Genomic DNA, 121,896 nt, shown 5'->3' on the forward strand with positions numbered 1-121,896 from the left:
TCAAATTTAACTACTTGAAAATCTCAGTGTCTGACAATCCTCACCCAAAGTAATGAAAAAAACTAAGATATAAAGAGAAGATATGCAAGAGTCATTTTTACTCATCCTTTTTATCACTGTAAGCACCGGGTAAGGTTACTGACTAGCAGGAACATGAAGTACCTCTTACAAGGCAACCTTACACCAACGTAAACAAAAAACCAACCGTCAGGTATGCAGATCTGTGATATTAATGGGTTTGCTGCTTCAATGAAGTGGTTTGCCAAGTTAGTGAATACAGGCTAATGAATGGATGAATTTTATTTAGATTACATTTTAAAATATGAATCTGTTTTGTTGGGGGTTTGGCCTTTTTGTATATGTTACAATATGTATGATATAATATCTGTTAAGAATTTCTAATTCTTCAAGAATCTGTATCTGCCTAAGCAAAGTCAAACACCTCTTCATCTGTATACCTTTGTTTTTTTACATTACCCTACCTGTCCCAGGTATCAGTGGAATCTATGGAATGGCTTCAACAGCTTGCTGAAGTTCTTATAGGATCACCTTGATCTGTAATCCCACTCAGATTAGATGATTGTGTCTCAGGTGATATAAAGAATGGCTCCATTCATCTTGTCAATCAGAGGGATTCAGTGTAAAGCTGAGCAGTCCCTCTGCTGACCAGAGTATCCATCAGTGGTTATTAGGACATAAGTGGCAAACCAACAATACCAACGTGGCTCAGATCCAGGTGGGACAAATTCCACCTTTCTGTCTGGCTAAAGGCACAACGCTGGATATCAATAAAGACGCTAGAGCTTTGGAGGACCTTTAATCCACAGTGAAACCAGAGCGGTCTCTGTCACCGAGCCATGTTTATTACAGCAGGGATTAAGGTATTGCTAGGTTAAGAACAACTTTGATCATGACTTGTGGCTCCTGGAACGCACAAAGACTTGAACCTAAGCCAAGGCAACAATTACGATCCGACAGAGGGTCATTAGACAGAGGGCTGCTGCCCGTGATCCAGACACCCTCCCGACCGCGGCCAACCAGGACCTTTGATAACATCAAACCCACCTCCACTCCTCAAAGCTTTGCCACAATCACGCCAAGCAAGGCAGCCTAATGCAAAGTACAACTTCGCCAGACTCCACTGGGATCCTGCAATCCTCACAATAAAGAAGAGAGGAGTGGCCCAACAGGAAGTGTCCAGGGTGGGCCAAAGTGGAAGGCTGTGAGCCGCTGGGTGGTTAGGTCCATAGAGAGCTTCTGATCTGGTTAAAATGTGATCCTATCTCGCTGCTGTGCTTTGCTTGATTTTGTTTTTTTGCTCTTATTGATTTACCCTGGAGACTTGATGTGTCATTCACCCAAAATAGGTGCAGGTTGGGTTGTGTTATTTTAGTTTTATTTACTGTGAATGTGATGTTTATTGTCATCCCCTTAGAGACCTAGTATGATTCCTTCATTAAACTCTGACGGTTTTACTGAATTAATAACCTTATTCCAAAACTAAATAGAACATGACAACCCAAGGGTGAGGGATGTGTAAATATATGAGCTCCACTCAAGTAAAAGGATGGTTAGACATGTAGATGTGGTCAGTCAGCGCAATCTGACAATGTTGATGATTAGGTCATATTGCAGCATTTTAAGGCAAAGAAGCATAACCAAAACTGGATTTATAGTTTATGCCACTGTAAACTGCAGTACACTTCCATAATATCCATAGTAAGGTTTTGATTATGTATAGTTCAGCAACAGATTTCACTGATAGCACCACTCTAACTGCTTTGTAGATCATCAAGATGTGCTCTTCTTATTTACCCCACCGTGTTTACAGTCTTTTATCACTTTGTAGTGCAGAGTCTATCTCTTGCCGTGTTGGCATTGTTCCTCGAACATCATAATTAATGTTGTTCCACGACCATCATTGTAACTTAAATCAAACGAAATGGCAACAAGAACTTTGTTTTGAGAAAGCCGTTTCTGGAGCAACATTAATTATGATGTTCAAGGCGATATCAGATTGCACGTATTACAGAGCGACGACTGAAGGAAAACCTTGTCTCATCTTGAAACACTATTGTGATGTCATTTTTTTTTTTACGTGTTCTGATAAAAGAAAGCAAGGCATGCAGCAGGTTCGCAGTGGAGATGACTTTGCTTCATGTCGAAAAGTAGAAGAGGATATAAGACGCTTCAACTTCCTTATGTTGTCTTCACTGTCCTGAACTACATTGTAATAGCTACGCTGCAACCTCAACTATAAATCTAGTTTATTTTCTACTTTCTTGTCTGTGTCCATGAATAACACACAAATAGAGAAATGCATTTCTATTCATCTTCCTGGTTTGATGCACAACCTGAACATGCATAAATTCTTGTATAAGATCAGAAAAGTGATCCTTGAAGTAATACATCCTAATGTATTTTAAAGGGAACATATCCACAGATAACAGAAATCACAGTGAATGTGTTCATTTTTTTGATGTGAAGATTATTTAAAATGCCTGTGGAGTACAGAGATGGCCTTCTATTGCAGTTTGATTTCAAGGAGTGTTCCCGAATCTCTTGGAAATGTATATCGTGTGTAAAATAAATACATCCGGTATTTACTCCCCCCTTCATTCCTGAAAGATTTAACCACATGTATTCCCTCTGTATTGCTATTACATGGGTGGTAAATTCTGCATGTTAGAAGTTTGGATCACTTCTAGACTTTGTTCCTCAGCTTCTGAACACTCACACATTCACATGATACTTTCAAAGACAGATTAACTCCTCTCCAGTGGTACCTTGTCCGAGCATCTTTGTGATCTAATTGTTTTGCTTAGTTGGAAGCTAAAGTTACACACATGGTGGGTCGCAGGCAATTCTCGACCTTGTTAAAGAAAAAGAATCAAAGACACCTTTCCTTTGAGTTCACTCTCTGCTTGTCTCCTGTCATAATAAGAGTGTGACAGTCTAAATTAAGAGCATGAAATCAACAGGCTGACCTTTGAACCATTTGGTCCTTTCTCCCCTCTTGACCCCGGTCCTGATGGAAACTAGAGTTACTCACAAAATATCTGCAGGGTCACAGCAGGGTTGATATACCTGTAAACAGGGAAGTGGAAAGGATCGCAGGGCTAAGCTTTTGTTGAGAGCCTGATAACATTTGACTTTTATTAGAGAGGTGAGGGTCAGGCCGATGTTACACTCGCTCTCAATCTTAATTCACTAGGTCAGGACGGTAAAAACTGAGGAAAAACCCTTCTATCTGCTTTTATGTTTTGAGCCTCAAGATTAGTTTGTACAAAGCAGAGCGGACTGGATCTTAAACTGCCACCAGCTGTGTTGAGTTCAAGACATCCTGCCAATTTTGCTTGCTAATCAACCCGCCAAAGTGCATGCTTCTTCTGTTAAATATGCTTGTGTAAGATATGTAGTCCCTCATAAATCTTTGCGTCGCCCCAACAAAATTCCAACTCAGCAGTGTTTGTCTGTGAATAAGCAGCTCTGACATAATCAACGATGCTCCCTTTGGGTCTGATTAAGCCACAAAATGATTCAGTCCCTTCAGTGTTTTTCACTCGCTGTGGAGTTATTGCTTTCAGCTGGCCGAGCAACATTGATCCCCATACTAAGCGCTTATATTGTACATATCAACAGGAAACAAATGGGCAGTGAGCAGACTGAAAAGTGTTTTGGTTAAACTCACAAAGACTGCGAGATGACTGGCAGGAAATTTGTAATAGCTCCACTTTTACTAACAGAAGACACAAAAGCTGACAGTTTGACTAAATCGGAGGAAGGAGTAAAGAAAGTGTTTTGTGACAGCAGTTCATCTGCAACTGCGTGAGTAAATGGTTGTCACGTCTGGGGAAAATAAGATGTTTTAGGTGCAATAGGCATCAGTATGTTTCAGATGAAATGCTTATCTGTTAGCAGTCTGTTGAAAACTCTTCCTGCCAGACCTTTCAAACGCTGACAAGGTGAATTTATCAATTCTTGTTACAACCAAAACCAATAAATCCAAGAAGCAGGCTAATGGCACAAAGTGTTTAGGTGTGTGGAGGTTAGAAAGCGCTGCAACCCAATCGCTAGAATTAATGTTAGAAATGTATGTTTCTGCAAACAATGTACGTGTTGAAACTTGACATTTCTTTATGTTCCAGCTTTAAATTTTTGCTTATGGTCTGGTTAGGCTTGGGCACAAAAACACCTGGTTAGGTTAGCAAAAGATAATGTTTTGGTTCAGTCTTACCTGGTTCTGTTGCCTGAAATATGGCTAAAAAAATATTCCCACATTTGGTAAAAGTTACGGCCATTCAGCTGTAAATGCTCATCAAACGTCTCATCAGAAATATCAGGTTTTGTAACTACCATCACGGCTGGGAAAAGTCCTGACATTTTGTTAAAAATATCCAGTGGTGTCGTGCTTACAAATGTCGAAATGCTGTCTTGAGCAGTGTTCTCTCGCTTGGTTGCCGTCTCACCTCGCTGTAACACCAACACCATCCTCTGCTTATCTTATCCTATCAGAGGTTGTCTTAAGTCTTAACCCTCAAGTTTCAGTCAGGTCCCGAGTTACTGTGGTGAGAATCAAGCAAGACCAGTAAAGTCATTGCTCAGGACAAGCAGGTCACAAGTGAAGTCATAGAAAGCTAAATGGCATTCACCGTGTCTGAATTATTTTTTTCTATACTAGCAGTATACTCGAACTGCAACCAAACCGTGCTCACTCAAGCGAACTTGTGGGTTTTTGACCAAGACAAACATTTAACTTTGAATGCCACATGTTGTGCACAGGTTAGTCCGCAGAACCTGGGGGATATTCACAGAGCCAAATCTATTGCTCTCCAGTACATCTCACAAGCTCCACAATCTGCTGTAGACGCCGCCACAACGAAAGAACTTGAGTCTGGTGAGTGCAGAGGCATTAGCTTGCAGCGCAGTATCCGACAACAGTTTGCAAGCCTTTACAAACATGCCAAATTTGATTGCATTTTGAGTATCCTGAGAGCTGTAGTCTTTAACGTTGTCCAAAGAAAAACACCAATTTACTTTCAATCGCTCTAGGCTGATTTTGGAACCATAGGCGATATTTTGTCAAGGCTTTTGGGAATGTTATCACAAACACAGCACGCTGAGAGTTTATAAGACCTCTGCTTTCCCCAGATTATCCTTGAACTCTATGTTACCTGTGCTTGCTAAGCTATACTTGGCAGCCATTGCTGACACGGAGATAGGTCATTTGACACACATTGCTGGCCTTCATTTCATTATTATTCCAGATTAGAGAGGGATTTCATTCATTTTCTGTAATTTATTAGTTTTGACTATAAATGGCAGGTAAAGTCCCCATCCAGAATTTCATTTGGGATTCATGGCGGTGCTCATGTGACCTGAATCCAAGATATACTCCAAAATAAACTGAGGATCTTGTGGGAATTGTTTGCAGCTACAGTAAAATAATTCAGCCCAAACACATTTTATTCTAGGCTGAAATATTCTGTGATGATTCTGATTAATGCTTTTCTAAACAGGGGGTTTCTCTTTTCATACCTTCCCTCCCTCACTCAATCTATCCCTCTCTTTTGGCAGATGTGCAAAGTAAAAGTGTAGCGTATCATTAGATCAGCAATCATTCCAAGGCCTCTGCCCTCATGGCATGTTCAGGCTTTATGGCGAGACCTCGCTCTTATCAGAGACAACGCTGCATTCCACTGCAGGGCAGATAGAGTCACGTTTTTAAACTCTCCATCGACAAGATTTACTATTGCGCCCACTATCTCTATGATTTGTAGGTACAACACACTTTGAAATTCCCCCATGTGCCTCTGCTCCCTCTGGCACAACGCAAGTCTGAAATATGTTGAAGAATATGCTTCGTGATCACTTTTACACTCCCCTGTCAGTGAAAATGTATTTTTCTGTATTTATCTGTCTCTTTCAGACTATCCTATCCGGATCAAAGTTGTTGGCGTTTTGTAAATCGCCTCATTAGACTCATTAACTAGATGAGTGGTTGACAAGATTCCTCGGTATCAAAGTAGAAAATACTTTCCTGAGCATTAAGTAGATTTATGTATGAAGCAGAATGTGCTCTTAATATCTTTAACTGTAGCGCAAAAAAAAAAAAATCAGTGCATTTTTTTCTGACTTCATCATTTAGATGCTTCAAAGAAAAAGTTCATGTTGCATTTCTACAGTAAATGTTCACAAACAATCACTTTATGACTTAACATAGTGTGAATAAAACTTTCCTTCATTACATCGTCCTGGAGACATGGTGGTTGTTTAACAACGTAGACAACAACTCCCATGATCCCACGCCACTTAACGTCTGTCTTTGTAGTGGTGCAGCGACAGTTAAATTAACCCTGAATTAATTACAGTTGAGTCACTTCAATGGGTGGATTTGCTGTTGAGTTCAACTCTGGTGACTAGTGAAGTCACTGCTGACTGTTGAGGGAATGGAACGGCCCAAATGAAGGAGGCTATCATAACTGCTAGCCGTGTTGCACCATCCACTTTTATTTAATCTACCTACGCCTGAGTGTAAGCTGCTCTTGTTTGTCCGATTAGTGACTGAGCTAACAAGCAGTTAGCAGCTCTCAGAGTTTATATCCCTCTTCAGTAGAAGTCTTTGTTGAATGAGATATGTTTGATCCTGAGAACAAAATACCACAGGGAAGTAAATGGAAGAGTACAGAGAAAATAAAAAAAACTAAGTAGCTGCTTGTAACCAAATATTTCACATGGATGGATTTCACTGTGCTTAAGGCTACACTTTACAATACAGTTATTGAACTATTGTTCTCTTCTGTCTGCCAAATTACCCTTGTCATGTGTAGTCTGGTTTATTTGGCTGTAATTGTGAATGTGCCATTTTAAAGTGTATGTTTTAGAATGTAATATATTTGCAAAGGCTGTTTGATCTTGATTAGAAAAACAGGGAAATGCATTCAAATCCACCTACCAGCACCACCCTAAAACCTTACGCTAGTGCGTCAGGTCATGCAAGCAGTTTGTTCATGCACTGTAAGAGGCAAATGGGAAATCCTACTGTTCTTTTCTCTGTTGGGCAAACGACCAACAAACTATCCTCTTTCAAGCCGTGTACGCAGCCAACTGGCTCTTCCTCTGTCTCTTAACTTTGCAACACAGGAGCTTCAGCATTTAAGGAATGTTTGGCGAGGTTGATGCTGAAAGCCTGATTAAAACCCATGAATTAAGAAGCACAAGGATTACAAGGAACTGACAGAATGGCCTTCTTCCTGCATTAAATTAAATCCCCCTTTCTGTCTCTCTTTGTATCCACAGACGGCCAAGTCTGTGCTGCCAGGGGCACGGCACCATACCAGGGTGCTGTAAGCTGTTTAACCTACATGAAAGTGTCACGGCTGAATAGAAAGGATGACCTCTTCTTTCTGGTCACCATATCCTTCTCAAAAATCATTTCAAGTTAAGCTCTGTGTTGAATAAATCTCTGGTCGGTGAAGATAAGCCACACTCTACAGGAGGCCTTTAAACGACCTCGTCTCTTTGTGGGTTTGGTGATAACCATTTTAATAGGATGCAACTGTATTTAAAGCCAGATGAGAATGTACACTATCCAAGACAAGATGCATGTTTGTGAAGTTTGTGTGTGCATTTTGGCAAGAGTATACGTGAAGGAACAAGACTGTCTATTGTTCCCAAAGTAAGACAAACTCAACCTCAGCATTTAATTATCCTGAGTTCTGGGAATACTTCACAATTTTCGTGCAGTCATTTCTGAAAAGTAATTTGGATTTTCTGGAGATTTTTAAACGACTCTTATTGTTGAAGCCAACGATAATAAGTTATCAAGTCAAACAAAGTTTTTTCATTTTCACTTTTAACGTTCAAAAGGTTATACCCTGGAGAAAACTGCTCTAGGTTGAAGGCAAATACATGATAACCTTTATCCATGTCCTTTCAAAGCAGTTTGTTCTTTTCCCTTCATAATCTGATTACATGAAAAATTCGAACTATTACATCTTGCGCTGTCTGTTTGCCAAAAAAAGCCTGGATGTCTTTCTGCACTAAGACTGAGAGAGTTGGATGATGTTGATCCCGATACTGGCTAATCTCTGGAAAAGCTCCATCCTTGTCGTCCTCACATTAAAGACATTAACAGACACTGGCCAAACACTTCAAAGCACTGGGAGGAGAACAATCACCTCACAATTACATGGTTTCCTTTCGGCTTATCCCCCTTTACTGAGGAATTTCTTGTATGTAATTAACTGTTTGCGTGGATTTGATCAGTTGGGACCACACCCCGCTATCGCTCAAGACAAACTGTCTGGTCTCACTCGTCGAAATCCCTGCAGCCTTATCAGCAGACCACGAACACAACATTTCTATTGCTCTTTCAGATTCGACTGACAGACATGACCGACAGCTTTATCTCTTGGACGCGAGAAGGTTTTTTGATCTCTTGATCTTTTCTCACATTTGAACCCACATCAAAGGCTTTAAGCTATTCAAAGAAGGTGGAGAGTATGGCATCCTGTCTTCATGTCCAAGCCAGGAGGAAGCAGGAGAGAGGAATGAAGACTGATGGATGGCCTGACGTACAGACGGAGCTCGTGGCATTGCCAGACCTGGAGTACTGTGAAGCGTGTGTACTCCAGTATGCACTGCGTTCAGACTCTTTGTTTAAGAATCTGTCACTGTGCTATATTACAGCCACTTATGTGTTTGTCTTATGCCCAGAGTGGACTTTTATTGATTTGTGCACAGCGGAAGCTTCAATAAATATTTTCAATTCTGTAAACTCAGAGCCTTCGATTATCTCTTCTTCGTGCAGATTCATAACCTACATGTAGATGTGTAAGTTAAACCATTATGAAATCAAACTATGAATGTTTACTCCAACAGATCTATCAAGGACAGAATTATTGTTGCATACAGTACATTAAACCCTTTCAAAGATAAGACTCGTGCTGTCTCAGGCCTCCGACGAGAGAGAGAACAGGTGTCACCAAACGACCCTCCTTTATAAACTCCACTCCTGATTAGTGGGCAGGGTTTTTGAAATCGAGCCACCAGGTGTGACTTGTTACACATGTTTCTACTCATAGAAGGCAAACTAATCTTCTGAGGATTACCTGTTAGCTCATTGGAGAAGGAAAGGGAAAGTCGAGGGAGGTGTCACTGTCAAGAAAATGCCAAGATTCACACAAGAGAGATTTTACTGTGTGTTTACTACCTAAATCACTTTGACTTTTAATTACCTTTCCGTTTTTACCACCAAGACCTGGCACTGCACTGTTTATAGAAATATAAACAGATGATATCATGTTTCCAAACAAAGTACCACAGCTAGATTGTGACAGGATTCCTCAGCTAGTCTGCAGCAGTCGCAGGCTCCTGACTTCAATCGACCTCGACAATAAATAAAACTGACAATGTGTCCTGTGGCTTGTCAACGCGATGAAAATGTCCATTTTTCATAGCACTTAGTCAGGCTACTATTTCTCACCTCCAGCTGTGCAGTGATTTACGGCCCCGACTGTGCCTATTTTGACCTGTCTGCCGCACACTGTATTTTAGCTTGTTCAACAGAGTCACTTAAGCTGAAATACAAGCATTTAATCACAGGCTTCCTGATTTACCCCCACAGCTTTTATCCTTTCACTTCATCGCTGATTGCTGTAAAAAAAAAAGTTCCACAGCTGCAGCGGATAATCATGAACAATTTAAATTTGTTTGGATATTGTCAATGATGGTTGTCACTAAGTACATTTCCTCAAGTACTGTACTTAAGTAGAGCTTTGAGGTACTTGTACTTTACATGAGTATTTTCCACTCGCAGATTGCTACTGCATCAGAGCCAAAGTGGCACATTTGTCAAATCAGATAAACATAAACACAGATTATCAGAAAAATGCTGAATATCGGATCAAATAATTGGCCAATATATGTCAATATATGTTAATTAAAGTACATTTAATATCAGATACTGTAAGACTTTTACTCAAGTACTATTAACGTGGATGACTTTTACTTTTACCAAAGTAGTATTATAACACGATATCTTTACTTTTACTCAAGCATGACTTTTGGGTACTTGTTCTAACACCGTGTCCAGTAAACACGTGTTAAAAATGTGATGGGTGATGAAAAGCGATGAATAAATTGCCACATTGAAGAAAAAAGTTTCGCCAAAAGTAATTAAGAGGCAGAGCACGATGAGATTAGAAACAAACAAAAGTCACTGAGCAGACGGATGGCCTCATATGATTCAGGTTTGGCAGCACTGTTAGCATTCAGAAAACAAAAGGAAAAACCCTGGAAGAAGAGGGATGCTTCATCCATCTGTGGAGGATTAAGTGTTCATTAGTCATAAAAGCAAAGTGCAGACCACAGGATCACCTTCAGGCAAGTACAAATGGCATAATCTGCTCTTGGATCTCAGAAAACAAGTGTTTGTCATTCTCCCCAGCTGTTGAACAAACTCCGCTTCAACAGAATTCCTTGAGTTGGCCTTGAAGTACCTAAATGTCTTGTTTTGATGCAAAGAAACATGTAGGGAAGAGAGCTTGTATGATTGGACTAAATTATACACAACTATATGAACTTAATTGGGAGTCATTCATGCTTCGAACCACAAAATATCTCATTTAAAAGTCCTACTCAGTTATCATTGGCTAGTAAGACACCAGACACCCCTAAAAAAAGGGAAAAGGGGAACAAAAACAATCTCTCTCAGTTGTTTAAACTTGAACTCCAACAGGCTGATGGGAGGTGGGTTTCGGGGTCACCGGTGCCAGAGTGATTCCCCTCCATGCAGTGCCTCCCGAAGCACATCAAAGGTCCCCAGCATCAGCAGATAGCCATTCAACCCCGTGAGCAAAAACAGCTGGACCAGAGCAAAACAAAGATGATATAAGCGGCTTCCTCCTCAGTGGCGGCACCAGAGCAGTCAACTATGATAAGCCCCAGCCTATATTGTGTTTGAAGCGCAGTATCCCCCAAAAGCAGACAATTTAGAGAGCCATGTAATGCAAGAGGAAATATAAACTGTGATCTCTTGAACCCTGTCAAAAGAAAAGGTCTGGCTTTTCTCTCTACAACCATTTTGGGGAAGTAGTGGGAGTGACTTTAACTTGCAGGGACTGGGATCTGTGAAAGCATTCAAACATGTGAGCAGGGGACAATGGGGGAAGTATGACGGAGATACGCAGGATATGATTAGACATAAAAATGATGAACATTTGAAAATATTTCTCTCTTGAGGTAAAAGTCTGACAAATTGTTTCCTTGTTTTTCTTTTGCCTGAAGATATGAAGAGCTCATTTCACATCTGCCATCATGACAAACTCCTGCATTGTCTCTGCAGCAGGCTCGTACGCTTCCTGAAACAAATAAGAGTGGACAAAACTCTCAACAGCTCCAATGTTCACTTCTACACATGTGACACAGACACAACAGCAAAATAGAGATGCTTCTCAAGTGACTCACACTGAGCAAAACAAGTAAGGCTGAGCCAGCTGCAGACCTTACATATGGACAGAAAATCTTTTAAAAAGGAGGAGATTTTCCTGGACGGTACCCAAGGAAGAGGTAAACATTTTCATGGGATGCACAATTTCCCTTTGGATTTAGCTGGCAGTGCTCCGGGCATGAAAGACACTGGGTAAGCGAGAATGCAAGTTCAGAAGTTGCGAGGAACAAAAACAAAAAAAACACAAAAACACATGAGATATTTACTTCTCCTCGAAGGAAGAATCTAAATTACCTCAGTTACCCTGAGTCTATACCTTCAGTCATAGCAACCATGATTCGAAGGGAATACACTTTTATAATATAACCCAAACAAAAAGACAAGGTTAATGGGATAGAGCTGTGTCAGGGATTATGCAGGATTATGTAAATTAAAGGGCTAATATGATTATTGTGGGTACATGCTGTCGGCTGATGAGATTACTCTTAGTGTTGAATGGTGAATGAGGTTATTTCCCTCACATTATGTTAATGCATGTATGTTTGTCAGTTAACCTTTGACCTGTAGCTTCTCAATCAAAAGCTAATTATGTCTATAAAACACAAAACAAAACAAAAAAAAACCTTCCCACAATTAGCCCCAAAGCTCACTTTGGCTGATCTGACAGGGGTGCACGTCCATTCAGAAAATACATGTAAATGAATCGTTGAGGTCTTGACTCTGAAACCAACCCAGCCACCAGGATTTAAAGTTAGCAGTTAACGTTTCTGCAAACCACAGATGCCTCCAAGGTTTACATTTGTACCAAACGTACCGTATCATGTTCATATAATATGCTTATTTACAAGACATAATAGAAAATTCGACCTAAGCAAATGTAAAGTAGCAACATAAAGAAACATTGAGTTTTAAATCATCTGTGGCTTTGCAGTAACGTAGCCAACATTTATTCTGGTGATTGGGTTGCTGAAGCGACCAGAGACGAAAAAGTAGCACAGTGAAATGTGAAAGTGAAATTCACTTACATGTCCCTAAAGGTGCTTAGCTTTGAGACATAGCTAGTATGTTGAAAAGCTAGTTTGGCTGGTGAACTGATAGGAAACTGTTAGCTAGCTGGCAACATGCTAAGGCTTAAACCTGCAGACTTTTACAGATAAATAAACGTCTGCTACATTCAGGCCCTTGCCAGATTAGTTCAATAAATGCTGATTTAAGCCCATCACAGCTAAAGCCACATAAATCTCTCTCTGTTTCGCAGTACAGGAGCTTTTAAACTGTAGTCATCTATGGCGACTTTCACACACTGGTGCACGGGTAGCATTGTTTTTTTACATCTACCAGCAAAACTTAGTTTGCCAGATCTGAGGAGAGAAGCCGTAGTGAAAGAGTAGGCTACAGAAACTAGCAGTATGGTGGAGCCTATGGCCTCATGAGCCAGCAATGGTGTTTGTGTAATTACTCTCACTGCCAGAAAGCGGAGGCAAAATTTCCACACTGCAGGTTTAACACAGTTTATTCAAGAGATGTATTTGTACCACAAACTCCTACTTCTGTGGCACAGTTTATACTGCATGATTATCCAAAATTAGATGGTGCAAAAAATAATATGTTAGCTTCCATTTTGGACTCTCTGGCTCCTGATCACTTAAAATGACAGCACCGTTTGCAAGTTAACAGTCTGACTTTGTCCGCAAAAGTTATGCAAAGCTCTGCGTGGTTTGTCTCACCCTGCATTGCAATCATGTCAGATTTCAGCACATTATACAGTAATTGTTGGTTTGACCATGGCCCGTAGAAAGCATCTGTCCATCCAGTTCAAAGCACAGAGCTCAGAGTCACATCACTGTCCCCGATTATATTGACTTTGTAAAGCAGGAGGGGCCACCCAGACCCAGACCCCCTCATCCCCCAGGGGCATCCAGAGCCACAGCCACGTCTGGTGAGAGTGTGAGTCAAGGATCTCACAGCCAGGCTGTTACGCCTCCATCTGGGCCCTTGAATTAAACATCAGCTAGGCAGACGGGCTCCCTGCCTGAAAGCTTGAGGGACCAAAAACTGGGGCCAATTAACCCATGCCCAGTCTATTCAGACCTTACTTTGTCGCCAATTAAGGGGCCATATTACAGAAGGGGATCAAAAGGGATGATAAAACGGTTGGGCTTGATTTGACATCAGGCACGCGGGGTACTGTTTACATGTAATCATAATGACTGAAGGGAACTTTGTCGTTGGCTATGATTGCAGTCATCATAAGCTAAATAAACACATTCACAATGCCCTGGATAATCATTAATAATAACTGGGTCAACTTGAGCTGTTGTTTCCTTTAAAGCAGCCAAGAGTACCAGCTGTATTAGCTTCCAGTAGATTTGAGAAAAACTGAGCTCTTTTTGTTGAGCCACTGAACACGAACATGGAAAATCTTGCCTTGACATCAGGCACCGTGTCACATTATGTCACTATGTCATCAGACACAAGTTCGTCTTCAGCTCAGTTCCTCTTCTCCATCTCTGACATCCATCTAGGATGAGGAAATACTTCTGCAGATCAGACAGAGGACAGGAAGCACAGTGAATAACATGAGCAGAAGTGGACAGAATTGGGACAGTTGTTTTCTTTGTGTTGTAACCGATGGAGAAGATCACAGATACAGTATAACACTGTCACAAGCCTAGACGATAAAAACTAGGTTATTGATTTACTCGTCAGGAAAAATAATTATGGTCATATTATCCCTTGTTCGTCATGATTTAAATAGATTTTTATAGAAGAGCTATGAGATGGAAACATCAACTTCACTGGATTGCGAATGGAAAAAACATTTGTCGGTTAACAGAAAGCAGACAGCACTTGATTTAGCTCTAATGGAGTGGTGCTACGAGTGTCCCCAAATAATATGTCTGGGATGTATCTACATACTGTGCGGGCTGTAAGTATTAGGACAGTGATATGGTTTTCATTGCTTTGGCTCTAATCCAGCGCAGCACGTTGGACTTGAAATGAAACACTTGCTATGAGGTTGAAGTGCTTTTTACCTTTGGGGGAGTGGATGAAAATTAATACAATATCTACATGGTTTATTGATGTGGATGTAAATTATCTTACCACTTATGTTAAGATGAAAGTTGACTTCATATTCTTACAGTTTCATTTCAAATCCAGTGTTCAGAATCACAAAACTGTCCTCCATGTCAAACATATCGGGTGATATTCAGCTCCTACAGCCACTAAGAATCTGAAAGGCTAATTTTTGTGTCCAGGAGAGTAATTTTCCTCTTAATTTGCTCTGATTTATTAGTGCCAGGTCTTTGTTTTATGAGACTTGAGATCCACAGGCGTACAATTAATAGGAAACAGATGGATCATCATCAACCAATCGCCAGAATAAATGTTGCCAATGTGAAGTTCTTCTTAACATGACTTTATGTTGCCACTTAAGAGTCCTTTAAGTTTAATTTTATGTTTTATGTTTTGGCAACACTGTGCCTATGATCTGGTCAGGTTAAGCTATAAAAACCACTTGGCTTGGGTTAGGAAAATATCATGTTTTTGATTAAGATAGCTGTGTTGGTCACTACAAACACAGCTGGAGATGTCCCGACTTCTTGACAAAAATATCCACAAACATGACTGGGAATTGTCCCGAGGTCTCCTTAAAAATTACAGTGTGTCACACTAACAGATGCTGAAACTCAGGCTCTAAATGCAGTCAATGGCTTGGCAGCCTTCTCACCTGTACCTCCACCACCATCTCCTCCACCTCCCAGTATGACATCTATGAAATGTGAATGTGATGCGACACATTTTGTTGAAATGTCCGTGACATGATGCACGCAACACAAGCATACCATACATTTGCTTTGCTTTGCTTTGTGTCTGTGACCCACACATGCATGCACATTCACACACATGCTCCTGTTTGTGAGCTGGCAGGGAAATTCTTGAAGATATAATCTTTACAACGTTTGTAACAAGGAATTCATTGCATTCAGCTCTCAGTACGCCCCCTCCAAATAGCTAACATTTTACATCAATCTATCCCCCTGGGGTAGGAAAAAGTGTAATGACGGTGAAACTAAAAGAAACAGGTGTTCTTCTGCTTCTTTGAAGGTGCTGAGAGTTACAGAAAGATTGTGAATCACTGCTAATTGCATGAAATTATAGTTGTTGGGCGTAAAATGAACTCACTCTAGTGTAGATCGAGCCAACTCGGTTATCAGGCACTTTGGAGGGTGGTATGTCGTGAATTATAGAATGACAAGGGTATTTCTAGATGTTAACTGAACAATGACTCTGCTTTACTGGAAGTGCTGTCGGGGATTTACAGAAAGCTCACTTGATTATGATCATTTGGGTACATTTCAAAAGCATTTTTGAAAATGTAATAACATGAAAAAACGCCAACTCAATTTCAGATGCACTAAAATTAAAAACCGTGAAATAAAAAGGGAATTTTGCAGCTTTCCGTGCAATAGCTCTTCTCTCAAGAGATTTATTGAAATGATTTAATTTCATTTTTACTGTAAGTGACAGCATGGCCACCGTCTCTAATTACAAAATACACATACTCTGTAGCTGAGCCGCTCGGCTGAAGGCACCAGAACAAAAGCATTTGCAACAGATATTTACATGAGGTGGTGGCCTCTCATTATTCAATAGCTTTATCAGGAAAAGCAGCCTTGACTAAACCAATTTAGAGTAGACAAATAAAAGTCATTTGTATTCTTTGACAGCCAAAATCCAATAACCAGGAAAAATAAAGCAAAAGCCAGCAGGGAAATATGTGGCTGATGATAAATCTCGGACGCCTCTCATAATATTCCAGTAACTTAATATACTGTTGTAACTCGCTTATTACACTGTGCTGGCTGTGTCTTGTTTGCAGAACAGTTTGCAGCAAGCTATTATAACCGGACAGAGATATTCATGTAGTGCCCTTTAAATCATTGTTTCTTCGTAATGTGTGCAAAGTCTGAGATGTTCACCTCAGCAGTTTGACATAAGACAACAAGTACAGACTGAAAAATACATAAATGTCAAGTAAAAATGAGTTATTCAGCTTTTTAGCTTTTTTAGTGTTTGGCTCCTTTCTGTGTAACTGTGGCAGCAGCTGTACTTTAAAGCTGTTATATTATGTCTGATAGATGTTAAAGGGAAACTCCACACTACATTTATTTTGTGCTGTGCAAATAATCATATCATTGTTTGCATGATGATGTTTCCAGTGATATATTGTGTGTAAAATCTGTTTAAAATAAACTTGTATATGTCTGCTTAGATTTGAAAGTTTGGTTCGGCCACATTCTCTGAAACCCTTCTTAACCCGGACTCCAGCCCTTGTTGTGTATATAAGCTGCTGCACCAATTATGAATAGCAGAACACTGGCCAACTGTAACCATAGTTAGTGCATCTCACACATAGCTGTGGGTAGCATTAGCATTAGCATGCCTGATGAACACCAGTGGAGATTTTTGATTTATTCCACTTCAGAAGCAGTAAACACAACATGTCAACCCGCTGATAACTGTGCTGTATTCAGGGCTTGGATGTAGACTTTTGGCTGATGAACACCAACGTTATGTTAGTTTTTTATGTTCTCATTTCCCGTTTTGTTTTTATTTTTTTATTTTACCCCCGTGTCTCATCTTGCTTTTCAGTTCCTCCTGTGTTTTTCTGTTCCTTCCCTCATCTGTCTTTTTCTCGCCTCACTCCACCTGTTCCTCATCCCCTCATTAGTTTGTCGGTATATGGTCTTTGTTCTCCCTCATGTCTTCGTCAGTTTGCTCCGTCTTCGTCCATCTTCTTCTGTCTTCCTCCGCGTTTGTCCGTGGTTTTTTGTTCCTCTTGTTTTTCATTGATTTGTACTTTGCTTTTGTTGCACTTTGTTTAAGCTTTGTTACTACTTTGTCTTTTGCCCATTGTGACTCGTTCTTGGTTTCCCTTGGTCTCTTGGTTGTTGTATTTCAGCTTTGCGAATAAAGCTTACTTTTTGTTCCCCAATCCAACCTCCCGTGTGTTGCATTTGAGTCCTCACCTTGTTTCCCCTGTAATCGTAACATGGTAATCACAACAAACAGTAGGGCTAAGGCTGTGTATTCCCAAACACTGCAGGGGAGCCTCTCCTCATTTCACATTACACCTACAGGTAGGTACCTACACAGAAACCATAAACATAACTCTCCAGTAGGACATTTGCAGAATTTTAGGGGGTATTGATCCTTTAATGACGTGTTTTATACTGGTGCTAATACACGTTTAAGTATGAGTGGGTTTGAGTTACCAGCCCTCAGCAGCTGGCTTACAAAGTGTAGTCAACAGATGGACGTCTGTCACTGTGTTGGACGGGTCTGCCACAACAGTTAGACTGGCAGGCAGAGTTTTGAGTGACAGCCAGTTGCCTCTGACTCTATCTGACTGAGTCTGTTAAAGCGGGAAGAGTGGTTAACATAACATGAATTCAGCCAAACGCAGCCAACTCTATCTGAAGCTTTTTTCACCCCCTTTTTTCACTCCTCTTTATTCTTCTTTTGTCTCTTTTTTGGATTCTTTCTAGATTGTAGGAGACAGAAATCTTTCAAATGCACACACGCTCTGACGTGAAGCGTTTTTGTGACAATTTTTTTCCTAACTGTTTGAAAAAAATGTGTCGTTGAAGAGCGGTTCGATTGAATTCCAGGATATCGTAAAACGTACTCAACTGAGAGTTATTTGTGAAACATTCAATTCAGTTTTTTTTTAAGTTAAACACATTTCATGTGGTTTCAGTGGTTCATTCTGCAATGTTTTCACCACAGTTGTTTTGTCATTAGGTCATGTGTGGAATGATTTGCAACACAAGTCACATATTTCTAAATATTTTCCTGCGGATTAGTCATGCGAGCAGAAAATGTTGCCAACATGACCGTGACTGTGTTTTTTGTCATCCCCAGAGAACTGAGAGCAGACTCTTGCCTAATAATGGTTCCTGCCTACCGAGGATTCACTTCTCTTTGAAAGGGCTTGAAATTTGACATTTAGTATGTACGAGTTATATTCTGGGTAACGACTCATCTTGACAGGACTTCTTTCCCGTCACGGCTACAAAATCAGCAGATTAGATAAAGGACTAGGGATAACTGAATGCTCAGGTGATTGTTATAAGGATACCCTGGTCTACCTTCTGCATATCATGGCGTGTTCTGCTGCCACACTCTGCGTTTTCATCCTGTCAGGATTCATCAACCTCTCAGCAGCAAACAAGAACACTTGTGAACTCTATGCTGCTGTTGGACAGAGTCTGACGCTGCCTTTTGTCTACGACAGACTTGAAAACTCACACGTGCTGAGATGGACTCATAACGACTCGATCATTTTCTACAGACAGAGAGGCAGAGTCTCTGTTGGAAAGCCAGCAGACATCTCGACAACTGGATCTCTTTTGCTGAGGAACCTTCAATTCTCAAGTGCAGGGATTTACGAAGCAAATGTGCTGCATTCCAATGGTACACTGGCGAAAACATGGAGCGGTCGTCTCTGTTTGGTTCCCAAGGTATCAAAACCTCAACTCACGTACAGCTGTGACTTCAAGTCCAGTGCTGTCATTCTGAATTGCCTTGTAGGTAACCCTCAGGGGTTGGTGTTTGAATGGACACTCGATGAAAAGACCTTACCAAGTGAAACAAAACAAAAACTGAGCATATCCCTGGCACAGCTGAAAGGGGAGAGGAGCTTTACGTGTAGTGTGGCGAACAGAGTCAGCAAGGAGAGGAGTGACATCGTTCGTCCAACCTGTAAACGTCCAACTCCATCACCACCGACTCTGCTTTGTTTTCCATCCAAAACTGTTGTGGCAGCGTTTGCAGGAGGAGCAGGTCTGATTCTGCTGTTGCTGACCATTATCGTCATAATATGTTGCTGCCACAGGCGCAGCAGAAAACAAATGGGACGCCGCGATGAAAGCGAGCTCAGGATGCTCTCTCTATGCAAACGAGAGCCAGACTCCATCAGCCCAGACTACGAGACCATGCACCCGACTGAGGACTCTCCACCCCCGAGCCCCAAGCCTTCACCCAGAGCCTGTTACTCGAATGTTGCTCAGCCTGAAGCTCAGACTGAAAACAGGCCTCCTGCACAGCTATCCACAGCTGCTGAAGGCAAGCAACAACCTTCACCGGTGCCCAAGCCAAGGACGAGGAGCCCCCAGACGGCAAACATCTGAATGTTGAACTAAAGGAAGAAAAGATGTTTTTGCCACTGAATTGAAGACGAAGAAACTGACTTTAAACAATGATTTTGTACACAATTTCAATCCACACATTATTCACTTTTATAGCTTGATTTATACTGATGCAATTAATTGACAGTGGAACAGGATGTGTCCAGGATCCGTTTGGCTTAATCATGATGTGCTGTGAGCCTGGAAGGGAGATCTCAATGCGGTAAAATCTTTATTTTCCTGACCCCTGTAAATGTGATATCATGGCTTATCTCTGTTGAAGTTCGTTGTTTATGTTTTAAGTTTAACCATTATGGTGATTGGGAGGCATGATCCCTGCTACACTTATGATTCTTTGTTACAAGAAACTGTTAGTCGTGTTAATTTGTTAATGTTTCTGATGATCTTACATGTTTTATTGTAAATTTTTCAACTGTACTGCCATTTCCAAACAAAAAAGAGATTTTGTAGACAAGTGTTGATATAATAGATTAAAGGGTCAACCTATCAATAATCTACATTTGTTGTATTGTCAGCAAATCTCCTGAAAAGGCCAAAACCAATAAAGCATTATTCTGTATTTCAGTGCTTTCTAACTTCCTTAATCCTGTCTGTGATACTCAGCCCCAAGCTGACAAAAAAGACAAAAACAAATAAAACCCCACTACAGGCTAAGTCATTTTAAATCAAGTTAATTGTGTGTTAATTGGGGACTTATTTCAGCAGTGGATTAATACACATCAGGTGATTGCGTGAAATCAACTCAAAATAACCCTAACCCTAGAGTGGCTGTGTTTGTGGTGACGAAGGAGCATGTGACAGTGTGCTCGTGGTGTGTTGCAATAGTGTTGGGGCAACAATGGTTGTCTATTGCAGATACATACAGACACACACACGATACTTAGTGGTGCTGATTTATTGTTGGTTTTCATCTTTTTGTAAGAATGTGTTAACAATAAGGAAAATATAGAAAATTGCCTATTCATTTTGTGTAATTTTGTAAATCTTAAGTAGTGGTATGAGGTCTATTGTGTCACAACAAAGACGTAATAGAACAAAATGTGAAAAACCGTGAACATGTTTTGACCTCATCCATCTGAGAATGAAGCAGCTCCATGGATAACTGCGTCCTCTTTACACTGTAATCTTTCAAGATTAACAATTAGGTTTACTGTAATCACGCTGTGTATTTGCATATATCGTGCTTGACATAAATAAGGTTGTCAAAAACAGTCTTATATCTCATATTTGTATGGAAAACTACATTAAGCGGCTTATCTGTGTCAAACGCAGCCCCTTTGTTCCAGCTTCTTACATGTCAGCATTCTTGCACTTATTAAAATTTGCTTGCTTGCAAGAAGTTATTAAAGGGAGAAAAAAAATCAATAGAGGAATGGATTAGCTAAGGCAAATATCTATTATCTCCAATGGGTAAATGGTAATCCACACATGAAAGTGTTTGGTGTCTCGCCTAATGCTGTGTGACAGCCACATAATGGAATCCCCCTGAGCGTCATCGCCTAAAACTTACAAGCCAATGTCATCTTTTGTCAGGCCCTGCTCCACTCCTGCTCTCTTTACATGGCTGAAATTTCAGTCCAGCCGGCAGGGATTTGGCAGTAAAGCTGGTATCTGCTCCTGGAACAATGCCATTTGTCTTTCTTGAGAAACACTGCAACTTGGTCTGGCAACACGCCTCGTCACTTCCCCTGAAAAGCTAAAAATGTGCACCATATACGTAGACAGATGCACATGCACATACACTGGTACATTGTATGCCCACATACAGTGCACACACACACACGAGGGACTGCATTTGACGACACAACTTAATGAAACACATCTCATATGCCTTTGCCAGATCTGCCCTGGAAATTGAAAGGAAATACTTCTGAAATGTGTTTAATCAGTGGCTCTTGGAGTCTAGAGGATATACCCTTTTGATCTCGTAGCGTGTGTGTCCAGGAAAAGGGTCAATTACCCATGGAAAGTATTTATACTCATGTCAGATAATTCGTATTACAGTTCTCTCGTTGTCACGGGCTGCCAAGTCTGGGGAAAGTACAAACCAAATCAGAAAATCAGAAGTTAGCCAGCATAGTGGTCTTTTTTCATCAGATTTGTCTGAAAATACACAGATGATTGTGACCTATTAGCATTCTTGAGCCAGCTTAGCACTCTTCGACCTCAGTCCTTTTTCTGAAACTTAAAGCATACAAACTGGGTGAGGTAAAGCCACGGTCCTCCAAACAGTCCTCAATTTATTGAAAATGTGGTTAATTACAGAGTTATTATGCATTGAAAATCCCGTTGTTTAAAGTAGTAACCTTTTAAAAGTCATTTAATGTGGAAAATGAGCAGAAAAGCTTAGGTTGCGGTCTTGTTGAACACATCATAGCCTCGTATTTAACTGGTGTTAAACCCCCTCTCAAATGTCCCGTTAAGAATCAAATTCACAGTATCCATCAACACACCGGCCCCGTGTATTTGCTCTCCTCCATCTGTGCACCTCACACTTGGTTTCACACGCTTTTTTCACACCACACATGCAATTTGTGGACTGGCTCTGCACAGTCTGTGGCTGTCTGCGACACACCAAATCAATTTCACAAATATGCTGAGGAATCAGGCGGCGCTGATTTTTAATGGAGGCAGAATATACTTTCCAGATCTCAGCGGGATTTACAGACACCTCACAGACACTGGATGTCTGAGGTCAAAGCAATGTTTGGTGCGCACAGCTGACGTTCGTCAACTTAAGTACGTAAGTTTATAAGGTGACTTTTGGTTTCTCACGTGACACACACACGATAGTCTCTTGCTCAAAAGTCCAGTGTTGGACACATCCCTCCTTTCTATGTGGTCTCTCTCTTTATTCTACCTCACCTGACACCATCCTTTGCTCCTGTCACAATTTCTCCTAGAGGTTGCCGCCAACATTAACATCAACCGTTTTAACCCCCTTAAACAACTAGACCTGACCGGTGTGAGTGGCTTCAACTTCCTCCATGAACTTCTTGGATTCATTACATGAAATATTTTAGGCATTGAATTGATGCTGCTACTCAAGAGTGTGATATACAAACACGTTCTCACTCCCAATGAGTTCAGCAGCTTGGTCAGGGCTCCGTGGTGAAATTAGGCACAAAAACTATTTGGTGAAAATACATTTTGTTACACTTTCAAAATAAAGCTTGCTGACAAACATGTTACATATGACTTATTATGACTTTTGGACTGCTATTAATGTTGTCAAATGGTTGTGGATGGATGAGGGTTTTGGAAAACATCCTGCTCTGTGTAAAAATAATTTCATTTACATAACATCAAAGCTCCTGTTGGTAAGATAGTTGTTTTTTGAGTCTCATTCCCAACTACTGATGCTTTCGAATGGTGGCCGACCTGACCTACAATCCAAAAGCGTCAGTATTTGATGAGTTGAGAAACCCAAAGCGTCAGTATTATTATCTTACCAACAGAAGCTTTAACTTTCTTACACATTTTAACTCAAAAACAAATCAGTATTGACACTTTTCACACACATAACTCAAACCCCAGTATCCTGAAGAAAGGTCCTGTGTATGAATTATCCAACCGACCCCTGACACAGATTTTTCTTGCTCGTTATACTATACAACCATGCCAGAGGGGAGCTTCCAGAAGTGATGATTGTGGGGTAACCACAGTGTCAAATGAAGAGTTGGGCAACTGACCAGGCTGCTGTATTGTATTTTACTATTGGGTGTGAGAATGGGCTGAATATTTACATATCACACGACAACTTGGCACAAGGGTCAGCGCTGCAGTTGGTTGATCGTTCATGTGACCTCACAGTATCTCTACAAAATAAGAGTGCCGGGAAAAGAAATAAAAATTTATGAGATGTAATGGAGACTCACAGAATGAGTGAAAATTAAATCCAGGACCCCCCCAAGTGTACACTGGTGCAGTATGAGTCCTTAAAGTACCTGGAAAGTATTCGATGTTGCTCACATCAATTTCACACAGGCCTTAGTATCCTCTGGGAAAGGAGATCTGACACATCAGATGAGCTGGAGCATAAACCAAAAAGCTTGTATGACAACACATAGTGTCCTTGGCGAAATTTGACTGTTGTGTGTGCTTCTTTGTCATGGTTACACAAGGACAGCTTGTTGAATCTCTGTTTATAAAAGGATTTTTTTTCCCGGATTTCCCGAGCAGAGTAGTCTCTCAGTCTATTCTTTGCACCCTTGCCAAAACATCCATCGTTGTCTACTTGGACATGGTGGACGAGAGTCCTGCAGAGGCTGATTCCATGAAAACCCGTGACCAATAGGCTTCTAGCACGTCTCTGATCTGCAGCCTAACAATTTTATAATTTTCTTCATGGATGACTTAAAGAGATGCAGAAAGCACATGTTTTTAACAAGGCGTTAGAAGAAAAACATTGGCTTGAAAGGTCTGATATGTTTTTGGATTCATTTGTGTTTTGATGCTAAGTCCTTACTAACGCCTGCACTTCTGAAACAACACTTCATTAAAGCTGAATCATGAGTTTACCGAGGTCGTGGAGGAGAAATCTAAACATGCATATCTGGCTACGGCTCAGGGTAGTGGCCTCTGTTTCCTGAGGGTCAAATTCAAAATTATCACCTCAAACCAACTTTGCAGAATCCTAACGAAAAACTGCTTGTTGAGTCACAAACGTGGCATCTGCACTGGTTGGGAATGCCTGTTTAAATCACTTTTTGTACCGTATCATGTGTCCAGGACATGAGATACCGGGGGCATACAGGAAGAAGAGTTGGACAGAATCGATGTTTAGATCGTAATTGACAGCGTGTAGGACAAATATTTCCATAATTTCATTCTAATGCTGCTGCAGCTGCTCTGAGCCAAAGAGGCTGGCGTGTGAAAAGAGACAAGGCTGGGAAAACAACAGGCCTTTGTCAGACACAGACCGACAGACAGACAGGAGCACTGCTGCCATTTGTAGCCGGTGAAGGAATGTGACAGCACCAAGGTCTATAGACATGATACAGAACATCACTGCTCTCAGCAGATACTTTTAAAATAGTTCAGTGGAGCAAGGAATTGCCGTTATGCGGTGCGTAGTGTAGTCACTGTTTAAAAATAAGAATAAAAACTGTATATTTTAAGATACTGCATGGATCCACTGGGAATACTGAATAACACACTTTTATTATTCCAACTTTTTCTCACTGCCAACTTCACTATTGCTCTGGAGAAAGCGTTCTCTTCCTTTCACCCACCAGTAAGGAGCTTCATGCTATTTTCCCCACATCCCAGTCCGCCCCACCACTCTTAATGCAGACAGCCAAACCAATCAGTAGGAGGTAAGCATTAACATCATCCCTCAGTCCTGAGTTTTTCCATCTAAATCAGATAACATGCACAGGAAAATGAAAATGCCTTTACATTCACTACTGTAAATAGAAGTCGAAGGCAGCGAGATAAACTGTTTGTGGTGCGATGTGCTGCCCCTGTGAATGACAACACCCATCTTTTTCTGATATCTCACTGTGTGTGTATATGCTGTTTTATCTTCAGGTTTACCTGCTCCTGCCTGATTGGGGCAAAACCTACGTATATACACAATGGGCAGAAGAGAAGAGGAGGGCGCTCTGGCGGCAGGAAAATGCCTACAAACCAGCCCCAAACCACATAAAAATAAGATGAAATATGAAAAGGCCTCTTTGGGGTATAATGAAACTGAAAAATACTTATTTTACTCTTCAGGTCTGCAGTATGTCAAGGACAGAACCAGACTGACCTGGGTGCCATTCACCACCTCTCTTAAGCCTTCACAAAAGGGCATTGTCACACCCTGATTGGCTGTGAGGGGAATGCCCCAAGCTGCTCTCACTCATTAGGAGCCAGTCTCCATACAGGCGATCTGAATCCACTGCAATCAATCCAAAGAGATTTTGAAATTCAGCTAAAATAGAAAAGATGGCAAGTGCTACGTAATGGGACTGCTACAGCACAACTAAATGTTTAAAAGAATGACAGTCGAACCTTAAACGGTGGAAAACTATGTGGGAAATGTGATAGAAGAATGAATATAATAGTCACATGCTTCATGTACTTCATAATAAATTCACTTAGTCTGTTTGCATTGCACTTTTGCTTTTATGGATACACCAACTTTCCCGAAAATGCAATTTCTTGAACCTTTTTAGGGTTTTTTAAAAATTCTCATTTTTCCATGCATTAATTTTGATCGCCCATAAAAACATATAAGGATGTGAATCACCACAGATGCGAAGTATGCATGTAACATATTTTTGGTGGCAAAATGAGCAGCTGTCGTCCTTGTTTTTAACTGTGTGTATCTTTTCTGAAAGTTGTTTTTGGAATTGTGGGTAGGTTGAGAGCCAGATTCCTTGTATATGACTATACGAGGCCAGTAGAGTTGATTCTGATGTGAAAGTTGCATTACAGGATGGTTAATCTCATCCTGTCTGTTAGTATCCCTCACCAGGTGTATCCCACAGCTTGTCTCCATCTTGGTCGCTGCTACACATTCCAGATGAGGCTTACATTCAGGGGATGAGCCTAAACAAACATTCCAGGAGAATCAGCTGTAGACAAAAGAAATGGGGTAAACTCCAGTCCACAAATACTGTAACACAGGCCTATCATTTCCACTACAGCCACAGCTCTGTAATAAAAATGCTTCCATCAGCAAATTACCCATCCATGCACTTGCACCTGATATAAATCAGATGGAGGAAAAATTCCAACTCTTGCTCTAATAAGCATCTTGTGTGTGCAGACTCAACATTCAAGCAAAGATCAAACATTCCAGTAACATTCTTTGAGATGTAGTGCGTGTGTGTGCCAACACAAAATTACAACCTGGCAAAAAGAGAAGAAAAAAACCCATACGTCCCGTTGCTTATGATGTGCATTTTGAACAATACGACTTGACATGTAGGGCAAAAGCATTTAAGATTCTCCCAGATAGCTATAATACCTTTTGAAGAACACCCAGAAGAGATAATTTAGACATTTTGAAGCCTTTGTCTTCGTCTGCAGGCCTATCTCCTCTTGGAGAAAAGGATCCCTTAAGCTTTATTGTGTGTGTGGATTCATGCAGGGATGACAGCATGTCAGTGAAGGGCTGTGCAACAATAGTTCAAGATGAGAGAGGTGTAAAGGTGCGACGGAGAGCTAACAACACAAGGTTTTGCTTTGACTATTCCGCGCCTATCTAGCGAAGCATCAACAACACTCCAATAGCCTCTCTGTGTGGCCCTGGTTTCTTCAAATGTCTTTGAAAGCTGCTTTCTGCAGTGGCCTCGTACTAGAAAAATACCTTGAAAAGTACTTAGACGACAAAATAGATAAGAGCTTTGGAGAAAGAAAAAAAAAACGCATGTTTGCTGGTTATTTCTTGGATGCCATGGAGACAAACTAGTTGAGTGAATTCCAGGCAAAAGCAAACACACAAACACAAGTTAATCAAGGCAAACTGCAGACATTATGGTATCTCTAAATGAGAGGTATAAGATTAAATTGCTTCTGTATGAGGCACATGCTATTTTAACCTCTTATTCAGTCCTAAACGCAGTAATAATAGGTATGAAGAATGAGCTAGCTATAAAAAGCCACCTTTAAAATGTATCTTTGGCTGTCTGTAGTCAGAAGTAGTCAGAACAAAGAAATAGAAAATAATACAACAATAACACTTCACTACTGTATATTAAACTGAGGGTAAATTTCACTCACAAATCAGTATGCACCAAGCATGTCTAATTAGAATACATCTAATCATGTGTCTAACAAGTCTTCTGGGCCAATTAATCTGAGTCAAATCTTGTCCTTATGGCAGCTGACAGACAGTCTGGTCAAAGTGGCCACTGATGCTGCACTTTGTGCCAATAAATGTGTCACAAGCAGCTGGGTAGTGTACGTTGCTGAGCTGTGGTACCATATGGAGTGCTAAAACGGAATCAAAAGTCCTCCTGCCATCATGGCATGTTAAGCGCTCGTGAATCTTTCTTACGGGACACAGAATGTTTCATTGAATGCTGTCTGGGATGCCCATATGCAAAATGGGAACAATGGCAAGAGGTAGCGGCGTTAGGCTTGAATTTGGGGTAGCTTTAAAAGCAATGCGGGGAAGCTTCAGCACAGACGGTGGCTACATGGTTCATGTAGCCACCGCTTGTGGTTCAAGCAGACAGATGGATACGAAGTGCTCTGATGTGAAAGTTGAGAATGCATGTTGGTTACTTTAGATGTTTCAGAGTAGCCATCGTCTATGTTAGTTCAAACATGCCTAGTTCGAACGTAATTTCTTAAGTAGGAGTTCATGCGCTCCTGACAATTTAAGGGTTGCACCTGCTGAAATACTTCTAACGTGGGAATAGATTACAACTTATCTGTAAGAATTATGCATTCAAATGTTTATAAATGACTAAACCTTTGTCATAAACATTGTTAGAGCTACTCATATGGATGCCGTATTCCCACCAAACAGCCAGATTACTTTACATTAGCTGTAAACTAACACGCAACTGCACACAAAGGGTGTTTCTGTCTGTCTACTTTTTAGTTTCAAAAATTAAAGAAAAAAATGTAATGTAAATCTAAGCTCTTCTCGTGTCGGTAAACATCTTTGGCTGTTTATTTCTCCAGAGAGTTCTGGCTCTGCACCTGACTGTCTTAGCTCAGCTCTGCGCTCCATACTATCCCTTACAGTTTTACTCTCGTGCTTTTAAATCAGGAAAGGTAATTTTACAAAAATGTCAACACTGTAATCTTTTAGACAGATTTTCATTCACCATTCCATCATGTAAAGAACTTCAAAGCTGCTGGAGCATTTTTAGATCAATTCAAAACCTCAAAATGTATCTCAAAATTGATACAAAATAAAGGTGTCTGCATCATTTCATGTAGATTGTTAAAGAGCAGCCTTTCACTCTCTGGGTAATCAGTATCTCCGTCCCTCCTTCACTCAAGCTCATAAAACGCGTCTATTCCTCCCTTAAATCCTCCCCTCAAACCTCCGTGCAGGCATCAAGTGGATGGCTAAAGAAGTGCTTTGAATTTATTTAAGTACATTTCAATGTAAGTGTACTCTATTATAAAATTAGAACTTCCTCAGGTGGCAAATGGAGGCTGGAGGGCTTTGTTAGGGACCATAGTGTGATAAAAGCTTTTCATGGCTATTGTACTGGTCTATTGAAGTGGCTTTGTCTGTGTTTGAGTAGCACTACCACCAGACAGGCTGGAATGAGTGCCCCTCTTGCCACGCTAATAGACTAGCTGTGTGTGTGTGTGTGTGATTGTGGTCATACTTGAGTGTGTTGGAAGCACACGCACACACAATCAAACAAATAGACTTATACAAAGAGATACCCAGACACACACTCTGCCTGTAGCCCAGACAGGAAGACATGCTCAACACAAGAGAGCAGCCCTTAGACGGGCTCTTAATTAGAGCAGGTAGACAGAGGGGTGGGGATGTTTTGGGGGGAACAACGTTGTTGGGTTTTGAGGGTCTTTTGAAGGATGACTAGCTGGACAATAGTGGGCCTTTCTTGTGGGATAAATATGATCACACCCTCATGTAAAGACAAAATGATTGATAACCACAACAGACGGTATTGTCATCGAGTCTCGGCGATAGAGAGTGTGCAACCAAACGTTTAAGTGTCGAGGAATTTCCCATTTTTCTCCCGTCCAGAGATGGTATCTGCGCTTGACAGAAGAGGGCTAGTCTACATGTCTCTTGGGCACAAGAAACCAGAACCTATTATTTAGGCGAGCGCAGAGAAAAAGTGGCTTTGAGAGCAGTGGACCTTCAGAGGAGTGATTGATGTGAGTTAACCCTGTCAAACGCGGGGCTGTGGATCAGTGCAAAATGGGACATAAATCACTTCCAAATGGTCTCACCTACCACTGTTAGATCAGGCTGATACACTCTTTGCTCTCTCTGGGCCCATTATGAATGCCCAGAATATATTGTTGTAAATCTATTTTGTAGGTATTTTTATTATCGCAGCAAAACAGCAGAAGTTACATTATGGCACACTTGTTGAGGACAACAGTGCCCTCCTTAGCTCATATGAAGCAAGGCCACTGTATTTTTTCTTTCTGAGTATCCTGTTACAATTTACATGGGTAAAATATATTGAATTTTGACAATAATTTCACAATCAGCCTCAAATCACTTAATTTGGAAAGTAAGCTTGATCTTTGTTAACATTGGCTTCACTCTAAATGTTCTAATACCAATAATGATAAAAATAGTTGCACATTTGTCCTTTATTTCATAAAAATGTTTCTTCTTTCTTCTGAAATTATCAAAGCGATATGTAGAAAAGTATTAAAATGTTAATCCTTACCTTTCCCACAAAATGTACTTTGAATTTGAAAGTGACAAAATACAGAAATGACCAGGAAGTATTGTGGGATATATTGCACGTTTAATATGTTATCTGGGCTATGTATGAAGATATACGTTACTTTTATTTGCCAGCATATAGAAATGTGCATTTTCTTGTCCAACACAGCAACATAACTTCTGTTTGGGGTCAGTTAGAGCCCTAAGAGGTGAAGCTCCCTGTTAGACGCCCCATCAACAAACTGCTCTACGTTCAATTTGGATCGGGAGGAGTTGGGATTCACAGAAGTACTGTCAACATCAGACACAGATGAGCATCTATTGCATTGGCTCATTTAATTCATTGATACAAAAAAACTAATTTAGGAGCAATTCTCATAAAATTTGGTCAAGTTATGAAGTATTAAAGTGGTAAAGCAATGTTAAGTACATTTGTGGAGCTGTTAAAAAGGAGCTGGGGTCCCTGAGACCCCCAAACAGACCTTTAACATCATTGTGTTATTCGATCTAGAAACACTGGCAGTGCTGTTGTCCTTTGATGCAAACCCTCAAGTCTGGTCCTCTGCAGAAGGAAAACAATTGAGTAAATGGAAAAATGGACATAATCTATTCTGAGCTACCTTGACAAGAATCCCCTCGTAACCGCTAGTGTCTTTTCCACTGAACACATTCAGCATGTCGCTTCTCTCTCACACACATTATGAAACCCCCAAAATGCTGAAGCCACAAGACAGAAAATGTGGGATTTTTTTGGGAAGGATTTCAGTTGCTTGCATGGTCTCTTGTCTCATCACATGACAGGGTGTGTGTGTGTGTAACTGGATTGTACTGTAGCACGCGGGCCTCTTGTTAGTGTGAAATGCAGGCGAACAAAGGCGACATTCTGTTAAGGGGTTTAATGTACCCTGGTGACGTGAGCCACAACAGAGTGTAAAAATCTCCAGAAAGCTCTTTTGATTGGAGTGTTAAGCTGTTAAAAATAATTAGCTTTTTTCCCCTCCTCTCCTCTTATCCAGTGTCTTGCCTGCTCGTTTCACACACAAAAGGCCGACAGCGGCTCTCAGCTATAGCCGAGTCTGGCCTTTGCCTCATTCACTCTAACTATGCTGACACGGGGCAACATTTTCCAGGCTGCTTAACAGCCTACAGTTTTACAATGGGAAAGTATTTTCTGCAACCAAAACACTGCCACTGGTCATAATGTGTGCATTACCTAAATGACTGTCAGCAGGCTTTTATGGCTATTTTGCTTTGTTCACTGTGAGAACTACAGCTTCACTCGTGCAAGGAAACTTTAAGCTCAATAATGACAACAGCATATGATTTGTCAAAATATATATTGCCTTATTGTTTGGAGTCTTAACAAAGATCCCTCAGCAGACATTCAAATCCATCAGCGAGTGTCTTCTGTTCACTGTAAGCATTAATGTGCGATTCACGCCTGAGTCTCACATTCAAACAATGCAAGCCGATTTTTCACCACACCACATGTGCATATGAGGTATTGGCACATACATGCAGACCCCAGGGGGCCAGACACCAACCCCCCACCCCCTTCATACCTCCTCCAGTTGGACCATGCCTGTCTCTGACAACATACCACCCTGCCATGTGCAGCGAATAGGTGGTCAGCTTTGGACTGAGGCTGCCGTCCGCCACACATCGCATGCAGCTGTTACAAAATGGACACTCTAGACGTGTAACATAATACCCAAAAATGACCTCATTCAGTCTCAGCCAGTTAAAGTCAAAGCTGACACGATTTCCTTCAAAAGCGCTGGCAGCCAAGCTGACAGTACAGTCTATAATGCCTGTGAGGCAAAGTGCCAACAGCTTCAGAACTACCGATAGCCCAGTTGGCAGCGGAGATAACTGTGTAATCGTGTGTGGTTTTCATGGATTTTGAAGCAGACATGGTGCATCAAAAGATGAAACTGATACTGTTCGAGGCCAACTGTTCTACTATAGGATGGATGGATAGATGTGTGTCAGTAGTGTGTGTATGTGTGAGGTGCTTAGAACAACCTACTTCTACTGAAACAGCTTTCAGTGTTTTGAGAACATCTGAATCTGGAAGCTTGAGGGTTTTGACTCACTGTTTATGTAGTGGTACATATGGCTCTGTGGGGAAAATAAAGAAATGCCTGTAACACTGAAAAATCCTAGAATTGTTGGACAAAGATAAAATCCAGAACATATTGCCCTTACCTGATGATAAAATCACTTCAATTAATCAATCACTTATGATTTACAGTAAACACACAAGAAAGTATGCAGACTCACTGCATGCAGCATTTAATGACAGACATTAAGATTTCACAAACACAACAAAGACACATGGGGTGGATTTTTGAATTTGTAGGAATAACTTCTGTTAAAATAAACAAACAAGCAAAATAGCAAGATCATGAAATGTGTGTCTTTGGTCACCGTTGAAGTTGTATGTATAGGAAACCATGGAAGTAAGCCAGTTAGTGGTTCACTGATGCTTTACCACCATCTACTGGCTAGCGACAAAAGATGCAACACAAAGTTGACAGAAACCTCCACCAAGTTACCACATTCATTCAGCTCCACCGAAAGTAAGTGTAGATGATTTAAACTACAATAAGAAGTGAAACAAAAGTGTAAGGATGTTCAATCACTTCACCAAGAAGTCTGCAATTGTGCCATCACCATTAAAATGTTCTAACCTAATATACTTACAACATTCTTAGTAATACCTGTGATTTTCCCACAGTGACAAGTCTGCAGTACTGTAGGAGCATCACTCAACAATATCCTTTGTGAGCTGACCATTGAGAAAATCTTCCAGAAAACAATCTGGCGCTGTTATTGAACCAGTTCTTGATATTTTTGCTGCAGGAACTCCTTCAATACAGTTTTATGCTCGTGATAATGAGCTCATGCTGCGAGCCAGTGGGTTCGCCAAAGAGACATAACACACAAAAATATATAAACACAGTATCAGTATACGACTGCTGGGTTGTAGTTTTACGCTTGCTCTAACTTTTTTCCATCTCCCAAAAAAGCTTCATGTAATAATATTGCAGTACTGTACATCATTATTTTATCATTTGTGTGCTAAAGTTTTCTACATAAGATACATAACACATAACATAACATAACATAACATAACCCATCACAGCTGTACAGCTACAACAGAAACAGGGAATGTAAGATCTCGTTTGATGCAATAGGGGTCACTGTCTGCTCAGTTTAAGGATGTGTTTCTTTGTGAAACTGGTTGGATTCCTTTAAGAATAGAAGTCACAACAAATATCACTGGAAGTAATGGTGTGTTATGAGAACCTTATATCCCTGTATTTATGAAGGACATGGTTATATTTGTTGGAGAAGTTAAATAATAGTTACATCTGTAGACACTCTACTTCTTTTGAAGCCATATAAGATATTACAATGTAGTCTGACAAGAAAACAAAGAAAAATCTGCTGTATACTGTAGTTCATTTAAATTGTGAAATACCACTTTAACCTCCAGCATTTATCTGGATGCATGCTCTGTACAGCAGGTTGCAGCTGCAGATTGCACTGGAATGTCTGTGCTGTTACCTCAAAGCAGACTGTGCTTCATGGTAAACATCAATCATTAGTGTCTTTTATGGGGATTCTCTGTGCAGGTTTGTGTTTTTTCGCCTCAGTCATTAAAGAAGTCTGGTTTATGCTCACAGCAAGCAGGCCGGGGAAGCTTTCTCCTTACTTGTCCATAGCCTGGAGAGTTGGGAAGTTTCACTGGAAAACTGCTTTTGATGGGAGTTGTTGTCATGCTTCAGGACTCTCTCAAATCCTGAGATTAGATTTTAAGAAACAAGGCAGGCTTTCTGGCACGAAATCAAAGCTGTTCTTGAGGGACCAAAGTATCTGTTTTCATTTAAGCTATCTCTGTGCAATGAGCCCTGGAAAAGTGGCTTTCATATAAACAGTTTGCCTTTTGCTGAAGTACCTGCACCTTTATTATCATCATTTTGGTGACATAGGTACTTTCCACCTCTTGAAGTTTTCAAAGCTTACACAAAACTTACCTCATTGTTTGATTTGACATAACAATTTGATGAGTCATCGGGCAGTTGACAGCTGCAGCTGTTTCCAGAACTGGAGAATATGTGTACTTCACTGAGAAATGGATTTTAAAGGTGTTTGCTTTGTTTATGTGTCTCGTAAGTGGAGCTGAACTCTAGAAAGCCATGTTGTGGAAATGCAACCTGCACCACTAAGTGAATCCACATGGCTCTGGTGAGCACAAGCACCCACCCAGCGCTGACCTGCTGCCCCTCTTTATTAAGCAATTGGTGTCTTTGTAGTAGAGAGAAACTTTGCTATGGTGATAACAAAAACTTTGTTAAAGGCAAATTTTTGTTTTGAGCCTTGTTTTAATGCCTTTATGTAATAAACCCGCACTGCGCAGGATGATGTATGTGAAGACTTTGACACAAGAAAGCTGTTTTTAATCAGCTGAAGGGGGGTTTTGTCTGTGGTTATCTTAAATTATGCTTATAGTTCAGATGTGAACATACAAGCATGGTTTAGTGACATCACACATCAATACGCATCTAGCACAAGTGTGATGTGACTTGAAGCCTCCAGGCCTTTTCAATGAAATAAACAGTGTCCTGTGATTCAGTTTTTTTTAAATGTGCAAGAGAGAGTAGATTTAATTTTAAGAATGTCAATAAAGATAATATAACTTTTTTATGGAAATAGAGACATTTTTATATTTTTTAAAACAAAACAATTGTTGAGATATTTCACATACATACACAAAAACAATTAAATGTCAACCTCATGGTAGTGTAAGAGGAAACATTCAAGCTCACCAAAGTCAGTAGGATTCATCCTCTGGGGCCCTTGAATGTCTGTACAAAATGTCATGGAAAGTTGTTGTAATACTGCTGGACCAAAGTGGTGAACCAAAAGACTGACATTGCTGTCCCCAGAGTCATGCTGCTACTTAAAAATAGACTTAAAATGTTTCGTGCTATTTTATGCATTTAAAATAATCATACATAAACTTGTGAGTCAGCTGAAAAGCATCTTTTATTATTACTTATTTTTTACAGCGTTAGTACAGTAGCAAGACATACAGTATTGGTACGATTAGTAATCATAGCACCAGAATCAATCATTCATCTCTTTTATACAGGCTACATACATACTGTAGGTACATATGATTCTTAAAAACATCTTTGGATAAAGCATGGCAAACAAGCACACTGTTTCTCTATTCAGTACCAATGCCCATTCAATATTTAGCACACTGTTTACAATTCAAGTATGAATATTAAAAATACACATATATCATAAGTTACAAATCTTAACGGTTATTACAAAAAACAAACAGGATTACATTTCTACAAAATTTATGGCACATAGTGCATCAAGTATTCTTTAACTTTCTGATACAGACCTCATAGAACAATTGACCATCATAAAAATGAACGACGGCCAAAGGTTTTCTAGCTGCTCATTGACTTGTTTTTTTATTCGTTTTTCAGCCACTCTTTAAATCAAAAGAAGCTGCATTGTCTGAGAAGAAAAAAAAAAATCTGCATCTATCCTCTAACTTTGGTTAAAGCTTAACATCAGAGTACCAGCTTGTTAGGTTGCTTGAAAGTTGTAGTAGTGGTCATGCTGAAAGTAATCTATGATGAGTTAAGTACTACTCAGTGGCAGATTTCCTCATGCAGTGGTTCATCTGATATATCTGGCAACCTTGCAGCTAGATTTTCAGCTATATTAATGAGAGGACCATTACATGCGTTAAAGGCAGATCCCACATCTGCTAAAGAGCCATAGCCAGTGTTTTCCTTCTCAAGATCAGAGGTAATTCCAGTAGTTCAAAAGCACCATTCAAAAGATCCTCATTTAAGGTTAGTGGTTATACACTACAAATAGTAGTCGGCTAACACCTTTTTAGCAAAGCAGACACAGGACAAAAAACATCAGACAATGGCTTCTCCATTGGTAGTAGTCATCGTACCTTAAAACATACATATCTACAGTCATTACAGAATAAATATGGTCAAACATAAATATATTACAACACATATCTCAGTAGAGTATGGATGTTTGTGAGAGGTAGGGGTTGCAGGTACCTACAGTAGGCCCAATGGAGGGTGTGAGGCGAGATATCACACCTGATACTGTGTCACGGCGTAACAGATGAGAACTTGTCTGTGTGGCGTAATAAAAGAAAAACACATCCTTGTGGTTTAAAAAAAAAAAAGGCCACATAAAACGTTCATACTATACTGAAATATTGAAAGATTTCAGTTATTTCATCACAGTACTAGTGTTTATCTCTATGCGACAGTCACATGTCAGTCAGTAGACTGTCTATGCAGGTCTAAGTAGTTTTGTGAAATACCTGACAGCAGATGACAACAGACAGACAGTACAAATACACAAAAATGGTAACTAAAATTATTTGTAGTTGTTCTAAAGGCTCCTCGCGTTCTCCTAAGGTTGACCTCTGACGTAAGGCAGGTCTGAAAGGATATCAGTAGTTAGTTGCTAGCTTACTCTGAATTAATCTTGAGCCTCAAAGGAATAGTTTAACATTCAGGGAAATACTCTTAGTTACTTTCTTTCAGAGAGTCATATAAGAAGTTCAGTACCACTTATTTGTGTACAGTAAATATGAAGCTAGTCTACCAGCCGCTAGTTAGCTTAGCATAGGTTGAGGGAAGCTAGCTCCTAGCTGTTTACCCTAGCCCACTCTGCCTAGACCAGAGACACTGTGGAGGTGAAGAGCTGCTCTGGAGGATGAGTGACCCCTTGAGGAGCAGCAGAGGACCAGGAAGGAGGCCGAAGAGGTTGATGTGTTTACCGGGGAAACTACAGCTCAAAAACCACCATAGTAAACATAGTGAGTCAAGCATAGAGAAAGCAACCAGTCACAGGCTGGGTTAGGGTTAGGGCGGGTCTGGCAAATAATGCAGTGGGATCCATAAAGCCTATTTTATATTTATGCTTAGCTAACGGCAGCTGGTCATAGCTTCATTTTTACCAATGTGAACCCACCTGCGTAGTATCGATCTTCTAGTTTTACTCTCGACAAAAAAGCAATTAAGCATAAATGTCAACACGTCTTTAAACTCATGTAAGGCCAAGATAATCTGCAGTGTCTCATTTAGTAGTTGCAAAAAAAAAAAAATAATAATTGTATTTTCACATCAGCATAATAGCTGTCATAACCATGGAAGGTAACATGCGACAAGATTAGTTCCCGGTACTTCATGACATTTGTTTTTGTACCAGACAATTTGTTTTACAGAACACACTTCACTTAACAGAACACTATTAGAAATACGTTTGTTTTTTTTCAGATGTTTTTCTGCTGTTTGTGTACTTGCTTTCTTACTGTTTTGAAGTATTGTATCCCTTTGTATGATGCTAAAAAAATGCACAACAGCGTCAGAAAAAGAAACAATTTTCGATTCTAAAATGCGGATGAGTTTGATTGCAACACTGACAACAAGCACATATAGCTGGCTCTTTTTCAGAGTTAGCAGTTTGGATGAAGAACCCGACAGTGGCCCTGTAGCACTGCACAGTATGTAGTGTCTTGTATGTTTTAGCTGCCATTTGGGAACTGGGGATGTTGATTACTGTCAAATGCTCCTCCACCACACTCACAGACGACTACGGGGTCCAACAAATCATGATTATTGCATGTTCCTGGGCTACTGTATTCAGGATAGATTTAGGGGTTTGTTCTCTGCAAGGCTCTCAGTGGACTTGAAGGAGTAGGCCGTTGTGAGCTTGGGGAATGCACTTCCCACAGAAACCACCACAGCGACCGTAGATTCTTGTCCCATCCTACAGACGAAGACAAATGAGAGAGGAAAGAGTGGGCAAAGGGCAGCTTTTTACGCGGAGAATGGAAACTTCATAAATGTCAGTGGGGATTCCTCTTCAGTGAATCAGACAGAAGTTCAACATTATGATTCAGATGACATTTCAGTGCAACGATCTCATTCCAACATGAAGCACAGTTACATCCCAGTAAACTGACAACTATACATTTATTGCATCATCATTTTTTAGAGCTAAATATCACCAGTCACACAAAAGAAAAGCTTTCATTACATCGACTGTTAGCTTCTTACCTCAGATCTGTGGACTTTGACGGAAACATAGTTGCCCTGAGATGTCCACTTGGTGGCCTCAGCTACTTTGAGGCCAGTGCCGATCAGATTAATGCTGAACTGGCCCTTAAAAAACACACATTAGATGGAGTTATTTCTGAGCAGTTATTTAACCAGGAAGGTCGAGCTCATTCATATTTGCAGAAAAGGTCTGTGGCAATAACACTTCCAGTGGTATAATAGAGTAGTTAGAAGTTAGGTCAAGAGCAGATTCCCTGCAGCGAATTACAGCAGCAATTATATTCATTTCATTACAACTGTTCACCAGTCTAACACAGTATTATATTTTGCATTTTATTTTATTCTATTTTATATAAATTCTATTTTTTACTATGTTTCAACTCCTGTCGTATATTACTTTTTTATGTCTTAGATTCCCTTTAAAGTGAGCCTAAGAACAAGAATTGCCTCACTGTACTCTTCCTTCACTTTTAGGCCACAAACAAACCTATAGCACAAAAAGACATGAAACATTTCTCTGAGACCACAATGTTCAGCATTTCACCAACCTGCGGACACTTGGCTGCACTGTAACAGTCTCCGGCCGTGGCAAAGGGCACAGGTCGACCAAGCAGAGTCTGGGAAAACTGGAGATCTGTGACTGGTAAACAGCAAAGATACAAATCTAGAGTCACAATGTGCAGAAGTAAACATAGACTGAAGACAGCTGCTCTAAGGTAAATAACCACAAAGAGTACAACTACAGTTTATGCAACTAAATTACCCCACAAGGTTCATGTCACATCACCAGATGTTTTAACTATAGCTATGAAAAAAGTTCATACTCTGAGATTTGAGGTTTGAATTTGAATCCAGTAATTGATCAGCTTATCCGATCTAAACCCGTAGAATCCCCAATAAAGCTAATTGTTTATGACTATTTTATTTGCACAAGTTAGTGTAAATTAGAAAACAAAGAACTATAATGAGTTTAATGCTCCTGTTACTCTCAGGTGGGGGTATTTTGAATTACAAAATGGCATTTTTTTTGCCAAGCACCTGGATATTTCCTCAGAAAAACACAAGTTAAGTGTCTCTTTTCAGTGATAGCGTTATTAAATTTGAACTCAGACACTGTAAGACTATACGATGTGGTCTCATTGTGTTTTCCAGCTAATAGGGACAGTTACAGGTCATCTGCAGGCTTATTTCTGCATTAAATAATTCAGGCGAGAAAAATAAATACATAATTTGTTGTGTTTAAACATTGATATGATAAATCCAGGAATTTTACCAACCTGGATCCAGCATAAAACTACCCCTATTGACAGTGCGCCCACCCTATTACAGCATATTTGTGAGTAAACTGGTGTAAATCCAATCTTTTGTTTCACATTTTAACCTAAGTGATTCAATCTGAACCTTAATTCCCTGACACTCCTGATCATTCCCATTTACTCTGCGTTGTCACACATGATAACCATGACCGGTACCTTTTCCTGCCCCGTATAAAATGATGATAAAAGTTCAAGAGATGCTTCCCTTCATCTTGAACTCATTACGCCCCCATCCCCCGCTCTCTTCAAGCAAAGCCAAATTAGTACCATGCAGAGGGAGGGAGGGAACATGTGCTGTCAGGACTAAGACCAGACGAAGAGGATAGGAGGATGACAATGTAGATTCTAATCCAACTTCCCCTCAGCACACACACACACTGTACCCTTTCCACATGCTCTAATCAAAGGAATACTTGAACACAACAGGGAAGATGAAGCTGACTTAAGTAACGAGCAGAGGAATATGGCCTGAAGATGTGCGTGTATGTGTTTGTGAGTATTTTGATACTGATGCAGCTGCATGCATGGGTGTGTGCGTCGTGTCTTCAGCTCCTCTTGTGTGTGCTTGCCAAAGAAAAGACGTGCGAGGCAGCATCGCATATTGTCTGTGTGCGCTCGAGCAGGCACGCATGTCTCTACTGTATGTGCACGCATGCATTCCTTTATTCTTGTGCTCACGTGTTTGCGCTGAGAGGCCCAGTTTCAAGGCCTCGCCTAGTGATGTGAACACATAGCGCTGAAAGGTCATTATTTTGATTTCAGAGGCGCGAGTGTAGGAAAAGCAGCACATGCTGCACTCGGACAGCCGGGGCGGTATTAAACACTACGGGACGAGGCGTCTGAGGGTTAAAACAATACTGATGTGTGGTCTCATTACAGTAGACAGTGTAAGGCAATCACACTGTAATTACGCACTCATTATCCTCAGGGAGCTCGGGTCCAGACGAACTTTGTGGAAGAGTGTGTATCCCGCTGCCGAGTAGTCGTTCCTACAGTCACAGTCCTGTCTTCGGCTGCCGTTGTACGGACATTCAAACGGGTTTAGCAACCTTTACAGAAAGAAAGGGATTTAATTTAGACAAACAAAGGAATATAAACACTTCTTTAAACACTATACTGTATACACATGCTGCAATATACAGCAGAGTCATTCTGATTTACACACTACATAATCCTATTTGAGTCACAGCCCAAGTCATCGCAGCATTGTACACACCTGTGTCCGTACACCTCGGAGTAGTTGTCTGTCTGACCGCTGCGCAAGGTCACATACTCCTTGGGGAAATCAGTCTGCATCTCAGCACAGTAAATCTGAGGCCAAACACATTGAGACAACATATGAGAGCCTGTGGGGAAGCAGCAGGCTGAGTCATGATGTGTGACGGGGCAATTCTGACAGGACAGACACACCTGTAGGATCCGGGACTTGACTTTGAGATAGTATTCCCCATCTATCTTCACGCCCTGTCTCATCTGGACCTCCCGACAGGAAGCGAACAACTGGCCTGGGAGAAGTTATATGAAGGGAGGAAGTTTTAATGAAACGGCAAGGAAACAGGAAACTTTAGTGCCCATGATCTTTGGCCACTCGACTTGCGCAAGCCTGTCCATAAATCTGTCATCAAGATGTAGTCCAAAGCTGATAAATTAAACCTACTGTGAGAAAGGATTGTGACCTGGCTCTTTCTTCTTAAATAAGAGCTGTTTCATTATTTGTGTTGCCTCCTCTGTTTTTTCAGAGCGCTGCAGAGCTCATATCATGCTGATTAGCTGATTAGCATTAATACTTGACCACAGAACTGGCTGTCACCAGAGCATATCGCTTTAATTTCGCCAGTGCCTGACTTGGCAGAAGCCAAACCGGGAATGAACAGCCCAATGCGCCAGTACTGTAACATCAGAAATGTGGGGGGGCGAACCTACAAACTTTGGCCCGCTGCCGGGTTTTACAGCAAGTTCACAATGAAGGCTGCCTCGGCCCAGGCACACACCCCTGAGGCGTTTTGACAGACTGTCCGTATCACAATTTGTAGAAAACTGCTGACTGTCTATTTATTGTTCTGCTAAGTAATCACTCCAAGAGGCTTTAAGCGGAGGTCACTGTTCTGCCTAATGTGTTAAAACAAAGCAAAAAGTTGAGCTTCTATAAACACAATCAGATACGGTGCTGGGTGCCACACATGCAGCACAGTCGATTCAATACCATACACATTCCTGCTTGGCAGTAAGTACTACATATATCAGAAAAGTTGGACACAATGGTAGATTTTTCGAGTTATGTAGAGAGGAGAGGAGAGGAGAGGAGAGGAGAGGAGAGGAGTCTGACTCACATTCTCTTTCTTGACATGCAGCTTGAGACTCTGGTCTTTCTGAAGGACGGCAGTGTTTGGACGGTTGGCCTTTGGAAGTCACACACTCCACTCTGCGCTCCATAACTCCTGCCCCGCAAGTCTGCGAGCACTGTTTCACACACACACACACACACACAAATACACAAAGAGGCACTAAGTCTCACACAGCTACAAACAATGAACAAATAAGCTGCACTCAGAACCAAATCCACAAATGAGATTTATCAGCAGAACCGTAAAAATGCTCCGGTCATCAAATGTTTTGTGAAAGTGGTGATTAGCTTGAGAGGATTTCTCACTGCCTAATGAGCGTTTTCTGTTTCACCTTGCTCCAGGGGCCCACTTTCCAGTAGGTTGTGTGCGGGCAGTCCCTGAGGAGGCATGGCCGGGTGCCAGGAGGGTGGGGCTCGGGGCAGTGGGTGCTCGCAGAAGTGGACTGGGCGGCAGTGTACGGGCGCAGAGCCTGAGAGGAGGGCATCACGGAGCAGGAGACGATGCGCTGCTGGTAGCCTACGCCGCAGCTGGCAGAGCACTGAGACACACATTTTTAGACACTCAAAATAAAGTGTAAACCTGAAAATAAACATATTAAGGGACCTTTAAAGGTTCAATATGTAATTTTTCTTGTTAAGAACATTCCAAAAAATAACTTAAATTATCAACAGAATGAAAAGAAAAAACAGTTTTGTTGAGTTAGCTACTGTGTAGGTTGATAGTCCATTAATAAATAACAGCAACACTCCCCCAGTGCCCCCAGTTTCCAGTCCAAGCAGAGTCAGCTAACACAACCGCTAGCTGCACGGTTAACACTTTGCCATAGAACAGTTCTTTTTCCTCATTTATTCCTACCTGTGACCATTCCCCTGTAATCCACATGTAGTGGCAAGGCGCTCCTTTGCAGGGCTGGTGTGATGGTGGCTGGGTGGATGGCTCGCAGTAATCATCCTGGACAGATGTCATCCCCGGGCCCATGCACCCTAACTTCCTGCTCCTCACGCCTTCTCCACAGGTTGCATTACACTACAAGTAAATTATGAAGTGGGAGAAATTCAGTAAGAGTGAAGGAGACTTGGCAGAGGGGGGGCAGTGTTGTACTTTGGTTCCATATGTAAACTCTTTATTATGTAAAGGTTTTGTGGGGAAAATGCTGTGTGACAATGGCAACCTTAGCTCTCAAGGAACACAATCCCAAACATGTGCTCTGCTTACTATAAAAGATAAAAGTTAAGCCAGTTTCCCTCAGGCCCAGTAATAGTTTATAGGAGCATTTAAAAGTAATGATATGGAGCAGAATCTTAAAATTAATTCATGAAGACGGAGGAGGATTTTATGACAATGTCTCCGTTTTTTGAGAACAAAAAAAAATTCAGGGCAAAACTGTAAAAGAACTGAGGCTGTAAGTTCTCAAGGAAAGAGAGACAGGAGTCTGAATGCTGCAAACATTCCTGCAGCAGGAGGATACAGTGCTATGTCCCTACATGGTGCCCCTCTTTTATGCCTCACTTTCGAGAACAAAACGTGGGACATTAAAGAAAGATGAGCAACGGGGAAAAAAAAAACAGTCTGCTAGCGTGACACAGAACAGTGATATTCAGCAGGACAAAAGACATGATGGCCATCTGTATTTTGAGGTTTTCACCGACTGATGGTTATCAAAAAAGCCTTTACGATTAACGCAAGAGACCAAGGGTACCTGCAGGTCGCCCTTTTAATGGTGCAGAGGAAAAGAGAAAGAGCGGAGATGTCAGCCAATAAAAACCTTAATAAGATGTTTAAACATCTGCTCATCTGTCTCACACCGGGGGACTGAGAGCAAGGAAAGTGGGAGGGAGGTTGAAGATAGGACAAGAGAGAAAAGATGAGTCCGTACTTACTTCCTCCCATTCGCCAGCGACCCAAGTGTAATGTGTGCATTCTGCAGTTTGGCAAGGCCGGACAATGGCAGGACGCTGGTGAGCATCACATAGATCCTCTCTGACCCACCCGGTGCCTTTTAGTCTACAGTAAACATCTCGGTTCTGAACTCCGACTCCACAGGTGACAGAACACTAGCAAGACAGAGACAGAACACACATCTGATTGAGAAAAAGGCAGTGAGATACATATTTGTTCTTGTGTTTCTCATATTGTACAGTAAACAACCAAGAATTATAATGGTTAGAGAGTTACAATGTATAGAATCCAGCGTTTTGGGAGAATATTTCTGACTAAAAGTCTGGACATTTTGGGCTCTGCTGCTTTGATTTTGAGTATTCTTTGTGAAACTAGGCAATTATGATGTATCTAATATCACCATTTTGGTGTTGTTCATAGAGCATCGTAATTTATGTTGTCCCAGGACCATGATTGCAGCTGACTAATCACACTGTTGTGATGTCTTAGCTTTGCCACTCATGTTGGTGGTTCTGGAGCATCATAATTAATGCTGCCCGAGGGCCATCATTTAACCTACAAAAGAGCAACAAACACACGTTTGGAGCAAGCTTTTGTGATTTAATGGCTTAAGTATAGGACTATTTTTTCTCTGTTCTCTGTCACTGTTTGGTTAGTTTAGGGAACATAAATACCTTGTGGGTTTAGGAAACAAATATATTTGGTGGGTTAGAGGAACAATAATACTCGGTGGGTTTATGGATCAATAATAGTTAGGTGTAGGAAAACATAGTTTGGGTTAAAATCTACCCCTTCACAACGTTAAACATGTGTTTAAAATGATTTAATCTCCTATGTGCATATTTTTCAAGCCTTTCCCTCCAAGTCCCTGGGCTAGGACATTACAAAAGTGTGATTATTCACTGCAATGATGGTCCTGGAGCAACATTAATTATGATGCTCCAGTAACAACACCCACACAGCAATATCAGATCGCACAGGCAATTACATGATAATTGCACATTGAATTCCTCTTCATCTCCCCAGATTCTCTTCTGTTAGTTTTGTTAACGGCATCCTCATTAAGGGACCTGACGGTGAGCGACCCAAGTGCCTGGATGTATAATTTGCTATGGCTAACCACAGTGCTGCTGCGAGGAATCATGCATCATCATTCATTAGAAAAGAGATCCTGTAAACGGCAGATGGGACACCTTGACATGCTGAGTAGTCCAGTATTACTCTTTTTTATCCAATGATGATTGAATATTTGTGAAACTTCCTCAAAGCCTAGGAAAGCTATTTTGTCTTGGCATGGCCTGGAGGGCTCGGAGAAAGAGACATGAATCTACATTTGTAGTGGGTCACACTACACTTATGAACTCAAGTGTTCATTAGCAAGAGAAGGATTGTATGATCTCTTATTTTAAAAGTTGTATTGACTCATTTTAATGCAACAATGTTTGTGAATGTTTGTTTGGTCTTTGGTGTGCAGAGTCGCAGCTTTGATGCTCCCGAACAATGCACTAAATTACATCTAAAGTCCAAAGCCAGTTTGTCGCTTCTTTGTGAGAGACGTATATCTGGGGTCACGCAAAGGTCTATCTCAGACATCTCTTTGATGTGCTTTGAGAAGCATACCTGCATACTGAGGAAGCACTCTGTAAGGCTTGAGCTGATCAGCCTGATTTCTCTCCTGACTCTCCTACAGACCTCAAAGAGCAGTGCCAGGCCTCAGCGATTTCACACAGTCAGAAACTCTGCGCATTATACAGCGAGTCTCGAATTTCCCCGAAAACTTCCAGATGTATTTGTGTTGTTCGTGTTTCACTGCAGTCGTGTGTTATCGTTACAGCGAGGCTGAATGTGAAGGGTCAAGTCCTTGAGTTTGGAAAGAGAACAAAAAGCACCATGGGAAATCTGACCTTCGAATCAAAAAAATGCTTTTCTTAAAATCTTACAAAGCATGAAAATAGAACCTGCTGTTAAAGTGATTTCAGTCAGTGTTAACTGCTGCAGCTAAAGAAACCTGATGCTCTATCCGCGCAGAAGACTGTGGCCCTTTTATCAGAGATGGTTTGGCCATCATGAAACTAGAGATGAAAAATTGGGGGACTATTTTATGGTTTCATGATTGTGTTCAGTGAGCCTTGACAGACTTTAAAGGGTAATTTCACCCAAATAACAAACCGTATTTTCTCACTTGCGTTAAGTGGTATCTAGCCATGCAGATAATTTTGTTTTTGCCCAGATTGTGAGATAAACCTTTGAGATTTCTGCCACCGTCTCAATACAATGGATTTTTCACACTGTATCTTTTCAAAAACTGTTTATTTTACTCTGGATAAATCACAAAACAACATATTTTCCTTTGGAACCACTTTATAGGTCCTAAATAGACTGCTGACAGGCTGATCTATGGATTGTCCATTGTTGTTGGAGACAGATGTTTCTGATGATTTCTTTTATGTACTTTCAGTACGTCCTATAAACAAAAGTTTTTTCTCCTCCAATATTACGAGGGTGGAGGCAGATATTCAGATTCAGATATCTGAGAAACATGGGCAAATAAAACCAAACCAAAACTGTCTCTATAGCCAGAAAGCTTGAGACAAAAAGTAGAAAATATATTCTATTGCGATCTGAATAAGTGAACCCTCCAACAGTAATTTAAAATATAACACTGAAAATATGTGCACAACGCATTACAAACAACCACTAAAAGGTGGAAAACCATTCTTGTGTCCTTGGCTCGTTTGGCAGTCCACATCCCCCCCAGCTCCCCTAACACGTCGCCCATTACACCCCCAGTCAGAGGTGAGTGAGAGGGCTGGGTAGCTGTGGAATAGCTCAAACAGTGGGTGCTGAGGTTTCAAAGTTGTCACATGCATGGATATTAAGATATAAAACATGTCTTTATGCTCTAGTTGAGGATTTCATGGTTGCTGGTGGTATGTGGAGGACGATGATTGCTTCCAGACACCGACGGGGGAGAGAGTGAGAGGGGAGGAGGACACCCTCAAAGAGTGGGGAGTGGCAGGAGTCCTGTGGTTGGAGGCAGACGTAGGTCTTCATGGACCTTCTGGGATATAACAGTCACTAGGACATGGGGGAGGGATATGTTTGATTTTCAAGCAGGAGATGGAATGATTTTTGAGAGTATCTTGGAAATTTTGAAAATGTAGAAACATTTATCAGTCAATGAGTGACAGAAAATACGTGTTTAATCATGTTTATCTCAACAATGGATCACATGAGTACGTGTTTGTGAAGGGTGACTTCAGCTTCATAGCATCTTTTGACTCATTATTTTGGCATTCCAGTTCCAAACTGGAAAATACCTGCTAAAATGTACGCAACCTCCCCAGCACCAAATCCAGATGAAGTACAGCTCCAACCTTTAGTCAATTAATCAAATAGTTGTATCAAAGAAAATGTACATGTATTGCCAACAACGTTAGCAACTAGCTGGTGAACAAAGTGGAACATTTTGCTACTAAAGAGCCGGACTAATGTTGGTCCGTATCTGCTGGATACATAATAGGCAACTGTTTTCTAGCAATATAAACTTAAAATATTGATAACACGTCAGTCACATGTTTCCCAAGAGATTGCAGATTTAAGACGCAAACTATGCAAGCTCTTTGTGTTTGTTGTCTGTGTGTGTGATGTTGTTCCTCAGGGTCATTCCTCCTTCAGTCTGCTCTACGACATGTGATAAATTTGACCCTGAACATTTTCCTCCCTGCAGGAGTTCGACATGACTTCGGTCGCAGGTATCACGGCTCTGCGGTCGGCTCCACAATGACTGTGACCTCATCGCCCTGTGCGACTCTATGCACGGCCTTTAACCCCCCAGTGTCTGGTTGCTCCGGTGTACAACGGTACAGAAACCTGCTGTGCTTCAGGATGTGTGTCATCCTTAACACGCTTTCATCTGTATGGGAGGCCTTGTTCAGTTGCATCAGCTTCGACTCTGGATCTCCATGTTTACTGCGTCTCATAACGATAGCTAATTTAGATAGATCATTTCTACATAACATGCAGTCAGTGTGTGGTCTGATGAAAAGCTTCAAGAGGAGAACTCACTCAGCATAAAGTTGTATTGCAGATTACACTAAACAACGTTTTCAACACTTTGAATATCTGAAACCTCACATCTAAATGTGAAGTGCACAACATAAACAGCTTCACAAATCCAGCCTGTGGTGTTTAGTTCACACTTGAGGAAATGACACATTGCTCTGGAACAAGAATAAACTGAGTCATGATTGGACAGGTGCTCTGTGTGTACATGTCCTACATTTGCAACCTTTGGGAAGTGTTTGTGCTTGTGTCTCAGCTGCTAGCAGCACTTACTGTTAGTATGGTCCCCGAGAGGCTATTTTGTGAACCAGAGGAGATTGCGAGTAGAGCAAACATACCTCCTTCCACCTGTTGGCCTTCCAAGTGGGGCATCCCCGCGCCCGACAGGCCTTCTGTGTCCGCGGCCGAGGCAGATGACTGCAGTGCTCCTCCTCTATTTTGGTTTGGTTCTGATAAACACAGGCTATCTCCCGCTGCTTGGTCCCCCGACCACAAGTCACTGAGCACTGCAGAGGGAAGGGGAAAGAAAAGGGTGGTGTTACGACAGACAATGTGGGAAAAGCAGGGCATACGCTGGTCATGATCATGGTTGCAATCATGTTTTGCAAAACTGTAAGATCTAAAGTTGCATTGTGCTGAAATATGTTTCTGTTTGCTAGTTGGTTTGTCAGCAGGATTACACAAAAACTACTGAAGGGATTTCCATGAAACTTGGATGGAGGATGGATCTCATGAGTCCCATTAAGTTTTGGTGGGGACATTTTTGTTAATTCTCGAGGAATAATGCATGGATCTTGATGAAAAATCAAACATTTTGAGGTGACTGGTATCTATGAGTGAGTGCAATTTAATGCGGAAAAAACATTCTAGTCTTCTGTGTTTTTTATTGGCTGCGAGTTAATTTGCATTAGGTGAACAGAAGCTTGAAAAACATCTTTAAAAGAAAGTTATTTCAATATTGTGGACAGCAAGGAGGCTAGATAGCTGCAAAAGGCACAGGTAATTTCCAATAAGTGCATATTTAACTGCCAACGAGTGCATAACAAAGTGTGTATTCATTTTAATAAAGCATAATAAAGCAATTTTAAATGTTTATAGGAAACTCTTAAGGCTTTTATTAACTTTTCTTAAGCTTCTATAAACTGTTAACACGTTTCTTATAAGGGTTTATTAATGCAAAAATAAAAATAAAAACTAAAATACATGTTCTTATGCTCTCATCAATGACTGTATAGTCTTAAAAACACATAAAAATGTTAATTAGCAGCTTTAAAGGGCTTTATTACCTATTTACTAACTCTTATAACAAAGACCTTGTTATAGAACATATTAGGATTATCCAGAAATACAAGGACATTGTTTCTGAAGACACATTTCTAATGAATGCTTAAATGCTGCGATACCCGCAAAAAAAAGTACAAGAGAGTGTTTCTTTAAGTACTACAAATACAGCGTGTAGACCTCAACACAAGATGCGCCCAACAGCTTCCTTGCTGCATTTAATGGCCAGATGAACACACCGCAAACAAATTCAACCAAACAACTTAAATGGAATTCACCAAAACCTTCTGTCAGACACTCGCTGGAATGCAGCCAACTATTTAACCTGTAAACAGAGGAATTACTTTCAGAGCTGGTGTGAACAGCAGAGGCCGGGGCAAGAGGAGGAAAAGATGCAAAGCATCAGAAACACGGATGCATGCGCACGGCGAGACATCATCTGGTACGAATAAGGAACCAAGCAATACTCCAGGAAAGCTAGAGAGGTGCAGAGAAAAAAATACGATGAATAAAACCAGACACTCTGACGAAAGCTCTGAAAAGGCCTTTGCCTGAGATCGTAGAGGAAAATATTCCAGAGTCTTCGGTCCCCATGAGGCCAGACAGCAATTAGGGTGCCCGCTATTTCTGCTTGACGAGTGAGCGCCCCTATACAAAGCCATTCTAAAAATGGGGTGCTGGAATCGAATACACAAGACGAGGAGAGTTACATTTTGTCTTAGCATATTTTCCAGTCCAGATAATAAACATAATATTGCATTGTCCTCTAATTATGATCTCAGAATGTTGCATAACACAAAACACATTTTTTTTTCCCTATGTGCTCATACTACAGATGACGGGCGATGGAAAGGAATAACCTAAATTCAGAACTGTCTTGGACCTAAAAGTCGTTTTTTAAAATGTTAAAAATATCGACTGGTCATGGTTTGAGTATGTTTCAAACAAAGCCACCTCCAGCCTTTTCTTCTTAAGTGTGGTGCGAGGTTGTGGTTGACACTGCACACACACGCATCATACACGTTGTAATTATCGAGGCATTTTAAACACAGGGCCGGCTCAGCTGACGGAGAACATCAAAGCCGAGGCCAGAGCTGAAGTGACTTAGTTCCTGAGCATGGCAGATTCCCATACCCGCTGCAAATGATAACAGAACTCCCTCTACCTCAGACAAGAGCAGAGACAGGCAAACATGTTGGAGGTGGGGGGTGGGGGGTGATGAGGCGCAGGGCTGGCCCCTCCTTACTGCTGTAAAAGCAGGAGGAAAAAAAAAAAAAAAGAAAAAAAAGGGAGGAAGAAAGGAAATCGCAGCCATACGGGCTACGCTCCCCTTGCTGAACTGTATCTGCATTTTGTAACGGTGGGAGAAAAGACGCTATATGGCGACGTGCTCCTCCCTCTACCCTGCCAACCTCATCTGTCAGCCATTAGTTAATCAGCGCCCGTAACACAGATCGCAGAGAGCTGGCACGGCTCGTGGGACCAGAGGACAGATTCACCTCTGAGAGCAAGAAGAGGGCAAGGACTCAGAGACCTCTGCTTCACCGATCTACAGCTGGGCTGCTTCACTCAGCAGCACTCACTCAGGTAAGACTATTCCACTTATCACTTATTTTCAGCAGCTACGAGTGTGACAAGTTAACGTCTCTGTGCTTGCAAAATAGCTGTGCCTGTGTTTGGAGAAATCTGAAATGGATGTTTAAAAGTCGGTGCCTGGTAAAAGCAGATCATGATAGCATTTGGTGCTTTGTACTGATAAGAATTAATCTGAACTTCTGTATATGTCGTGTTAAGTTCAAGCAGGTCATGTTCTGGTGGTATCTAATGTGTTGTGCGAGAGAGTTTTGATTGTATGGAAAAAAATGTCAGGCTCACTTCAACATGAAGGAGAAGAGCAACTCCATGAGAAAAACACATAAATCAATGGGTCTCATGGGAAATGAAACACTCTAGAGACAGCTCGGCCCTCCCACGTTGTCCCGGCAATTAATTTCACATGATTAGGTGGCTTAAATCTCGTCTAATCCGGTGAGTTTGATCTAGGCATAATGTGGATTACTATGAAATGGAATGACTCACCCGCTTTAAGATTTGGCACAAAGTTGAAAATCAGCCAAGTAAAACAGCTTTTGTAAAACAAGCAGAACAGAACTTCTGCAGAGAGAGATATAAGTGAGATTTAAAGCCATATTTAACGAACAGGGAGCTCTTAATTGTTCTACTTAGCGGCTCCAAGGCGGCATTCTTGATTTCACAGTTCTGGAACAAATCACATAATTGAGTGCTAACCAGACCCAGCTAATTCATGTCTTTTCTGCGTGCTGCAAAACCATGAAACAGCTTGGGGACATTTTGAACATAGATGTCTGATTTAAATTAAATTAGCAAAATACGATCTCACACAGACAGATTTATTACAGATAAATTCTAACAGACTGATTTCAGATACTTTTTCAGAGCGTTAATGTCATTCTGTCTAGGACTGGCAGCCTGCAGCTTCAACATGACCCCACCTACTGCTCCACTGTGAACAGGTAAGCCAACAACACATGGAAACTTTTAGACATCCAAGAGAAACTCCACTGGGGTTTAAATATCTGTCACTCAGCCAATATGGTAATCAAAGCAGCTAATACTGTTTAATACCTCACAGAGAGGAGCTAAATTCCCCCGAAACCGACTAACCCTTCTGGCTCAGATCAAAAACTGCTTTGTTTGATTACCCATCACTACGGCCTCAAGCAGTTCATGAAAACATTAATTACTGTGAAAACAATAATGAAAGTCCTTTTGTTTGGTGATAAAGATGAACTGAGTGTTTTGAAAATAATGGTTTATCTTGGGGGCTTAGAAATCAAACAGGTGCTCTTAAACATCACAATGAGAGTGATAAAGATGTCTGTGTTTAACATTATTGTTTGACATGTTGGTTTATTCCTAAATTTCAGCTTTGTTATTATCTAATATGATATTTGCGAAATAATGAAACATCTGCTGATAGGACTACAGCCAGGTTAGTAACATACCATGAAAGTTTATGAGAGATGTAAGGCTGCTAAAAGGCAATTTAGACCGCACATTTTAATTTTGCTCTATGTTTCCTATATATTGCGGTTCCAAGTGAGACCGTATCTTAAAATGTCAGAGCCAAGGTCGAATTCCTATCACATTGCAGCACGTTTGCAATGCAAGAGGATGGTAATACCAAGCATATGGTAACTGTAGTTGCATAGAATCTTCAAAGGAGCTCAGTGTTGACCCGGAGCAAGAACAAACTTGCAAGTGCAGACTGTGAAGGGAGTGTAGAATTATACCCTGGGCTACATGTTGTCAAGGCTGTGAGATACAGAGTCTTCAAACAAAGATAAATGCTCTTTTGCATCAACCGCGCTCACGCAAAAAATGTATTTATCTGCACGCCAAATCAAGCAAGGAGCAAGTAGTAATAGTAGGAAACTGAACGCACTTTAAGATAATGTCGTGTCTTTTGTTTTATCAGAATCACCATGTTCCCCGGTGCATAGATTAAACTGCAAATCACAGAAAGAAGGAGGCGAGAAGAAGGAATATGAAAGGTCACAGAAGATTCAGGCTACGTTTCTGTTCATGGTCTTGTTTTGCAGGGAGGTTTCAAACAACACATGTTGTCAACACGGGAACAGCTGGTGAGAGCGGCGTCATGGGGCAGAGGAATGTCAAGAGTCGTAGATCTTTTATCCATCGGGCCAAAATAGCCACCGAGACTTGTTTGAAATCACGCACAGGAGCAGTGTGAAATCCTAACATTTATATATCCCACACATCTCATGCTAATCTTCACTGACCTTCTCGATATAACAATCTTGAAATATGGTTTGAAATACAGACGTAACACGACAAATTCAAAGTACATGCAAATTTATCCACATGAAACGATGAATTTCACATGTGACAAGTTGATTTTGCCATTTTATTCTTCCTAGGATGGGACTGATTGTAAGATGTGGAAATAATTTCCTGTCCCTGTCAATGCAGTTCCTGACAGACAGTCAGCTGCGGGAGCTGCAGTCGACTTCTGATCGGCCAAAAACTGAGCAACACATTCTGCACTCTATGCCAAAAGTATGACTTTGCCATCTTTAAGGAGTTTAAATAAACAACCGGTTGAGAAGGCGTATACAGTTTCTTCAACATGGTTTCCTTTTTAAGTCAACACCACTCAGAAAAGATACACCAAGCGACCATAAGTCAAAACGAAATGACAAAACAGCCAAGTTATTCCGCCTGTCTAAACATTTCACTAAGAGCTTTTTCCATGTTATACTGAAACATCCAGCGCTGCTCAAGACTGTGCTGCAGATGTGGAGAACGAAGAATAACTATAGAAGAGATGGAAAAAAAAGCCGATTCTTGATGACAGAACTTGAAAAATACAAACAGCCGACCAGCCCAGAGTTATAAAGTAGTGACCTTTGACACAGGACGTTCAAGTCTAACTCCCTCTTCCTGCTAAATGTTACACAGCTGCTTTTCTAATCCCTCACAGCAACCAGCTTGCCACCACTTGCATAGAGGGTATGTAAGTATGGAAAAGGGAGATCCTGACCTTACATTGACATTTACAAGAAAAAATAATACAAATATAAAGCAAATCTAGAAAAAAGGAGACTACGATTTAAATTGTTTAGAAATGTAAAAAGAAATGGAGGAAAATCAACATTTGCTATGCTTTTGTCTCATTATCACATCCGCAGGCAGAACACTATTTACAATATTCAATTTATAGCAATATTATAGAGGTAATATACAGCCCTTTGGTATTTGAGTGCACATCTCATTTGTTTGCCAAAAATGTTGTTGCTTTTCGTCACCCTAACCCCTTCTTCCAAGCTCTGCTAAATGTCTCTTTTCTTATCTCAGCAAAGTCCATGGGTTGTGCCAAGTCTTGACATAAGACAAATGTCTCCCTTTATCGGTGAAAAACAAACAAATAAACTGAGATTCTTAATGGACCCTTCAAGCACACCTACAAAAGATGCTTAACTGTCCACAACATCAAAAATAAACATCAGGGTTTGGTTTCAGCCCACATATCCACCAGTTCCTATCATGGCAAACATTCAACCAAGAGAAAAAGCCATGGTAGAAAACAAGAGATAGAGGTAATGGTAGTAATCCCTGCCTGAGGTTTGTGTCAGAAAGAACAAAGTACACAACGACGTACAGGTGCAATATATAGTTTGTTTAAAACATTCAAAAATGAATTAAAATGATCAACAGAGTGTGAAGAAATAACAGTTTGGACATTAAAGACGTCTCTGTATTGTGCTGCAGAAGTATCTATTGAAGTTAGCATGCTAACCACCAAGCTCCTAGCCACTTTGTAGGGTGATAGCCCTTTAGAAAACAACACCAACTGGCTGACCCATAGAACAGTGAACCATGAGAAACAGACCTGACAGGTAGCTAACTACACATGCACTCAAATACTATGATGAGAGCACAGCTACATCTCTAACCGTCTGTGGTGTAGCTAAAACATCACACATGTAATTTGCATGTTGGAGTTGAAATGAACTGGTCCATTAGCTCCCCTGTTACTTAAAGTGGGCTGGGACACCCAATCTATCACTGTCTCTCCCATACAAGGGGGAAAAAGCTCTCGACAGAGATGTCGAGTCCCACAGACTCCATTTCACTCCATCAACTTGATAGCATCGACAGGCCCAAACAGGACCAGGCCCCATAAAGTCTGACATGGTAGCCTCACGTGAGAAGAATATACATCTAACTGAAGGCTGCGAAGCGACTCCTAGAGGCTTAGAAGCACTTTATAATACTTGACGGACGAGTTGAGGAAAAGCAGGCGCTCTCTTCGTGTGTCAAAGTAAGGCCATGTTCCCTATCATTCGATGAGCCTGGGGTAGACCAGCCTAAATGCTTCCAGACTTTCACACCCCGTCTAATTTCATCTCACTGCATCTGCTCCCAACTCAGATCACCGACAAAATAACATCTAGCCTTACTAGATGGGCTCCGTTCTTAACTTGTCCCATTGCCTTGCTCTCATTGTGGTTCGGAGTCAAATTCAAACTACTTCATGTACAACTATTCTGCCACAGGGAGAGCATTAATATCTTTTAGAGGTCCAATTCGTAGGATAGTTGAATGTAGTCTCATTCCCAACTCATCAAATCCTGAAACTTTAGGTTGGTGGCCAGCCACCGACCTACCAACCCAAAGCGTCAGTACTTGATGGCCCAGATAGCAAACAGAAGTATTGCGGACTTTGGCCTGACAAATAGAAGTAACATAGTATTGGGGAAAGACGTAGTATTGGGAAGTGTTTGTTAATTGGGAAGAGGTTGGCGATACATGTGTGCTATTGGGGGAGTTGGGAATAAGACCCAACTATCTTTGACCTTTAACTGCTCCCTGAGCTACAATAAATTGCAAAGATGTTTATGCAAGTGCTGGCAAAGAAAAATCTATATTACAGGGTGCAATATGTTAAAATGATTTTTGTGTTAAACTGCTTGACCTAAAAGAGACTTCTATTCCTAATGTCCTAACGCCATGCTGTGATCCAAATATTTTAAAGTCTTCAGATAACATCTCACACCATCTGGTTTTCTGCCTCCCAAGTCCTAATGGTTTGCCAAAATCTGCGGGCCATAGTGCTTGACTTTTAACCAGCAAATCATCAACTGAACTTTTTTGCTTTCTCTCAAAGGCCGAAATGAAACATTATCTCCCTACTCAGATTTAAATTAAAGCCATGACAAGAACCATGCTTGTTGGGGGGGTTTCGATTGCTCACACTCGACTGGCATGTGGGCAGGATCAGGAAAGACAAGCCCAACGATGTCACGACCAACTGACCCCAGGGTGACAGGTTTGGAGTATGTTCATGCCCAATGCCCTCAGGCCAAAGTCAAGTATGTCAATGCTGTGCATGTGGATTTCATTTGAAGCAGCGTGATTAGTTCACAGACGCTCAACTGCGATCCCCCTCCATGGGAAACCCTCTCTCAACAGGAAACGGTATGTTTTTGTTAGCAACAAACAGGCATAAATTACTAAAATGGTACCTCGGTTGCCAATTTATCACACACAGTCTTATTGTTGCTGCTTGCACACGTTTGACATCGACATTGCTTTTAAGGTAATCACCATTAGTTAATGATATTTACCTTCCTGATAATTTATGTTGAACTATGTGTCTGTGATCCTGAATTTGTGCAATAAATGTGATAATTGTCTTGTGTCTTTCCTTTTTTATACATGATGAATGTGTTTTGATGACCTGTTTTTTGAAAATGAATGTTGTTTTGACACTAATAAATACTCAAGCTGTCACTGCAATATTAAACATGATTGAGAGTCTAGAGGGGGAAAATAAGGCAGATTATTGCGGAGAGACAGACAAATTAAAGATGTGTTAAATCTGAACAGTTGCTTTTGGACATTATTGTGTCATAACTGAATGCCAACATACAAGATTACTCATCTTGACTAATGTTTGCCAGGGAGCAATGCAAATTTGTGAATGCTGTAGTATACCATCATTAATCAAGCCATTTCCCTATTAACAAGTCTGTAAGTTCATTTCCAGGACTGTATATCTTCCTCTTGAACTTGAATGAGTAAAGTTAAATATTGAAGAAATGGCTCAGCTAAAAAGCCTGACCAGTAACTGTACCTGTGGAGTGATAAAGGTGTGAATTACATTCCAATAAGGGATTAAATAATAGTTTGAGAGAATTTATGAGAGAATATAGAGAATGTATATTTGCATAAGAATATATCTGATAGATAAAAACATCTTAATGACATAAAACAGGATTTCATTCACGAGCTACTCCTGCCAACTGACGTGATTGATTTTGTTGATAGTGTTTTTATTGAGCATAGTAAAACAGTTGGGGGATACTACCAACAGAAGAGGCCATTAAATAAGGTAAGACGACCTTTGAAGCCATGAGAAATATTTTGACGGTGTTATATAATACAATAAGCCCATTTTATGTCCCTCTGGCATCTAAAAGAGCATCAACTGGGACAATATTTGATTTTTGGATCTTTAAAAAACTGGTATGAAGTCTCTCCTGTGATATACAAGAGAAGTCACGTGTGAGGGTGATTCAATTATCAATATTAGCCTCTGATTTAAGCTTAATTATTCTGATAAACACTTGATGCTCTAGGCTACACTGTTGCTTTATATGAAGCTATATAAACGAATGTTTCACTGCAGTTGTTAAATTAGAGGTTTCCTATTGCAGAATCAGTGATGTGGTCTGTTTGAGCTGCTTATAGCATTTGGTAATGTGTTTACTTGAATTAATAAACTATTTGATTGTACTGCCTTATATTACGTTTGCTTTCCTTCAAGGAATGACTGCTTCTAAAGAAAGCAAATACTACATAATTCAATCAATTCTGTAAATACTGGCTTTCTAGGGCTTTCTTTTGGATCTCCTCAACTAAACAACCCTTGCCAGCATGAATTAATACCAATGATTGTTGTAGTAAAAGTAATACTCAGGCGGTCTCCTGCCAAATGCATTACAGAGAGCTCCATTAATGCAATGGTAAACAGATGTGCCACCCAGCGCCAAAGTTTGATTTGGACTGCGTACGTCTTCTCCAGGGAGATTACAAAATAAAATGTTAAAACACATAAAAGGAGACGGCCTGCGGTGTTTTTACACTACATTATGCAGCGGTATGTAGAGTACTACACATGCTATGGAAAACAGATTTTAAGTATTCCCCCAAAGGCTTAATTATTATAAGGATTACTGAAAAAAGCTGCTAAACAGATGGAAGTCAATTGAGGGTCAAATACCAAAATTCCACAAAATGACCTACAAGTTAAGTCTTTTCTATGAGCTGTTTACAGTAACTCACCTACACTATATACTGCATTAACATGCTGTACTTGTATTGTGTGTAAGTATTCTATGAAGCCATTTTATATGAAAGAATAACTGCTGTCTAAACAAAAGCTGTTCCCCTGTTAAAGCAATAAATTATATTGTCCATGATTTACTATTTCGCAGTTTTTTGTGTCTTATTTTGTTTTCACATCTTGTAAGGCTGTTCCCTAGAGAGATGTATCTAAGATTTATGTGTGTTTATAACCTACATAACGTTTATTGTGCTCTTTAAAGTACAAAGCAACTACTAAAGTTGTTAAAGGTACAGTCTAGTATTTTTTTGTTTGTCAGTAAAATATTGCATTGAGAAACAACACAAATTTCACAGTTATGTTTCTTTAATAATCTTTACAATGGGAAAAAGCTAATTCAACACGTTTATGTATTTTTGCATGTGAATGAAATAAATAGCAAAAAAGAACAACAACGAACCAAAATATGCAAAATAAAGTCTTTGCACCACAGCGTAAAAAAAAATGAAGGAGCGGGAGTGAAACTGCCGGGGCTGAGGAGTCTTGGTTGCAGCGGAAGTCTTGGTTGAGCATGACACACACACAGCGAGAGAGGCAAAGAAACAAAGGAGGAGACTGCAGACGTCCTCACTGAAGAGGACATAAATAAAGACCCAACTGCAACACTTCACCTGAAATATGTGTCATGATAGGTTTATGTTGCCATAACCACGATGTTAGTCAGGATGCTTACATGGCACATTTTTAAACTGGTGACAAATTGTTTGCAGGAGCCTGAATCTGCCAAGCTGCACAACCACTGCAGAGTGCCTAACTCAGGACCCAACACATACTGTATAAGGTAAATTTATTGTGGATCCTGTCTTGAGTAAGAGCTGTAAGTTTGGCTCAATATGTTACTATGTCGTCAATTAAACCCTGAACTGACCTTAATAGCTGCAGGAATAAGTCCTAAAACCTGGAAATAAGTTTTTGCACTTATAGTTCCGTCGTCTCGAAGTCAATGGGTTTTTTGAATGGGTCTGCGAGATATTTTCACGTTTTGTTCTACGACTTAAAATGTATATAACCCTCTTTTGCATTGAGGGTTTTATCTATGTTAAAAAAGGTTGGAAAGGTAAACGTCATCACTCGGAACACGGACACTCATCTACTCACTCGTCCAGATTTTACCTGCAAACTATTCTAACTCAAACTTTCCAACTTGTAGATGTATCAGTTTACAGTCAAGTATAGTATTATGTAGTACAAAACTTAGTGGTGGTGATGCTGAAGTCATGCAACCGTGGTGTAGTTTGTTCATAGCCTAATGTTAGCTTTTTATTTGTGCTTTAGGCTTAAAATTTCATAAAGATAGTGTTCATCTGTGAGGATTGCCTTGCTGAACAAATAGTTGCCCTAGGGGTAGCATGTTGATCTTAGACACTGACTGCGGTGGCTCGGGGTAATATTTTTTTTATTTTGGACTGTAAATGGCCCCAACCAGTAGCGTTCAGGTGACATGGGTGTATAATGACAAATAATTCAAGTTCAGTGTTACATCAATCTGGAACAAAACATTAAAGCTGCAACAATTAGTAATCTATTGTAAACAAATAAATAAGTTTAATTTGAAAAAACAAAAAAAATCCTTCAGAAATAAACAAAAAAAAGAAAACTGGCCAAAGGAATAAAGAGGCACAGCAACAAATGACTATAACTTTATAAGGAGGAGGTATCTGTGTGTGTTAGGTTGCTTTATGGAAAATGATGAAAGCTGAAAAAGAGCGGCTCAGTGAAAACGTTGATTTACTCCTCCAGCATTTTTATATTATTTAAGCTGCACCGATGCTGCATACCATTAACAGAATAAATAAACTCTTCTTAGCCCAGAAACATGATGAAGCTCTGTCTTCATGATACCAACAATGCACCATTGTATAATGTAAAATGAAATAGCACCATATCATCAAGACAGGCAAAATAGCACAATATCAGTATAAATTGCATTTTAAGAGAAACCAGATTTAACCTCAGACTGACGTCCTTTCACAGATGTATTGTCAGGATTAAGTCCAAAGTGATTTAAATCAACACATAAGATGATTTATTCTGACAAGCCAAAACAATTGCTTGTGCCCAATGGCTTGACTGAAGCACCAGGTGAAGAAAGAAGGTCTAGTGTAGTGTAGGTAACAAGCATTTATGCCTGTTTTCCTTTGTGATATAGACATCAGTGACTGGAAAATGTACTTTATTGAAACATAAAATAACAACTTATATTTCAATAAAAAAATCTTTCCTATATGGCTTATTTTTCAATCAAACTGCATTTCAAGGCACTTACTTTTTTAATGTTGTTTTTGGATATTGTTTTAAAAATGTATTTGTTTCTTTTGTTTTATAGGTTTTGTTGCTATTCTGTTAATGCAGGTGGTTTAAAATAGTTTAACCTGACAGAGATGAAGCCATTCTAAATTGCATTTCAACTTAAGTAAAAAAACAAATTATCAAAAATAGGAATGAAACATGTTTTGAAAATATTTTCCTCTGTACAAACTGCATTTACTCATAAAGAGATATGAGAGGTCTGACCAAAAGCACCAGCAAAAATATTAAATATAATATTCAGTAACGAAAACTAGCTACTTGATAAACAAAATCATACTGTACAAAGATACATATACAAGATACACTGACAGTCATTTGTTGCTGTTCAATAAAGTTCATAATATTAACTCTTATACACAAATATACACTTGTGTACTGCGGATACAGGGTGAAGACAGCAATAACAACAAAGAACATTTACTTCACGCCTCATACATGAAATAAATATCTTCTAGAGTTACGTCTCTACAAATATATGGCATTGTTGGACAACACTGTCCTGATTTATACGTTTTAATTTGGAGCCTTGGCTCAAAATGGGATCCATGTGTTTTTAATGATCCCCTAAGTGGAGCAGCATTGTGTTTTTGTGTATTTTCTCTTTTTTTGTCTTGATTCTAATCAGCACCATGCCACTGCAGGGCCCATCTGGGTGGGCTGGAGCTGGCTAGCCAACAGTGGCGCGAGAATACCAGCGCTCACTTCAGGATTCCCTACGGTTTTAGGCTAAAAGCACACTCAGTACACAGGTCTGATGTCATTTTAGCACACACCATGTCTACTCACAGTGACGCGCCCTCAGTGAGGAAGATAAGTGTTGGAGGAAAACGAGTTAGTACTATCGTACCGGCTTCCATGGTCGGCGGTGCCAGGAGGCAGAGCCTGGGCAGGGCTGCTGGTTGCATTGCTCCATGTTGGGCGGCTTGTCCAGGACGTCGCAGTTGTAGTCGTTGAGCCTCTGTCCGTTGGGCCTTTGACAAACCACGAGGCGAGTCCTCCGCCCTCCACCACAGGTCTGGGTGCACTGAGGTTAGCAAACAAAAGATGATGTTTAACAATGTTGCATAATAATATTCTATAATAATAATAATAATGTGACTTATAATGTGTGTATGTGTGTGACTTTATAAGACCAGACAAATGCCTGTGTTTAAGTGATAAGACAGCAACGTACATGGAGACAGAGAAGACACAACAGACGATAAGGATGAAACTCAGAAGTTGTGTGGGAATCGTAATAAGGTTCACAATGAGTGAGTGGTGTTTTGAACTCTAGATCGAGCCTCACCTCTCCCCAGACACCGTAGTTCCACAGAGGGCACGGCCCGGAGTCGCAGCTCTTAGACTCGGCAGGTTTGACCCTCTCGTCACAGTAGCTGTTGCTGCGTCCATCAGCATCCTGACAGACCACCACTCGCCTCTGGAAGCCTCCGGCACAGGTACTTGAGCACTACAGAGCACATAAAATGTATCAGTTAAGACTATGACACACACACACAGAAAACTCAAAGACCATAATTGGTTGGATTTCGTTGATCAACTTGAGTATTTTAATTTGTTTAAAGATACTTTATGCACAAAGGCCCATTATGAGTCATGGAAATTTATTTTAATGGAAGTGGTGGGATGGAATTTTTTGTTTTGCCATGTAGTATATACTATTATACTTTACTCAGGTAAAATACTCTAAACTCAAACTTAGCACTTGTAGATGTGTTTGTGAAAATGTTTTTATCTATTAGTATTTTATAATTGTCTTTCTCAGTCTTTCTTTTGATATACAGGTCTAATACGACAAATTAAAGAAATGGGTCTTTTCAGTGTTAACCAACCAGGAAACACAGGTGCACATATAAAAAACACAAACAGAAGAACATACACAGTACAGAGCCTGCTATACAGAATTTACCTGAGTCTAACTGAAACCAAACCCAGCTGCACTGTTCAAAATGATCTTCCAAAGATGGGAAACATCAGTCCATGAAAGACATTCTCAGACATCGAACAACACAGCCTTGGACAGAGCAGAAGGTACACTCTGCATCCAATTAAAATGACACATCCCCACTGTCAACGGGAGTGAGTACATTCAGTGCTCTCTACATGTGAGGGAGGACATCACAGAGTGAGCCTGAACAGCAGTGCTTCCAGTCAAGTTCATTATGTGAGACTGAACAGTGTACTGCGATGAATGCCTCTGCTGGGGGGGATTCAGAAAATAGAACAATGTTTTTCTCAAGGCTTTCAGAAGAAGAAGATAAAACCACACAACACATTAATCTACTCTAAAGTAGAGTTTCACAGTAAAATAGCCAGGTGTTAAACCTATTCAAAATTGACCACTTTTGTTAATTAGACCTTGTCAGGGGACAAGTTCTCTATTTAAAACAACACACTGGGCTCTATTTCCATGCAACAGGAGCACAAACTCATACTGAAAGAGTACATAGCTACAGGGATTTAATCAACTAAAAATGTAGGACTGCATGCATTTGGTTGGGGATGACATTATTAGTAAGATTCACCCATTACTTTGGGTCATGTGCTAGCTATAAATTGCTAAAGGTTAATTTGCACCTTCACCATAAAAGCCAGAAAGAGCCCTTTGCACTCGATGAAGGTAAGATATTTAACCCGTTTCAACTGACACATGGAGTTGAAGGCCTGTTACATCGTTCTGGGTCCACAAGGGCAATTGCATGGCAAAATGGATGACAGAATAGCAATTGCAACAATGATCATTTCATGGCATAGGCAGCTTCCTTTCAGACTTGACAAAACCAAACTTGGTTAAACACAAAAAAATTAACTTAAGCCTGCCAAAAAAAACCCAACAACAGTGTGCCTGATTTTTGAAACAATTTCATTCAAGGTCAATGAAAATTAAAATCTTGAAATGCCCCTGCTGGAAAACATTTGGGTTTGTTTGTGTCCAATCAATTTCAGCTTAAGAATCAAGGGTTTAGCTGGAAGTAACCTAGAATTTTTCTGGGTTATACACCTACTGGATAGAGGCCTGAATGTTGAAGCATGCACTGAAACACCATATGTATATACAGTATACTCTAGTAGTATACTCCGTAGTCCTTGTATTGCATTGCAATCGGTCCCTTGGTGCTGTTTGTAAAATCCTTTACCATGTATGGCTCTCTGAAATGAAAACATCTGCTACCTCCATGTTAATGTCTTCACAAGAATGTGTTTACAGACTGACACATGCCTTCATAACAACACCTATGCACTCTGCTGTCCATACATGACAAAAACATTTAATTCTTCATTGGTTTTTCTATGAAAGGTAAGTCACGCGTGCATTCAAAGATATTAATTAGTGTCTGATACTTGACAAGTGGGAAATTTTAGAATCTGTGTGAGTTTTTTTTGTATATGTAATCGATTGGGCATGTCAAGCCTCATATCTTGTTCAATTTAAACATGAAGACAACATGGAAGGAGCCTTGGGTTGCCATATCTTGGATTCTGATGGTGTTATAACTCTTGAAACTTGGTACAACATCGATCACAGACTATTTTAGCAGCCAAAATAGAAATATCCATGTGATTTACTTCAGTTTCAATTCAATTCAATTTCTAAAATGAATCTACCACAAGAAAAAATGTTTCTGCACAAGATCACAGGCTGAACATACTGCTCCCCAGGGTCCGGTCCTCCACTGGTTGTCTGCTGAGGGCACATTCCAGCTGCTGTGCCCGGGATGGCGCCCTGGATCCTGAGGATATCCGTAAGGCTGGTCGTTGATGCGCTGACGGTGGTAGATAGAGGAGCAGGGTGCAGCGTTACACTCCTGTTCTGTTGCAGGCTTCTCGTCTGGGTCACAGAAAGGCTGGTCCACTGGCTGGTGGTAGTTGGAGCAGACCACCTGTCGGGTGATTCTTCCCACGCCACAAGTCACTGAACACTGGGGGGACAGGGGAGAAAACCATTGTGTTAAAAACTGAGGTGATGGGGAGGCTGCCAATTTCACAAGCTAATTTAATCTTGAAAAAGGTCAAAATCTCATTTAAGATAGTGACATCGTCTGCGTTGCTGTAAACTGATGTGATGCGATGGTGTGATGCATTAATTCAAAATGTCACAATATCCTGGCATTTCAGCGTTGTTTACTCATTTTCAGTTATCTTTTCACGAGATTTCCTTCATGTATCCCCCTAGTGAGATTATTTTCTGGTTCCAAATCAGCGTTTGTGAGTGATGTTTTTATTGATTGCTCCCATGTATTGATTCATTATGTGAAGCATTGTCATGTGAAGCCCCTTGAGTCTACAGCAGGAGTAGAAATAATCTTAAAAAGATATGAATTTAATTAACTTAAGACTTTGTGGTCAGATGTTTTTTGAGGCTCTTTCATTTCACATGAACACATGATTAAAAGATTTGGGACAGCATCACTGTAAATCATCCCTGGCTCCCTGACTGCCAGTTAAACAATCCCAATGCTGGTATGCTAGTGACGTCATCAAGAGTTTTGGCTCCCTTGCCTTGTCGACATTCACAAATCAATACTGAACTGCCCAAAATCACAGCAAAAGCCAACTTTGCTTCAGGGTGATTTTAACACTGTCAGAAAAGCTAACATGCGGGTGATTACTGAAAGTCTCCAGGGTGGAAAACATCTGTATTGATTAGACACAGTGATGGATGTTTTAACTCACAGGAGACCACTCCCCGGAACGCCACTGGCCACAGGGGCTGAAGCAGGAGGAGGTCTCCGGGGGGCGGGGCAGGTGGGCGCAGTGCGATTCGTCAGCCACTCCTCCCTGGGCATCTCTGCAGCTGACATAACGCGCTCGCTTCCCCTTGCCACAGGACACAGAGCACTGGAGGATATGTGGATAGAAACAGAGCTGAGATAAATATTTGTCTTGTGTAGAATTTAAAAATGATTTGGTTCACCAACTTTTTTCTGAATCCAAATTATAGTGAGGTAGAGTGCAGCATTAATTAGATTTTTGTGTGTACATCTCATTCATCTGAACTACATGTTTGATGCTTAAATATCTCATTAAGAACAACACTTTCAACAACACCCAGAATTGACTATTGTTAGCATGTCAGTCTATATTGCAAGTGGTGCTCACTGCAGAGCCAATTGGATGGTCCAGCTCCCCTTCTCAGCACCTGATGGTTAGGGTTAGGGTTTTTGGTTGGTGGGGCTGGACCTCGAGGTGGAGCTAGACAGGGCCAGACCACTTGTAGGCCTCTCCTGTATTGTAGATTCTTTACCTGGTGTCACAAACACGTTCTTGTCCTGAAATGACTCTCTGAGCTTCTTCCACCCACTTATACTCTATATAGAAGTATCCCTACCACCTCTGTGAGACATCACAGTAAACATATGTGAGGGGATGAATACCTAATGCAATCAAATGGCTCCAGCTCAAATAGGCATGTTAATATCCCCCTCATATCAATGACACTCTGAAGAGGATGGCAGTTCTGCCTGCTCTGGGGGAATGTAGGCATGTGTTTGTATGCATGTGTTGTGTGTAATATGTGTGTGGTGTCTCTAAGACCACACTGGCGCTGGCCTCTTTGACATGTGAGCTCATACCGACGTTCAGATTGACAGACGGGGTTCAATCTTAGAAACCGTAGACTCGTGTTTAGATGGAATCTGGTTTTCATTTGCGACGAGTAACAATGCAAAGTATCAGAGAGACAGAGGGGCCTCTCAGCCCAGACAGTGGAGCCTGTGTGTGTGTGTGTGTGTCTGTATGTGTCTGTGTGTGAGTGTGTAGATGCAGCAGGGGGTAGAAGAGACAATGCCAAAGAGGATCATGGTCCTGTACAGTTTGTACTATCTGAAGGAATGCCGGGGTATACAATAAAGTTTAATAATGTCAACCTAATATGTACAAATACACATGCAGGAGACCCATCACACACGCACACAAACACACACAAACGTGTTTACAAACTTTTTCATCAGTATTCTCAATTTTCATACAGAGCTAAATTTGATTCCAGAGCCCAGCAGATCATTTTCCTTCAAGCTGCAAATGCAGAGAGATGACGACAAGAATTTGTTTACCTTGCTTTTGTATATTCTCGGGACTCTTTAAAGTAAACCTGAAGGCTGTAATGTGCTCAGATGGACCCAATAAACCCAATTTGAATCCTTACCGCAGTCCAGGAGCCGTATCTCCACTGGGTCAGCAGCTGAGCGGAGTTGTCAGGCCGAGGTGTGCTCTGTGCTGGAGAGGCCCACGGACAAGCCGGCATCTCACAGTCCTACGAATGCAAACATGCAAATAGAGTTAACTACACTGAAGTGGTGGTCGTAAATGTGCCAAAGACACTTCTAAACACATTTTAAAGTCTCCCTTTGATGCAAGGATTCAACACACGTGTGACTCTAATAACTAAAGTTATCCTGAAGGAAGAGGTCACAGAGAAAAACATCGAGGGCAAACAAAATGCTCATGGAGGATGTCTGCAGCTGAAAAGCTTGTAGACTCGCCTCATACACTGTGTGTCCATATTGAAGTGACTTCACTTCCAAAAGCTGAGACAGATCCCCTATCTGGAGACTGAAAGGTCATCAGCTCAACGCACTCTGTGTCCATCAGTGTCAAAGAACCCTCATGCAATACACTTGAACCACTAAGGTAAGCGTGTGCTGCAGCCTCATGGTCTTTGTCCACTTCGACACTGGACTATGGGTCAAAGCAGAGCAGGACAGGCAACATTTAAAGAGACTGCTGATGTTAACCAGGTCACGACTTTTGCTTCATTGAAGTTTGTATAGAGGTCATTTGGGAGCATCATCAAAGAGAGCAGATCAGGGATACTTTGCAGGTGATTGGATCTGCTTTGAACCAATGACCACATGACTGACAAGAGCTCTCCACAGCTAAAACATCCGCATAAATCAATAATCGTGGTTGTTCACTAAGCAGTAAAATTGCACCTACATTATCCTTCACTAATCAGACTCTGAGTAACAGAAGATATGTCATGTAGTTGCTTGACGCTTGATTTTGGATTTACAGTGCTTGGTTTAAGTCACTGCTCACAAAGAATGTGAGCTGTCATTATCTAAGCCATCGACGTTGCTGATTCTGGAGAACATGGTGGAGAACTTGGTGGAGAAGATGGTGGATACCAAAAATTAGAGCTAATTTTAGATGAATTTTGGACTTACAGCCAACATATTAGCATACTTTTTTCAGTTGTGGCCTGAAACACAACTCCAAATGAATGCTCCATATCTGCTAGATGTTTGAATAGAGCATTGTTTGTTCTAGAGAGAATAGCCCAGTGTTGTGTTTACAGCTTGTTGCAAAAAATCACATAATACTGCTTTAAGTTGGCTAAGGAGTGTACTATTTCGTGGAATCGATTAAATCCAGGAAGCAGTGGTAGACTCAGGATGTTTGAAGGGCAGGGGCGAAAAAAATAAAAATGGCACCAGCTGTATGCAATGGGGAAAATTGTGATGCATTTATACCCTAGAGGGCACCTCACCATGTTTTGTCCACTGGCATGGCACCCTAGAGGGCACTTTACTACATTTTACAGTTCTCTCTTGTCAGCTGAGGCATATTCTGAGCTGCCCAAGAGCACCCTGCTTATTACAAACTGCATTTTTTACTTATTGGATACATAAAATCAGGATGAAAATAACTTCTAACCATTGTAAAAAATCTGAGCAGTAAAATTTCAATTACAGTAATTATAATGAGCTCTGTGTCTTGTTTTCAATCTCATATGATGTACATGACATCTGCACTCAATCTTGTGTGCAGCATTTTATGTTATTATGACTCGCATTTTTATTTCTTTACCCCGAGAGCAAACCGCCGACTCTGGAACAAATAAGGGTGAAACCTTGAATCAGTTTAGAGAGTGTGTGAAGTTATGAAGTTTCTTTTTTTTTTTTCACCTGACTGTCTCTGGGCCTCGCTGCTGCATTGCACTCCCTGTCATCTACCGTGTCACCATAGTTCCCCGACACACACCTAACAGCTCTCATCTGGTAGCCATGGCCACAGGTCACTGCACACTGAAAGACAAAATCACACACACACACACAGAAGTCCAGTCACCGAAAGCTATCTCAAACTCTATCTAAGTATGTCAAGGTTGATATCTCAGACGGGGCCTCAAGTCAAGGTTCAGCTCAGTAGAGCCTGGGTAAGCCTTTAACATGCACACACACACATATGGACACATGCCTTCACATACACATCCAGAGTCTTGACTCGACCCTTTACCCAATTCTATGAGGCGATGTGACCCCGCTAAGGTACGACACAAGAGCAGAGGAAGTGCCACAGGATAGGTTTATTTGAGCAGCAAATTATAATTACACAGGCATTAACCAGCCAATATATTCCAGCTCTGTAAATACCACTAAAGTCATTCAAACATGTGTGGGGAGGGAATTAGATTTATATGTATAATCTAGACTATGAATGGCCAAAGACGCCCATTCATAGATGATTCATTCAATTTGTGCTAAATCTATACAGAAACATACGGAAACATGGAAATTTGAATGCACAGGAAAGTGTGTTCGTGTGTGTGTGCACGTGTGTGCATGTGTGTGTGTGTGCACCGTGGGTCAGGTTTAGTCTGACAGGATATGAGGGCAAAGTGAAAGCACCGTGGAGGAAATGGCAGCTGGAGTCGGAGCACACTCCTCCGTAACTTGCCGTAATATCATGTTACACACACACTCTCACACACGAACACACAATCTTGAAATATACACTCCCACACACCACATTCACTCACTGTGACCACACACACATGCACACACTCACACACAGAGTAACAGATACGAGTCAGACTCCTAGACAGCAAGCCACACGTGAAACCCATTTCCTCAGTCAAACACTGCGAGTCACCTCGCCCCAGTGTGTCTATGTCTTATCTGTGTGTGTGCATGTGTGTGTGTCCGCTTGACTTACCGCTCCCCAGACGCCGACCTGCCAGGACGCACACTCGGGCAGCTCGCAGCTCCCCACGGCAGAGGGTTTGCTGGATGGGTCGCAGAAGTGCTCGCTCAGCTTTTCTTGCCCGGCTCCCGTGCTGCAGGACACTTGTCTGTGCCTCATCCCCTTCCCACAAGTCACCAGGCACTGAGCGAGGAAGGTGGGGGTGACACGACGGTGGAAAAGGTAGAGAAAAAAATGTGACTCATTTTAAAATGTGAGTATGTGTTGACAACACAACTCCATTTCTACCCTGTTTCTGCCATCGGGGGAGAACAACACTGATGGAAAGCATCCAAGTACTGTACTTGTGTTCAATTTTGAGGTACTTTTACTTTACTTGAGTACGCCTTATTTTACAGTTTACTTTTAAAACCAAGCTGTGCTAAAAGCTAGTGTGTCAAAGTTTTTAGATAAATGCTTTGCAGTGCTTTCTAAGTTTAGTTGTGTGTATGATGTGTGTGAGAGGTTCCTACCTCACTCCACTCGCTAACAGTCCACTTTGGACACAGCTGTTCGTTGCAGGTCTCAGTGTCCACCCTCTGGTATTCATTGCACTCCCTGTCCACCAGCCGTCTACCCAGGTTGTTCATACAGTAAGACTCTCTCCTGCGACTCCCACGCCCACACGTCTTAGAGCACTGTGTAGAAGAGAGCATTCGACATGTTCAGTTAATCATTGTGTTCATCCATGTTGAACTCTCCCTAATAATAAAATAGAGCAAATCAGAGGTATTTCTAAAAGCAATTTGGATTTTTTTATGTCCAAAAATGATGTTTTGCAGGTACAATGTACAATAATGGAACTAAATAAATGCACAGAATAAACAGTACATACATTATTATATGTTTTACAGCTTTTCAAGTTGGCCTGAGATGTTCAATATACCTTACTTTGCAAAAAGTGACATAGGATTGACCCAAATGATGCAGACAGGTGACAAATTAAAGGAAAAATCAATAAATATCATCTTAGTAAGGTTTTGGGCCATCACGTGCCACCAAAACAGCTTCACTGCTCCTTGTCATTGATTCTACAAGTCTCTGAACCTCTACTGGAGTTATGAACATTCTTCCGAAAGATATTCCTTCATTTAGCACCTAATGTGTCTAATACGTTCGAAAATCTCCCATAGATGTTCAATTGGTTTGAGATATGGTGACTGTGAAGGCCGTAGCATATGATTCACATCATTTTCATGCTCATTATGACAATTCAGTGACCCCTCGTGCCCATCATCCTGGATGAGACCACTCCTATCAAGAAAGAAATGATTCATAATAGGATAAAGGCAATCACTCAGAACATTCTTGTACTGATTTGCAAAGACTCTTCCCTCACTTGTGTTCCCTTTCAAATTCTACAATTCTTCCATCGACTGTACCTGTGACCAGGCACTGTACTGCCAGCTCTTAAGCAGACAGTCCCCATGGCAGGGCTCTCTGGTCTGAGGTTTGACAGCGTCTCCACAGGTGCTGGTCTCCATCCGCTCACTCTGCCTCTTCATCAGGCTGTACTTCATACACTGGACATCCAGGCTGCGGTAGCCTGGGCCACATTTAGCAGAACATTCGCTCTTTCCAGCAACATGCCACCTGTGTGAGAGGAGACGCAGATAAATGTTTCTCCGTGTGTGTTCTGTAGAGAGCTGTTTTCTGTGTGTGTTTGCGTGTTTGTGTATTAATGCGCACCTGACTTCACAGTCAGTGTTGCAGGGCTCAGCAACAGCAACAGGACGAGGTAAATGTTCACAGCGTTGGTCCGACACTTCGAGGTGGTCACTCTTACGCACGCACACCGCCTTTCGTCTTCGCTCACCTGCAAACACACACGTGCACGGAGACAGATGAGGAAAAGCAGAGTTTAAATCCGACAACATCTGGCAGACAGCTCACTCAACAAAACATCACATTTTTTCACCTTTAACAAGTCTAACCAGCTTTCTGACATCCAGTTCTTCATCACACAGCCTTAGGGGTCCATGTTGGTCTCAGACCCCACAAATATATCCTTTACTGGATCCCACTGTGCACTCTGACCTGCTGGAAGCCTGACTAGCTTGCTTCTAAAAGGGAAATTTGAGGGGCTTAGTGGGGTTAAGGCACAGGGCTAAAGGGAAGGTGTCGGGCGATGTGATAGGCCGGGGTCATATTGGGGTTGCCAGGAAGGGGATTTATGGAGGGAGGGGTGAGTGAGTACATTTTTTAAATCCAGAGGTGTGTGTAAGTGATGCAAGAGAAATGCTAATCCTAATGTGCACTGACACTTGGGTCCATGTCCATGTAATAAGAGCTGTAAGACACAGTATGGTTCCTATAAAGCTCACACTTTTTAGAGTTTTGGTGGTAAATTTCTTGGGTTTATATCAAAAGTAGCAGTGAAATTTGTGTGTCAGTGGGACCATGAGGCTCTATGGCAATAAACCTTTCTTCACAAGAACGAATATTGCAAAATGTGAAATATATATAGCTCTAATGTGTTTAAATATGTCCTTGTTCATGTATAATAGCTGCACAACAGCTCCCACTTGTAATGCTTTGTCAGATGAACTGAAGCCAAACAGAAATGATCATGTTTGTCCCGTGTGGAGATTTGGCTGAGCTTTTACCCTGACAGATGCGGTTGCACTCAAGCCAGGAGCCTGAGGGATCCCACACAAATTGCTCCCTGTGTTCCTCAATGGGTATGTTGAAGGAGTAACGGACATCAGGGTTGTAGAGGTTGCCAACACACAAGACCTGCGGGAAAAAAAATGATAGTAAAGGCAAGGTTGCAACACTTAACACTGCTTTTTTTTAGATTTTTCCCCACAGATTTTTCACTATTGTAGTCAGAGATGTAGCCCAGGAGTATGTCAGTAGGGTGAGAAGAAGACAAACTTTCGAGGGAAAGACGTAGAGATCAGGGAGTTTGACTGATAAAGAAATCAAAGAGGAGAAAGCTTCCTGCTAATACCTGCAGAATGAGCTCCTCCTCGATGCGATCAGTGCAATTGATGCGCTCCACTTTTGTGTCCGAGCCGCTGTACTCGATGACGGTTCCCTTGAAGGTGATTTCCCTTTTGAACATGGCCACCACAAAGTTCCCATTCAGGAGGGAGTTGGACTGGCTATCAGATAATGCTGGAATAATAAACGGACAGATAAGAACAACATATGTGACCACAAACCATAAACAAAACAGGGCTCCATATGCGAAAGAGTTCAGCGTTAAGTAAAGGAATGTTTCCTAAAATGAGTTTGTTTCTCTTGCAGAATTGAGGTTTTGGGAATGTTTACGAGAAGTGGCATTTATCATTTCAGACTATATGTTAAAGTAAACAGTCTTCAGGCTGCCAAACCATTGTTCTGCAAAGCCATCGTTGCAGGGGAGGTATGTTGTAACACTGGTGGCACTAAATTGCAGTTATTTGGAGTAAGACTGCGTGACTCTTCTTAATGGCTGACATTGCAATTCAAACAAGGGAGCTCCACTGACTGCAAATACAAACAAGTACAAAAGCATACAAATAACACACGCTCACACTCGCAAACTAGCGCATAAGCCCACAATGAACGGCGACCACCTCTTTCTCTACCTCGAACACTGTGGTTTCAAGAAACATGCAGTTAATTACAATCTGCGCGAGCATGCCGAAACAATGTATGTGATTAAGTCTCTAGACGCAGCTTTGTTTACATTTAAGTCTGCACAGTGTTGGATGCCAGCTAGTCTTTAGCCCAAAGACGACTGTGGGGGTTTGACAATAATCTGCAGACTCTGGTTGTCATCACTGATGCTTTGCAGAAATGGAAAAAAACAACAATGCCTCAGAAAATGCACACACACACACACACACACACACACACACACACACATGCATGGAGAAGCAGTTTTTGAGAGAATCATCACACTCATAACGAAGCGCTGCAGTTTTGTACAGTGAACTTCTTCTATTATGATTATTTTTGTTCTGTTTGGTCAATAAATTCTCATAAATTGGTGAAAAATGTCGCTCAGTGTTTCCTAAAGACCAAGGTGACAACCTCACGTGTCATGTTTTGTCCACAACCCAAAGATACTCGGTTTACTATGATAGAGGAAAGAAACAAGAAAGTATTCACATTTAAGAATCAGAGAGGCTATATCACATTATCATTCATGCACACTGGGCAATCATTCATGCACACTGGGCAAGCTCATGTGGAGACTTTGCACCATAGCATTGTAAGTAAATTGTATTTATATAGCACCTTTCTAGATTATACTTCACAATAAAAGACAAAAGAAAGACACAAAATAGAGATTAAAAACAATTTGAGAAAACTAAGCAAAGGTGAAATGAGCCAGGTGGGTGTTGAGCTGCCTTTTAAAGGTGTAGACAGTTCTCTTTGCCAAGTCCAACAGACGAGAGCTTCAAAGTAGAGGAGCCACGACTTCAAAGCTTCCTTTTTATGTCATGAGTGCTGTGATCTTCTCAAAATCATTTTCTACACACTGTACCAGCCGGAGTGACAAGATCGACAAGGCGTTGCAAATACCAACCACGTTTAATTCAGACACCACCCGCTCAATGTGCTGTTGTTGCACCCGGCAACAGCGGGAGTCGAGCCTTTCACAGCAGCATGTCAACGAGATTCTGCCAGATGTGTCTTCTGACAATCTGACTTAAAACATCTTGAACCTGACTTGAACCATCTGAAAATGGGAGGCCGCCCTTACAACATAGGCAAAACTCCTTTTCTCTGCTTTTTTTCTCTTTCTGTCTGTCTCTTTCCCTCACATGCAAGCACACACACACACAGAGACAGAAACACACACACACACTGAGCCCGGTGGGTCCATCTAACCCTATACCCCTATATCCACTTTCATGCAGCCTGGGCTCCACATGCCTCTAATTAGCACCTATTGCTGCCTCATTTATCTTTCTCCTGAGCTGACACTCCATTTGCTTTCCCAACCAACCCTCTTTGCCATGTCCAGATGGACCAACGCCCCTCCACGTTTCCTCCATATACACTCAGTACAAATGACAGTTTCCTTTTCTTTATGCAAACGCTTTGACAACAGTTTACCCCATGTCTCCTTTACTAAAAGCCTGCCTCTACAGCTCAGGGTCACCAAGTCTGGGTGGTTTATGGTCATGTTAGGGGGATAATGGCATTGACCTATGAGATGAGAACTGAAGGGGCGTAATATATACATCTTATTAGCTTGGACGGCTTCCATTTTGGATTGAGTTTCCCAAGAAAACCTGCAATTTGATACAGTGTTGCTTAAAACCACATCATTTCACTGACACACACGTGCAGCGCACTCACCGAGGTAGTTGTCGTCTTCTGGCTTTCCAGAGTAGCTGACCTGTTTGATATCAATGTTGGTGGCTCCGGCTGGGATCCGCACCACTGTGTTGTAACCTGTGGGAGAAGAAAAGACAGAAAACAGAATGACACAGAGTGCACGGAAAGTTGCACAATTTTTTAAGCAGTCTCAAAGAGGAACAAAGTAGCCACATTAACAGCAGTGAGCAGTCCCACCTTGATTTTCATAATAGCTTCACTATGGTACACCAAACTCCAGTCAGGGAAGTCCGCTTCCAACCTTCAGGGATTTAAATGTCACACTTGGAAAAATACAAAAAAAGGGTCTAGTCCTCTCAAATAACCTGCAGGAGACCTTGTTTTAGTCTCAGGGGCCCGACCGTGAAATGATATGTAATTATTCCCTGGACCTACCTTTGGCCTGTAATTACTACACCGGGACTGTTGTCCCATGATAAACTAACATAGAAAACGAATGAGCGTGAGGGAAAGAGATCATGTGAAAGCGTAGAGCTGACAGCAAAAATGTAGGGCCAGAGACTGAACAGGGGGCCAGGGTGTGAATAAGAAAAATATGAAGAAGATGAGACCAATTAGAGGAGAAAATAAGGAGAAAATCAAGAATCTGTATCTTCATAGTCAACATAAAACAAGTAATATATGGAACATTTAACAGGTAAGACTCAAAGACACAGTTGCAATTTAACCGCTATTTATCACATGAGTATGGGGACTGGGGATGCAACAAATGATTTTTATTATCAAAGATTTCTATGATAAATTGTTTAGTCTAAAAAATGTCAAAAGAGATTACCACAAGTGGAATAATGGTTAATGAGACTGTTAATATTCACTCTATTCTTTCCTAATGAGAGTTCAGGTTAAGATTTTGAACCAGCAACCGGTTGGTCCGGCGCCATCAGACCCTCCACATACTTCCTTCAGACTGAATGGAATGAGAGGAAAGGTGTGGGCTGGTGATGGTTAGTCTGACACCTTGAGCCACTCGGGGGCAGCACTTGGTTTACATATCTTTCTCTCATCAGTCATGTAGATGTTTTCACACACACACAGAAACGCACACATGTACTGTAATCTCATCACAAGCCAATCATGACGGAAAAGCTTCTCCACCTACTTTACATTCATAAAAACCGCCGTGAAAAGAAACTACTTTGCATATTCCTTCAAAATGAAACTTTCACCGCAAGACAAAAATCTTCAGTTACCATGTGTCATGTCAAATTTCCTCCCTAAACACTGGGGACAGGATAATCTCATAAAAAAACAGGGGCACATGAACTTCAGAAACTGCCAACACGGCCCCCCTCTGAGGAAATATGGTATCCGCAAGCCGTCAGAGGCCTCCGAGATCCTCCAGCTTAGCAACTGACCACACACACAATCCTCCTTCACCACAGAGTGACCCAGGAATGAACAGTGAACACAACCATACTGCACTGGGAATGCTTGGGTTTACCTCAAACATGCTTCTCTATGCCAATAACAAGAACTAAGATGATGTATTAATGGCCTGCGGAGTAAAATTAGAGGGTGTCACAGGCTCACCCTGATGGAAGCTGTCAGTGGGTACTGGCTGAGTTGATGACAAATACTTGCTTGTTTTGTAGCGACTGTGATTCGATTATCTTTCGATTCTGAAACAGGATGCATTTAACCGTCAAGTTTTTTTTCTAGATTTTAACACTCACTGCTTTAGTTTGTAGTCAAGAAACCTTAAGCACGTACACAATCTTCTTTTAAATCTCCGGTACAATGTCTAGACATCCACTAGGTAGCATGAAGCTGTTTATAACGGGAAATTATCTTTCTGATTACATCCAGAGTCAGTGGAGTGTTGAGTCTGCTTTAAGTTAAAAAATTAGACTCTATTTATGCAGAAATGAAATTACACAATAAATATGTCTTTTGAGATTAACAAGATGCTGGAGACTGACTTGAACCTGGAACAAAAGCATTCTTTGGGCTAGTCCCAGATCTTGTGTTGGTTTTCTTCCACTATGATGCACTACATGGAAATAAAAAACAGCACCAGCACGTCATAAGATCTGATTGCTTTGAGTCAGGCAGAGTCAGATAATAGGAAGGCTAGCTGCACGGTTGACCGAGCCAACTAACTAAACACATCTACAGTTAGCAGCAGTTAGATAGATGGCTGATAATATGCTGCACCCTGTTTGTTGGGAGCATGAATTCAAAGCAGCAACAGCAATTTTCAAATGCTGTGTCATTTCAGTGGTCTGCATTCATAATCCTGGAAGACACCTTGAAGCCAAAGATAGACACAGAAAGCGAAGTAAAAAAAAAAAGATAAAGAGACTAAAAAATTGCGAGGCATTACACAGAAAAGGACAAAAGAGTGAAAGACAGAACGACAGGCCTAGACCCAGGAACAGAGGGTTATCCCGCCTGGGCAGCACTCCCACTCGTGTTCTCTGTTTTAAGGTCAAGCCAGACTACCGGGGCTGAGGACAGTGCCTGGTTTGGTTCAATACAGTTCTTAAACCCTCTACCCCCAGCCAAGAGAAAAGAGTGCAGGGAGAAAGAAGATGATAGAGACGCTAAAGCTCAGTGCCAAACTAATGCGGAGTAAACATGACGAGGCCACACCCAGGGCTTTTATGCTAATGTTTCTGCTGTTTTGCTGCCCAGACCTAAAAAGGATTGGATACAATCAGCAGTTGGCCCACATCGAAGCGCCGCATTAAGCGGGACAGTTCAAAAGGGTGACATCAGATTTGTGTTTGCTATCTAAAGACCCACCAGAGTGAGATTGCTGCGTTAATCAGTTTCGAAAGCTTTAGTGAAGATTGGTATTCTACATTTTTCAAAATTTGGCTGAGGCACACATTGTTGCTGAAAGTCAAGCGTAATAAAGTTTAAACATAGCCAGACATGACATCAGCACCTAATATAAGTGCGTAACATGTCAGCGTTGCAGTCACATGGAACTGAAGTCTTTCTTAGCTCTTCTATGTTTACTGCACATCAGATATATCATAGTTCGTGTGCAGAAGCTGCTGACATACAGTGTGTTTAATAGCAACACCGTTTTTGCGGACAGTCAGCTATTAGTATACCTTACATGTAATCTGAGCAGCCGGACTCACCATACTGAGCATCGTTGAAGGTCCCTGCCAGAGTTTTACACGACGAGTTGTCCCCGCCACACACTCCGCACTTGTCATTCCTGGCCTTCGAGTTGAGAACGTGGTCGCAGCCTGCTTGCTGAAGAGGCACAGATGATGAGAAGATAGGGATTTGTGATTAAGGATGACGACATAATGTACTTAAAAGGACTGGTTTGAATGCTTTGAATGATACATTTGTCAGCAATGTTTCACATTGACATCATGAACTTGGCAAATGCAGGTGTTTTTAACTGTGAACTACAAACACTTCACTGAAAACTCAAGCATAATCCTTTCCAGTAATCAAAAACATGAATCAAGCATGTGTAGGGCGGGAGTCTTAAGTTTGTTTGCTCATGATAGCATGAGGAGAAGTTGAGGCTAAGCTGACGTTGACATTGAAGCTTGTGTGTGTTGTGTACGCTCATCATAAAAGATGAAACAGACAGACATACCCTGCAGAGGCCTTGAACACAGATGTCGTAAGTATCCGGCCCACACGGCGTGCCGTCGATGACACGGTCCTTCAGCTGATAGTACGCCGTCGTCCCAGCGACCCGGCAGAAGAGCTTGCAGCGATCCTTCATTAGTACTGGATGGAGAAAGAAAACAAATCATGGAAAAAGCTGGACTATAGCTCATTAAGTTAATGAGATTAATAAAATACAAATCCTGAGCAGTAACAAGATGAAAAGAATGTTTTTGATATTGCACCTATTTACATTTTTTTGCGAAGCTCAGCAAACTCTTGCTAGAAGTGCCAAATTTTTATCTGCTGTTTGGAAAAATCACATTCTATCTGACAGCACACTGGCTCCAGGGTTTGGCCTGTTTGCTTGTCTAGCATCAATTAAATGAATGAATCACTTGCAGTAACTTGGACATGGTGGGCTTTGCCAGATGGTAATCTCATGTAGCTGGGCAGGCATGAGATACGACTGCAAGAGGGAATGCTGCCAGGAGGTTCATATGGAGGGGCTGTGTGTTGCTTTAATGTTGTTGTTTAGTGTCGAATTAAAGTGTACCCCGGGTGGGTCTTATCATGGGTATGCAAAGTATGACAAAGGAAAGACACAACAGATGTGTGCCAGCACTTAAACATCCGCCCATTTGTAAACAAGAGGTTTCTACCTTCTCACCTCACAGTTTAGCACGTTTTCATCTCTACACTCCCGCTACACACACTGTGGACTGAGTAAAACTGCATGAGAAGTTTACCCAAATAATAACTGAGTGCAGACAAAAACTGATTTTGGAATGGAGACATGAAGCATTTAAGTTAAATGAACCAAATTCACTGCATCACTATATTCAAACTATCTTGTGTAGTTGGATATAAATAGTATCCATCTGATGTGGGAGCTCAGGTGACCACAAGACTCAAATGACATGCTTCTGGATTACATTGGTGTACTTACTGCCGCTGTACTTGGGGACCCAGCGGACGGTGGGAGGTAGACCGTTGATGTTGAAGTGCTTGCCGTCAAACTGAGAGCACTGCTCTTCGCGGAAATCTTTCCGTCCTCGCGGACATGGCTCAGTGTTGCAAGAGCGGAACTTCATCCTGCGACCCACACAGAACTTCCCGCCATTTCTGGGCCTAGAGTGGGACAGGATGGATCACAGGAGCACTGCACTTAGTTTCAGTATAAAGATCATGTTTGCATTTGTTTGACTGGTGCTTTATGACTTCAAACTCACTTTGTTTACATATAAATTCAAACTAAGGAAACAAGCCTCCTCTAACTGTTGCTGAAAATCAAGATGAGACTTACTGAATCTGACATGCCCGTTTGCTACTCACTTTAGGTTGTTTATGAATCTTATTCAGGCATGAATTTTCTTACACATATTTAGATTCTGTATTGACTTAGATTGTCATAACTGTCTGATCCTTTCTTACTCAGGCTTGTTGCAGTCTCTGCTGGTGCTCCGGGTTCCTCCACCACAGGACCTGGAGCAAGCACTGTAGGGCCCCCAAGGACCCCACTCCCCGTGAACTGGCTGCAGGTCCAACTCCTTGTTCACACACATCCCGTGTCTGCAGTACTGCATGTGAATAGACATGTAGATCCTGTTAAAAACCATGACTGCTACTCCTGCAGCCCTGAAGACAAACACAGACCGTTTTGTGCACGACTCTACAGCAGAATTAGTCCACGCACAGCTGGGAGTGGTGCTCCTCTTTGAATACTTAATCCTCTGTTTAGATCTGGATCAGGAAAAGACAAACCTGAAGTGTTCAACATGTGTGACACTACTTTCCTTGATCAAAATCTATACTGTATTTGGGGGTGTACTTCTTGAAGAGTGATGTCAAAAGTTCAGTTCCTGCTCTGTTCTCATGACATCACAACTACTTTTAGTCCTGAACTAATCAAAAATTAAGAAAGATGCATTTCATCATGAAAATATGGGAGTCCACAGTGAGTTGCAGAGACAATTTCACTTCTTAAATCATCTTCAGCTTGTATTGGAAATACTGAATTACATAATACAGATCTTTTGTACAGTAGACCCACTTGGACATAGAAAATAAGGGTCCTGATATCAAACAGTGTGTACCAACCAACCAGCCTTTGCCAAGATGTGCTAACACAGCTTTCATAAGCAAAGCACGGCAGGCCCATTTGCCTTCGTGTGTAACCGAATCCCCTTCTCAGTGGCTAAGATATCGGTGGGTCCTGTTCACTGAAAGAATGCAGGACAAGACGGCGTCTGTCTGGGTACGTAGCCCGCCGTCCGGGCACACAGGCACGGGGAGCAGTGGCACCGTGATAAGGAAACTCTAGAGTCGTGATAACAAGAGGAACAAAGTTCATTACTGGCTTGACATCAGGATCTCCCTTCTCCTGCTCGGCTGTCTATCTACTCAGGTTCACAGCTTTAAAACTGTAACCTAAAAAGGAGGATGCTCCACTTCAGTTTATCCATTTTCAACGTGTTGAAGAGTGTCTTGGGTCTGTGAGGTTGATGCACAAGTTGTTACTTCCATTGCTGACTCTTTCCAGATGAGAAGTGCAACTGCTATTATTTCAACTGGCCACACGCCCAATCCACTACAAGACATTCAATCCGCTACGCCAGATAAAAAAACTAAGACTGCCTGTTCTGAAGACTCTTGAGAACTGAGAGCAAAACTGTGTGAGATCTCTTCAGTGGATTTTCATAATTACATTATTAAACAAGGGAGGATATCAATCAAAGTCATCTCCTGGACAATGTTTAATCAGGCCAGTTTCTACTTTAGCATCATTTCACAACTTGAACACCTGCAAAAGTGCAAAGTCATACACGCAAACACATGTAAATACACACAGAATTTGGCACCGCTAACTCTACTAGCCTGGCCTGGTTTGCATGTGTGTTTTACACACTTGTGGGTCTAATGATGGAGTGTAAAGTCTGCGCACAATGACAGACAGGTGTTAACAGCTGCAGGGTATGGACTAAACAAGCCACAAACATTTCCATCATCCAGACCTGGTTTGAGTCATGGCCTGGCCCTTTCTTCCTGTCTTGCCCCACCGTAAATGCAAACTGAAAGCACTGATAATGTTGACAATGAGAACAATTCAAATAAAAGGCACTAAAAGGAATGTGATAAAACATCCATATGAGTTAAAATGGCTTCCATACCGCGAAAGGGCAAACAGGGGCTGGTCCTTGTTGGTTGAGCAACTTTCTCAATAAAGAAATACCGCTTAACAACTACACTTCATCGAAAAACAGATTTTAATACGTTTTTTAAGAGTTTTCTTTTTGTCACAAAAAAAGAGTTTCCCTCCTCTTATAGCCCTCATATCCCCTTCCCCCGCCTCAGCTTAGGGACTGTCACCCCAGACCTGTGCATCCCTCCTATAACTCCTCTCCACAGCCTCCCATCCCCCTTATCCCCTTATGGGAAACTGCAAGGGCCACGCAGGGACCACCGCAGTGCAACCAGGCGGCAGGACCCAAGGAACTGTCAAACACAAGGCGGACTGTCTGTCAGAGAGGACCAAAGCCTGTGTAAGCCTCTGAGGCATTCCACTCCCCCCCACTGGCACCCTGTGTTTACAACCGTTTTGTTTGGCTTGAAAAGGTGATGTGGGTGAAAAGAAGAAAGAAAAAGAGGGGGGGAGTGGAAGGAAAAAAACATCTGTGTGAGATGATGTATATGCATGTGTGTGTGTGTGTGTGTGTGTGTGTGCGTGTGTGTGCGTGTTTGTGTTTGTGTGTATGTGTGTGTGCACATGTGTGAATGTGTGTCAAGTGTGAGAGTGATTGCTCAGAGTCTGGAGGCATCTGGGGGCCACGCTCAATTCCAATTAGCCTCTCTTTCCGAGGTGCACAAACACACCCTTGGAAAACGCTGAGTTGAGAGGCAGTCTTGGTAAAGTTCAAACTAGCACTGAGGACACCGTCAGACCCTTTCCTCGAAAGATTGTCAAACTTAGCCCTCAATTGGGATTGTGGTGAGACATTTGAAGGTCTAGTGAGAGAAACCTGTCCAGCTGTGACTAGCATGTGTTTCAAATTAGGAATTTCGCAAAAACACACACGCTGACACACCAACTCACACCACAACATGTGCATAAGTGCATACACATGCATGCATTTTGCACGAACTGTATACGACTACACTCAAATCGCACACCAACAAACTACATAAAGTTTGACCAACTCAGCCACACGGCCACAGAGAGCAGTCACCAGCATGCTAACCCCCACAGCGGCAACACTTTCTAAGGACAGCAGCTGCTTGAAGCTTCTCCGCTGGCTGGTTTGGAAGTTAGCGCCCTGTAATTGCCAGGAAACTGTTGCAGAGAGCACCTCATTTCTGAACCCAAGCCATACATCACTGCAGGAATGAGAAGGCAGCGGACTGATTTAAAAAGCCCTTTCATTTTAACACGGCCATTTCCAAAAGGCATCACCTTTCATGTTGCAGTGTCTTTCTCATGGATCTGGGAACGGAGTTCACTTTGGCCATGGCCTGTTGGGGGTTTGTGTCTCAGTCTCTGATGAGACCTCTTTCTTTTCCACAATCACAATTAAAAGTGACCGCAATCCCAAAAAACCTGAAACATCTGGAGTCACCTGCCAAAACAGCCCAACACAGACCACCATCGTGGTTTTCAATAAGGCATTAATCACTGCTACGTGTCCAATAACTTGACCTGGAGGTGAGAGGAAACAGAGAGGCCATGGAGCTATACAGTAGTGAAGGATTCTGGAAATAAGTCAAGTGACAGTTGTTATTATAGACTGGATTTCCACTGACTCATTTTTTTAACCCATATCCCTGTCAGTTCCACATTTCCTCTTTCCGTTGTGTTGAAAGGGTGTGAAGACAGGAGGAGAAATGATGAGAGGGAGAGGGAGGTGGGAGCAACTGAGACAACATGATGCAACCGTGACCCAAGCCAACCTCTCTCTTCTTACTTGGTTTCCTATCCTCTTTTTCCACTGTGTGTGATCTCTCCTTCCCCCACATCTTTCCTAGAAGTGTAAGGGTTGTCATTACAGTGAATGAGTAGTTTGGTGCGATCAGCTGTTCCATTCACGTGCACACTTTTACTGTCGGTCTTTCTTACTTATTATCATCGCTGTACAACTACTGGGACAAACACACAACTTGTAATGTTCTGAAACTTGCCTAAATCATCATTTTTAGTACTAACATCTAAAAAAATGATGATTTATAAAGGTGTTCCTTGGCGGTTATCCTCCATCTCTGCTGCTCCCCAGAGGATTTTTTATTTTCTTTTTACTCTTTTAGCTCATCATTTTATTTTATTGTTTTATTAAATATTGTTTTTTTTAAAACAATAAGGCAGCACAATAAGCTGTGAAGAGAACATGATCACCACATAAAGTTGATATTGCGATTTATTTCGAGATTTGTTATATATCATATATGCACTCCCCTCTAGCTCTGTTAAATCTTCACTATGTTCATCTGCTAATTGCTAGCCAATAAAAACATTGATTATAAAGCTAGCCTAAATCAAACAAAGCTTAACAAAGTTGTATTAGTTAGCCAACAGACATTTTCTTGTTAGTTGGTGGAGCTTACATTTGTCTAGTACATTAGCTCCAAGTTAATGCTAATGTTGCTTCATGTGTGCTAGATGCTAGATTACGGATCCCACGAGTTATCTTGCAGAACCCGCCCTACTCTACCTCTGATTGGCGTGTGTCTTCATTATCGTACGCCTAAAGCTTCAGCACGAGGGAGAAGGTGAGAAAAGTGGTGAAGTTCAACAGACAGGTGCTCCCATCATAAAACAAAAACTCTGGCAAGGATGAGTGACCCCAAGAGGAGCAGCAGCAGACCAGAAAGGAGGCCGAAGAGGTCGGTGTGTCTACAGCTTGTAAACCACCACATCAGAACCACAAGAATAATAGACCGCAGCTACACTACGAGATGACAGTTTGAGTCCAACAGTTTGCGTCAAGGTTAGATAATACAAAGAGCAGGCAACCAATCAGCGGTGGAGTGATACAGGTCTTGCAAGAAAACCAGTAGGATCCATAACAACGCCTGCTAGATGTGTAAGAGGACAATTACTAAGTGTTATATCAGGCAACTGGACTTATTTTAGTTTCTTGAAACGTTTCACCTCTCATCCAAGAGGCTTCCTCATCAACAAGAGGACAATTGTTTGCTAATACATAACCATAAATACAATTTTTTCCATTGAATATATCACCTTTCACATAAAATTTTTTATTTTAATAACTGTGTATGAAGGAACACATTTTTGTCACATTTTGACACCAAACTATAATCATGCAAATACTTTCCTTCCTACTCTACAGCCAGCAATGACAGCTCTACTCACTCGCTACCGGACACAGTAATTCCATCAGCAAACTACATCAATGCTAAAACAACAATCCTCTTGTTAGCCCAAATCCACAGATATGTCTGTGATGATGGCAAATCAAAGTGGCAACATCCTGCAAATATCCAGAGATTAGCTGAGAGTGACACTGATACCAGTCTCACAATCCCAAGCTCCAGTACAGCCACATGCACACACACAAACACACACCCCGTCCCAGCATCGTACGACAAGTCTGTCAGGCTGCCAGGGAGTTCCAGCCAACACTCACCGCCTCCGCCAACAGACTCCATTCTGCCCTGGCTTCACTTTTCAAGACCTCACTATCTCGCTCTAATTGGCTGAAACCAGAGCAGGTCGTCATTCTTTCCCGAAGAATGTTCTGGAAATCAAAAACAACTTCCCGTTTATTCACTTACACTAACCACTCAATTAAGCCCCTATTAAGAGAATCTGGGAAAGTTTTGGGGGTTTTACACTTACTCAGCGAGCACCAATCGCAATGAATGAAATCAAAAACACTTCAATATTTCATTTGTCATTTTGATTCCCCCGCAAAAAATGGCTTTCGAGGGAGCTTTCAGTCAAGAACACATTCAAGTTGACAATAAAAGGAACAAAACTGGGAACAATAAGAACTTTGACAACAAAACACCACAGTTTATTCAAGCTCCGTCACCACCTCTTTCTCTCCGCCACCCACTGAGCGGCGACGTGGTGAGAAGCAGAGCGGGGATCTTCAAATGGTTGGGACGTGGATACAGGGCCAAGCAGTCCCCAGCTTTGGCTTGACAGGAGCTTATTGACCATGCTGTCTGGCCCCTAATCTACACACACACACACACACACACACACACACACACACACACACACACACAGACACACACATCTACTAGTGTGCATGTCTATACACTTTAAATGAGTTACACTAAATGTAATTGATCCTGCAATCAAATAGATGCAACACACACGGAAGAACTACATCCATGTATGCACACACAGTCAAAACACACACACACACACACACACACAAACAAACGCACAAAGATGCACAGGCAGGATCCTTTTGAAGAGTGAGAGGGACCGAAAAAGGTGGGGGGGAGTAAGGGAGAAAGAGCAGGAGAGTAGAGGATGGAGGGGAGGGAGGGTGGTGGCGGTATTTATAGACAACAAGTGATGGGATGCCCTCGTTAGTGCACGGCCCACTGAGCCAGATGACAGACGCGCCGCCGAGAGGTCATGTGACCGCATTACTCACTCCGGCGCCCTGTGAGAGGGCCCGTTGAGCAACAGAGAGGGAGGGAGAGAGAGAGAGAGGCACAAGTGGAGAAGCGGAGAGAGTCGGAGGAGAAGGGAACAGAGGGGGAGAAAACTACCCATGAACCCTGCAGTGCCCATTGCCCTATTTCAACTAAGCTGTATACAAACAAACTTTTTTTCACTCTTCATTTAGGGGACGTGCCTCTCTCCCACTTTTTGGGCGCTGACCTCAATTACCCGATGCGGTCACTACTTTGTTTCGTAACCCGATAGAACAAAAACTCTCTCCAGACAGCACGGGCAAAAGAGGTGACAGCTCAGAAGATGTGCTTTTTACGAGAGATGACGTTTCCCATGTAATCACTTAGAATGACATGGCAGGCTTTGGTCTAATGATAGGCTACGGAAGAGATCTTCAAAGGGGAGCTGTGGTTGCTAAGACAATACCTGCTGCTAGTTTCCCCCCATAGAGGCCTTAGCCGTAATCCTCCAGATCTGACACTCCCCCCTCAACACACACTCCCCCTCAGGGCTCTGCAGACACCTCAGAGCCAGGACCCAAGACCCTGTAAAGCCTTAGACCTGAACCTCATGACTTCTTTGCAGAAAGAATGAGAAAGGAGTCGAGAAGAGGTGAAAAGGTGTGATAGATGTAGTATATTAAGAATGTCTCCGAAAAAAAATAGAGATAGGCGCAGTGGACAAACGTACTAGAGGCACCAAGAGATACAAAGACACAAAAACACAATAGTGACATGAGAATCAAGAAGAATCGTCTGGGTTTGCAGGTTATCAGACGTTTTTTGAGGCTGGCATAAGGATGAACACAAACACACCATACCAAAACACCACATAAAAGAGCTCTTGTGCGGGCAGGTGAGTGTTGGTGCAGGGTCCCCCTCTCTTTCAACTCATCCTACTTCAAACAGCCCCCTGCATGAAGATGAAACTGGGCCCTCGGCACACAAACAAAGGTGGTGCCTCGGCTCAAACGCACAAAGAAACGAAGGAAAACTCTTTGTGTGTTTGTTCATAGGGAAAACAACCACCACTAAAAGGTCTGTCGGGTGGTCCACTTTGGTTCAAACTGAAATATCTCAGCAGCTATTGGATGGACTAACTTTAAGGACATTCATAGTCCGCAGAGGATATATCTTAATGGCTTTGGTGACCCTCTGATTTGTCATCTAAAGCCACCACAAGGTTGACATTTCCAATAAAATGTTTCAACAATTAGTGGTTGGATATCTGTGTTCCAACAGGATGAATACATCATTTTGGTGATCCCTAAACTTTTCTTCTCCTCTGCACTGTTATACCGAGGTACTGCATCACAGAGCCGCTAGAAGACCCTTAGTTTTGTTAAATAAGGCAGAAGGAATTCTAAAATGTGATTTGGCTATCATCAGACATTTAGATGGAAAATTCAACTAAATGTGGTCAAAAATTTACAAAACTGTTGTTACATGACTACAGTACGCTCACTACATCTCAAAAACGTCCACTTTTCAAACAAATTTAACCTGGTTTTAACCCTGGTGTTTTGGCCTCTCTGGAGCGGCACATTACCAAATCAGTGTTTACAGGCTTCCAATAAAGATCAGACATCTATTGTAATCTACCTAAGTAAGCTCGAGTTGAGTTGAGGGTTTGTAGCTTATTAAAGCAACACCACTTGGTGTGACTAAACACCGTGTCTCCTCAAAACATCTCTCCCACGAACAGGCTGAGAGCAGTATGAGAGCTGCGATCCCAGGACCATTACTGTTTAGTCCGGTTGTTGTGGTTGGATTAAGATGTTAGCTATCCCCTGTTAACCTCTCCTCACTAGACAGGGCTGATCCAGGACCTAACATGGTGAGGAGGGAGATGGAGCCAGATGAAAGGATATAAGGGATATAAGACTTACATGGGCCCACACTGAAAAAGACTCCTGGAGGGCAGAAGGTTAAGGAGAGTAGAGAACCCTCCTTCTTTCCCTCCCTCTCTTTCTCCCTCTCATGCATGTTCCGAATGCTAAACACCAGCCCACCACATCCTCCTCATTCTCCTCCCTCCCTCCTCTCCTGCGCTGCAGAATCACTGATGTGAGGTCTTTTGTGAGAGCGCTGGCTGGTCTCAGCCTGGGCTCTGTTACGGCCTGACCACTGACCCACTCACCCGCCTTTTAAAGAGGTTTTAGGGTCATGGGTTCACAACAAGGTGACTCAACTGTGAACGGCGGGCGGCATCCTCTTTCAAAGGGCCTACGTCTTCACCTTTCCCTCTCAAGACTCTCTCTCCCTCTTTTTCGCCCCCTCTGTCTCTCTTTTCTTTCCTCTTTCTCTCTTTCGCCCTCTGCCCCCCACCCTCCACTCCCCCCCCCCTCCCCTGCAGCCCTTCTTTCCATGTATCCTCAGTGACTGACCCGACGTCTCAGCCCTAATTAGCATAGCATCCCAGAGCGAGGAGAACATGAAGGCTAATGGGGGTTGGGGCCCCGCAACAACACTGAGGGTAAAGCTTCAAGTTTCTAACTAGGGCCATCACCTGACCACATTTACATGGGTTTTCTGCAACCAGAATGCAGGCAGGAGAGTAATGGATGATAAATTATTCCTTTTTCTTGGTAGGGGAAGTGAACTAGAAGGGAAAGGCATCAGGATTCAAAGCGGCACTGCAAGGGAGTTTTGGCTTGTGTCACTAATGTATTTAGTCTAAAATGCAACGAGGCCAGCTTAAACAACAATCCTGATGAGGGAACAGAGGTCATACATTCAGCAGTCATTCTGCAATATGGTGAAAACAAATATTTACATTTAACCCGTATTTAAAGCTAACTCTGGTTTCATGGTAGCTGCAAACAATTCCTCATGTTCTTCTGCTTTTAATACTAAATAACTTGGTTGTACTGCATCAGGACACTTCAGTGTGCCAATCTTAAGAGACCCATCATGCTTTTTTGTTTTTTTTCCTTTCCTTCAGTTTTTTATGTGTTCTTGTGCATGTAAAAGGTTATGAAAGTTAAAAAGGTCAAAGTCTGCGACAACAGAATCTCCTGACTCCCACCAAAAACACTGCTCCTGAAACGCGTCGTCAGTAGTCTCGCCTTCAATTCCGTGACTTTTTTACATCGCATTACGTCACAGGTTACACGTTTGGATAATTTATGCCTAGCGGCTAGTTTGGCACGTAAGAATTGATTTCGCAAAGTTGCTCTGTTGTTGTTAGTTGTGCTGGCTCAGGCTTGTGTGAGTTGGCCAATCAGAGGAGACTGGGTATCCAAGAGGAGAGCCTTAAAGAGACAGGAGCGTTAGCAGTACTGGACTAAGTAACGATTTGATAATCGACCAGGCTGATAATCATTTAATTCACTGTAAACAGTATATATGTACGCGTAAAATATGTTTAATTTACTTTTACTTGTACTTTTGATACTTAAGTACGTTTATTGCCTTTACTTTTGATACCTTACTACATTTTAATATCAGACACTTTTACTCGAGTAATATTCGTATGGGTGACTTTCACTTCAATATTTCAACATAGTATCTTTACTTTTGTTCAAGTACGACTTCTGGGTCTTTTTATAAACAACAGGTTTCCTGCAACTCAGTTTTCTAACAATTTGACAGCAGCTGTATTAAAATCTACACATATACCCCCAAAACTTGAACATTTACTGCAGCAAAATAAGTGTCAGCCAGTCTACTTACAAAACATCTGTGAGTAATTTTTTTTAGTTCAGGGAATCAAACTCATGTAATCTCTTCCTTAAGCAATACAGATCCACAGGTGGACAGACTCACCATTCCGTGTCCACAGTCAGTCCCATCAGCCAGTGGCATGTGCTGTGTACGACACCCTTTATGGTCCCCCTCTGCACTCGTACACCACAGCCTCTTGCATTGTTTCTGTGGGAGGAAAAATGAGCAATAGCAATTAATCATTTTGGCTGAAAAGTGAAGGCGCTAATCTGTAGTGTTGAGTGAGAATATTCAACAAGCTTCCAGCCAATACAAAAAAAAATATACTGGACATGTTTAATTTATTAAATCACTTTTGACTTTGTTGAGCTGACAGAAACATTTAACAGCTATTTCCTCCTATACGCCTCCTGTGTTTTGGCAGGAAGAGTGTGTGATTGGAGACTGACATTGGGTTTTTCTTGGTTTCTCCAAACAATATTTCATATTCCAGACATGTGAACGATGCATTTTTCATGGCCTAGCATCAGGTTTTAATTAGCGGCCATGCATTCAACAATAGGCTGAGTAAAACTGCCTCTGTGTATATATTTATTCCCCTGTATATTACAGTAAACTACACTACACACAATAAACAGACTACAGCTTTGTATCTGTTGGCCTATATGTATAATTGCTCTGCTCGAATGTCTTCTGTACGTCTGGGCAGATGACAGCCATATCAGATCAACTTCCACCCGAAGTCTTAATTTTTCACTTGTTCAACGTGGTTTTGCTTGCTTTGATGGCAAGCCAACGTACCATGTAAGGGCAAATTTGGGAACCGGGTCCAAACATCAGTTCACACTGTCTGTTGGCATTGTAGATTTGACCAGGGAGGAGGGTGGGCAGCTCGTATGTCCTGCCTACAGGCTCATCGAGGAGGCACTCCCCGTAGCCGGTGCTAAAAAACAGTAAGAATGTGAGTTCAGTAAATAAAGAAGCACAAAGGTGTATGCACAAACAGAAAAATACAAACATGTACACATAGGTATACAAGGCAAACTTTGACGGCATGAACATTTTCAGGATAATCCAGTATTTTCTGACCTCAAAAAGGATCAACATGTGTCATCATCTTTCATAAACACAAAGTCAACATTTCTGTGTCATTGTCTGTGATCATCCTCAGATGTGTTTTTCCCCTGTGGGTGGTCTGTAAAGTTACCTAACAGAGAGACTGATACCACTTCCCCTCAATGGCCTGTTAGTAAATGCTGTCACTATGAAACTGGAGTCAGGCGCCACAGACTGAATAAAAAAGCATTTCAATACAGACTGAGGAGGATCTGCACACTGACCACATTTTTATCCGAGGTGCATTCCTCTGTGCAGAAGGAAAAAAAGAGAATTTGGACTCGTGAAGCACCTTGATTAAGTTACTTAAATCTGTGCCAGCACCAGCATTGCACTCTAATGACAGATTGCGCTGTATGTCAGCCACACCCTGAGCCACGACAGAGGAACAGAGACAACAAAAGCTCAGCTGGACCGAATGTATGCACCAACATCCTGCATATAAAATCATCAGCCTTTACGCTTGTGAAAAGGCACTAGTCAAACATGTTAGCAGAGCGCGCCAAACCTCAAAGAATCTCTTCTTTCTCTGTTTACTTTAAAAAGGAAACTGACGGATGAGACATGCATAGGTGTGTAATTACACGACATGTCTGCATCGCTCTGACAAATTTAATCCAGGTTTGAGCTGCAAAAACACCTGTTCCATACAGCACCAGCTGATGTGACAAGCCAATAATTACACTGGATTATCCTGAGTTACCGTCACTTTGTTTCTTTCCCCTTTCATTTCCAGCCATAACGTAAGAAACTGCAGCATACAGCGCTGGGTGGCAGGGTAATGATTGCATGAGAAGAATAAACCAGCAGTGGAAGATACTGTGAATGAAGACTATAGAGCAGCCTGTCAGGGAATCATACAGACAGTCCCATATTACAGCGTCTTTCAGCAGTTGGTCATCTGTCTAATCAGTGTCCTGGAATCTAATGGAATTATTATTAAGACCAGGACAGACAGACAGAGGGAGAAGGGGTCAATGTGGTCATTTTTTAAATGAAAGGTCTATTTTTTTTTCTTAAAGAATATCGGCTGTGCGGTTTCGAGACAGCGAGGCAATTCCTTTCTGGCACCAGAAGAGATTCCACACCTGGCAGCCATTGAGAAACTTGAAAGTGAGTTTATTTATAAGATGACTTATGGTTGGCTGTTGTGTGCTTGTCATAAGAGACTAAACAATAATAGTTTCCATGTACACTACACTGGGTTTCCCTCAGCAAAGAGTGAAAGAGCTCTTCTCATATGTCAGATAGATGTTTTTTGCAGAGGCACAGGGCGTCACTGTACAGTGTTTGATCAAACAGCGTTTAGTAAAGTGCAGCGATGCTGTCATGTCGGAGTTTTTTCTCTGACAGCATGTACCGATTACTGAACATGGAGACATAGAAGAAGATAATGACAGAGATTTAGTTGAATTTAGAGCTTCATATAATGCATAAAGATCCATCTTGGTTTTACTGAGAAAACTGAAAAAAGTACTTAAAAATGAGATCATATGGGAGCTGCTGTTAGGGTGGTTAGCCTAATTTTCAAGGTGTGTAATGGAAAATGATAGGGCTCGCCCACTACTAATGATTATGTGGTTTCAATACTCAGCGAACACAACAATTAGTCGGTGGCGACAGTCAAAGATTTGCATTTTACTTTTATATTTGGATTTTGAGGCTTAAATCAAACGGCACAGTGCCAAAGAGGAATGAATGGTTTCTTTATGTAGCGGTTGACACATAATAACACTGCACAACAGCGGGACGCTTTTCATCGGCTTTCAGGTGCGGGAGTTCAGTGCGCATTATTACAGCGACAGTGAGATAAGGGCGAGAGGAAGGGGAATCCTTTGCGTTTTGAAAAGGGACGTTCGAGAGGTAGCGCGGCCTTTCGTTTTTTAAACTGCCAGGAGAGCAGTCCATATTGAATTTGCTCTTTAGGGAGAATGGGCAGTCAAAACACTGACGTACTTGACCAGGTCAGCCCGCTGAGCAGGAGTAGTACTGTAGAAGTGCTGGTTTGAATCAATGCTCCTCATTGTTGGCTGGAGACAGATTTCAAAAGCACTTGGACTACGCTCTCAAGGGCCTTTCCCACCACTGCGGCTCCCACACTGCCATGCTGCTTTACTCTCTTCATACCTGCATTGTTTGTTACATGTCTCATGTGCTTAACAAATTAAAGTTTTATCACAAATGCATTTGAAATCTTCATCATGCACTTCCTGGTTTTTGTCAATGAACATAAAAAAGAAGGAAGGGTCATTGTGTCACTGAGTCTTATTTTGGTGCTAGAATCTGGTGTCAGCTGTATTGAAGTCAAATATGCTAAAAAATGTAGATATGCTGGGTAGATCCATGCATCTCCCATAGACTGCATTACAGCTGACACCACAACTCTGGCACCAAAGCAAGAATCGGTGATGTAATGACTAATCCTACTATTTTAATGTTCCTTGTTTTTTATGCATTTATCAGCCACACACACAGAAACCAAACAGCTGACATGGACCAGTCCATCGAATACAGAGATTCATGGAGACTCTCATCCTTCTTTAGCTGAATATTCCGACCAGTCAATGTTGAGGTCATCGCTGACTGGAAACTATGTGAAGCACAACCTTTAAACATACGATGCATCTCCTAAAGCTGCGCTCTCGAGATGCATCCGTTCCACAAGACCGTCCTTTGTGAAGACCTCCACAATTAACAGAGGAGAAGAACGCAAAGATTAAAGGGTCATGTCCAGGGAAGACCTAATTATAACTGACATTTCCCATCTTAAAGGGAAGCCTTTCACCAGGATCAGGAACCACACTGCTGGTTAGGAGTTGCTGAATGAGCCGTTGCCCCATGCTACAGGTTTTGGTGTGGAAAGCAGGCTAGTGACTCGATTACTGTTTGCCCAGCATCTTGAGAGCAGGGCTCTGTCTGAGCGGAGAGACAGCTGAGGGGCTGCAGGATATCCATCGCTCAGGTCAGCCGTGGAAGACCCCCGGATTCAAACAGGAAATACTCTTTCAACACCAGGCAATAACAACTCCACACAGTTTACATTGCGCTGACCTGTCTACAGAGCATTTCAAGGGATGTGGAACCAGATTGTTTGGCTGGCCACGTCACAACAAGTAAAAGTTAATGGAACACTTAAAATGTGGATGTTGGATGTTTCTTTTCCATGAGATTAGTGTTTTGTTTTTCTGTTTTGATAATGAATCAGTTTAAACCTGGAAAGGAGAGCTGGTACCTACTCGAGAAACTCTGTGATGTACTTGCGACTGCACTTGGACCATGACCAGGGATTGGTGTCGTAGTTAAGGGTGGGAGCCATGACGTGATACTGGTGCTTCATGCCTGCCTCCCGACACTTTGGGTTGTCATCATGAGGCATGTTGAACCTAGTACAGAGAAAGGGAGAGGTGTTAAAGATGGAGAGAGGGATATAAGGAACACACACAAAGTGATTATCGGCTGCTTAATGGCTCAGTCGCAGCAAGGAGGATAAATGTCACAGGATTTACATTCAGCCATTTTGAACAGGGGATCACCTCACACCATCCCTGTGGTCCACCACGGAGACACATCTCTGAGTAATACCACACACTCAGCACCTTTCTCTCTCCCACATTTATACAGTAAAACCATTAGAAGGCTTCGAGAAAACTCCAACTGGCCAGCAGTATGTCATGCTTAGTCAGGATCTCCAGAGGTCAAAGGTCATCATCTCATTCTCATTGTCAAAGAGCTTAATGCAGAGGGAGGGTAAGTGTAGTAACACCATGAAGATCTAAACACGTGCATTTAAAATGTAAGTGTAGAGTAGATGTAAATGAGAAGTTGTATCATGATCAGGGATGTTGCTCTTGTTGTCTTTTGTACCAGGAAATTGTGAAAAATGTGATCCTGGAGCACAAGGTGAGATCTTCGTATTCCAAAACTGAAAAACATTCAGTTAGCACTGCTGTACAACAGGGAACCGCATCAAATCCTCATTTTTCGGGAAGCTGGAGCCAGAGAATGTTTGGTATTTCTGCTAAATAAATGACTTAAAAGCTTAAACTATTATCAGAGTTGTTAGTAATAAATTTTCTGTTGATCCACTTACAGTAACAGTTAATCAACTAGTTGTTTCAACTCAGTCATAATGACCAATAAAACAAGGGTCTTCACAGGACAAGCATGGCATCTGCAAATTAATGAATTCATCCAGTCTGTCTGCAGTTGGCAGCCTCATAAAGCAAGTTTTCTTGATCATGTCCAGAATAGCGCAGTCCAGTGCGGATGTCCTGTTTTGTGCTGCGGTTTGGCGTCCAACCATAAATACATGCAGTGATTGCACACATGCTTGCACACGTATATATACACACGCAGGGACCCTTACAGCTGTATGATGTCGGAGATGTTTACAACAGGATGTGGGCCAGCGCTGAGCTCTGGACTGTGGCTGAGGGTCAATCCATACAGCCACATAAACAAGACCTAGCATGGCTGGCATGAGGCCCACCCTACAGGGGCCGAGGGCCTGAAGGCAAACATCCAGGGAATAATTACAGTAAGCCTCTGGCACAGTAATGAGCTCGGCACACACAAATCAAGCTGTTGGCTGATGCTGACAAAATCAAAACAGACTCAAATGATATTTCCAAACTATTCTTGGTCACTTACGATGCTTCAAAGGTGCATAATGATGATGCAGACAGTCATAGGCAGGTTTAAAATAAAGCTAAACTCCTCGATGCTTTGCCCTCAGGCCCTCATGATGGGGATTTGTGAGAGGCTCTGAACAACTTGTACTCTACAAGTTATGATGATTTAGTTGACCCAGATATGAAGGGCACAAATGGGGATCCTGGCTTCAGATCATGAGATGAGAACCTTTTAGTGTAATTAGGTCGTAAATCAGGAAGTTTAGTGGCTCTCTTGTTTGGCAACCTCTACAGACAGATCAATAACTGAATCAATTCCAGTGGGAGAGTACCAACCCTAGCACTTAATTATTAGCATCCAGACTATAATGTGATTACTTGAAGTCCACTCACTTTAAGATAGAGCACTCATTAAAACAAACTGCTTTGCTTTTTGCACATCACACCCAAAATGCCATGCTGTCAGACAAAAAAACAAATTTCTGTGATGAAATGCCCGTAAATAACCGTGAGCGAGACGTGCTGACAGCCTGATTGTGAATTCCTCCAGATGGGCTGTACATAAATAAGAACCACAACAAAACAGCACTGTCTGCAGGAACAGCACTTTATCAGCTCAGCGACACCAAAGGGAGAAAATGCATTGCAACACTGTGAGTGGATTAAACAATTTAACTGTACCATCTGTACATCTGGCCCAATCCGTATTAATTATGTGCATCTATCAACAGAGATGAGAGGAAAGCAAGACGGCTCACTCGTGAGCTACTTCGATCAACAAGTTTTATTGTCTTCTTGATGCGAGCTGATGAGGTATATGATATGGTGACTTATATGTACATGGCATCTATATACCTCCATGTGTGAGACACACATGGACATACACATTATGTATGAGGTTTTAACATTTTGTAACATAGATATAGAAATGTAGATACCTCACTGGCTTGTTGCTGTATGTTGCGATTTGTTCATCCACCTTATTGCTGCAGTCAAGATCAGCTACTAAACAAATACAATGTGTATTGAGAGATGCAGACTTCACTATGAAATTGACAGTAACTCGATTAATTCTGAACTGATTTTCATGAAATTTGGGTTGCTATAAACATGAATTGAACATTATACTGTTTATTTGTTGGAATTAAATTCAGCTAACTAATCAGTTCTAATGTACTATGTACACCTCACACATATATGTTCATTGGTATGATGTCAGTATAAGTGACCACATGTACTTATGTCATAAACCTCATCAGACTGCATCCTGAAGACATTATAACTTGATGAAACTTGAATGACGTGGGAGACACTCGTGGGTGTTGGCCACCGTGCACCGGTCAAGTTGCTGTTCCAAGCCTGCTAAGGTTATGTGTGATCAGGACGATGCCAGTGAAGGTTTGTGGTGTGGCCTTCTGAAAATATTAAAAAAGAAAGTCAGAGGCCCACATCTAAATGTCAGGATGATTTATCCGTGATCCAAGACATTTGAAACCTTGGCACTGTCTAATGACAAACTTGATTATGTGTGTCACCTTTGAACAGCTATCCAGTGACACCGCCTCGCCAGAAAATCCCCATGATGGCTATTAGAAATCACACGTCCTTGCAGTCATCTGAGAAAGGCCTCCTGTCCATTAGTCTAAGTCTTTCTTTAATCTGCAATACTCTTGAGTGGCTCCCACTACCTGACACTAGCTTTCCCAGAGCGCTAAACACTCTCAAGAGCTCACGCCTGTGAACGCAGCGATTAACCACGCCAAGAGGCAGAGCCAACTGGGCCTCCAGCTGCTTGAACTTTAGCATAAACAGATCCACACGAGATGCAAAAGGGAAGAAGGGAGGGGGGGTTGTAGACTCATCCATCTGGCTGCTCCGGTCCGATCGCTCCACTGGAACAATGTGTGAGCAGGACAGAGGTGGTAGAAGAATATCTGTCATTCTTAACAAATGGCTCACATGCTCACACGACACTGGTCCTTTTTACTGTCCTACACAAATGGACAGGCAGACCAGAAGGAAAAATTTCACTTTTATGCTCTGCGAGGGAGGTGGAGAGGCAGGACGAGAGAACAGGGATGGGAAAAAAGATAGATGCTTCATCTTCCTCGAAAAATATGCCCAAACAGTGCCTTTAAATTGCACATTTCAATTAACTAAACATGAACACAAAAAAGAGGCGGTAATGAGTGATTTATGTGCGCCTGATGGATGTTTGGAATAATGAGAGATAAAATCACATGTTTTGACTTGGTCACTTGGATAGAGATGAGTCTTTTCTCACTTCACACATGTGGCAATATTTGCTTGTTGTGAAAACACACTCTGGCAGACAGGCGTGTTGTGATAACACTAACATTGCTCGCAAACAGACAAGTTACATATGACACCACTGTGACATCTTCAGCTTGTCTTATCCGACTTTGTAGCCGATATCTGGAAAAGTTCTGGGAACGAGCGAGTCCTCAACACTTACCGGAATATTCAGCCTTGCACTGTCTGATAAAGCTCCCTGTGATAAAGTATTTACTGTATTCAGAGACAACACTGAACCCAGACGAAGACAAAGCTCTGACACATACAGGGTTAACTTCATGAGCTGTATAGTAACATACTGTCGGCTGGCATGTTATTAAAAGTTTTTCACTTTATTATGTTTTGCACCTGTGTCTGCTGCGCCCTACGTCTCTTGATAAGAGGGCTTTTGTTGGTCAAAGCTGGCTGTGAGCGGGTGAGACAGAGTGTGTGTGTGTGTGTGTGTGTGTGTGTGTGTGTGTGTGTGTGTGTGTGTGTGTGTGTATAGTATGTGTGTGTGTGTGTAAGTTGCTGCAACTTACACATGGCCCAGCTCATGAGCAATAGTGAAGGAGGCACTAATTCCATTTTCCTCACTGATGGAGCAGCTCCGGTACTGGTCGCACATGGTCCCCAGCTCCGCCAGCCCTACAGGGTCATGTACACACACAGAAAAATACACAGATGCACATAAACACATAAAGACACACTTTGAGAGAAAAAAAAACCTTACTGCTTGAGTGCTAAAGGCGATTAAACCATCAAAACTTCTGTTCCGTAAGAGAGAGATTAGCACCGCCACCGACTCACTCCATCCTCCCTCCCTCCTCCCCTTTCTACCACTCTGTTCTGTCACTATAATATTATTAGCTGACAGCTTGCCATAAACTCATTACAGCACAGTTTATGAGCTGCGGTTAACAGAGTGGAAAGATAACTGAATCAGACTTGAGGTGGAGATGTTTTTGCAAAGAGAAAGAAGTTTACCTAACGTGTCACATTTATCTTTTGCACGGCAGATGTCTTCCCTGAAAAAAACAAAAACAAAACAAACATTCAGTAATTTGACTTATTCTATCAAAGAGGGATGTTTTCTTGAGAAACTTGCTTTGCTTTCATAGTGAGAATTGGAGATGAGCGTGTACCTGGTGATGAGGAGTGCTGTGTCATGGTGAGACGGATGGCTGTCATCCTGGACGTTTTGGCTCTGCTGCCACACACAGAAGTTGTGGAGAGTGGTGGCAGCGTTGAAGCTGACTGTGGGCCCTTCCTGTTTCGGAAAAAAAACTGGGTTAATTGCCTTAAAATCTAATGTTAAGGGATATCCTGCATTTTTCTTATTCTCCTTTTTATGTTCATGTGACTGCTGGTCATGACAATATTTTACTATTTTACTACACCAGATTTGGGTAATGTGGTCTTTTGCAGCAATGACAGATTGGGGCTAAGATCATGTTTCTTCACCTGAAAAAACCTTCTGTTTTCATTTCTTTAATGGTCATTGTAACTGATAACAATAATACAACTATGTCAACATGTAATAGTGTAATACCATATACTGTGAAATTGGGATATATATTTTGAGATGGTTATCAAACCCTTCATAAACACAGAAAGTAGTCAACTGAAAATCCAGGTAATCATCCATTTTTAAACATTTGCTTCATACAGGATAGTCTACCCAGAGCTCTTATGTGGGTCAATTTGAGTGGCTACGCTGCAATTTTTTTTTTGCCATTTGGAAACGTCCAGAATTGAGTTTCAAGGTGACTCCTTTCTGTACTTGAGACCTTTAACCAAAGTGTTGAGTATTGTTATTATGAACAACAGTCATAACAGACAATATATGTGAATAATACCGAGATGAGCAAATACTTGAATTTAATTTAACTATTTAACAATCAGTTACTATGACAAAGCAAAGCAAAGCCAGCCTCTTCAGCCACCTCTCATTCGCAGGTGGCCCGCGGCCTCACTATAGTATCGTTTGTTTTCCATGGAGACCTCTCTTGAGACTTGAGACTGACAAGGCAGGCAGTGTCCTTTCAAACAGGCCCCACAGAGAAAGGGCCAGACCAGGGACACCTGCGCTGACGTAAGCCATACTGTGGACCTGTATTGGATACGGTTAGCATTCAAGACCCCACACTCACCTGTTCATTGTGGACGACAACTAGCTTGACAATCATGATGTTGATGAGGTTTCCTACGCTGGGGTCCCTGTACACTGCTGCTACCTGTAACAAACACAAAACACACAGACAAAAAATGCAAACCTCCACTAACCTGAACCAGAGTACAGGAACACTATCAAAGCTAGTCTACTTAAATACTTGGAATGAGAAATTTCTGGTGTCTGGTTGAGCTCCATGGGGTTTAATCAAAACAGCAACAGTTCATTGAAGTCAGAAGAAACAAAAAAAAGTCTCCTTCAGGGGAAGTTTAATCAACAGGGTATTAAAACCAATTACTATTCCCTCACAGACCTTAGCAAAGAAAAAATAAACTGAAACCTGGACACAGAAACAAACGTGAAACTCCAGCAAAGCTGCAGCTCAGCCCCTCTGTGAGGACAGCAAAACATTCCCTCTGTAGTTTTTTCCCCTCTCTTGCTTTTCTCGTGCACTCCTGTCACGGTCGGCCAGCAGTCTCCTGAGGCCTTGTGCAGCCTCCTGACAGGAACTCATTAGTCCACTATAAACATTTAGCTTGTCTTAGCCTGAGGGGAAGCAAACGTGTCCAATGTCCATCTGTGACACTGGACATTGTTCTGTATGCTCTCGCCCCCGATGTACAATATGTTATTGTATGATCTGTGCAAGAATCAGAAGTGAGGGGGGCTGCAGCCTACACTGGACCATCACTACAGTATCTCATACAGCCAGTTCACTAAAAAGCTACAACATCAGCAGGCAGTAGTTACCACTGAGGTCAAACTCTCTGTTGTAGTTCTGGGAATCTTTAGAGTCAAATAGGAGGGGTTTACACATTACAGCTGATTCTGGTCAGTTTTTACATAAACTATCTGGAATAGATTGACTAATTTTAGGGGATAAAATAAATAAATTTAATATTCAAAATCTTTTACAGAGTTTGGTTGGTGGATGGTCAAATATTTCTTGGGAGGGTGGGGTTCCTCAGGGAATCCGGCCTATTAAAAGGTGCACTAGTTAGCAAATCTTGAATAAACTGAATAAACAAACTGATCCTAAAGGACAGCACAATTTCATATTGTTTATATTTGGCGGACTCTGCCACCTTTCTAGCTTCAAACAGTGTTCTGGGCACGTTATTTTCCTCTGAGAACAGCTTGTTTATTCAGTAAGAAATACTACTGAGTTTGTCTAATTACCTCATGAATATTGTCTATATTGAAATTCTGAGGTTGACTTTCTTCTCCTTAACTGCATAGTGCCCCTGTAAAATATACATTTTATTAAGTGTCCCAGCTCTAAAGCAGTAACACACTTTTTATTGCATAACACTATATATGTGTGACTAACGTGACAATACCTAGGAACCTTATTTAGACCAGACTTGGTAGATTTAGATTGCGGCTGGTTTGGTCAAATTGTGGCTAAAATAAAGTGAGTAAGAGATTGTGAAAGAGGAAGGAAGATAAGCGTGTGTGTGTGTGTGTGTGTGTGTGCACTACTGGCCTGCAGACATTGCAGAACTAATGTTTTAACTTCAATCCTTGTAGTAAAAAGGTCCCTGGCACATTTAACATTGACCATGCCCTCTCTGCTGTGCTTATGGGTAACACTCCACTGACAATCATCTCCTCAGCTCCTTTATAAGTTAACAAGTGTTTTGAACATGCTGTCTGTCATACTGCTGATGGTACACACAGTTCAGTACAACTGATAACCTGTCCTGCTTTGACACACAGACTCCCCAAACACTTTTTATTCTAATATATAAACACAGTCAGTCAATCACAGTGTTACTGGCTCGTTACTAGAGAGCTCCCTCAGACAAATATGGGACTCGTAAAGAGGTCAACGTGCTGAGTCAGGATTTTACCAATTAACTGGCCCAGTTTTGTTAAAGCAGCAGCATGCTGGGGTTGCAACAGGGTTTACAACCAAAATGTCAATTAGTAACATCTGAGGCTAAAAAACACACAGAACGGGACGGGTGGATTCAGTTTTTTACATTTGAAAGGGTTTGTTCACCAGATTAAAAAAACTTGTCTTCATAACCTTATGCCATGGAGACAGTCTGGGCTTTATTCACCCTTTCTGAGATTTCTGCAGCTCACTGTGTTAATATGGGCAGTTTCTTGAGAATGTATGCTATGTCCAATGAAAACAGTCACAACAGGGTCTGATTATCTGGAGTAGCAGGACCACTTTTATCATACATTAATTTATTTGTATTATTTATTTGTGTCTTTTTCCATTGTATTAGGCCCTGTTGCATTTAAATTTTAAGGCTACATTTTGTGGTAGAATGTCCAGTCAGTCTTTCACGTCAGATTCATGGTGACCGTGCTGAACTTCAGGGCACAGACAGCTACAGAGTTAAAAAGAGGAACCTTTTTTTTTTAGCTCATTAAAGTTAACTACGTTGCACCATCTGCTTTAAATTAACTCTCCTCTGCTGGTAGATAAACTGTTCCAGAAAAGATACAAGAGACAGGAAACATCTCTTGAAGAAACTCCTCATGAGCGTATTTCCTGTTAGCAACAAAGCTAGCTCGGTCTAACTGGGAGGTAATTGACAGTTAGCAAGCTAGCTAGCTCAGAAAACTATTGTAACCATAGATTTATAACAAAATACCAAGTGCAAACGTGGCACCTATACTGTACTTCCTAATGAGAATTGCTCACCTGGCGCGCACACCAAAAACTTTCTCTAGCTTGTGGCTTTACTTCCTTGGTATGCAACCTACTGAATATGCATTGTAGTGTTTCCCCCGCTGGCCCCGCCCACAAGTTCCTGATTGGCCCATAGACTTTTACACTGATGACATAACAGATTTTTAATACATCCATGATTGTGACAGGCCAGCACTAGCATGTTCCCAGTTGGCTGTTGTGCTAGCGGTTAGCGGTTCTGTGTCACTTTCTGTTTTGTTTACAGTGGGGGCAGAAATCTCAGAGATGGATATCTCAAAACCTGGATGGATACTATCAAACCAAAACTATCTAGATAGCAGTACAGGTACAGACTGTAGAAAAATGTCTTTTTGACAGTAGCGTCACCCACAATAATACATCCTCAAATCATTTAATAATAATGACAACATCTTCAACATTGAGACATAAGAATAATTTTTAGAAACATTGTTTTACTTACTACTGACATGATTGTTAGGATGTAGTGCTCCAGGTTGCGTCCATGGTGACGCACCATTTTGGCGTCCGCTGTCACCATCAGCTCAACGTAACGAGGGTAGGAGAGGAAACGCTTGCGTCTGCGTGGGGATCTGGGGTGTGTGCTGTTGGAGTTGTTGTCAAATACGTGTTGATCGTCTATCGTGGCTCTGAGAGAGTCCAACTCCTCTCCCATATTCCCTCTGCTCTCAAATGCAACTGGCTTCTTGGTGTCCTCTGTTTCAGGAGAGAAAAACGAACATAAGTGATCATTTAGGGAGGAAAAAATGTGTGTAACAAAAAAAATTGATCATACAGTAGAACTGTGATCACAAATATTTAAATTCTTCCACTTTCCTTTATGGTATAAAGGCATTTCAAGAGTGAGCATGGTACAACTACAGTTAAGAGCCAAGGGTTTTTAGCTTAGCTGAATTCCAGTGACATAACAGAAGGACGCCGGACTTCTACGTCAAAACCCCGCCATAAATGATTGTGTCATTCCAGTGCTCAGGAAAACAGTTGTACCAAGAGACACGGGGTCAGTGGTGAGCTTTGTCCGGCAGTGTACATTCTGCATGAATCTAAGCCACACAAAAAGAAAATCCCATAACGACATTTTACCAACTCAGAGGTACCAGTCTCAGTCTGCACTCTGCAATAGGATATAAAAATCCTAAAATGATCCCTCTCTGATCCTGAGCAGTACACAATCTGGATGTTGGACACTCGTGCTGAAAGGCAACAAATTAAATATATACAATGCCAGATTGAATCCATTTACAGGCTCGCTTTTCAAAACAGCCACAGATGAGAAAAAAAAACCCAAAAAGAACCAGGACGTCAGCCATATACTGTGCATACTCAACTGCCAGTCCCTCAGCTGAACTGCACGTGTTGAGCTGGCTATGAGTGATAGATTCCTTCACCATGACAGACTGAAGTTAAAAGAGGGAGACAGAGGCAGAGACAAGTGTGAAGGGCTTGTTTCATTGGACGGAAGGAAAAGAAAAATCTGCAAAGGTTGAGGTCAAAGCAGATTTGATTACACATACGGCTATGACTGTGTCCACAGGGATGTGTTCTGAGACTGTAGCCTGAGTAGAGAAACAAGAAGGGGGGGAAGGGTTTCTAGTGTCCACAGAGGCGAGCTCAGTTTTGTTTGGGGACACACAGCTGAAGTATATTCCTGTTACAGACCAGAAAACCACCTCAAACTGAAAAGTAAGTGATGGATCCTCGTCAAGAAAAATCTCTTTTAACATCATCAATCAAGTTAATGACGAACACATCAAACGCCGCCTGTATAGTCTGAATGTCAAAATGTTTCGGCCAATGTGAAGCATTCATCTGTGCTGGATGGATTTTTTGCCTTCTGAGGACTACGTGTATGCGTACAGGCAATTGTGCTGTCCGGATTTGCAAGAAAGATTGCTTGCAGTAGTTTCTGCCATCTCTCAGCGGGGGGAATATGGATTTAAGCAGCCACCAGACAAAGTGCCACAATTATGAAGCAGGGGTGAACAGTAAATCATGCAAACACACAATTTGAGGTTTCCTGTAGCACTAAAACTTAAAAGCATTTTGCACACATGACAAATGATGTGAGCTTTATTTATTATGTGATCCATATGGTCTCAATCATATGAAAGATAATATTTAGGCGTTAGAATGCATCTTTTATAAGCTACGTGCCATGTTTTCTGCAGCTTTAAAAAACACATTCACAAAAAAAACCAAGTTAGAATCGCGTGGCGTATAAATAAAACATGAAATGACATTCGATGAACATTATATAACTGTGAGTGTTTACGAGCCAAGCATAGTTCAGAGTCCCTCATCCTAAACAACCTCCTCAACTTTGGATAACCCGATAATAGTGAAGAGTTTCATTGTCTTCTCAACACTCAATCTTTCCAGACTGTCAGACAGAGAGAGATTGTGTGTAACTGTTAGGTCACTGAAAAGCGAAAAAAAAAAGAGGAAAGAAAACTCGTTCAGCGCTCCGAGATTATTCAAGCGATGCCCCCAGTGGGCACGCGAGGTGGAGCGTGACTCCCTGGCACAATGGCACACAGCTCTTGCCGCCGTGAGGCCCAGCCCCATGCCAGCGCCAGCATCCAAGTCAGCGCCAAGGCCGTCTGTGCCTGCGCACACAGCCCGGGCAGCTGGGCCAGAACAGAGCTTTGTGTTTTCCAGGAAAGATCTCCCAGAGGCCAAGCCCACTACACTAAACCCCTTAAACAGACTCATCACTACAGACAGTCTGACATCAAAGGGATTATCAAAGCACAGAAGAGTATCTGCATCTGCAGAAATCGGTGTTAAGACTCAGTGCAAGCGAGTGTGAGATGGAAAAAGAGAAGAAGAAGAGGAGGAGGAGGAGGAGGTGAAAATATGGTCTGTTGTAATAGCCTTTGAATCAGTGCAGATTAGCCACACACAACCTTTCCCAAATCTCCTTAGGTCAAATCCCCTTCTCACTAGGTAGTGAGCCGCTACTTACACCATGAGAAGACAGGAGTGACCGCCCTGACCAACCGACCCCGACACACACAGACATGACCTCAACCTCAGTGGACATCACATCAGCATCACCTGCACAGTCACATCTCAGGATTTCACATTTTTGAGATGATTTTCCAAACATCGAACGTGATAGATTCCATTTTTTTTAACACTTCAGTTTAATGAGTTTGAGCCAATAAAACTGAGTTCCAGCAGTTTTTCATTACAGAGAACAATAAAATGAGCCTTGCACGGCACATAAATGTCTATAAATGTTGTAATTTGGTTGGCACCACTCTGTATGCGCAAAGCTGAACAGGCCCACACTCACTTTTCTGCTCTAACGCCTACTTGACTTGCAAACTCGCAAAAATCTTTTTTATCACTGTGCCAAAAAATAATCAAATAACTATTATAAACAATGTTTGTCTATTCACTCAATAAAATGTTTATTTGCACACCGAGTCTCCTGCACGCAAATGTTCCATACGTAGCTCGAGACTACAGATGGGTTTGAATGCGTCCATTTGTTTACACCCACTTATAAACATTCAAGTATGGAAGAATTTTCATGCTTGTATATATGCACTTTCTGCTCTCGCCCATTCATGTACATCCAGCCTGTCCGAAAGGATCTCATTGAGATTTCAATCGAGATCAAAGAGCTGCTCTTTGACTCTCCTTCAGTTCTCTGTCAAAAGTATCAATGCCAAGAGCCCAACAATGGGGCGCACACATTTCATTGTTGAACTAATTAACATTCTTCTTCAATGGCTCGCTGAGAGTTAAAGCGCCCTATTCCCCGGGTGCCAATTAAATAGACGGTATGCCTTACATTGAGTATAGGTAGCGTCCTGGTTCTATATGAGGGCAGACACTCTGGTTAACAGACAGTACACCTCACGAGGAGGAGGGGGGGGGATGTTGAAACTCCTGCAGACAGAGGCACAATTAAGTGCAATTCTGTGGTTAGACAGAGAGAAGCAAAGACAGCTAATTGTTGCTGCCAAAGAAGGCTTTTAAAAGTGAAGTGGCATGGCTTTTGACCTCATTGGAAGACGCTGGGCTTTGTACACTTACAGTGCTCTCAGAGTTCAGTTGTTATTTTCAGTTCAGAGACATGCTAAAGACAGCATGGTGGTCAGCTGAAGAATGTGTTTGGAGTAGCAGACCTCCTCTAAGGAGACAAAACACCACTTATGGATCCGGACTCCTAATGATGGGCAGGGCCCTGGGGTGTCTTCTTTTGTCAGAACCAAACAGAGAGTTTCTCAGTATCGGGTTGAAAGACATCGGTCCTATGATACTGTAGATTAAATGATTGATTAAGTTATCAAAACTAAAAACCAGTCAGGAATTGCATACCTCCACCAAACTCCTGGAAGATTCTTTTTATGGGTTGCTTTAATAATAGGAAATGTTTAAAAAGTTCACATCTGGCTCTGCATAAAAATGAACGTGACACTGAACAATTCAAGCAGGAAAAAGAAAAACAACGTTATCAAAATTTACAAATTTGAAATGTGAAATATTCACTGAAGATGTTGTGCATCTGCACGATTCATTCAAGAGCTATGGGAGTTTAAGTTAAAGAGGTCATGTGCACGAGAAGGTGGCACAGCAGTTGAAGGCATCCAGTATGGAATATCAAAGAGCAAACAGGAAGCTTTTGGAGGCTCATCTAAATATGTCATGTGTACTAAAGCTGCTGAAGATTGGATGAAATTTGAAGGGTAGCTACGGAGAAAAAAATGGCAGACAGTCTTTCCTATATTGATGCCGTTAGACCCAGATTCATATGAAAACTTATCAGTACCTTCTGGGTTCATGGTGAAACTTTCAATCAAGTTGCATTAGTATAACTTGGAAGAACTCTTCCTATAGAAACTTGATTATAGACTATTGTGAGAACAGAGCTCCTTGTTTGTAGTCCTTAAAAAGAGAAAGTTCTGTATCTCTATTGCATAAGGAATCAATTTTGACAAAGCAGTTCATGGTTTACAGTGCAAAGTTGAGGACTAAATGTTTTTTAAAACCACAGCATCATAAAACCAACAATTAACATAACTTCTGACTGTGGCATCTAACAAGAACATGCAGAGAGGAACTTAGAGGATAATTCAGGCTAATTACAACTCTGATCTTATATTCTTAGTTTTGGCCGACATTCCAACAAGTGATGAACGTTGGGGTAGCAATGTTGCCATGCCAACAGATCCCAGAAATTACTTTGGTGAGTAGGTTATCATAGAAAGGAGAAAACACAACTGTGGATAATTTGTGAGCTAGAATGGCACTCAGTAGAGCGCATAACTCTGCCAAGGCCCAACCGTCCTCTTAAATTAAATTAGGTCTAATCCAATGTCAAACTCGATAGCCCTGTATCGCTCTAAATTTTAAACTACTTAACCAAATTCCTGGATCCGTTCCCTTTATCTGGATCCAAAGTTAATGGAGTCCCTTCTGGGCCAAGACCCATCCTCCATCCAAGCTTTGTGGAAATATGTTCAGTGAAACATAACGTAACGAGGTACAAACAAAAGAACAGGAACCAATCAGTATAAACAACTGTTAAAATATTAATCAGTCAGAATGGTTGAAGTCATTACACTTCCTATTTTTTCAAACATACCAAAAACCTGATCCTGAAACAAATATTTTTTCCTTCACATAAGCAAAGCAGATCTGCAGTTTTGAGTGATGTCTGGCCTCTCAGATGATTAACAGCCATAGCTGCAGGCGATGACACTGATGTTTCACTGGCCACCTCTCAGCACTGCGTCTCCCGTGTCCACCTCAATGGGAAACTGTCGCTCACCTGTCACCCCCTCTCACCTCTGACTGTCCCCCATGCCACCATGCAGTCAGTCACTGTCACTCAAAGTGCTCTAACCATTCCAATCAGTCCCCATCTGTTAAGAATGCCCAGACAGTAGACAGTGGCAGAAAATAGCCCCAGCTGGAATCTGTCACGGGAACTCCCGAGACAACACAACACGTTGGGTTCAATAGGGCTGAGGCCTCAGGGCAGGCAGACACATGGCAGCTATTAAAGTTATAGACTGTCTGTAGCTGCCCAGCCCTGTTCAGAGCAGTCCGGTGTATCTATTATCTTAAAATCAGATGACAATGAGTGCAATGGACCGTATCATCTGTCGGTGTTATGAAATTTGAGGCAATGATGTGACCACCATCAAGGGAAAACTTGCACATTGTGCAAAACTAATGTGTTTGCTTACGACGTACAATCAGTGCACGGCAAAACACGTTTTTCAACACAATCGACAATTATGACAAACACTATTATCTTCACATTCCTAAGAAAACAATCAATCAATCAAAGAAATTCTGACTCTTTTTCCACATAGGTGAATAGCAAGGCAGTGGGTGAGAAAGTAAGTTTAGAGAAGCAGGTGTAAAAGAAGAATGGCGGGTGGTGGGAGTTTGAGAAAAAGCTGGGGCCTCTGCCAAGCTCTGGAGCAAAACCGACAGGCACATGCAGCGCAGGCCAGGAGTGCTCAAACAAATGAAGAAAGGAGCTCCTTTCTCCATTCCTCTGCACTGCTTGCTCAGCAATTCCCAATACTCTGCAGGGCACTTCATCCACTGACAGGCCAGTGAGAAGACACTCACAAGCAAACCACATCTATGCATGCACACAAAAGGCCAGAAACAAACTTTTTTTTACCGACAACAATAGGTACTTCCTGAAATGGGGGAGGTTAGGCCTGTCCAAGGGGCATGAGGGCACAGAGAAAGCTTAAGCCTTTTGGAGCCATCTGACATTCAGAAGCTCCACACCATCTAAAGCCAGACCCTAAAGGTGAAAGAGGTTGTCTGAGCGATCTGCGCCTGTCCATCACACCCTGGCTGGCCAGCTTTCCTGACCCCTGTCAAGAGCCGGAGTCAAGAGGAAAACAAAAAGCTTAATGCATATATAGTTTGAACTTTTGAGGCCCAGCAAACAAACCAGCAAGCCCAGTAAAGACGCACCTCTCTAGGAGGGGAAAAACTCAAGGTCACATCCAGCCATCCAGTGAGTGACTCCAAACAAAGAGGGAAGTGAGGTCACAATCAACAAGTGCTTCCATTCACATACATGAAAGCGCAAAGGGAGAGCGGGCAGCGATTCAAGTCGGCTAGTTCAAACCCCAGGCGGGGGAGGGCATTTTTTCCATGTAAATGAACCCATTGACCAAAAACCTGATGCTAGCATTTGAACTACCATGTATACACAGTGGGCACCAAGGGGGGAATCCTATACAATGATTGTGTTGAGGGTCAGGGGGCACAGATGCCATGTGTGCCAAGTATTGCCGCATCAAAGCCAGTCACTTTGCTGTCCCAGCTGCCCTCAGTTAGCCATCAAGAAATCGGGTGAAACACTTGCAAGCTGACAGTGGAACACTGGTGTTTGGGTTTACAGCTGTCAAGCTGTCTGTATTCAATTCACTGTTTCTAATTCAGACAAAATATGACACCCCACAGCTTTGGACATGCAGCCAACAACTGTGAGAAAGAGATACGGCACAGCTCCCCTTCGCTCTGTCTCTTGCTTCTCTTCACATGGATTTTAGAAAGCAAAGGAAAGAGAGCAAGTGAACAATCTGCCCCTATCTGCAGCCGCCCTCATCCTTGTTGCTATCTCTATCGTAGGACGACGCAGGGATTCACATGCAAGCTCAGAGATAGATACCCTGTAAAATGTGTCATTAAAGGTCGGAGCAGTGTTGTGATTTCAGCCCGGTAAGCTTCTCTACCCCTAGGCTTTTAAAAGCCAGAACCCGGCACAACAAGGCACTCTGTGACTTTAAAACATTAATCACCCACTCAACAGCTACCTACACTAGAGGTATTCTAAACAGCAAGGAAGCCACCCAGGTTGGCCGACACAGGCAGAAGACTGATACAGTTGCAAGCAATGTCAGTCAGTGAGACCAGTAGTCACGACGTAGTCATGTTGATCAGATTTGATCACTCTTACATTTCTGATTTGCTTTTTTAGTCTGTTGTGGTTACGATTGACATCTCTCTTTGTAAGTTTTGCATCTAAAGAAGTTTTTACTCACATCCATTGAAGAGCACCGTGGTGCTTTATCAACATGGCCTGAACACACACAGTGAAGAAAAGCAGCTGAAGACAGGTATATAGCCATATCATGACTGCTGAAATAACAAAACTTCATTTCCAGTCAAGGTGACACTTTAAAAGCCCTTATCATTGCAGTTCTACTGCTGACACTTCACAGGTAGTCACAGTACATGTTTTAAAAAGTCAAGTATTTGTACTGACAAGCACTAATCTGAAAAAAGAAGTTCATCCTTGTCCAATTCAGGTGGAAACTTAGCCTTCCTCTCCTTTCAACACATTTTTGCAGAGGTGTGCAGGGACAGTACAAACTCTGGAAACTCTTATTGTCTCAATAGGTACAGAAGTCCCAGTGTTTGTTCTGGCACTGTCTGTAGCACACTGAGGCAGAAGTGAGACATCATATCAGAGGGAAAGCTTATCTCACCAGAAGGTATCTCTCTGCTGATACACATTTTGTTTCCGTGTGATAAAACAGTTTGTTTCATCTTTGTCATATTCAAACAGATGTTTTCTTTTGGGCAAAGAGAAAGGTGGGTGAACAGTGATAGTCACCACAGTGAGTAAAACAATATCTTTACAGGTTGAAAAGTATACCTGGCCAGCAGATTGGAGGCATCGGTGGCCATTCAGCATTCCCATGTGTTTGAGAAAGTTGACATGTTTCAGACCTACAAGGCCTCTAAAGCGTTCAAGCCTCTTCAAAGTCCCAAACCTGCCAAACCCCTCAGCACTCAAACTCCACATCACAATTTTGATTTAAGAAAAGAGAGAGGGCCATAAGATGACTGACCTGACAAAGGGTGCTTTTATAGCTCTTAAAAACTGATACTGGGAAAGGAATCTGCCCCCCGCTAACAACATAAGCTCAATAGTCTGTCATTTATGTGATAAGATAAATCAGAAACTTTTGTTTCTTAACTTGCTATGAATCAGTTGCATTGGGAGGTTATACAAAGACAGAAATGTACTACACTGAAATAAAATTAAATAACCTTGTACATAAAAGAATCTTTTCAGAGTTTCCAGTTAATTAGGTACAGCTAAATCAAATGCAGTCCAATACAATAGTCAATGTACAGGGTTACAAACAGTCCCTATAATCTGCTACTGAGAAACCTTCAGCTTTAGGTAGCCAGTAAGATTTTGAATGCGATCCACCCGACAGTTTTTAAACTAGATGGTCTATGATCTTCACTGTCAAGTCTTGCTTCCCGAGCCAGCAAGGATTCCACTTGATGCTTCTGTGTTTCTCAACACTTTTTTTCTCTCTCAGCAAGTAGGCTGCGGTTGGGAGCCCCATATTTAGACAGTGATTTAGCCTGATGGGGAACATCAGGAAAAGAAAGAAAGACATACTGTGCAGACATGTAGAGTAGAGTAAAGAGAAGGAAAGAGATACAAGAACTAGACAGTAGCTGGATGTGTGCTCTCTCAAAGATTCTGAGAGTCCAAAGCCAACAGGCATATGTTCAAATGCAAGAACAGGAGCAGCCACTACAAATGTTTTGCAAGCAGCAAAACACGCTCCAAGCCAGTGTTTACATCTAACCTGCTAGTAGCAGCGCGCACGGCACTTCTTGCCATAAAAAGACAGGACAGGCCTGTTAGTCTTGGCTCAGTATGGCCTTCAAAGAGCCCATTTATCGCTGCATCTGGAGAGGGGCCTATCTGATAAAGCTGCGGAGCCACAGCCTGGGACACCTCACAGTCCTAATCCAGCCCCACTGGTTCTTTTAATCCTGCTGCTTATTGTTACCTGCCGCCCTTTGATGATGCCCCACAGGTGTTTCATCCTATATGTTTTTCTTGCAACTATTTCCTATTTATTCTGAATATAATTTCTACAAGGAGTATATCAGTTCATAGTTAAGATTATGAGATGAAAAGTCAGATGTATTTTATTTAGGATTAAGTAAATATTTAAGGACAAATGGCAAAGACTTAAACGATCACTGAATGATGACAGTGATGTCCATTGGACATCAGAAGTCAGGGGTCATTCACCAGGCTTTAACCCACCCGGTTCTTAAGGAAGAGTATATTTAAAAGTGCCTCAGAGTGGGGGCTGAGAGACTCTTCAGATTTCCCAGTCGCTGTTTACCACACACAGACTGAGAGAGTGAAAGGGCAAAGCATACAAGGAGGTATTGGCCTGGCCCATCAGGTCAGTCCAAGTTCTTTAAACCGCCGCCACACACAATGGCCACCACCAGGCGACAATGGCCGGGTTCAGACAACAAGCAAATCAAGCAGTCTGCACATAAAAGATTTATTGCATCGCACAACAAAGGCCGCCCACGGAGCTCCCTGCGAGGATGACTCTAAGGCCTTCCATCGAGGTGAACTCCACTCGGTCACCGCGCTTTCACTTGAGGGCCTCTCCACCACCCAAAGACCTCAGCTATAAAAATTCAAATGAAACAGGGGGAACTTTCAAGCAGCCTTCCAAGCGGAAAACCTCTCCAGTTCTTTTCATCGCATCTGCAAACTAAAAAGTAATTATTCCTTCCCCCTGAGCTCCTGCCACAGACCTGGGATTGAATGCTCCAGGAGAACATGAATGAAAACACCAGGCAGTGCTGGAGCCTGCATTGCTTAATTAAGTTGAGGAGTTTTCAGTCACACCCCTTAATCAAGGTTGAAGTCTCTTGGGTATCCTACAAGCCAAAGATCGTGACTGAGAGTAATTTACATTTGAGGGCTTTATTGTTTATTGCCATGGCTCAGAAAGTGAATGCAGGTCACCAGAAAGTAAGTGTTTGTGGGCAAAAGTCAGACAGACGGTGGTTACAGGCAGTATAGTTAGGCAGTCTGTAGTCTGTTACCTGAGGCAGCACAGGGCTCTGTGTTGTTGTCAGTTTTCGAGATGTTCTTAGTCCTGTCGTGCCGATAGACAAGATGAGGTTTGTTGTGCTCTTCGTCATATTCCTCCCCCACAGCATTTAAAAGAGGCTCCAAGAAGTATTGGCCGTATGGTGTCGTAAAAGTTCCAATCTAGAACAAGAAAAAAAGAGATGTCATTGATGGCTTTGGTACGAAGCATGCGCTCACATGTGTGCATACTGTACTGCATGTGAGCAGGTTTCATTTACAGATTATTTGTATTTAAAGAGGTTGTGGTCTAATCATATCCATTCTGTATTGCCCTTGGGCGCCACACATGCTTTTGAACATGCTTTTTTTTTGACAGGTGCACATGAAAAGAACATGCTGACTCTAAAGGTCACAGATTATCTATAAAGTTCACCGTCTGTTATTGCTGAAATTGTACCCGTAAAAACGGAGAACAATCTTGAGACATTTTAAGCCATTTACACATTTATCATCATCATCACTATTCAGTAAACCACTTCACACCTTCATGCGCAGGCTGTGACAGTGCTTGTCCTGACTGTGGAAATGCATTTCCCCTCACAACATGACACTGGGAGGAGTGACATCATCATATATGGACAGAGCTGCTGACAGAGGAATGCTAATATTGATTTGGCAGCTCGGTCCCTCACAAAGCTTCTTAGCTCACTCAGCCATGAGGCACAATGGTGTTTGTATGGTAATTTCATGCGCACACTTAAACAGGATATTGGACGCTGGAATGTTATCTTAAAGGCAGCATTATTCCATTATTCCATAACCATCCCTAGAGTTGATGGACACTTGACAATGGAAAACATACAATTCGGATATGGAAGACATGTACAAACTGTGTACCTTTCCTCTCCACCTTTCAAAGGGTGAAGGATTAGTTGTCTTGCACGTATGCGCCTGTGTCCTCGAAGGTGCTACAGGCCTTGAGTGCTACATGTGTTCAGAGCGGCAGTGTAATGAGCTTGTGAAAACATGACACAGGATAGAAACAACAATACCACTGAACAGGGACAATAAATCAGAGCCCCAAAGCTTTTCATTGTACTCTACTTCAAATGCTATATTACTGTTTCTTCAGCTCTGACATGCTTGTGTGGATCAAGTAAACTGCTTCTGCCACGCAGGAATGAATCCAAATATTGACTCTAATCTAGGGGTGAGGAACTGCCCAAAAAATATCACAATCTATTAACTTGCCATCACATTCAACAATCTAAAATTCAATCTTTTTCTCAATTCTTAATTTCTCTTGCCAAAAAAATGTCACAATATTACATTAAGGATAGTTCTTTGACTCAAGCTCCTTGTCTGCCATGTTGCTGGGTAAAATTTGCATTGCATTATTTAAAATTTGTGTCAGCATAGGACAGATTATAATGTCAGTGAGGTTATGTGAAGTTTGGAAACAGAAGAGGACATTAAATAATGTGATCTCTAAGATTTGCCTCAAAAGTCAATTGAGGACCCATTCAAGATCAATCACAATCTAAAATCAACAAGATAGTGAGGCAATGCAGCACGCAAAATGCAGCATTAGGTGCAGTGACAATGTTATATGTCTCAAGTAACAGACAGTTCAGGCACAAAGCACGCTTTGACAAAATGCTATTCTGGAGAAGTTGAGAATGAAATTAAAGTGTTCATGAAACTATCCCGGTAGTCGAGATTATGGAGCCCATTATAGAGCCCATTCCAGCATGTGCAGAGCAAAAAGTAGGGGATTTAGCCTTCATAGCCAGCAGGGTTTCCCACACATATAGTTTACTTGGGCTGTGCGCCCAGGTATATTAACGGCTGCCCAAGTATATTGGGCGACCCATTTAAGTATTTTATACTGTTATTTTCTAAATCTGTATGAGAACGAAGACATCTGTGATCTATTAACTTGGTGACAGTCTGCCCTCGCTCTTCCCCTCCCCTCCACTGTCAATCACACACAAACTTGTAAGTGCACCTGGTTGTTGGGATCGTTCAGTGCACGTTCACTCCAAAGACTTAAGTTCTATATGTATGGATTTAGGGAAGAAAAGACCAAAATGAAACTACAAATGAACTTGGCTGGTCAAAATTGATCTAAAACAACATGGGTTTTTTTGGTAACGGTCGTGATTGTAGATGTTGAAAGTTCCTTTATGTAGAATACTCCCACGACTTAAAACGTTCAGTTGAGTCTCATCTGACTGTGAGACATCAGACGTTTGTCTAATTACTCCTGCTCAAATATTTAGGTACCTTTTAATGAAAAGGTAGAGTGTTGCAGCCTAACTACAACTACTGTTGTAGTGATCTAAACGTAATGAATGATTTATGCAAGGAAACAACTGGTAGATGTTTACCTGTATCTTGTAAATCACTATCTACGGTGAGTTAACTTTAATTAGATGATTATGGTTGAGCCTTTCTAAAGTTCTCATGTGGTGTTAACGGAAGTCTGAACAGACAAATGCTCTGTTTAGTCAATGGAGGGGGCAGAGTTTCAGGGTTTCCCAGCATTAGCTCAGCAGCAACTCTGGCAAAAGTTTGGACAGACACAATGGTTGCTGTTCAGCAGTGGGTGCTGAACTGGACCTTGCAACTGAGGGACTCCTATTTGAAGCGAGGTCACACTCATGACATGGATGGAATGACTGTTGGCACACATCTGTTTTTAACAAATCCCACAAAGACACTTTCAAACCCTGTGGGCGCTGAGTCACGCAAAAGTGATGTACAGTTGCAGTCAATCTCTAAAGTTAAATAGGACATTAAGATGTCATGAGCCTGATCTTTACACAGAGGTGCATCGCCTGGTGCTGGAAGGAAGACTTCGCAGGACAGGCTGACTCACCACACACTTTTATTATGTGAGTGAGCTGAGAGAGCAAGCTCCTTCAGGAACTAACGTTTCCCACGGTGTGAGCAATCCTTAAGTTCTACACAACCTTCATTGGCAGTTGTCTTTTCCTCACAGCATTTTCTTCTCTTCTCTGCCCGTCACAGCTCACTTTGAAAAGGCCAAAAGCTCCTCAACCCTGCCCCCCCGCCCAATTCCCCCCTGATTCCCCCCTGGGGACGGCTTTGAGCAACTCTGGACGAAATGGGAACCTGCTTTTTCTAGAATGACCCCTTTGTTTTAGGGCTTAATTATTCCTTAATGACCTCATCCCAACAAAATGTGCCTGGCCATTAAGCCCCGGTGATCAGATACGGACACATTTATGACCCAATAGCCTCCAGTGCTGTCTCCATTGTCCTGTCATTCTCAATGGTTGATGATGCGGATAAGCAGCAAAGATTGCTTGAAAAAGGACGCAAACATGTTTGGATAAGCGAGTCATACATCAAAGTTGGGCAGAGGGGCAATTTAAGGCTTATTACCCTGATGATTCCAGCATACCTCCAGTCTTAAATTGCTATACGCACGTGGAAAAAACTTTATTTGGTGGTCTCTTTTCTCCAAAGCAACACTGAATGGGAGTTAATCCCAACAAAGTGATAACAACAAAGAATGTTTTTATCATTATGTCAGGCTTCAACAGGAGTACAATCACTGCATGCATTGTGAATGTACTAGCTCAAAAAGCCTCAAAGTGCAGCTGATACCCATTCTGTGACATGCTATCCTGGTACTGTACACACTGCACCTATCTAAAATAAGGATTATGTCACCGATAGGGGAGGTAGACGCCAAGGCTATGGTCCTCCCGTCTGTGTGTAGCTGCAGCCAGCCAAACACCCCCACCACGATGAGTCCACACCAGAATCCGGCTGGCGCGACTGAGGTCAACCCCCTGCCCCTGGACCAGTAACCCTATGTGACCCATGAAGTCATCCCCTTCAACACTTATCAGATTCTCTCACACAGGAGTCAGCAACAAATGGACTTGGGCATCAGGATCCTCATATGGTAAAATGGGGCTGTAAAATCATTATTACTCAATAACTCTGTTACAGCCTTGTCAGAGTTAACAGATGTGATAAAGGGCAATCAAGAAGGAAACAGCAGTTGTAAAATGAAGGATAATATCTGTTGCTTGGGGCTGTGAGTAATGATCACCCTCATTAACTGACCTGATGATTATTTTCCCAATGAATCAATTACTTCTTTAGTCTATGAAAAGTAGAAAACTCTGATTACAAGTTCCCAGAACTTTTAGGTGACGCCTTCAAATAGCCTGTTTTGTTCATCTGACAGTCCAAAATACAGAGTTGTTAACTTACAGTGATATTCAACAGATAAGTAAGCAAGTCGTCACATTTGCGTAGCTGGAACCAGCAAATATTTTGCAACAAACTATCAAACATTTCTGGTAATCAACTCAAATGATGACTCATTTTAGCATGTCTGCTGTTATTATCTCCACAAAGGAGGTTATGTTTTCACCCGTTTTCGTCTGCTTGTTGGTTTGTTACCAGGATTACACAAAAACTATTGAACGGATTTCCACGAAATTTGGATGGAAGATCGTTCTCGGCCCAGAATAAACCCCTTTAACTTTTGGTGCGGATCTAAGAACTTTTCCTCACTTTGTTTAACATTGCAAGATAGGGCTTTTGTTTTTACATTTTGGTTAATTTCTCAGGAAATAAAGCAAAATAAATAGTTTTTAGGTGGCTGGTATCTATGAGTAACCTTGGCGGAGGTATGCGCTCTACTGAGTGCCATAAAATTGTCTTGTCGCAGCTAAGAAATGACTGATAAAAGCACAGAGATGACAACAAACAGCTGAACACACTGTAGACTTAAGGCTTTGGGAGCTCCGATGATACTTCATTGATCTTTACGGGGTGGGGTGAATCTGCCTTTCTGTTTGGAATTGCTCAAGGGCACGTCAGCAGATAGTGGATTGCCTGTTGTCACGTCAGCCACAGTACCAACCCTGATGCCCCAAATGCACCAGCAGCATCACCAACACAGACACTGAGATGCTCTCCTCCTCTGTGACATTAGTCCAGTAACACTTGCTCTTGTTACACTCCTGCACACTTGACTTAAGCTGCGGGTTATATGGGGGGTTGGGGGGGGGGCAGTGAAACGGGAGAAAGCGTGCAGGCCTGTCAGCGTGGCTCGATTAAAGCGTCTAAAATAACATTTGGAAGTATTGATACTCACAAGGCCGGTGCACAGGCTGAAGACGGCAGGGTACGCGCTCTTGGCGTTGACGTGTCCGCGGAAAAAGCAGTGGCGCATATCGCTCGGGTCATGGAAGTGGGAGTCCGTGGCGTTGCTCTGTTCCGCTCCCAAGTGTGTCACCGCGTAAGAGGGGGCGATGAAGCCGGAGTGTGCGGTCAGATTGAGATGAAAGCGTTCCCCGAATGCATCAATCCTGTAGTGAACCCGTAAGCCCGACAGGTCACCATTCAAACTCCTCCGTCTCCTCTTGTAGTGCAATTTGTGGGGGAATGACTCTCCGAAGTCATTCACACGTTGCGGGGTGATGATTTCATACGATGACAGCTGCTTGATGAAGCTTTCTGCAAAAAAGTCAGAGAAAGTTGTGATTGAGAGAGACAGAGAGAGAGAGAAGTAGCGGCCAGTGCGGTGAAATGCAGCTGCAGCCTGGGAGATCCTGCAATCACACACCGGGCATCATCCACGACTGTTAAAACACCTTCATCTGCATGAGTCATAAATCAAAACACAACACTACCTTGTTTCGGATGCAATCGGTGTTGCAAAGTGTCCCGGACAAGCGCTGACAGATGACACATTAGTCCAACCAGCCAGATTGCAAACTGCATGATTTCCTCCGCGAAGAAACCCGGGCTGTCGTCTCCAAGGCAGTACCCTCCGTCTCTCCCGAGCGGCTCCCCCCTCTCTCCCTCTCCTTCTTCCGCGGCTTGTCAGCAACAGGTCGTGGGATCCGCGGAGGCTCTCTGCAGCGCAAGTCTTGCAAAGTGCACTGGCCTCATCGCATTGCTACACATGCATCCACTGCCCCGCTATAAACGCGAACTATTTATGACACATTCATCCCCCTGACAGACACAAAAAAAAAAAAAATTGCTGCCTAATGTAAATTTGCAGTCTTTACTGAAAGGAGGGATCAGTGCCAAGTACGCTTTCCCTTAGCCATCCCTGGAACACCCCGTGCACCCTAAGCACTCACCAACTGGGAAGCTACGCCCCCACAGGCTCCCGAGCCAATGGTGAGTGCGCCTCGACCACCACACATGGGGCAGGCTGGAGTGCTGCAGTGTTGAACAAAAAAAAAAAAAAGCCTGGAAATGAAATGTAGCAGTCATGGTGTGAAAATCAACCAAGGAAACAGAATCATCTTGAATTAAGGGCTTTGTAGATTGTTTTAGGATTATTTTCACAAATGTAAAGGACACATGAAACTTCATCTCCTGTCATAAAACTTATCATATTGCTATATTAGGCCAGTGTTAAAGGGACTTGTGTAGTGTCTAAGACTGTAGAGCTAGACTGATAAAGTCTGATATCAGCTCATTGTTGATAATATCTGTACGGGATGTAGTGTAATATATCCTCTAAGTCTAAGTAACAAGAAACTGCAGCAACGATGTGTTCAGGGTTGGCTCATGTTACTCATTGTGCATATTCAGCATTTACAGTCCAAATCAACAAAAACTAGAGGTGGAGACTGTGCTGTGTATTCTACAACATGTACGTTTCCTTTGTTTGTTTCTTCAGCTCTGAAAATTAGGTCTTTGCGGATGACAGAAACGGGACATTATTGTTCTTGTGTTGCTTATTTGGGAAATCGAAGCGACGGCTGCAATATTACCAGGAATGGAAGGCTGTTTTTGAGGGACTGCTGCTGCTTGAATCTTCCATCTAGAGTCAACGCCATTATTTTATCTCCCGCCAAAGTTGAGCATTTGTTTAAGAAACCCTGTATGACAAATTTTCATAACTTGAAATGAAAACAAAGAAAAGGAAATCCTTAAAAATGTGATTATAATAACCCTCTTCTTCAAATGCAATCTGGTCTGATTAGTTACTTATATTCTGTAACCTGATTACGTAATTCTGATTACATGTTATCCATATCTACCCAATCCTGGATGTGTTTGTTGAGACACAGGGCCTCCATTACATCGTTTGTCCAACAGAGAGCCAAGTAGTGTTGAGTTACTTTAATTAGTAACGAGTGGTGTACTGTAAGACATTACAATTTGAAATCCAGTAATGACATTAAATGAAGTAATCCCAGTTAGGATTGCCAGTTTGTAGGAAGTCGACGTAGGGTTGACACGTGTTATCTTGGTGCAGACACAGGAGATGTGGGGAGACAGTCTCTATCATAGACTTCATGAATAACAGAGGGAGCTTCTGGGTCTTAAAAGTAAAGCCAATGCCGAAGTGCCTTAAACCTGCATACTTTCTACTGGCCAGCAGGGGGCGACTCCACCGGTTTCAAAAGGAAGTCTGATTGAATGTAAGCTTACGAGACAAAGACACTACTTCTCACTTGATTTAATATGTCAGTGAAAAGTTTCCTAATAATTTTACGGTCTTAGATGCTAGTTTTAAGTCTTCTTCAACACAGCATGATCTTGTCCTAATGTGGTTACTTTTGGCTCCAGAAAAATAAGTGTAGGGTGACAAAACGGTAGTCAATATACCAATAGGAGACGGCACTGTGTGTTTACGCTTGGCTCCTTGTATGTGTCATTTATGGCGTGCAAGCATCAGCAGATGGACTTCACTGGAGGCTGGCTGCTTGTTAAAGCATATCTGTGTTAAAAATGGAGTTTATGTTGAAGACAATATTATCTTTTTAATTCGTGATATGTAGTGAGTGTACCTTCCCCAATACTGTTGCTGGCAAGTTTACTAAAATGACCCACTCAGTACACAGCTTGGTCACAATTCTTTATTAAATACATATAACGATACAGATTCAGCTGTAATAGATCATATTTTTTTGACACTATCATAATAAGCTTTTGTTGAAACTGTCTGAGAAGTATTTGTTCAAGGGGATGATCATGTTGTCAACAGGCAGGACACATTGAAAGAAACAGAAATGTGTATAAATATAAATATACAATCGTCTTTCATATTAGAGTATGAGTGGCGTCACTGTGTTATTGCTGGTAATGTTTGAGTATAACGTTGATTTAACAGCTGATATAATGAGCTTCACAAAGGAAAGACCCATTAGAGGGTGGATGTATTGAACTGCACAGCATGAAGCTACATAGGTGAACTTAATAACCTACAGTATACTGACACTGTAGCAACCTCCAGTGGTGTAGTATGTCTGTCATTGTAGGCCTGCAATAATAATGCTCACTGACCAGAGTATAATTAATGTATTATTTGGGCTATAGAAGTATCCACATTAATATGTAATTACAACTCGTGGGAAAATATTAGGTAATAGGCAATCAAAGCACAAAATAATCAGCTCAGAGGGCATTATAAGTCATCCTTCACTGTCATCCGTTGGAGGAAGGAGACTTCCTTGGCCATGATGTGGTCAGCTTCTCGTTAATCATTTGGGCAACGTAAAGTCCTCCACAACGTTGATGGACGTGTGAAAGGAGTCTTGTTTTTCATGTCCTTTGAAGACTAATGTCACAGCATTGTGAGTAATTAGACTCGGTTGGCT

General features: G+C 41.8%; 2 protein-coding genes and 1 long non-coding RNA gene across 3 annotated transcripts; 2 read left to right on the plus strand and 1 right to left on the minus strand.

Moving 5' to 3' along the window:
• Window positions 1-18,442: 18,442 nt before the first annotated feature.
• LOC311263815 (uncharacterized protein) lies at window positions 18,443-20,227 on the plus strand. The gene has a single exon (XM_084364136.1). It carries the CDS (start codon window positions 18,622-18,624, stop codon window positions 19,648-19,650), a length of 1,029 nt encoding a protein of 342 aa, XP_084220262.1. The 5' UTR covers window positions 18,443-18,621; the 3' UTR covers window positions 19,651-20,227.
• Window positions 20,228-35,044: 14,817 nt separating this feature from the next.
• Window positions 35,045-119,346, minus strand: LOC311264258 (A disintegrin and metalloproteinase with thrombospondin motifs 20). The gene is made up of 39 exons (XM_084364987.1): window positions 118,963-119,346; window positions 118,425-118,786; window positions 113,290-113,458; window positions 102,848-103,101; window positions 99,697-99,780; window positions 98,689-98,813; window positions 98,531-98,571; window positions 98,086-98,191; window positions 93,854-94,000; window positions 90,303-90,444; window positions 89,604-89,708; window positions 79,626-79,771; window positions 79,141-79,322; window positions 78,178-78,314; window positions 77,702-77,819; window positions 74,571-74,666; window positions 72,223-72,389; window positions 71,876-72,005; window positions 70,959-71,085; window positions 70,652-70,862; window positions 69,743-69,907; window positions 69,243-69,413; window positions 68,213-68,332; window positions 66,451-66,558; window positions 64,980-65,144; window positions 63,956-64,225; window positions 61,594-61,755; window positions 61,153-61,329; window positions 48,100-48,267; window positions 43,678-43,851; window positions 42,653-42,823; window positions 42,129-42,335; window positions 41,783-41,912; window positions 40,863-40,957; window positions 40,669-40,763; window positions 40,368-40,501; window positions 38,685-38,776; window positions 38,137-38,241; window positions 35,045-37,846 (listed from the first exon to the last, which is right to left on the minus strand). Exons 1-39 carry the CDS (start codon window positions 119,051-119,053, stop codon window positions 37,757-37,759), a joined length of 5,739 nt encoding a protein of 1,912 aa, XP_084221113.1. The 5' UTR covers window positions 119,054-119,346; the 3' UTR covers window positions 35,045-37,756.
• Window positions 50,372-53,198, plus strand: LOC311264259. Its single transcript, XR_014623442.1, has 3 exons — window positions 50,372-50,629; window positions 51,523-51,576; window positions 52,666-53,198. It is a non-coding gene; the product is annotated as an uncharacterized lncRNA (long non-coding RNA).
• Window positions 119,347-121,896: the final 2,550 nt, after the last annotated feature.

The sequence above is a fragment of the Pagrus pagrus genome (genome assembly GCF_965226575.1).
Source record: "Pagrus pagrus genome assembly, chromosome: 10".
In the NCBI taxonomy this organism is placed as follows: domain Eukaryota; kingdom Metazoa; phylum Chordata; class Actinopteri; order Spariformes; family Sparidae; genus Pagrus; species Pagrus pagrus.

Excerpts from the sequence above, each read along its gene's own strand:
- LOC311263815 (XM_084364136.1), top strand. The coding sequence starts at position 18,622 with ATGGCGTGTTCTGCTGCCACACTCTGCGTTTTCATCCTGTCAGGATTC.
- LOC311264258 (XM_084364987.1), bottom strand. The coding sequence starts at position 119,053 with ATGCAGTTTGCAATCTGGCTGGTTGGACTAATGTGTCATCTGTCAGCG. Across the intron at positions 48,268-61,152 it reads ACCGCCGACCATGGAAGCCG|TGCTCAGTGACTTGTGGTCG; the intron begins GTACGATAGTAC and ends TTCCCTCTGCAG. Across the intron at positions 40,502-40,668 it reads TCCGAGGTGTACGGACACAG|GTTGCTAAACCCGTTTGAAT; the intron begins GTGTGTACAATG and ends CTTTCTGTAAAG.